Below are 115776 nucleotides of genomic sequence, written 5' to 3'. Positions count from 1 at the left end.
GAATGAAGCCCCCCCCAGTGTCTCTCATCTCTGCCTTAAGGTAACCTGTCTGCTAAAATCTAGCATGTCCAGAGGCTCAAGAGCAGGGCTAATTTAAAAAAAAGTAGAAACTCTATTGGCAGGGAAATGACAGAAGTGAAAAGGTGAAAAGAGATCTCAGAGGACCAGTTGCACACCAGAAGCTGTTTACATGAGCCACACATGTGATGCAGAAGGGGGATTGTCGTGTCTGGGCAGTATATTGCTTAAAATTCTAGAACAGCCTTCCTGGAAAACTTGCACGAGAAAGGAATCTTAAAGGCTTCAAGACAGTTGAACAAATTTATCAGTGGCTCAGTGGATGGCTTTTTCTTCCACTCAGATTAAGACAGAACCACTATATTATGAGAGCCCAGCATGGTATACTGGTTATAGTGCCTGAATAGGATCTGGGAGATCCTGGTTTGAACCCCCCACTCTTCCATGGAAACCTGCTGGGTGACTTGGGCCCGTCACATGCTCTCACCCTAACCTACCTCACAGGGTTTTTGTGAGGATAAAAAGGAGGAGGGAGAACAATAGAAGCTGCTATGAGTCACTATTGGGGAGAAAGTTGCGGTATAAATGAAGTAAATAACTAAGTAAATAAACAACCAGATTTTCCAGTAGTGAAAAGGAGAAGAAGGGTCTCCTTTGACCACTGAAAATGTCTATGCTGGGAATCCTAGAAACTGCATGAACAAAAGCCATGTGGGATGGTGGGCTGTAGTAAGGACTGGAGGAGAATCAGGTGAGACTGAGGGCCAAGCTACACATGACGAATGACACTTGAACGGCAAGTGGATTGAGTGGAGGGCAAGTGAACAGGGAGAAATACACTTGCCGTTCAAGTGTCATTCGTCATGTGTAGCTTGGCCCTGAGCATTTAGCTGGCAGGAACCCACCCAACACCTCAGTGAATCTTGGTTTCCTTACTGATGACATAGTTCTTCATCTGAAGTTTCAGCACCGGCTTGATCTCCACCCGCACTTTTAAGAGGTTGGCGGGGAAGATACAAATTACCCAGCGACAGGACATTTAAAGCAAGGACTCTTCTTGAACACTGTGATTTAATGAGTTGCATATCCAACTGATCCCTTTATATTCTCATTCCATAAAAGTTCTAGAGACTTTAAAAAATGTAACCCATAAAAGTGCATAGAAACATGTAAAATCCATGTTTATAGATCTTTTTTTAAAAAATGAGAAAGTGGAGGGTGGAGATTGCCTTTCTTGGCATAGCATACAACATGGCTTACTTTTTTGCATAATCTGCAGACAGCTTTTTGTTGTGTGAAATCTATGAAAAGTGCTCTGAACCATTTGAATTGCTATATAAATGCTAATTACAATTAATTAAGCTTGTTATTATTATTCATAGGCTCAACACATCAACTTGCTAGGTCTCTATAAGCACTAAACTTGGTATGCCAGTGTGGGGATGGGGACGGGAGGGGGGAATACCTGGTTTACATAGATGGCTTGCAAAAGAAGCTGCAAAGAAAACCATTGTTTCTTTGCCATTCCTTATCTTTAATTATCAGTCTTGCCATTACTCAGGGCTCAACAGTAAGAGAAGGGAGGAAATAGTTCCATCCTATCAGATTTGAGGTTGCAGGTACATGGATACTTATGTCAGAGTCTTTCATGGCTCATGAGACTGCATACATGGGAATTATGTGTGTTTGGAAGGACATGTTACACTTTTTAAATCAGATCCAAATGAATGATGCTTCCAGTAAAAGAGATGTACTGCCCCCTTGTGGACAGAGGTGGGCATTTGTGTGAAGAAAGAAGTGAAGATTTTCTGCATATGAGGGGAAGGAAGCAAGAGGGGAAGAGAGGCTGATCAGGTCCAGTTCACACATTACAAACTCTGTTCCCTCTATGGACTGTCAACAGATGTAGTCTGAGGGCCAAGCTACAAGTGACAAATGACACTTGAACGGCAAGTGTATTTCTCCCTGTTCACTTGCCCTCCACTCAATCCACTTGCCAGGCAAGTGTCTTTCGTCATGTGTAGCTTGGCCCAGAGAGTTCCATCCTTGGAACTTAATCCCCAAGTGCATAGGGGTCTGGATTCAGATCAGGATCACATGCAAGGAGAGGAATTAGCGTTTCCTGACCTGAAATGTCCCCATGGAGATGCTGTTTGCCCCATTGGGGGAACTTTATGCGTAGCCATCAGTACATGTAAGTCTTCCTAATGGAGTTAATAGCAGCTCCCCAAGGATCATTTCAGGTTGGGAACATAGTACATTGGGGAAAACTGAAGCCCCCTCGTTCTGTTATCTAAATCAGACTTTGCCCCCCTTGTATCTGCAAGTTAGATTCCAAGCATGGAACTTCCTGTGCATGTTGTAACAAAGGACCTTTCCACACCTCCTTAAAGAGACAGCTCACTCACCAAATGCTGGTGGCTTTTCCCCTTGACTCCAGACATCTCCATTTTCAAAACGGTTGCAGGCTGTTTGGCTTCTGTTTTTTCAGTGCCTTTTCTGCGAATGCACTTTCCTTGTGGTCTCAGAAAGATGCCAAAAAAATGGAAGCCAAGCAGCCTGCAATCATTTTGAAAACAGACACATCTGGAGTCAAGGGGAAAAGCCGCCAATATTCAGTTAGTGGGCTGTCCCTTTAACGGAATGTGGAAAGGGTCAAAAGCCCCTGTGATGAGTACTAGCACTTTGTAATGTGTTACTTGTGCATATAACTGTGAATGGAATGGCAAATGTGTTATTCAACCTGAGTAAGTATCTATGAGAAGACCTGATAGGGATCCAGATCATACTGCAAGGGAAGGGACTTTATACTTGTGCTCTTTCCCTGATTAATACCCCCTACTATTTTAAGCCCCACCATGGAGAAACATATGTATATATATTGTGCTTGTCTGTTACCCCTACCAGTTCTTATCTAGCATGTCATAGTAGTTCAAATGTCAAACTAGGGCCAGAGAGACCCAGGTTCAAATCTTGCCATGAAGTGTTCTGGGGGATCTTTTCCAATTGCATTCTCTCCACCTAACCTACCTCACAGGGTTGTGATGAAGATGAAAAGGGGGAGGGAAAGACAAACACACTATCCTGAGCCGGTGGAAGGATGAGAGAAAAATGCACTAGATAAAGCAGCTCCATTATCCACTAGGGAAATGGCATGGTAATGACCCAATGCCATGGCCCAGATTCAGGCTCCCTCTCCCATGCAGTAGCTGGGTGGGGGGCAGGTAGGGTTAATGCTCTCTTCAGTTTCATGTAGAGCTCCAGCATCACATGTTGCTTGACCCTAACAGGACTAGGGTAGCAGAGGTCTGTAAAATTATGCATGGAGTGGAGAAACGTTTTCCACCACTCCCATAATGCTAGACCTTGGGGGCACCCAATGAAGTTGATGGGAAATAAGTCTGGGAAAGATTAAAGGAATTACTTCCTTACTTCACTAGCAATGAAATCATGTAATCTGTTGCTCATGAATGTAGTGATGGCTACAAGCATGGATGGCTTCAAAAGGATTAGACAGATTCATGGAAGAGAGGTCTATCAGTGGCTGCTAGCCACAGTGAGCAAAAAGAACCTCCACATCCAGAGGCAATCAACCTCTGAATACCCATGCTTCAGCATCAGGGGAAGGCCTTGGACTTTATGCCCTGTTGTTGGCCCTTAGGACAACCGGTTAGCCACAATGCGAAACAGAATACCTTAGTGGGACCATTGGTTGATCCTGCAGGATCTGCTGATATAGCCTATGTTAGAGTGTCTTAAGGTGACCCGATTCAGATGGGTGTATATGTACGTAACAAGATTACATTACAGAGCTCTGTCTTTTGCAATGAGCAGAGACTTTTGCGTCAAACCCTTACATCAAGAAATAAAATGATGTTAACTTCTTGTAAGCGCATTTTTGGAAAATGCAGACCTGAATCTTAAAGATCGGAAAGAGTGGCTGGGAATAATCCCTGAGCCATTGTGAGGGTTATGATGAACTTGGAGAAGGGTAGGGAGGGGTAAGTGGAGCTGCCAAATGATCAGCAGGAAAAAAGGAGCCCCATTTCTCATGTTGAGACTTGCCTAAATATTCAGCTAACTACCGATTTGTTTTATTTTTTAATAACATCAGAATGTTGTGATCATTTTCACTTTCTGCCCATGCTTGAGCTAGCTGGGTACCCCATGCGTGCGTGCCAAGGCACTTGGCTGCTCACACTTTGCTGCATGATAGTGCAATGTGTGTGGTCCTTCTTCAGGGCCAAAGGAGGAGCAACAGCAGAAGCCCAAAAGAAAGATGAGGGGAGAGAGGTTGCTTCCATCTGGGTTTTTCCTCACATGAAAAGCAAGAAACCCCTGGATTAAAGGAGAACATTTCCAGGAGGCTGCCTCATTCTGACCACAACTCAAGGTGTTTCTCCTTTAATCTGGAAAAGAAGAACAAAACCAATTGTTCTCTGATTTGAAGTGGAGCTGCTAGGTGGCTGCAGGTAAAGAAACCATCTGGATGCTTCAACTGATAACCACTGGGGAACGGGAGAGGGGAGAGCACAGCTAAGGTTCGCTTTCATGCACCATTCCCAAATGCAAGCTCTGCCTCATATGCCTGCCAGAACCAGCCACAAAAGCAAACCAAAAGCTCCACCCAGATACAACAATTTTTGAGATCAAAAGTTGACACATTTGGGTGTGATTGGAATCAGACTGCCTACCATTGCTGAGATCTGCACATTGTGATCTCCGGGACAACTACAGGCCTATACTTGTGAGGAGAGTTCCTGGCATCTGGATTAGCTTCCCTTCAAACTGGTTTAGGTAGTAAAGACTTAGAACTATTCCTGGGGGAAAGTATGCTTTCTGATTGATTCCATACTGGCAAACAAGTTTGCCATTTTTTTCCTGGCAGGACAATGTCCCTAACAGCCACACAAGAGGTGTAAATCCAACAGATGAAATCTTGTTTTCCCCATGGCATTCCTGTGCTAGTGAGAGATGCATCAGTCAAAGTTCTGCCTATTAGGCAGAAATTTAAGATACAGAAGACGTGCCTGGGGGGAAAGGGATTACCACCTACAAAGCTGAGTGCGTGAGAGATGAGGACTTGCAGTCAAGTAGGGAACTGGTATCTTTGCAGACACAAACATTTTGGAATCAGCACTAGAAAGCATTTCTTTCCAGTATTTCTTTTCTGCTGTCGTCTGCCTTTTCTATCATATAAATCTCAATTCTTCAGCCAGCACCTCTCTACAAAACTTTACTGTGCCTATAGAGAGACCCATTCTAGGCTCATAAACAGTAAGTTATCACAAAAGAAGCAATCATTTTCTAGAAAAATAGTCAAAATATTAAAGAAATGTATTATGTCTCCTCTGAGACAGTTCAGAAATTCCATTCAGTTTCCAATCAATATGCTTTATAAATTAGTGCAGACTAGTTTTCAGTTAAATCTGCCTTTTGTTTTTGGTGATTTATATCACGATTTTAATGACATTTATTTAGTTAGATATTTATGCTTAAGGTACCCCTCTTGTCTCCCAAACTGTTGTCCTGATCTGAATTGGGCCCACACATACCTGGGAAGCATGGGACTCCCAGAACACACCTGATTCAAAGTTCTCCTGGACTTTGTAGCATGTGAATTGGCTCTCATTTAATCTCCGGTGCCTACTTAGAAGGATTATTACCTGTGCTAATGATCAATGATTATAATCTTGAGCCAGTGGTTTATTCCAGAGTAAATCCAGAGGGAAGATAGGTTTGATGTTGACGAGGATTTCTTAGGACATCTCCCCATGATAAAAAATATTTTGGATTTACATAGTTAAATGGCAACGACATCCTCCAAAGAATCTTAGCTACTGTAGTTTCGTAAGGGGGCTCATGGACTCCTTTGGTGTAGAATCTTCCCTCCCAGAACTACAGTTCTCAGGCTTCTTTGGAAAAAAGAATGCTTATAAAACCAATTTGACCACGGGCTCACTGGAAGCCTGGGTTTAGCTAGCTACCCAGGGCTTGAGCGTGCTTTCCCAGCTCTACCCACCTGTGAGGGTGGTTGCATCATGGCGTTTTCGCAGTTCTTCAGAGGCAGAAGTAGTTGGCTCCTGGCTGAGCTGGAAAAGTGGATGGTTATTGGAAAGGGCCTGCCCAGGGTGTGTCCTCTCCGATGCGGATGTGTCCAGTTTGGCTGATGTCACAGGGTGTGTGCGAGGCTATCACACAGGAAGCACAGCACTGGGCCTTGGTAGGGGAGGATGATCCAGGGCTCCAGTTCCAGTTCACACCTGAGGGAAGAAAGGAAGACATCAGGTGGACAGCAGAGTGAGAACTTAGGCATCCAGTTTTAACTGGATGAAATCTCTTCCGAAGCCGAGAAAGGAACTTAGCTGTGTTGATTTCCAGTTGCCTCCTTGCTCTAACCTGAAATGGCCTCTCAGGGACCATGGCTCAGTTGTAGAGGATCTGCTTGGCATGCAGAAGATCCAGAGTTCAGTCCCCACCATCTCCAGTTAAAAGCATCAGGGACTAGATGATGGGAAAGACAGAGAGCCGCTACACCAGCCTTGGTAGAGCCCTGGCCTGACTCAGTATAAGGCAACTTCACGTGCTGATGTCTGTGAGCTGGATATGGCATCTAAGAGTCCGGATGGCAGCTTCCCTTCCCTCACTTAGAATTTGTTCCTTCTGGTCTCAAAGCCTTGTCCTGTGTGTAGAGTCAACCGGATGTGTGTGATTAGTCAGTGCTGGCAGAAATATACTTGGCACACATTCAGAGGCTCTCTTTATTATTAATTCAAAACATGCCCAATGAGGAGTAGTGGTTAGAGTGATTAGGATCTGGGAGACCCATTTTTGAATCCTCACTCTGCCATGGAAGCTTGCGAGGTGATTTTGGGCATGTCACACACTCTCAGCCTAACCTACCTCACAGGGTTGCTGTGAGGCTATAGCACTGAAGAATGACGTAAGCTACTTTAGGCCCCCACTGGGGAGAAAGGCAGGGTATGAATGGAGTAAATAAAAGAAAATAAATGTCTCGGGGACTGATCTCTGGGTGTCCCTGGTTCAGATTAATGCCCTACTATGTAATGGGGTCAGAGAGCTGAGAAAGATTTCATGATTAAATTCTTCAAACTGCTTCAGAAAATGATGGCAAGCCAGCCATTCAGACACCACTGCAAAAAAAAAAAAAAGTAATGTTCCTCTCCTAGGTGCTTCTGACACTTCTTTTCATATTGGAAGCGGGGGGGGGGGAGGAAATACAGATTTTTCCATGCTGGGAGTGCCCGCTAGCATGGCAAGGGCTGACATAATGCCAAAGGTTTATTACTGGTCTCGTGCTGGGTTTATGGTATCCACAGCTGTGAAGTCATCTGACAGGGATGGGACGTGTAAAAACGTCAGGAGCTGGCTGGTTTGCACCAGGTAACCAGACTAAAAGGAGATGGACTTTGTTCCTGAGATCAGAGAGCTCCTGTGGATTCCTTATCACAATCTGAATCAAAACACAGACACTGGTTGTTGGGTTAGGGACAGCTCCATTTTTTGTACATGCCCAGTTTACTCCTGCATTGCCATCATTTGGGGTCCACATGTCCCCCACTCTCCAACCCTAGACTTTGAATGTAGAACCAGCTTCTCTCCTCTCTGTCTTTGCATTGGCCAGTAAACAAGTTTTTGGCCCATGACCACAACAAAGGCCGGAGAACCTGAGGGATCTACCCAGTATAGGGCAATCGGGCTATGAATCAGGGCCTCCCAAGGGGATTAATCAATGTACTGTTTGCCACAAAAGGGATCCTACCGTGTTTATTTATTTTACACACCATCGAAGGAAGAACTTTTCTTTTTTATTTAATTTATATTCTGCCTTTCTTGCAGATTCAATGTGATTACAATAATTAAATAACAAAGCAACAATATAAACAAAACCCAGAAAACCATGCATGTAAGTGATGTTTAAACTTGTAAAGAACATTTTTAAAAAACTTGTGAAAGATATTCCTCATTAAAAAGGACACCCTGGACAGTTCTGTTTTGCACATTCTGCAGAATGATACTAGCACGAGGGCCTGATCTCTTCAGGCAGGTCATTCCACCAGCGGGAACAGCAACAAAGAACACAAGGGTACAAGCAACTGTTGGTTTTACCCATTTGCAGTGTGGTGCCTTCATTAGCATTCCTTGCAAAGAAATCAGATAGTCCCATTAATGTCATTAAGATTATTTGCAGAGGGGTAGCCATGTCATTTATAATGTCAAAAGAGTCCAAGTGGTACTTTAAAGAATAATCAATTCCCCCCCACCCCACCCCCAGAATAAGCTTTTATAAGTCAGAGCTCGCTTACATTTGACAAAATGATCTCGGATTCAAGAAACATTATTCTGGAATGCATTTTGTAAGTCATTAAGGTGCCCTAGCATAATAGAACTATTGGGGTTGCCCACCCAGGGCTGGTGCCAGGGTTTCTGGCACCTGAGGCAAGATACCTCCTTGCGCCCCCCCCCCCTGCTCCTGTTAACCAATTTTCTCTCTCTTCCCACCTGTCTCTGAGCTACCCTCTCTCTGGGAACTACCCTCCGTGCTCATCCTTCTCCCCCCATCTTTAGGTTTGAAGTGAGCAGCAGCTGACAGCTAAGCACATGGTGTATAAATATTGAAATAAACTATTGGGGAGAGGGGGAAGGTGGGGGTGATATATGTAAACTAGGGAATGAGAGAAGGAAGGTGATAAAGAGGGGTCTCAGTGCGGGGCGCTGCTCTGCTGGAGTGAAGGGGGAGCAGCATTGAGATCGGAGAATAGCAAGGGGGAGGGAGAATGAAAGGGAGAAGGGGGGATGAAAGTAATAGGATCTAAAACAACAACTTTAAACCCAACAACAGTGATTTGCTCCTACCTGTCGCACAGGGACTGAAAGGGAATTGTGTGTGTCTCACCTCACTTCCTCCTTCCATTGCAGCACTGCACACACAACCAGCCACTCTTTCCACCAAAGATGCACCCCCCCCCAAAAAAAAGCCTGAGGGAAAGTGAGAAGTAGAATTGATGCCAGCCATGGAGGGGGAAAGGGATGTACTAAAAGGAATGACAGGATCGCACACTGGAAATAATAGGAGAGGCTTGAAGGCCCATTGGAGAAAATGAGAGCCAGGAATGCCAATTTACTTGCATGGGCTCCATTGAAATGCATCACAACACACACAAAAAAGAGCAAGAGTCCAGTAGTGAAGAAGTGAGCTATGGCTCATGAAAGCTCATACCCTACCACAAATGTTGTTAGTCTTATAGGCGCTGCTGGACTCTGCTTTTTTCTACTGCTACAGATAAACATGGCTACCCATCTTGATCTATCAACACAGGCCCCAGAGTGGAATGACAGTCCCTGGGAGAAGAATCAGTGGTCTGGGACTGGAATGGCAGTGGGTGTGGAATGACAGGGGGTGTAATTCCAGTCTCAGAGCCCTGACCCTGTTCCCAGAAACAGTCGTTCCACTCTTCAACCTGTCATTCCAGTCTCTGAGCACAGGTTCTGTTCCTAGAGGCTGTCATTCCACTCTCGGGCTGTCATTCCACTCCAAGAATGCTTCTACGACTACCAGGGGCTGTCATTCCACTGTGCAACCTGTCATTCCTTCTCAGAGCACAGATTCTGCTCCGAGGAGCTGACATTGCACTCTGGGAGTTGTCATTCCAGTCCCAGAATGCTTTTTCTACTCCCAGGGGCTGTCATTGCACTGCACTCTGGGGGCTGGGAAGCTAGACTAGGTGACCTTGGGTCAGTTGCACACTCTTAGTCTAACTTATCTCAAAGGATTGTTGTGTGGATAAAATGGAGTGGAAAATAATGTTAGGTGCTTTGGGTTGCCACCCACTTGGAGAAAAAAATGTCTTGCCTCTTTACTCCTTTGCTTCTTTACTCACAGCTGACTGAACTTGTAACTGCAGTTTGGTGGGCTACCTTCCAGAAACTCATGGAAAGACCTGTTTTCTTGACAAAAGTTCCCCTTGGTGCTGGACAGTCACCCAGGGCACAAATGTGGAGTTATTCATATTTCCCGCCCAATACTTCACTGGGGAAAATTGGGGCTTCCTTACTAGAGGTCCTTATCTCACTGCATTAGTACCACTCCACTTCACTCCACCCCTAAATATGACTAAAGTCTGCCTGGGCACTTTAGACATTTTGAGGAAAGAGTAATAGGCACCACTGCAAAATGGCTGCAATCAGAGATGGGATAACTCAAGGCAAGTGGAAAGGCAGGGTAATAAATTTTAATAAATAAAATTATAAAATGGCTTCAGTGAAAATATTGAAAGCTCCAAGCCAAGCATACTTCCTGTAATGGAAACCATTGTTTTTGAATGAGGTGCTCCCAGCAGACGTAAAGGTGAGGTCTCCTGAGATCTTTTGATGTACCTCTCACTCCAAGGAGGTGGAAGAAAGCATACAGAAGGTCGCAAGTTCAATTCCAGCATCTCCACTTTAAAAAACTGGGTAGCAGGTGATTGAAAGACCTCCACCTGACATCCTGGAGAGCCACGGCCAATCAGCATAGACAATACTGACTTTGATGGACACAGGGTCTGATTCAGTATAAGGCAGTTTCATATATTCATGTGTTTAAAGCTAGCTCTTTTCATTTGGCAAGAAGGCGGTTGGTGCCAAGAAACCACTCAGGGGCCCTCATAGGTACCAACGTCGAAGATCACTGCTGTACACAGTAATCATTTACTCTACTAACGCTTTTTCTGCCCTGACTTCTGAAGGAGGATGTTGGTAAACCAACAGTTACTGATTCCTGACTTAACCATTTAAAAATGTGTAACATACTTTATCTCACAATGGATCTGTTTTTCTTCATTAAACAGCAGCTGTAACTCAAACACACTCCACAGCATTTTCAGGTCTTACTTAGCAGGTGGGAACATAAGAAAAAAATTTAAGACTCCCTGAAAGTTGCCCAGGACGTAAAATTTGGACATCATACTCAAAAAAGAAAAGATGTTCTTGGTCATTAAAGACAGAATGAGTGAATTATTGATTTAATCTTTTTTCAAAAGTTTCCATCCCACCTAAGCACCCACCTAGGAACTTTAATGAAGCTTATAATAAAATTTACAAGGAATAGAAATTTTGAAAAGTTAAAAGCAGTTCAGTTAAAATGATAAAACAGAGAAATAGAAATTGTGAAAAGTTAAAAGCAGTTCAGTTAAAATGATAAAACAGCACTTAATTGACGGGGAACAAAGGAAAAGACAGGAGGGTTTTTACATTTATTTTTTGGGGGAAGAGATATACCCTATCTTGCTGCCCACAAGTTGCCTCTATGTTAAAATCACTAAAACAATCTAGATTAAAAACAAATTTACTTTTATTATGTAAAAGATCAGGTCAATAAAACATATCAGTCCAATGCTTATGCTGGTCTCTGTAGAGTCTGCTCAGGAGATTAGACAAAGCCCCCCAAATCAGATAGAATCCCATACCTGCTATGGTATGCATTAGAGCAATACTATTTGTCAGGTATTTTCACACAGAGGTTTTACTACATTTTGGGTGCTTATGCACCGCAGTTTATCTTTGAGCTTCCTCACATCCTCCTTTTCCATCTGTGGTTTTCCCAGGTCTTCCTCCTTGTTTTGCTATACTTTCTCAAACTACCCTTGAGCCAATTTTAAAATGCACAGAGAAAGGGTGACGAAAACAGGAAGGATAACGAATGGAGAAGGGCATGAGGAGGCTGGAGAAAAAAAACTGCTGTGCATCAGCATCCAAACTGAGAGGAAACGTCTGTGTGAAAAGACCCACCCCACCACCTCCAGTTTGAGGCTTAACTTGGGCCATATTTGTTAAAATGGCTGGCTATCACTGAGTGCCTTGAGGAACTATAGAGCTAGAACATGAGAAAATCCAAGAATGGTGCTTATAGGTTACTGAAGATGGGGTCTGTCCTATGAACAAAAAGATCCTTCAAGCTGCTATGAGGGGAGGAAAGAGATTTTCTCCTCTGGACCTGCCAGGGAAATGGGTTCCCATAATCTAAAAGGCTCTTGAGGTCTTGTGGGATTAAGAGAGTGTGCTCCCAGGACAACAGGAGGTCTCTTCCAAGGAGGCCTGAGCTTCTGACCAAGAGGTTCCTTACCTGGCCAGTCAGAAAGGCAAAGGGTCAGAAATGTTTTCTCTCACAACTCACTTGAGCTCATCTTCACCCCTATGTACTTTATGGTTCTGAGAAAGTGTCATAAAAGAGCCATTTACAACAGAGGCAACTCCCTAAATGATACACTCTTCTCAGGCACGTATATCTGAAGGACACAGATGTGGGCACGTGATAATGTGAAGGATACTGCCCACTATGTTTGTATTGTGACATAAATATAACTCCATCCTACTTCCCCCTCAGCCTTGTGACTGCTATTCAGAGACAGGAGGGATTATCACTGGGACAGGTGATTTTTCTGGTACTCTCAGATCAGAAAGCTTATTAGATTTCAGTCAGTTGCAGAGGTGGAAAGGCTGCCTACCAGTGAGGCAAACTGAGGAGGCTGTCTCAGGTGGCAGTTTTTAAGCACTGTTAAAGTGGCAATCATATGCATTCTGGTCTAGGAAATAAGTCCCCATCAAACTCTGTGGGGCAGGTTTCTGAATAAACCTGCAAGGATTTGTCTACAGGAATAGTGGAGTGAGAAACCAATCTGCAGCCCAAACTACACATTTGTAGCTTGCTTAAACCTACAATTACAGCAAATCTAAAATGGGGGCATGGCCCCCAAACCCCTCAGTGCCAGCAAATGCACCCCCCCCACACACACACACAGACAGACAATAGTGATAATTGCAGGAGCAGCACATTGGGGCAAAAATGTTTTTCCATTTAGAGTTTGGACAGGAAATATCGGTGATGTGCCATTGCAATGCTATCATGCGGGCAACAGGATCCCTGATTGGCTTGCTGTCATAGCCACAGGAAGAATCCTCGGATATTGAGAGACAAATTAGATTTGACATCTGTCGGGAGTTGCGTCAGGTTCTCTGACCTGACTTATAGGTGGATGTTATGCTGGGGAACTAATTCCCAAGCACTCCAGGTCTGGATTTGGCTCAGAAGTGAAGTGTGGAGGAGGAGGGACTTCAGTAGGGTTCCCAACTTCCAGACAGGTCCTGGAGATCTCCCAGAATTACAATTGATCTCCAGGCAACAAATATTATGATGGGGGGGGGGGGCTTTTCATTCCACCCTGGCCATAGTCCCTTAATTTTCCTGCCACTGCCAAATGTAGAGGCGTAACCCCTCATCAGCCATTTGGACACTGATGAACCTCTGACCATGGCCATTTTCACACTTCTTTAAAATAGCGCAATACTCACGGAAGGCTGTCGGCTTCCTCGCACAATTTTTGATGCTATCCATTTGCAGGCAGTAATGATGGGGCTTTCGTGGCATTTTGTAAACAGATGAAATCAAAAATCGCGTGAGGAAGCCGGCAGCCTTCCGTGAATATCGCGCTATTTTAAAGATGTGTGAAAACCGCCCATGTGCAAAGTACTAGCAAATGGCTGAGCGATAGGCGAGTGGATGAGGACACCTTTTGACACTTATTCTTAATCAAAGGAAGATCTTTATTGCACATTAAAAAATAAAATACCAAAAGCACACAATATTTAGAAAGATATATCATCACACTATGCTAGCAGCTAAATAGGATGAGAAAGGAAGTTACTAATGTCTAGCTACAACACTTACAAAAGATACCTAGCATCCCTTCAGGATGGGTGTGCATCATGTTGGAAACGCCAGGAGTAGGGACAAGCCTCCTCTACCTCCCCCTTTTCTCTACCACAGATGAACAATCTGCACAAAAGACTGCAGAGCCTTCTAAACATTCTCCTCAGAGAAGGGGATTCCCTGTGCCGCCTTGTGAGTTATGACCAGCCTTCCCAGACTCTATAGCCAGGCTAACCAGTAGGCACTTCAGTCATGGTTTTATGGTAGCACCAAAATGCTAGAAAAATATCCATTTCTCCATCACAGGATGACAGTTAGAGCAAACAGGTTTCTTTATAGCTTCCCTTTCCTGAAAAGAGATAAGCTTTCCCAGAGCCTGAGTCATAGGTGAATTAAAGCCTAGCTTGATATCAAAAGGCCTGTTTGATATCCCCTTAGCATAACAACAGAGATCAGTTCCTCTGGAGAAAATGACTGCTTTTGAGGGTAGACTATATGGCATTATATCCTGCTAAGCTCCCTCCCCTCCTCATACCCCACCCTCCTCAAGTTCCACCTCCAAAATCTCCAGGAATTTCCCAGCTTGGAGTTGGCAACCCTAGGATTCATTCCTGTTTCATCTTGGGAAAACAATTCAGCACACCATTCCCATGAGCTGAATCAGCTCCCAGAACACTTGGGAACCTTAGCTCACTGCTGTAATGTCTGTCCATAAGTCACGTCACATCAAGTTTGGCCTTGAGAGGGGTAGTTAAATGGAACAAAACAGTGCAAGATTTGAGAGGCTCTTTCTGAGAACTGAAGCAGACCTAAATCCCCTTTTCATATGCAAAATGTTCGCCTACAAAAATTAAGTTCAGTTCTACCTGCAACTAAAGTATGAGGGAGTCTGACTTTTTGAGAAAATGGACACACAGATAAGGAAAGCAGAATCCTTCCCACACCTATCCCTTACTTTTCTGTCAGACATTTTTCTCTCTTCAAGTATTGAAGCCCATCTGAAGAAAAAAGAGAGGCTGCAGGGAGGTAAGCCAAAGGGAAATCTCCAGGGAAGTTCTCTGTATGAGCCACACTGAAACAAACAGAAGCTGCACTAGAAAAAACTGAAATCCCACACGCTTAAACACATTTTGCAAATCAGAACATTTGATGCTTATGGCTTCTTTCCCTTGACAAGAACCTGCTCAGTTTGCACATTTTACAAAGATCCCAGTATCTTGATTTTTTTTTATTGCAGAACTGGAAATCTTTGTAAGCGCTAATTCAGTGGCAGATGGAGAACTGAGAGGCAATCAGGGAAATGAGGGAAGTGCAAGGCATCTGTGCAAGATGGACAAAGAGGCACCCAAGTGGCTGAGAAGCTTTGCCCCCTAAATATACAAGACTTCTGTCAATCCTGTCTGTACATTTTCAAGATCTATCTACCCTCATGAGGATTAGAAGCTTGCTTTTTAGAAAGTGAATGCCAAAATTATCAGGAATCTAGATTCTGCTCTGAAAAGTGGGTTTTGCATGGAATGTTGTGTGTTATAGAAATGCAGAGTGGCTAAACCTCTGAAGCCCGACCTCTGCCCTATCTGGATCTGCTCTGTGGACCATTCCTGCCCAGCAATGTACCAGAACAGAGAACTTCCATGCAATCCCTATGCTTCACAACAAAATTCCTCCTCCTGCACAACACAGCAAAACAGTAGCAGCTACAGTTTTTTGCTTCCAACATGGCAGCACAGAGGTGCAATTGAGCAGCCATCTTGAAACTGAGCCAACCAAGCAACCTCCTAGAAAACCTGGCAGCCAAACATCTTCTCAAAACAGACTTTTTGCTGTCATACAGAGCAAGCCAAAATATTACAGTGGACATGCAAAATTATAGACAGCCTCCAGCAACAAAAATACAATCCCCTCCCTGGGGCTATAGTCACGGTCACGGCTCCCTTGTGGGGTCAATTTTGCTGTCGAACAGAATGTGTAGGGGGGGGGAGAGAAGGAAAAACTCTCCTCCCTGTGTCTGCCACCCTCTCCATCCTCATTCCCATTCATACACTCATCCATCCATCCATCCTTCCCACATTCTCCTTTTCCCCCATCTCTCTCATTCAAGAAAAAAGGACACAGACCATGTTCCTCTTGCGGCTTCCCCAAGGTCCTCTGGCTTGCTCCCCAGGGAATGCAGCCGCATTTTGGTGAGTCAGCTCTCGGATTCTTTTGGCTCCTAGTGTCATGTAGCTCTGCAGCTTCTGTTGGCCTGGCTCCTGTTGGCATATTATAACTCTGACCAGGAACAGAACTGGCCCTAAGCACAAAGTCAGGTAAAGCAGCATACTATGGGTACCATTATACGTAGTGGGAAACAGATGAATCTGACCCTTAGGGCACAGTCTCCTGTGCACGCCTCATAGAATGTGCAAATCTCTTGTGCCACACCTGCCACACCTTGTGCAGGTGTGGCACAATCTCTTGTGCCACACCTGCTCATTTTGTGAGGTTTATGCAGGAGAATTTTGTGATGGATTTTGCCCCATGTTAATTTGTTGGGGGCATGCCCTTTAGATTTTCAGCCTCTGGAACCAAAATGGTTTGGGGCTCAGCTTCACTTGGGAAGGAGATGCTGAGAAAACAAGGGAAAACCTCAAGCCTGAGAAATCTGGTTCAGAGTGATTCAAAGAAATTGATAATGTAGCCTTGATTGGTATCGCTATTTCCCACCCAAAAGACATCACAGCTGTGTCCCACTTAAAAGCAATCAATATCTCCTCAACCACCTTCCTATAGGGAGCAGTAAGTCCTGAGCAGCTAATTCCCAGATTGCCCATCACTAGATGCCTCAGTGCGTGTTCATCAAGTGTAGGGAGGCGCAATGTTAGCTGGGAAGCATAGTTTAAAATGATAGCAGGTGGAGATGGCTCCTCAGAGGATTTGTTAATTTCATCATCACCTCGCCAAAGGCTCTGTCAATTTCACTTCTCCAGTCTAAAGCTGTGTGGGATCACAACCAGAGGGCAGCAAGGAATGGCAATGGGCTGGAGCTGCCTTCCAGAGCCGGGCTTGGACCTGGAGAAGTTATAATGGGCTGAAATTTCCCTTCTGGTATTTCACAGCACCTTCACACAGCTCCGGTGTATAGCAATGCCTTTGCCCTGCTGCCGGCTCTGTCTTTTTAAACTATCCTTCCCAGCCAACATTGCATCACCCGACACGTATTCTTCATGTGTCAGATGTCTCAGATGTCTCGTATAGAAAGACTCTTCGGAAAGGGCTGTTTCCAAACAGGCATTTTGCTCTGCCTTGCTTCCTTACGGCCCAGCTGATTTCAGGTGCAACTACATGCTATTGTCCTCTATTTGTGCTGCTTCTGTGTTTCCCCCTACTTTGCTGAGATCTTTCCCCAACCTTTTGGTTCAATAATTCAGGAAAGTTTGCCATCAAAGCACCTTTGCATATGTGAAAGTGAAGGTGTGCATTTTTATAGCTTCTAACCACATCAGCTTTTTCTTTACTTCAGTCCCCCACCCCCCACCTGCCATTCCTCCCATCTAGGGCACAACATGAGGATTTGGGGGGAGTCTATTCCAGAATTAAAAAAGAGTATTCGACATACTGCTAAATCATTAAATGCAGGAAAACTACTCTGTGGACGCTCTGTTGCCCCTTGCAAAAAGAAAATATGGACTGTGTGAAAGCAGCCAAGGTGTCATATCTCAAGGTTTCTCCACAGATTGAATTTTTAAGGGCCTTTTCATGCAATTAGGTTTTAGTAAAATAGGTTTGCTTCAAGGTCATAGGGAGTCCTGAAACTGGTGATTCATGGATGTCAGCAGGGAATTCAGTTTGTGCACCACCACTTAGCTCTGGTCAAAAGAAAGGCGATCTGTCCAACCAATAAGGAAGCACTTTAACTCTAATAGGCCAAAGTGGGTCATGTGGTTAGGCCTGACTTTTGTTACAGATAACAGATGAAGACAGATCACTGAGGTCAAGAGACAAGAGAATTTGCCACTATGTTTTAATCTTGTGAGAAGTAACTTCCATCCACTTAATTCCTTGGGCATTTTGTGTGTCTTTCATATTTTTTAGACCACTATCTCACTGAAACAACTGAAAAATCTACCCTTGTGGCCTTTCTGTTTTAGTAGTTGAGGAATTCTGTGCAACTCTGAAACTTGCCTATCCCTTCAAACAGCAAAAGCTGGTCAATAAAAAATTCTTATTTTATTTCTCTAGTGTTGGGATGGGGGCTACAAGATGGCAACAAGTCATATGAAACCTTAACAGGCACTGCAGGTTTTGCCCCTGAGCCAATTCACAATTGCCAACCGGTAGGAATGAACTGACCACACCCAGAACAAAGCGCCTGTCCGTTGTCTGAACAGGAGCTGTTGGCTGAAAGACAGGAAGAAGAGAAAGTAAGCAAAAGGAAAAAAGGAAACCATTTTTCCAGAAGAGCAGTTTGTTGCTTGAGTGCAGCCAGAGAACAAGAACTAAGAGCTGTGTAGATACAGATGCCCTTTTGCTGACCCTTTGAAATCCTGCTTAGCCCCACTCTGATTTCAGAGACTGCACCTGGTACATTGCCCACGTGTGTCTAAGCTGGTACCCACACTCCTTTTAAATGAGCAGGTTTTCCTGGCGAAATGGGATAAAACTGCCCATAACAAATAATCAATAACAAAAGCAGAGATAGTGTGGATACTGAGTGATGCTGTGGGTGGATGCTGAGCCCACAGTACTCGGGGAGGTCTTAAGTGCAGAGTTCTGCCCTGCCTAATGCACACAGTCCAAGCATTTGCTGGCCAAGACTCCAGGACCCACCAAAAGGATCCTGTGTGAAATCTCCCCCTCCCCTGCCCGCCATTGGAGAAACATCCTCTGGCACGCAAGCAAGCCAGCCTGTTCATATTTCACCAAGGGCCGTATTATGAATGCTACTAATGAACCATGAAAATCTATTAACCATGTCCCCGCTAATCAGAGTTTTCGCCAAGAGGGAAAAGGAGCCAACCTCATTCTTTCTTGCTCTCTCTCTCTCTCTCTGAAAAGTTAAGTCAGATTAAGAAAACGAACAGTTGTGGTTTAGTTTTCAGGAAGAAGATACCGGACTTAGTTTCTTTATCTTCTCCTCTGTTGCAGCTTTGGATAAAAGGAATGTGAGAGGCAAGACCCCGTTTGGATCCAAGAAACTTTAGCATTTGCTGACCCAAATATACCTTCAGGTGTATGCATTCTATATTTCCCCTTGCTTCCAGCACACACATCACCATGAGTTAAAAGTTAACTGAGCTAGAAACTTTTGGTCAAGATAAGATCCTAAAGTTCACTGTGCCAGATTAAATCAGTGAAAAAGACAAAGCTGTCAGCTTCCTTTTGGTAGGCATCCTGTGCCTTTCACAGCCATATGCCAGGCACAAATTCAACAGGTGCTATGTAGTGATGAAGAAGCTTCACTTGTTGGATTTCTGCTCATGATGCAGCTACTGAAGTTACAAGAGCCATCCAGGAGAGAAAATGGTGGCAACTGTAGAAAACAGCTTTTTCAGTTCTGATCGAGACGACAAGGTATTTCAGGAAGACCAAGAACTTAAAACGTCAAAAAAAGTAAATGCACATATCTGCAGTCTAAACTTTGCACAGACTTCACAGGATCTTTGCAACCCCTCTGTAGACAACAAACAAGCATGCCACTTTACCCCTACAAAAGCATCCCTTTTCTTATTCCTTTTGGAAAAGGATCGTCCGTTTACTTGCTTTTATCATGTGCCAAGTTGTAAGCAAATCTGAAATGCAAAGCTGACTTACTGTAACTTCTTATGCACACTGGACTCTGACTCCTTGCAGCAGCTACATAGAATGAACTGCCGAAAACTTTCCTTTCTCATTTCTCTTTTCCCACACTGGGGAACAAAGCCTCTCCCTCCAGCAGGTGCGAAGGCAGAGAGGACTGGCCACATTGGATGCTGGGAACTGTAGTCCAGCTTGGAATCAAGTTTCTTCATATTTCCTAGAGCTGAAATGAATTCCTTAAATCCTTTCTGCGTGTGCGTGTGCGTGTCCCTATCTTGATTTCTCCAGCAAGACTTTGTCCTCTAACAAAAAATCCTATATAAATCTGCCGGTCTTTTATTGTTGATATTTTATTTGTTTCATACAACTCTTTTTAATTTTCCTAAGAATAGCCAATGTTATTGATCACATTGGTCTGAGCATGTAAGGTATTTTATTTGTATTTGTTTGTTTCTTTTGCTTTGGTCATCTATGCCTGAACAAACAAAAAGGAGTCTTTGAGGCACTGTGGGGAGGGCCATATGGATTGTGCCTACTAGGGATGTCAACCCCAGATTTGGAAATTCCTGGAGATTTGGGGATGAAGATTGGAGAGGGCAGGGTTTAGGGAGGAGAGGGACCTCAGCAGGGTATAATGTCATCGAATCCATCCTCCAGAGCTTCCATTTTCTCCAGGAGATCTGATCTCTGTAGTCTGGAAATCACTTGGCAATCCTAATTGTGGCCAAAGTAGATCCCTGCACACAATCACAGAGGAAAAATGTAAAGAGTAGAATTAAAATATTCTGAAATGCAACTAGTAATTTGTGACTATTTCTATGTATAACTTAAATATGGTCACTCATTATTTTTGTTGTGTTTGGTCACTATAAGCTTCTCTTATGTTATGTTTTAGTTTTAAATAGAAATCTCACAGCCTGTTCTTGCATCTCATGATCATTTGCAAAGTATCCAGTTCTCATCTGACCGCATTCACATTAGGTGGCCTTAGGCAAACCATTCTGTCTCGGTATCTGTCTAAAATATTTGGGTTGCCAGCTCCAAGCTGGGAAATTCCTGGAGACTTGGGGGATGAAGCCTGGAGAAGGCAGGGTTTGGGGAGGGAAAGGACCTCAGCAGGATATAATGCCATAGAGTCGACCCTCCAAAGCAGTCATTTGCTCCAGCGGAACTGATCTCTGTGGCCTGGAGGTCAGTTATAATTCTGGGAGATTGCCAGCCACCACCTGGAGGCTGGCAACCCTACTCTGGAGTAAGTAAATCCAGGGGTGGGGCCACTCCCAACAGGTAGTAGGGCTCTATTATAAGAAATGGTTCGGGAAGGTGCTTTTATGAACAGGATGGGACCGCGGACTATATCGCTGTGTATGAGGATGTCTGTTTGTTGTATGTATTATCCTGCTCTCACTGCATTGTTTTTGTACTTCAGACCATTTATTTACCAGATTACACCAGAATTTTCCATCATGCTCTGAAGCTTATTCTTTTTCTTATTGTTTTATAACGTCCAGCCAGATAAACCTGGAGAGCTCTAAATGCTTGCAGCCTGTTATGTGTTATTGCATTGGTACTTAAAAAAAAAAAAGGTATTAGGTGCATTGTATTAGGGGTTTAGGGGCTTTTCCTTTGGACTGGCGCAGCTAACAATTTCTTGGACCACTCATGTTGAGTGGGGCTTCCCACTCTGTATAAGGGCCCTATATCTGTGGCCATCGTCACACGGGCTTTTATTTAGCGCTAAAATGGCGCTCTTTCCCTGCAAAAACCCACCTTATTCCGTCACTGTTGCGAGTGTCTGATTTCTATTTCTCACTCATTTTTCGCGCTGTAATCAGTATCCGTGCGATCACCCAGCAGCGATTCATACCGCCTCATAACGGGTTATCTCGCCACGCACGGCATTTTGCCCCTCCCATACAGCGGTGTAATTTTTTTAAAAAAAAATTGACCTTATGTCGCTATTGCGACGTGGTAAAATACAGATTCATTGGGGGATCACGTCAGACAGGGATTTTTCTCTGGACGATGGGATCTTTATGGAAGTCAAAATTCGCCAGATAAACATTTTCATCCAATGATGTGGCTGGTCAATGAGCGGGAAAACTTGGCCCGCCTATCAAGCTCGTTAGAGGTTGGGCTATCATCAAGGTTTTTCATTGTTATTTCGCTATAACGCTATAACGCAATTAAACGGAAATTTTTTTTTTAAAAAAAGGAGGAGTTTTATCTGTGCCTGCTCGATATGCCGGCACAGAGCGCCACGGTGTGAACAGCTGGAAGCGCAAGGAGGACAAAATCTGACAGAAAAATGCGTCATGTAACGACAGCGATTGTAACGCTACATGCTGCATATTTAACGGAATAAAAGCCCGTGTGACGACGGCCTGTGCCAGAGCAGAAGAGAAGGACATGGCATGAACAGGCCTAGCAAATACATCTTGGGTTACTGACCTCCAGGTAAGGCCTACAGAGATCAGTTCCTCTGCAGAAAATGGTAGCTTCAGAAGTTGAACTCTATGGCATACCATCATGTCTAGAAGAAACTGAAGTCCCCCGCAGGCACCACCTCCAAATCTCCAGGAATTTCCCAAACCAGAGATGGCAACCCTAGTGTGTCCCAGACACACAGCCCAGCCACCTATTTCCAAGCATCAGTTTAATGGCACAATTCGTACCTCCGGCATCTATTGAAGGCATCCATACCCAGAACAACCAAACTCTTGTAACTGTCCGCCATGACTTCCCCATAGAGAGCTCTTTGATTCAGATCCAGGGGAGCCCACTCCGCCTTGGCGAAATAGATGGCCACGTCCTCAAAGGAACACAGACACTGAAAGAAGAAGATTCTCTCATCAGAGACCACCCCCTGAAAACTGGATGGGGATATGCAGGAGGGGGTAGTTTTTCTATCCCTGCAGGTTGCAGAGCCCCATGTGAGTTAGGGGACAGGGGTCCAGATCCTCTCTGGCACAGGCATCTTGCAGAAGATCTAGGAGCAAAAGATCCTGTGCCAAGGGGCAGGGCAGTCAGTCCTTTTCTCATCTCCCCTACCTGGAATCAAAGCCCGGCATCCATTTCCACTTTTCTGCAAGGATCACGGATCAATAATGTCTCTCCACTGCCTGCAAGGGAGAGAAAGGAGGAAGTAAGGGTTTTTAGTTACACAGTGCCTATTCAGCTTGCTTGCCTGAATCTGGCATCATTTCTCTCAATTATCAGGGCAGCTATCTTTCCATTAAAAAGCTGCCAGTCCACCTCCTCTTAGCACCAGCCCTGGGAAAAAACAAACAAGCAAACAAGACCATTCTCATCCCACTTAAAAAAAAAAGCTTCCCTCCTTTCTCACATGGAGGCAATGGGTGGTCCCTATGGCCGTGTAATTTTTTTAATGATTGTCCTATTAGAGGCAGTTTCTTGATGCTGAGGGAAACTCACAAGGCATTCCTAATATCTGCTTATTTGCAAGCAGACAAGTTAGGCTTTCTTCTGTCAGAAAAGAAGGAATAGCTGAAACCTGCCGTGTGAAATCCAGAGCTTACTCTGATGGATCAGAACAAAGGTCTACGTTTCCCACAGCATTCTGTTGTCTATAGTGGCCAGCAAGATTATTATTATTATTACTCACGTATAGTCCACCTCCTTCATTGTGATCCAAGGCAAAATATGACTCAAGGTAAATATGACAAAAATTATTCAATCAATCAGCATGCAAATTACATAGAAGGATTAAAAAAAAATCGAATCTAGCAGCTAAGTTTCCTGGTGAAATAGAATGATGTAGAAGTGGGGCTGGACCAAAGAATCTGACAAACAGCACAAGCAAACAATATCTGGAAGGTAACAAAATAATAAATGTAGGTAGCGTTTATCCCTTATATAAAACAATTCGATCTAAAAGCAGAGATTCTTAATAAAACAAAGTGCCCCCCCCCGCCCCTGGAAGGCCTGTAAGCAGAGGCACAGAGGCCAAATCCTTCCTTTATTACTGGCCCCTAGGAACTGGTGTTCAGAGGTATGTTGCTGCAGAACATGAAGGTTCTGTTTATTCACCATGCCTAATAGCTGCACCCAGATTTGTATACCCTTTAATCTGTGAGCAAGCTTGAGTCTCTTTATGGAACAAAAGGTGAGATTAATATTTTAATTAATAAATGTATAATAATAATAATTTAATAATAACAGACCTGTCCTCCGTGAATTTGTCTAATCCTCTTTTAAAACTGAGTTAGTGGCCATTGCTCCAGCCTATAGCAGTAAGTGCCACAAGCTAACTCCATCTTGTATTTCCATTTTTTCCAGAACTGAACCTTCTACCAATCAACTTCATTACCTTGATCTCATGCTGGCATGAGGAGTCCTTACCATGTGAGAGGGCATCTTGGGTATGCTCCTGGGCATGCACCCTCTGCCATTCCTCCATCGGGACTTTCTTGGCCTCACAGAAGTTAGCTTCTATCTTCACAGATGGTCCCCACATCTGAAATAGCAGCAAGGGAGATGGAATGGAATAGGCCAAGGCATGGATCCTGCCCCACTTCCACTCTCTGCATCCCTGCATTGACCAGCAGAGCTGCTTCAACCACAGGGGCAAGAATCAGGGTTTGAGTTGTCTTCCGATCATGGTCAGTTATCTGGAAGCATAAAAACATGTATATTACAGCCATTCTGCAGCTATTCCATTGGCTATCCATCAGTTACCAGGCTCAGTTCAAGGTTTTGACTAACTCATACAAAACCTTTCATGGCCTTAGCCCCTTATATCTACAGGAATGCCTCTCCCAGTGCTCCACCATGGTAGCTTCACTCATCTGATCAGGCCTTCTGCAGATACTACCCCACAGCTGCCTATACAAGCATATTTTCTGTGGTGGCCCCCACTTTATGCAATAGCCTGTCTGAAAAAGTCAGGAAAGCTCCCACTCTCTTGATTTTCCACAAATGATGCAAAACTGAACCAAACAGTATATTTATAAAATCACATTATCATATATCAATAACAAGCAGAGAAAAATGACCCAATAATTAGAATTATGACTTCAAATGAAGATTCCTGTAATGATACTCTAATCAGGTATCAGAAAGTCAACTGGGAGGGCAGGAATTTGAGGGACAAAACGAAATAGTCCACACACAAGCTTATGCTTGAATAAAAAAATGTTCATCTTTAAAACATCTCCTATATATGCCATGTTTCCTATACTTCTGCTGCAACAGATGAATGTAACTTCTCTAGAGTTATTACCACTTTGGGGTATATAACAGGGAGGTCAATAGAGACTGCAGAAATAGTATTTGGTAAATGTACAATGTTGAGTCTTTTTTATTGAGTTTGCTCTTAGCTATAGGCCTGACCACCTCCTGAGCTGAGTGTGTGTGTGTGGCTAGGATCTTCTGCCTTTCTTGCCTTGTCTACTTACTTTCAGCAGGTTCAGGTCATTCATCCAGCATATGAGACATGATATATCCTCACCACTGCACAGATGTATGCCAGGCTTAAAATCCCTGGTCTAGAACTTGCAGCAAAGCCGGCTGGAGGGGTAGTCTTTGCTAGGGCTGCTGGGAAATGAAGTTTTTTTTTAAAAAAAGTAGAAGGCCGAGGCATTCAGCTATCGAGCAGAAACCCAGTGGCACTTTGAAGACTAACAGCTTTTATTCCAATATGAGGTTACATGAATGAGCGCTCACTTCCTCAGATACCAGGAAAGAAAGAAACCCATTTTCCTTCTTTTTATGCAGATGACGTAAAAGGAGGGAGGAAAGGAACAAATGCTTTTTATCATTAATCAGGCATGGTTCTCTCTCTGTGTTTGACATTTGAAAAGTTTAATGAATGATGACGGAGGTCAGATGTTCAACACATTCTCTCTCACACACCCACACACACCCTGTGGTGATGATGATAAAAAAGTGCAGTACAGTAAGGTAGGGAAATGTTCTGAAAGTAAAGGGTATGATCCAGCAACATGTTAGAACAGACTACGGCTAACAACGCAAGAGGACCAACTTTTTAGACAATTTATGTCTAAAAAGTTTGTCCTCTTGTGTTGTTAGCCATAGGGGAAGAGGAAGAGGAAGGCATCAGCTTACTTTCACTTCTGAAAGCAGCCTCAGCACAAGGCATAAAGAATGCTCCAACTCTGCCCCCCATGACAGTTCTAGGAATGTATGTGCTCTTACCAAGGAATAAACTCCACTGACCTTAACAGGCACTACAAGTAAACAAGTATCATATTCTGGCTACAATCCTAAACACAGCATGCTTCAGTAGAAAAGCAGCAGCTTTGGGATCATTGTAAAAATGGGTTTCTACCCAGGAAACCTGGGCTAGGCTGATGCTGCCAGAAAGGCACAGAGAAATAGTGGATAAATCTGCCATGGAAAGGGGTCCTGGCAAGCCCCCCCCCCTTTCTCTCCCTGCAGTCTGTTGCTTTGGGAATTGTCCCATTGTGGTCAATGGCAGTCCACCCAAGATACTGCAATGACACTGTAAGCTTTCAGCTCTTTCTCCATCCAAGGGGAACCAACCTAGGAAAACATTCAACCCTGGAATGTCTTACCACTTGGAGAAGCATAACAAATGTAACAAACCTTTCATCCAGTTAAGAACCATGGTTTTACCCTGTCCCTGTATTCCAATCAGGGCAGTTTTTTGGAGTCCCTCCTGCTTCAGGAACAAACCTAAACCCAGTCCCTGAACACCTTTAGATGGCTACTAAGCATGTCAGAAGATATGCCAGTGCAAAGCCACACTGGTGCCCTGCGCTGCTGTTGTGTCTGTGTAAATCTGCCACAGGCTTACAATGGAATTGTGTCAGGAGTGTGTTTGTGCGTGGAACAGGGTTCAGTTGACTTCCCTAAACCTCCCCACTTTAGGGGGAAAGGGTTACTGGAATGAATATGAGCAATGGACCCTGCTGAGCGTAGGCTTGCCAGCCTCCAGGTGATAGCTGAAGATCTTCTGGAATTACAACTGTTCTCCAGGAAACAGAAATCAGTTCCCCTGGAGAAAATGGCTGCTTTGAAGGGTGAACTCTATGCCCCACTGAAGCCCCTCCTCTCCCCAAACCCCACCCTCTTCAGGCTCCGCTCCCAAAATCTCCTGGAATTGCCCAACCTGGACCTGGCAACCTTAGCTGAGCGCAACAGGAAGACAGTGGAGGGGGGAACACTGGCCAAAATGCTTGCCGTGGTGCAGGGGCAGTCACCATGAATGACCTGTTGCACTTTCCCATTCAGATGGGGAGAAATCTCAGCTGCACCTGGGACTTCCTTTGGGACTTTCCTTGCCGCATTTGAGTTTGAACCAGGGGCCTTGGGTATGCTACACCCATGTCCCACCCCACTGTGCTACATCTTTGTCTAGGATCTTCCCAGCCTTGGGCCTACATGGCTGGTATCAATGCCTAGGCTGCTGGGGAATGCTGAATGCACTATCCAGTGCTGTGATCCTGAGGGAACAGCTGTGTAAGTGGTTAGAGGACAGCTCCTGAGTGTGCAAGTGGGGGTTCTAGTCCTGCTGTTTGGCTGTTGATTGGCCTGTTACTGGACGCCAGGAGATCTTTGCATTCTGGCTAGACAAGGACTGGGCAGAATCAGACTCAGCCATAGGCCTCACTGTATAACCTTAAGCCAGTCACCCTACCTACTGCACAGGGTTGTTGTGAGGCTAAAATGGAGGGAGGGATGGTGTTCTGACCTTCTTGAGGGGAAAAGGGGGTTAAACAGGTATATCGAGCTGGCCCAATGCAAAAGGCAACCCAAGCACTGGCCTGTTTTGCATTTAATTGGGAAATCTTACAGAACAGAATCCTGTCTCCCCAAGTAGCCCCCATTCTCTATACAAATAGATGGTGCAAAAGCATTCTCTGGTATGAAAGAAGGATCCCAAACATCTGGTTGGTTGGGGAAGCTGTCCACTTCCCAACACTCCACATACTTTCTCCCCCGCCCCCCCATCCTGGGGGCATGGGGCCAAAAGGGATTTGCACTGAAGGCAGCTGTAGCAGGAGCTGTAGCATTCCAGCTGCCATGAACACAACCTTCTTAGCAACCAGACATAACCACACACCATGCAACATATACATCCAAGCCCCCTTCTTCCCTGGAGCCCTTTGATGGAAGAATGTTAGAGTTTTCCCCACAGTTTCTCAGACTTAGGTATATCGGGAAGCTCAAAGGCTTCTGGCTTGAAACGTGTGGCCTTGTTAGCCGAAGTTGCGGATCCACAGCTAGTCCAGGATGTTGGGATTGTATTTTTTTTCCTCTCCTTTTGTCTACATTACATTTTTATGTTGCTTTGTAAGCTGCTTTGAGTCTCCAGTAGGGGGAAAGGGAAGAGACTGATAGAGAATTCCACAGTACTTGAACTGGTAGCCTTTCACAGACAAGGGTGCTCATGTCATAAGCTCCCGATAGGGTTGCCAGCCTCCAGGTAGTGGCTGGAGATCTCCCAGAATTACAGCTGGTCTCCAGGTCACAGAGATCAGTTCTTCACCTGGAGAAAATGGCTACTTTTAGGGGTGGACTCTATGGAATTATGCCATGCTAAGGTCCTTTCCCTCCCCAAACCCCACTTTCTCCAGGTTTCACCCCCCAGATCTCCAGGAATTTCCCAACTTGGAACTGGCAACCCTAGCTCTCGATGAACAACTTTATCAAAAATAACCTTTACCCATTGTGAGGAGAGCAGGAGGAAGGGAAAGAGGAAAAGAACCCTCTGTAATTTCCCTTACATCTCAAACCATTTTAACTGCTGTGCTGCAAAAACTCCACTGTGTGGCAACAGAAAGCTACGGAATCAGCCATAACAGCAAGAAGGTATTTCACCCCATCCTTGTCATATTTTACTTCAGGGGGGTTTGCCAGTGATGCTTTTATATAAGCACATTCTGAAAGGCAAGCGTAAATTCTCTCATCAAGTTTTAACTGAGTGAACCACAAATTTAAGCCACTGCAACTAAGAGCCAAAGTAGACATTACAGCAGCCATGGATCCAATCTATAACCATCAATACCTCTTCAGAGGAGAATTCAGCTGTTTAAAAATTGTTTAAAAATTGCAGTTCTATGTGATCTTGTGTCCCCCCTCCCTGCCCCTCCACAGCATTTTTTTCACTGCCAAAAGGGTGGGGGGCTGTTGTGGAGCTTGAAAAGGCATTGGGTGGGGGGGGGGAGAATAAGATCACCTGTGCCACTACAGACCCAATCAGGATTGGGCCCTCACAATAAACGTGGTTTGGCCCTAAATCTGTTGTAACTTTCACAGTTCCCAGGCAAGGAACCTGTAGTTCTGGGACATGATTTGGGTTGTCTTGCCACATTCAGAAAGTTACCATTTTAGAGTTGGTGGTGGAAGGGAATCTTGACCAGGATGCTTAGATGCCTACTGGCTCAGCTCACATCCTGTTTGCCAGTGGCAGTCAGGTATCCAATTACTTGACAGGCTGTTTGGCTGTTCACAATCTGTTCTCATCTATTTATAGGAAATTGCAGCCATCAGAACCCAAATGCCTGCTGATGAAGAATCTCCTGGGAGTCAACTTCTGAATTCTTGCTGCGGAAATTTTGCTGTGTACTTAGGGCCAAGCCAGAAGTGATGAATTACACTTGAATGGCAAGTGAACAGACTCACATGTATTCTCCCCTGTTCACTTGCACTCCACTCAATCACTATGTGGAGTGCAAGTAAACAGGGAAGAATACATGTGAGTATGTTCACTTGCCATTCAAGTGTAATTCATCACTTCTAGCTTGGCCCTCAGCAAAGTACTTGGGGAGAGGGGGGGAGATCAACAACTGACTCCCAGCATATCGCAGGGATCAGCTGGAAGTTGGGTTCTTCAGATCTCCCAGAGTGGAAAGTTAGTTGCTTCCTAAAAGGCCAAAATACCAGCCACCTAATATATTTATTAGGACCAACAAAATGGCATATAACAGTGTGCAAGCTTCTGAGTTCCCTAGAATAATTCATCAGGCCAGAATTTAAAAAATAAATTAAAAAAAGGGGGGGGGACATTTTTCAAGTCATTATGATCTTAAGACCCTGTAATGTCAGCATATGGAGATACTCCCGGAAGGCAAAGAAAATTGTGTTTTAAGTTGCTTCTGACCACAGATCATAAAAGCAATAGACAGTAAAATATACTCCCTTAGCAACCCCCACCCCCCACCTGTCATTGGGTTGGTCCTAATAAAGATATTCCACAGATGGTATTTCTGGCTTTTACATTTGGACCAAAACAGCTGTAACTAATTCACCTACCTGAGACGTGAATTCTGCCAGTCAAGAGAAGTATGTGACATTGGGAGTTGAATTAAGAGGCAGCATAAGGTGATGACTACCTAATTTGAAATTAATTGCCTATATATACCTCTCCCCATCATAAACTCATTCTCCTGAACGCAATGACTTCCAAGCAATTTCTACCCCCCTTCCTTCCAAAGAAGGAACTTGAGTCTCACTGGATAAGGAAGAGTGATTAGGAAAGATGGGGGAGGGGGCTGTCATGATGAAATTCTGTTGTTTTATTGCCTCCAGTTGTCTAAAGGGAATAAGCCTGTGCTCAGGCAGTAGAAATGTGAGGAAAATGGAGGCTGGAGAGAGAGGAGGAGCCTGAGAGAGTCAGTTAAGTCTTCCACAGGCAGTTCCAGCGTCTTCAGTGAGCAGTCCATGAATGATGTAAGAAAGATTGCTCACTGCAGAAACAGTGCTACTGTGCTTACTTGGGGTGAAAAAAGAAAATTGGCTATTTTAATTTAATTAAAGGGAATGCCTAGCACAGATTGCCATCTCCCTTAGTAAAGTAGCAAGGAAAAAAAAACCAACAAGGTATACCTGCGTAACAAGTTGTCAGGTTAATTAACTATATTATGTTTTTTAATTCCTTAAGACTGGGGACCATTTAAACACTCCAGTGAGTATTTCCTACAAGAGCTGGCCTTACATACCACTTCACCTTTGAAGTTTAGTGTCAAAATAACAACTTTCCCTTGCTTCTGTTTGTTCAGAGGGATGTCCATTAAGATTGAAGCAAGAAAATAGAATCCTCTGTGGCAACGGTTGTTGCCAAGTAGGCCCCCTCCCCTGCTTTAAAGCCTGCTATGAACTGTGTTAGAGTTTCCTGCATCACTGTTTCACTGCTGCACAAAGATTGCTTTGCACGTGTGTGCTCTGATACACGTGTCAGTTTCCTGCCTGCGTGTCAATTACCCTGCTGCAATAGACTGTGTAGTTTACCGACTCCATGTTTGGGTAACTCTCTTTCTGGGCAGCCCTGCCCTGACCTGTGTCTGGACTTCCCAGTGTGCGTTTGGACTTTGCTACAAGTGTGCCCCGTGCCTGCATTGCCATCTGCCACGGACCGTGCCTGTTCCCTGCTTTGGACTGTGTTTTGTGTGCTGTCTCCCCTGCCTCCATGGAAGCCTGCCTCATATGGGCCCAAGCCGCTGCTAGCAGCCGGGCGCCAGCCGGGGAAACCTCCAGCGAGCCTGGCTAGGCGCTCCCTGGTCAGTTCCCGCCTGGAGCCTCCCGCGGGCCGGTCGCCGAGCTTGCCCTCGCTACCGGGCAGCCTGCTATCCAGCCCCAGCTATGCCCAGTCGGCATCCATGTTCTCAGGCACCCAGAAGACCCAGAGGAAGAGACTGCTGTGAGAAGCCATTTCGGCGAAGCGGGCACGCCACGTCCGCAGCGAGAGTACCTCGCCCCGCTCTGCATATCTTAGGAGCCGCCCCGGAGAAGGAACTAAGTGCCGACCATCCCAAGCACTTAGAGAATGCATCTCAAAGAAACCTCCGCATTCCAAAGCTGATGACATCAGGGCAAGCCCTGTCCGCTGGAACATCCTTTCAGCCCACTTGGATTTCCCCCTCCCTCCTTTGTCCCCTCTTCCTGAGGTGTCACTTATCACAATCTGATTACCAAAGTGGCCCATCCAAGCCATTCAGTAGCCCATTAGACCCTTTGTTTTAATCTGTGAGAACCACCAAGTACAGCACCAGCCCCAGGGTACGTTTTGGGGTATTTAAGCTGGTCTCCCAGACCACTCGGTGCTCAGGCCATTCCTATCCAGACTTCCTTGCTGTCCGTCTGTGGTCCCAGTGCTGGCATTGGGCCACCTCGCTGTTGTGTCTCTGCTTCGCTTCAGGATAAGTGAGTATTCCCCCTATCATCGTTGGGAACCAGCTAATGCGAACGTCTCTGTATTTCATACTCTATGTTTCTTAGACCTTGTATGTTCTTTGTATGATTGTGCAAGCTAGGCTTACGCTACACTCAATACACGTGTTTGGACCTTACTCCTTGTCTGCCTCTTTTTCACTAGAGTGTCTGGGATCGGGACCTCCGTAAACATAGGTTATGATCCTCGCTTAATATTAATAGTTACAGACTGCTACAGCTAATTCCCCATTATAATAAAGAGCAGTTCTGGTAACACGGTTGTCTGAAGAGACTAGTTCATCGTAGGCATCCATGTGTGTTCCAAGCTCTTCACATTCATTGTGACATTTTTGCCAATTATCCCCTTCCCAGCAAGTCCCCTGTGCTTTTCTTGAGCGTCCACCAAGTTCCAGCAGAATTTTTGTGAGCATAACAGGCTGTCCTGGGAAGGTAGTGGCCTTGAAAGATCCATTTTGCTAACACTGCAGGTCTCAGGATCCAGGGTCCTATTATCTTAGTAATTTTTTATGTCGTAAATAACACAGGCCCACTCTTGCTAGATTAGACTGGGAGTCCATTTTTTTTACATATTATAATCATGCATACTGGGAGGCTATCAACCATGCATAGCAGCCCATGATATTTCTGATATGAACAGTTGCAAAAACCAGACATTGTACCAATTTACCATTCACATACATCGTATGCGGACTACTGGATTTTTTAGAGGTTGCACATACCAAGGCTGTAGATGAGTGGTAAAATACATGTTTTGCCCCTCTACACAAAACACGATGCCCTCATATATCATGAGGCCCATGGGTAACACGTGTCAGACTGTGGCTAAATAAGGCTCTCACTACAGGGTTCCCTTTAGAAGCAAACACGAGTCCATTGTTTGAATAAGGAAACTTTACTGCAGAAAAGGTCCATTATAGTCCACTGTCCTGAATAGGAGACTCAGGATGGTACATGATCATTGTTACCAATGAAGGGCAAGGCATGAGGTACAGAGTAACAATACCCATCTGGATTTGCCTCCCCCCACAGTTCTCAAAACAATATCTCTCAGTCCTGGGAAGCTGCTCTCCTTCAAGGCCAATGCTTGGTGGAACGGTGTTAGACCAAACAGTCGCCTCCAGTGGGAATGCTGCCTGGGAACTGGTGCACCTGGGAAGAAAGCACTTAAACACTAGAAGCATTAGAAAATGGAGTCAGTACAGTTTAGATATACACTGGACCTGACATTCTGCCCCCCTTAAAACAGATCCCCCCCTGGCTTATATGGATAGCGAGTATGAAAAGCTTTGGTTAGTCTAGGAGCATGAACATGTACAGAATTCACCCACTCATCATACCCAGAATCAAAGTCCTTCCATCTAATGAGGTAAAAAAGCTGATTTCGTTTGAGTTTAGAGTCCAAAATTTGCTGTACCTCATAGTGGATTTGGTCGTCAATTAGAGTGGGAATGGGGGGAGCTTTGATGTGCCACTTGTCATCGGTAGGGGCTTTTTTCAAAAGACTGACATGGAACGTATCATGAACATGGCGTAAGTTCTTGGGCAAAGTTACAGCAACAGTCACTTTATTTATTATCTTGCGCACAGGGAAAGGTCCCAGGAATTTCAGAGCGAGTTTGCGGCTTGTCTGGGCTAGTTTCAGGTTCTTTGTGGAAATATACACATGATCTCCAGGTTGTAAATCCCATTCGGCCACACGATGGCGATCTGCGTATTTTTTGTAATCCAGTTTGGCTTTTTCAAGATGTTTCTTAATAAGAGTCCACTGTTGCGCCGCCTCCCCCCACCACGAAGATACATCTGGCAAATTAGAGGAATGGAGAGGGGGAGCGTCCAACAGGAAGGGGTTGAAGTGAGCTCCATAGACGATTTTGAAAGGGGCCTCTCCAGTTGAAGCATGCACACTGTTGTTATATGAGAATTCGGCCAAAGGGAGAAGGTCCACCCAATTATCTTGTTGGAAATTAATGTAGCAACGAAGAAACTGTTCTAGTATCTGGTTTGTTTTTTCGGATTGTCCGTCGGTTTGTGGGTGGTGGCTTGAACTGATGCCTTGCTCAATATTCAACATTCTCAAAAGCTCCCGCCAGAAGTTGGCAACGAACTGTCCGCCGCGATCCGAAATCACCTTGGACGGAAAAGAATGTAATTTTACGATGTGTTTTAAAAATAAATCTGCCAGTTTTCGAGCGGTGGGTATAGCAGTACAGGGAATAAAATGAGCTTGTTTGGAGAACAGATCTACCACGACTAAAATACAATTATGTCCTTTTGAAATAGGTAGATCGGTGATAAAGTCCATAGATATTATTTCCCAAGGTTTGTTGGGTGTTTCCAATGGTTGCAGGAGACCTGGAGGTTTTCCTTTTCTGGTTTTGGTGCTTAGGCAAACGGGGCAGGAACTAACATATTGGGAAATGTCTTTGCGCATGCCCGGCCACCAGAATTGCCTTTGGATTAGATGCAATGTTTTCAGATACCCATAATGACCAGCAGTGGGAGCATCATGACAGCGCTGCAAGACCTCCAGCCTGAGGCTGTCTGGGACATAAAACTTGCTCCCAGCTAGCCAATCCCCTTGTGGGGATTGGACAAGTTTGTTTTGCGGAGCTTTATCCCCCTCCTTTTCCACTTCACTCTTAAGTTTCGATTTCCACTCCTGGTTGGCCGGGAGGGGCTGCTTGGCTCGACTGCGAGTAGTCACCACGCCCCCAAGTTGCGTAGGCGAGAAGACTGTGTCGACAGTCTCCTCCCGTTTGCTCCGGTGTTGGGGCATGCGCGATAGGGCGTCCGCCAAAAAGTTAGTTTTGCCCGGGAGATAATTTAGAGTGAAGTTGAATTTGGAAAAGAATTCCGCCCATCGCAATTGTTTGGCATTCAGTCTGCGTGGGCTTCGGAGGGCCTCCAGATTTTTATGATCTGTCCAGACCTCGAAGGGGTATCGCGCCCCCTCCAGCCAATGTCTCCAGTTAGTAAGGGCCGCTTTTACTGCAAAAGCCTCCTTCTCCCACACATTCCAATTCCTTTCTGCCTCCGAAAACTTTCGAGACAAGAATGCACAAGGCCGTAACTTTCCATCCTCCCCCTTCTGCAGTAAAACTCCCCCAATTGCCGTATCGCTGGCGTCGACTTGCACTATGAAAGGGGACTGTTCGTTGGGGTGGGAGAGGATGGGTTCCGTTATAAATTGCTTTTTTAGGCACTCGAAAGCAGTTTGGCAATCGGAGGTCCATTGTAGTTTGGAGGAGGGTTTTTTGGCTTGGTCCCCTTTATCTTTTGTTTTCAGTAATTCTGTTAAGGGGAGCGTAATTTGGGCGAAATTTGCTATAAAGTCTCTATAGAAGTTGGCAAAGCCCAGGAAGGATTGCAGTTCTTTACGGGTGGTGGGGGTTTGCCATTCTTGGATCGCCTGTATTTTGGTTGGATCCATTCTTAAACCCTCCTGGGAGATGCAATACCCAAGGTAAGTGAGTTCGGTTTTATGGAATTCACATTTGGACAATTTGATGGGCAGTTTATTATTCATCAAGGTGGCCAGGACTTTTTGTACCATTTGAATATGTTCTTCCTCTGTGTCCGAATAAATTAAGACATCATCAAGGTACACTACCACCCCTTTGTACAGAAATTCGTGCAGAACTTCGTTTATCATGGACATAAATACTGACGGGGCTCCCGTCAAACCAAAGGGCATAACTAGGTATTCATATTGTCCGAGGGGCGTATTAAACGCGGTTTTCCACTCATCCCCTGCCTTGATACGGACGTGGAAGTAAGCATCTTTTAAGTCCAATTTTGTAAAGATCTTACCTTGGGCCACGACGTTGAGAAGGTCTCGGATGAGTGGTATAGGATAGGCGTTGTTGGTGGATACTGCATTAAGTCCTCGAAAGTCTGTGCACAGTCGTAGTCCCCCATCCTTCTTTTTCACGAAGAGAACCGGAGCAGCGTGGGGGCTGTTGGCTGGGCGGATGAACCCTCGTTGGAGGTTGGTGTCGATGAATTTCCGGAGCTCTTCTCGTTCATGGAGACTCATGGGATAAAGTCGTCCTTTGGGCAGTGAGGCTCCGGGTAAGATTTCCACCGCACAGTCTGTTCGTCGGTGCGGGGGTAGAGTATCAGCTTCCTCCTCGGAAAAAGCGTTTAGGAAAGGCCAATACGGTTCGGGTATTTGATTGATTTCTTCTTGAGTGAGGAGGGCCTTTTCAGTATGAGTTGGATCATCACCCCAGTTTTGGTTCCAACGGTGATTTTTACAGTTGGCATGACTGAAGGTGATACATCCTTGTGCCCAGTCTATGTAGGGATTGTGATCACATAGCCACTTGCTGCCTAGAATTAACGGGTATTTGGCAGTAGAGCTGATGACAAAGGACCTCTTTTCCCAATGTTGTCCCATGCCTGTGATCACTGGGATGGTCTCAGCGGTAACGGGGTTCATATTGGTGCCATCCATTTGTTCAAAGATTACTGGGTTCTGTAATTCCCGAGTTGGTAAGACTAGTCCATTGACTAGGGCTGGCGCGATGATGTCTCTTGAACAGCCAGAGTCAATAAGGGCTTGCACTCGAATGTGCATTTTTCTTTCTTGGTTGATTAGAGTCACTGGCATGAATAAAATGGACCCAGGCGGCCGGTTCCGTGCAGGGACTGGCTTGGGGCTGATCTGTCGTTTGGGCCCTTTTACGACAGATCCATCTCGTTTCCCGACTGGGGGCTTTCTGGGTTGCCTTCTGCATTTGGGGAAGCGGGGTCGTACTCCATAACTTCTTCCGCTTCCAGCCCTCTCTCTGAGGCGGGCCTTTGGGAAGCGCCGCGGCCTCTATTTGTTCGTGGCGCGGGAATCGGGCGTTGAAGAGTGGGAAACGGAGCAAGGGTTGGGCGCCGTAGTTGGAGCGGAGGTCGTTGCACAGGCCGGTAGGGGCATTGTGCCGCAAAGTGACCGGCTTGTCCGCATTGCAAACACAGCCCTTGTTGCCATCTAGCATCTCTCGCTCCACGGGTGGCGTATCCCGCTCCCCGTCCTCCCTTCTGTAAAGTCAAGGGTCTCCTTTGTCCCGTTTGTTGTTGTTGTTCAACCAAACGGACTTCCAAAATGCGATTCTCCACTTCGCATGCAAGTTGGATCCAACCTAACAACGTGGGGGGATTGTCTTGCATGAGGGCTCTGTCCAACAGTCTCGGGTTTAGTCCTTGCTTGAACAGAATAATCTTGGTGGACTCCTCACACCTAGGGCACTTGGCTGCTAATTGCCGGAACTTTGTGACATAGTCTCTTGCTGACATGCTGCCTTGTTTAATGGCTTGCAACTCTGTTCGGGCCCTGGTTTCCTCTAAGGGGTCTTCATATTGCGCTCGGATAGCATCCACCAACCCCTGGAGAGTATCGAGTTCTGGGGCCCCAACATTGTATAGTCCTACATACCAGTCCGCTGCCTTTCCTTGTAAGCGGGATCCCAGATGTTCAATTTGACTGGCCTCGCTGCCGAAAAGGTGTCCCCACCGGTTGAAAAATTGCACCACTTGCACCAGGAAAAATCCTAGTTTGGAGGGATCCCCATCGAAAGTGGCTTCCAGTTTCACCCAGCCCATCGGGAGTTCTTGTCTCGGAGCCGGTGCTGGGTAGAAATCCATCGGTAGTCTTAATTGCGCGTGGGGTGCGGGAGGAGGTAACTGGGGCCCCGGTTGGGGCAACGGTGGTGGTTGTATTGGCGGCGGCAACACCGGCGGCGCTGGCAGAGGTTGCCGTGGCTGGGCTGCAGGGGGTGGTCTCGGTTGGGCCGGAGGCTGCAGTGGTGGGCGAGCAGGTGGCTGCAGTCTTGGTCTGGCTGGTAACACGGGAGGCGTTGGCGGTAGCTGTCGAGGTGGAGGAGGCTGTGGTTGAGTGAGGATCGGCCGCGGAGGGGGGGGTTGGTGGTGTCGTAGTGGTGTAGGCCCTCCCGGTTGATTCGGGGGTGGTAAGGCGGGCTGATCCTGTGGCCAACGGATCGGCTGCTGTAACGGTATGGGCTGCGGTCGAGGCGGGAGAGGCCGCAGCGGCGAAGGCCGGATGGGTGGAAGGCCGCGCGGGCTTGCCCCTCCAGGCGTCGTTATTCTGGGGGGCAAAGGCTGGTCTCGTGGCGCCGGCCGACCGTCCCCTGGAGTTTGCCCGACGGGGACAATTTCCAGCGGTTGACGAGGCGCTCCCTCCACAGGTGGAGCCGGGCGCTCTTCCGATTGGTCCGGGCGGGCTGTTATTGGGGAGGTATGAGGGGGTATCACCGGTGTCTCGCTTGGCTTTTCTTCCCCTTCCGTAGGCCGCTCAGCGGGAGTCTCAGCTGGGGTCTCGTCCGGCGGCAGATCCCCTCCCGATTGAGGAGGTTCAGTTGGAGTTTCTCCAGGTGGCTCAACCGGGGTATCCCCTCTAGGTGGAATTTCGTGCCGTCTGGGAAATTCCGTGGGCTGTTCTCCCGATTCTCCAGGGCAGGCTTCCCCCTCTCCCGTAGGTGACGACTGTTGCCGGACTCCCTCCACCGGATATGAGATGACACTTTGGAGGGTAGCTATCTGCACCGCCATCTCTTCGGGTGACAGTCTCTCTCCTGCCCCCATTGCAGAGATTAGATGAATGGCGTGAGCCAAACTTTCTTCCATATCCATCAGTCTAGCTTCTAACTGTTGCATTCGACTTGGCCCCGGTTGCTCCATCATGGAACCTCCGTTCGCTGCACTCACCGGGGAAAATGGGCCCCAAGGCGGAGGGTCTCCTTGAACGACTCGCGATCTCGCTGCTAGAATTCCCTTGGCCAGGCCCGTCACTGCCGAGATGCCGGAATCTACAGCATGGGTGCGACTTTGCATCTGCACCCAACTTTGTTCAGGAACTTCCGTTGGCTCTTTCCACGGAGCAAGTTCTGAATAATCCCAACTCAGGGCGCCGCGGTGGGATGTGTCCCCCTCCGTCTGTTCGGACGTCCTGTTCCAATATCGCCATGGTTGGCTGCCATCTAGCTCGGGTACGGTTTCTAGGCTTCTGCGCCCGTCCATCGAAACTCGTGGATGGAGTCCACCGGCCCGTCGCTCTCTCGTTTCTCGGGGTCTGGCTCCCCACTCCGACGGGGTGGGTAACGAGATTAAGGGGAGAGCGGCCGCCGTCGGCCTTGTCCCTTCAGCACCGAGGTCGATGAGAGGCGGGGTAGGAGTGGAGGCTCCGGTCCCGGTCCCGGCTGGTCCCAGCTCCTGGGAGTCTTGGGTTTGCACTGGTTGATTGTCGGGAGACGCATATGGATCAAACAAAGGATCCCTGTCCGGGACAACCTTGGATTCCGCTGGGCCCGACTCAGGCATGATTGGTAACAAAATGTCAGACTGTGGCTAAATAAGGCTCTCACTACAGGGTTCCCTTTAGAAGCAAACACGAGTCCATTGTTTGAATAAGGAAACTTTACTGCAGAAAAGGTCCATTATAGTCCACTGTCCTGAATAGGAGACTCAGGATGGTACATGATCATTGTTACCAATGAAGGGCAAGGCATGAGGTACAGAGTAACAATACCCATCTGGATTTGCCTCCCCCCACAGTTCTCAAAACAATATCTCTCAGTCCTGGGAAGCTGCTCTCCTTCAAGGCCAATGCTTGGTGGAACGGTGTTAGACCAAACAGTCGCCTCCAGTGGGAATGCTGCCTGGGAACTGGTGCACCTGGGAAGAAAGCACTTAAACACTAGAAGCATTAGAAAATGGAGTCAGTACAGTTTAGATATACACTGGACCTGACAACACGCATTCCTATGTGTGTGGTTGATGGGCTTCTGGTACATGTGATTGAAGCTGCCTTATAATGTATCAGACCATTCGTCCATGAAGGTCATTGTTGTCTAATCAGACAGTCAGCAGCTCTCCAAAGTCTCAGGAAGAGGCCTTTCACATTACTACCTGATCCTTTTAGTTGGAGGTGCCGAGGTTTGAACCTAGGACCTTCTGTATGCCAAGCAGATGCTCCACCACTGAGCCACAGCCCCTTCCCAGGATCAAAGCTGAGGTATAACTTGTATGGAGGGTGGCACCAGGAGTTCTCCCAGAATTACAACTAATCTTTAGACTACAGAGATCAGTTTCCATGGAGAAAATGGCAACTTTGGAAGGTAGACTGTATGGCATCACATCCCCGCTGAACTCCCTCGCCTGCCCAAACTCTACCAGGCTCAACCCTGAAATCTCCAGGAATTTCCCAACCCAGAGTGGGCAACCCTATATGCCTCCCACAACTTCCCCTCTACACTACACTAACTCCCTGTTATATGACTTCAGGATATCATCTCCACACAGCAGATGAAAGGTCCCCAGTTCTTCAGCCTGCTTTAAACTGTTTTGCTTTTGATCACCCTTAAATGACCTGCAACAAATACGGCAGGTACTGTCAGGGAGAAAGGGAGGATTCCAAAGGCTGTACCCCTATAATTTTCCCTATCCATCACACTATTGCCTACAGCTTTATTTTTAGTTCAGGACATGTTTTTCTCTCAAGCCTCTAACCTTATTCCTTCTAGGCTCCCTCCTTCTCCTCCCAAATCCCCCTGACTGTACAATGCCTTTAGTGAAACTAACTTTCCTTAAAAACATAAAACTAAATATTAAGCTGTGAAAAGAGCAATAAAAATCTAGGCCAAAGTAACCAAAGTCCTGGAATTCAGGAGCCTGCCTCATAATGCAAACTGAAGCGCACATGCTTTATTTGCATAATTCTGTTGATCCTGGAATGAAGAGAAATAGGGCATGAAGTTCAGCCTCTGAAACTGAGCTCTTCTCTCCCTTCCCCCATGATCTTCTGAGATTTCACCAATCTGAACTCCAAATTTTGCCACTGTCTAGTGCTTTGATTAGTGCCAGCCTGGTTGGCTATACAAAATAAGTTGGAGCAGCTCAAACAATTTGAAAGGCAAAATGGAAGCAATGGCTTGTTTTCCCTCGGAGAGACTGAACACAGGGGAATAATGCAAATATTTATGTTCAATGCAGGAAAGTAGCACCTAATGCCATAAAAATCTGTAGGAGACAGGAGAAAATTGCCCCAGTGGGAGAAGAGGCATCTTGGAGCCCCTGGCAATCTCCCACCAAGTTCATTTCCAGGCTGCTAAGGACGGACTTGCAATAAAGGAGCTGCTGGCCCCAGGAACTCCAGGCACACGCAGTAGGTGGGTGCACACGTACACATGCATGCCATTTTAGTCTTTCTGCCTGAAGCCCGTTACCACCTTGACTCGAGCAAGAGATGCATTGTTCAGTCTGCCAGGAACTGTTTTCTCATTCCCTGCAGCTGGAGCATGATTAACAGAAACTGACAGGGCCTGTCAGCCAGGTGAGGAAAAGAAAGTACGAACTGGCAGGTCAGTGCAGAACAGAGCAGCAGAGAGATGGCCTTGCATAGCAGCTCCCGTAAAAGGGCACGGCTGCCACCTCTCGCAATTGTGGGATCAAGGAAAGCTGTGAGGAGGTTAACTGGAAGGATTTTATGCATTCAGACTCCATGGGAATGCATTAGATAATGCACCAGCATACAAATTCTCCGTTTAGCTGTTCACAGCTGCATGATCTTCAGAGCAATAGCAACATCAAGGGAGAACACAGATGCATGAATTGGTTGGTTGCAGATCTATCACCAGAGATGCAACTTTGCCCCCTTTGCATATAATACTTTTTAATAGAAGCATATTCTATAACCAAGTCATACCGGCACATTAAAAGCCTTTCAGTTTAAGCTAAGGCCTAAATCGTATTCAAATTAATTCATGTGCCAGAGGCCTTCCTTCTTTCAGCTCTCCTGGCACCCACCCTACTCTCTTTTAAGCACCAGACACAACCTTTTACTTTTATGTAGGCTTTTCAATAAAGAGATTGATCTTTTAAAACTATTTTTACAGTTTGCTTCAAACCTGAGAATCATCCCAACCTGGGAAGCTATTATTTACTCAAGGCCAAAGGTCAGGTACTTATATACCTGTGTGTTTTCCCCACAAGGCAAACAGCTGCTGTATGTATGCGTGCATGTGGATTTGCTTTGAGTAAATAGCATAAGGGGAAGAGGTTTGCCCTTCTTTCCCGCAACATAGTCCCAATCCAATCTGCAGCTACTTAAAAAATAAACTCACCCAACTAGATCCCAAGCCTTACTCCTGAGCTCAACAAGCACAGAAATTAGTCTTTGCAACCAATGGGGTGTGTTCCAAATGAATTAAGAGCTTAAAATTCACAAGCAGGGCAGGTCTGACTGAGGTCCAATAGCTGCTTTGCTGGCTTTTCAATGTTGTGCTTTGCAGTTTGAGAGAAGCCAGGAGGTTGGTTGTCAGAATGAAACATTTAAGATTTAGAAGAATGGTTTCCATTAAAAACTAATGTACGACTTACCTCCAAGTTCAGCGTTGTCCCCAGCTTCTGGAGAAAGGGGACTGGGGCTGAAAGACCATGGGGAAAGATAGGCAGTGGGTCACTAAATCTAAAATTGTAACTCCCCCTTTCAGCAGGCTCCCATCATCTGCTTCCTTCCAGCATATGGAAGTTAAGAACCTGAACTTACGTCTGGGCTCTTTGGGTTCTCTTAAACGGAACCATTTTTAACATCCCGTTGAAAAGAAAAACCGACTCAGCTATGTGAGTCCCCGTGAGAGGAATAAAAAAGACAAAGTTTAACTTCATTATAGCTCTGTTAACAATGTATGAATAATACTTTTCAGGTGATAAAAAGAATTTCACATTCATTATGTCATTAACATTCATAGCACCTCTGCAAGTAGGCCATTTTGTTATCCCTATCTTATTTTCAGATTATCCAATAGTTCAAAAAGTTCACTCCCACCCAGACAGATACTAGTGCACCTCACACCCACACACTCCATACTCTTCTTCTCATTCAAACAAATTAAAAACAGGTAGCTCTCTCCCCCACCTACTGGCTTCTGGAAAGCGACTCAGTTTAGCAAGGTCCATTTTTCTTTAGGGATGAGGCTCCAACTAGGTATTTTGCCAGTGCTACTCCCTCCCCTCTCTGTCTTGAGAATTCCTACCAAGTATGCGCTGCACAACTTGCCAGTTAAAATTTAAAAAATTGAACGCTCCATATTAGGAATACACATTGGATTTCATGCCAAACTGGTGAAGTGCAGATTTAGGTCATAACTTTACATATTTGACAAACCAAAAAGACGCAGAGAGAAAGGTAAGTTTCATTTTAGGCATTTAGAAAATGTGATCAGAAATACAAAAACCTTCCACTTTAAAGAACCAGTGTTCTGTTGTGGATAGTGTGTTGGACTAGGAAGGATCTGGCAGACCCAGCTTTGAATCCCCACAGCCCTGGAGCTCAGAGGGCAACGTTGAGTCAGTGACACACCCTCAGCCTAGCCTACCTCATAGAGTTGTTGTGATGACAAAATTGAGAACAATGTGAGCTGTTTGGGCCCCCGGTCGGGAGAGAGGTATGGTATGAAAGCAGTAAATACTAAAAAACTTTAAAACTGCTATAATGCAGACGTTCTTCATATTTTTGTACTAAAGTTGGCTAGATTACACCCCTCACCATGTAAGTACTCCATACCATAACCAACAATGCAAATAATCAGAGTTTAGGCATTATAATATTAGAATGCTGAAAAACTGAACACCCACAACTGTGCAACTGCCTACATATTGAACGTGTAAATCAACCCTTAATCCACAGATATTAAAAGCTGGATTGTATTGGCAAGATGAAGGTTGCAAGTGTAACAAAGGGAAGAGAGAAAGATTGACTAATATTAATTTATAATTGGCTAAGGCTATTTAAGACATTTAATAGAAAAACAGTGTATAATAGCCTTCTTGATAGAATGTTTTAATAATGAACAAGTTTGGGCTAAAATCACCCAATTATTCCCCTTACTACGAAATTGTTCATTTCTTTTGTGTGTGTGTGTACACATATTGTGAGAACACACAAATAAATGCAAAATCATCTTTTTAAAAAGCCTAATTCCATTCTAACATAACCTTTTTCCTTTTCCCCAATTTTTAGTATAATGTGTTTTGCACAAAGAAAACGGCCTGTACTTTCCTTCATCTTTTCTCATGGGTAGTGATAGAGAAGCCATATTTTATATTTTTTGCATATCCCCAATACCACCACAAACACTTTTAAAAATTAAAAAATCCATCACTGTTACAGAAGATACAGGCTTAAAAACTATGTTGATGCTCAAGTTCAGCCAGTTGATTGCGTATCTTACTACTAGGACAGCCAGTGTTTGTAGTTCAAGGTAAAACTGCAATCTATTAGATCAGTTAGGATATAAACTGAATGAAAGAAACAGTTAAAGTTTGTTTTCTCTCTTTAAAAAGGCAGCAAGAAAAAGGGGGCAAGTTTTCTGGCATGGTCCCAGAGTTAAGTCAGGAACAAGATGGTGTATGACCACAGCAACCACATCGGCTAGTTTCATCACTTATTCTGCAATTAACTCCTTTGCATCACTTATTTTGCTGATGAAATAACAGATTTTAAAAAGGGTATGTGTGTCCTCAAATAAGGAGCTAGATTAGACACACAAGTCCCAACTGCTGAAAGCCTTTTTAAGCCACCCTTTCAACTTCCAGGATTTCATTTCCCATGCTCCTTCACAGCTGTAAGATACTTGCTCTTTCTACATGAAACCTCAAATTCCAAACCAGCAGAATTCTGCATTTTATCAGATTATATACTCCAGTAATATTGTGGCACTTGGGCACCTAAAGGATCAGAAGTTTAGAGAACAGTGTTTTAGGTAGGTAGCTGTGTTGGTCTATAGTAGGTCAAGACTAACTAGATTCCCAGGTATGAGATTTCAGGGGTCAAAGTTCCCTTCATCTGATGAAAGGAGCTTTGACTCTTGAATGCTCATACCTGGGAATCTAGTTAGTCTTAAGGTGCCACTGGACCCGAATCTTGCTCTACAGTATTTTTGTTTCACTGAGTGGAAAGGGAAGCTAGCAGTTCTACCCACCTTCCTTTTCCTTACACTATCCACTTTGCCATCCCCCCCCCTCCCAATTTGGCTATCACAGCTCTGGCAAATAAAATCCCTTTCACATCAAAAAGCCAGCAAGCAGTGTGTGGGGCTTGATGTTGTGGAAATCAGGGTAGCTTAGCCCTCCATTTCTCTTTGATCACAGACCCAGCCTTTCACCGTGCTGCAAGGATTAGCTGCTCTCAGTACATGAAGGAGATTTGCTTCAGCAGGCCTGGCAGGGAGGAGGGGATAATACTTGGAGGGTTTGCGAGATCAGAGGAACCCAAGACAACAAGAAGTATATCCCCCCATGATTAAACCCGTGAATCAGGCCACCGAGTCGTCCTTCTCAGTAGAGGTGAAATTCAACCATTGGAGGTTTGCACGTGTTGACATTTTGCTGTATTTACCCATTTTGCTGGCTTGTTAACTTCCCAGGAGATGGAACATAGGCCTCGATGAACCCTTGGCTGATGTTGCCCAGCATGGTCTTATGGGTAAATGTGCCATTGATAGTGAATCTTAAGTGCCATCAGAGGAAGACTGAAGTTCTTTCTTGGAAGTGAGTGCTTTCATGGGCACCACACTAAGTTCCATCGTTTTCACATCATGTTTGCCATGAGTAACTGACAGGCTCCATCCTTAAACATCTGTGTACTTGTAGCACCCCAAAGCATATATATAAAGGGCTAAAAGACATACACGTCACTCACACATGATGTTGCATCTGATGAAGAGCATTGTGGCTCTCGAAAGCTTATGTTACAATAAAGTTGGTTAGTCTTAAAAGGTGCTACTGGACTCTATTGTACTCACACATGATAGTGCTTGCTGTAGGAAACATCAGTGTAATCAAGCCAAATTGGATCACTGTGTAAATCAAAGGGCTACTTTTACTAGTGGTGCTTAAAAGGCAGTTTTCTGGGTAGCAGCATGGATCAGGTCCTCCTCCAAGAAGCCTCTCTCTATCTTAAGTGGGACGAAGTCTCCTTAGACTGAAGGAAGCCTTCTAACTTGAGCCAAAAGGCAAGGGGGGCGTATTTTAATTAATAAGCAAACTTTGCCAATTGAGTAGGGGTGGTTTCCACCACACCAGCCTGGGTGAGAAATGCCTAGTTCTGATCAGAATTAAGAGCGTTCAGAAGATGAGAATTCCATATCTTGTGTAACCCTTTCCTCCATTTGTACGACTGGCAGAATGCAGAATTAAGTCCCTCTTTGAGAGAGGGAAGGAAGGAAGCATGGTATATCCCAGTCTTATCAGATCTCAGAAGCTAAGTAGGTTCAGTACTTGGATGGGAGACCACCAAGGAAGACTCTGCAGAGGAAAGCACTGGTAAACCACCTCTGCTTCTCACTTGCTTTGACAGCCCTGGCAGGGGTTGCCATAAGTCAATTGTGACTTGACAGCACTTTATACACACTTTGAGAGGGAGACTCAAAGAATCCAGGTTTGTGGTGCAGAACACGTGTTGCTTTCATGAAGAATTATAGCACTACTTCATGTATCAGTTCTGTAGAAATGGTTATGATGAATCAACATGTGGGGTGGGAAGTTAAAAGTGGCCCTGGAGCAAGCCGTGTGGCTCTCACTGCACTTGGCTCTGCAGTGACAGCAAAGCATATTGGTAACAGTGCAAGAGAGAACAATTGGGCCACTGATGTCAATCCAAGTTCCTGCCGAGCAGTGAGCCCTGAGGCACAGTTTAGCTTGTTCCTCATCCTCACCAGCACTCAAGGGCAGCAGCCCAGTGGGAAATTTCCCTGTAACTTACGTGGCCCGTCCATCCCTTTCAAGCACTTTTCCAGCAAGAGAGTAACTGATGCAAAGTTGTAACTATATGGGGAAAAACTGCAAATGCCTCTACAGCCTCAGATTCTGGGAATTCTGCTGGTTCATTGACTGATGAGTGGATCAATTTAAACAGCTTCCAATTAACCTGTCTTTTAACCAACAATTGACTAAAACTAACACACACATGATCTCTTCTGTGAGATATTGGAGGATGTGTGAAATAACTTCCAATTCAGCCAACTTGAGCCAAGAGGATAGGCAGGGTAGAAATATTTTAATAAATAAATCCCTCCTCAAAGCCCTATTTCTTCCATGAAGCCTTGTGGGGCGGGAATCTTTAGCCTTCATTCCTCACAGACTGTCCCCTCATGTTAAAAAAAATCAGATTATAAATACGGAAAACACTAACGGCTTCGCGTCATAAGAGCTGGCAAAGTAGTTCATAATGAGCACATATTAATTCACAGTTCAAACGCATAAATGCTATTGGTTGCGGCAGCAGAAGTGACAGGTGTGGATTTTCTGAGGGGAGAGCACAGAGATATTTCAGTTTTTCTCCCCAGCCCTCTAGATGCTGTGGCTTCTGCTATTTTCTTCTTTGCTGAGTCCTGCAGCAAAACCCAGGGAAACAGCACCCGTCTTCCATGCGGACCTTCCCTTGGGATAGGGCCTCCTCTCACCGAGACCTCAATGACAACACAGACAGTTCTACTCACAGTTGTACAGCCAGCCACTGGGAAAAGTGTGTGCAACATTCATGCCTTCCCCCCCCCACTTTCCAGGTGTTGCAGCTGCTGAGTTTTTCCTCCTTCATGCGGCAAAGATCTGTGTTACTCTGTAAATCACCATGTATATGCCATATTATTTTGATCAAATAACCCTAGTTCCTGCACACCTTGTACCCCTTTGTTAGAATCCAGTATGCTAGTGTAACATAAAATAACCAGCTCATCTGCTTTGCATGGTTGGGTTTAAGTTTTTATTTGTTTTTTTAGCTTTGGTCTATACAAAAAAACCCTTAGAGAAATAATAATAAAACTTTCTGAAGTACATTTGCAGCTACATCGATCCCTTTTCCAGTGGAAGCCTCAAGCCATCACATTGAGAGAGCCGCTTTTAAAAATGCATTAGAAGAGTGAGAGAGGGCTGGACATCGGGGAGAGAGAAAACATGCCAATCACCAGGAAAGTCGGGGAGGAAAGAAAGAGAAGGAGTCAAGTTTTTAAAATGTGCAAGAAATGGTCAGTAGAAATACGCTTTCTGAGAGAAACAGATAGAGGGGAAATGTTTTTTGTGGGAGAGTTTAAGAGACTCTCTGATTGGGGCATTGTTGGGTACTAAAAAATGGGAAATGTACATTGTCAGGTAATCTCACACCCCCATCAGCTGTCCTTAAAGTAAAAGGCAAAAGGGATGGAGGAGAGGGCAGAATTAGCAACATTTCTATTTTTTTCCACTTCTTAATTAGCAAGAACTAGAAGTGCAAACATGGAAGAAAAAACCATATGGTAAAAAGTTGATCTTGCACTACACATATGGGGGGGATTAATATGTATTTATTTGAAAAATAAAATACTCTTATGAAGCTCCTACAGCAGTTGGAGAATGCCATCCAAATTTTAGGAAAGCTAGATGTGGAGAAAAAGGAAGTTTGACTAAAGATGGAAGCAGAGGATAAGGGGACAGTGGGGGGGGGGTGATGACTGCTGGTAAAAAGGTATTTAAAGGTTGTTAGAAACGATCCTGGATATGCAGGTGGGGGCACCTTTCCCACAGGCCCACAGGAGAGAAAAATGTTTCGTTTTTTAGAAAATAAAACCTCTTCACAGGGAAAGGAAGAGTCCGTTGTCTTTCTCAGGCACTTCTGTCCCCCAAGTGCCCCGGACTCGAGCACTGGGGCTGCCCTCTTCTGTGTTGAGAAAACACCTGTGTAAAAAAAGAGAAAGGGGGGGGTCAGATTCAAAAGACACAGAGAAGCACTACCCCCCACCCCCACCCCCACCCCAGCCCATAGGATTCTTAGGGCCTTTTGCAAAACAGCAAGTGCCAGACCTCTCCGGCAGATGCAGGTCTGCAGCCACTCTCTCCTGGGCAGGCATTTATTTTAGCCCAGGGATAGCGTTGTACTCAGGTCTGAAACACGCACCCACCCCCCAACTTCGATCCTCATGCACTAGTTTACATGTATCAAGGAGAGACTTATTTATTTATTTTATTTATTCAATTTATATACCGCCCATCCCAGGGGCTCTGGGCGGTGAACAGTTAAAATTGATAAAAACAAAACTAAAATCAATATACAAATAATAAAACAAATTAACAAGGTGCAGTGGTGGGGAGAACCTTCCCCACCCCAAAGGTGGGAGGCCGACATGGCACCGCCCCCTTCAATCACCAAACGCCTGGCGGAACAGCTCTGTCTTACAGGCCCGGCGGAACGATAATATGTCCCTCTGGGCCCGGGTTTCCATTGACAGAGCGTTCCACCAGGCTGGGGCCAGGACTGAAAAAGCCCTGGCCCTGGTTGAAGCGAGGCGGGCTTCCTTAGGGCCGGGGACCACAAGTAAATATTTATTCGCTGATCGGAGCGATCTCCGGGGAACGTACAGGGAGAGGCGGTCCCGAAGATATGCCGGTCCCAACCCACTCAGGGCTTTAAAGGTAAGAACCAACACTTTGAACCTGATTCGGAATTCAACTGGAAGCCAGTGCAGCTGGCGCAGGACAGGTGTGATGTGTGACTGGTAAGGTATACCAGTCAGGACCCGTGCCGCCGCATTCTGGACCAGTTGTAGTTTCCGGATCAGGCCCAGGGGTAGCCCAGCGTAGAGTGAGTTACAGTAATCTAGCCTGGAGGTGACCGTTGCATGGATCACTGTAGCCAGGTCCTGGGGCGTCAGGTAGGGGGCAAGTTGCCTGATCTGACGAAGATGGAAAAATGCAGACTTGGCAACCGCCGTGACCTGGGCCTCCATCGATAGGGAGGCATCCAGGAGCACACCCAGACTCTTTACCACTGGCAAAGTTGCCAGTGGTGTCCCATCCAGGGCAGGGAGCTGGATCCCAACATCTGGCAGCCCCCGTCCCAGCTGCAGGACCTCCGTCTTCACTGGGTTCAATTTCAGCCTGCTCTGTTTCAACCATGCCGTCACAGCCTCCAAAGCTCTGGCCAGATTGTCTGGGGCCGTGTCTGGCCGGCCGTCCATCAACAGAAAAAGTTGGGTGTCATCCGCGTATTGATGACAACCCAGCCCAAACCTCCGCACCAACTGGGCGAGGGGGCGCATATAGATGTTAAATAACATTGGGGAGAGTATCGCCCCTTGGGGAACCCCGCACACCAAAGGGTGACGGGCCGATAGATCTCCCCCGAGCGCCACCCTCTGTCCCCGACCCTGGAGAAAGGAGACCAGCCACTGTAAGACTGTCCCCCTAATCCCCACGTCGGCAAGGCGGCTGGCCAACAAATCATAGTCAACCGTGTCAAACGCTGCTGTGAGATCAAGTAACACAAGCAGCGCTGACCCGCCTCGGTCCAGATGCCTGCGAAGGTCGTCTGTGAGGGCAACCAAGGCTGTCTCCGTCCCATGGCCAGGACGGAAGCCAGACTGGAATGGGTCCAGGACTAGACTGTCTTTATCGTCACTTCACCAGGTATAAATCACTTCCTAGGTGGAAGCAGCTTTGGAAGAGATGCAAACGAGTGACTACTGAACCAGAAAAAGAGCGAGAATCTTCAGGCAAAGGGTGCTTCTCTCAATGGCTACTAGGCCATCTTGTTTGGAAGCAGGCCCTCCCTCATTTCTGGACACTAGGGACACAGAGGAAGTCGCCATGAATGCCTGGGTTGGTGAGCTTCCATGGGGCAAGTGGCTGGAGGCCATCCTGACACAGAACGCTGGAACAGATGAACCTCTACCCTGACCCAGTCATATTCTTGTTCTGTGTGTGACAAGTTGGCAAAACTTTGGCCTTCATCTATGCACTCTCACATGAACACGTGCCACCACAAATACACCAGTCCACAGAACCCTTAATTTTTTTTATGTATTTAGATATTTCCAGCATGCTTTTCTCCCTTATAAGAACCACCAGCAGTTTACATCAATACTCCCCCCACCTCCATTTTTGTTCTCACTACCCGGCAAGACAAATTAGGCTGAGTGAGTGACTGGCCCAGGGTCACCCACCAAGCATATGGCAAAGTAGAGATCTGAACCTGGTCTCTCTCAGATCCTAGTCCAGCACTCTAACCACTACTCCATGTTGATCAGCATTACCAGGGCTTTTTTTCTGGGAAAAGAGGTGGTGGAACTCAGTAGGTTTCCCACAGAGAAAATGGTCACATGGCTGGTGGCCCAACCCCCTGATCTCCAGACAGAGGGGAGTTTAGATTGGCCTCCGCGCTGCTGAGCGGCGCGGAGGGCAATCTCAACTCCCCTCTGTCTGGAGATCAGGGGGCGGGGCCACCAGCCATGTGACCATTTTCAAGAGGTTCCGGAACTCCGTTCCCCCGCGTTCCCCCTGAAAAAAAGCCCTGAGCATTACTATCAAGTGCCTCATTTCCTAATACAGAGTTTTTTCAATCAAGTTGTGACTACAGATATCATTTCTTCCCAGGGCTGGCTAGTAATCTTTAAATTCACAAATATCCAGTACACAAGATTAAAAATACTCAGCGGTGTCAACAATGGGAGCAGCTTAACAATAGGTGACATTATCATGGTGCAGCGGTCCGAATGTTGAATTAGGATCTAGGAAACTAAGGTTCAAATCCCCACTCTGCCATGGAGACTTACTGTGTGACGGTGGGCCTCAGTCAGTCTCTCTCAGCCTAACCTAACAGGGTTGTTGTGACAGTAAAACAGAGGAGGGAAGACAGACATATGCCATTCTGAGCCCCCTGAAGGAAGGGTAGGATTAAATATGTATTAAGTACATTTTTTAAAAAGGATGTGTGTATAGTGGGATTATGCTATACAGTTACCTCCTTATCATCTAAGGAATTTTGATCCCACTGACTAGCTGATCCTAAAACATGCTCAGGGATGCCTTTACCTTAACCTATCCCAAGGAGTGCATTAGGCAAGCATGTGGTCCGTGAAGGGCGCTCGCACACCATCACTGTATGCGTCCATAGGGTACTCGCCATCCATATCCAGGTGCATGTCCATGGGGTCATCCCCAGGATACATGGCACGATAGCCTCCGTCCAGTTCTATTACAGCAAAAGAGAGAGAGTCATACAATGGCTAATGCCATGGGGGAGGGGTGGCAAATACAAATGACTGCTAACCCACAAATGGGATCCTGAATAAGACACACGTCTTTTTGCACATGCAAAAATCCGACCCAGTGAATTGACTCCATGATTAACAGCGCTCCAGTCCACACTGATTTAGCACAGCAAACTATGCACTACACAGAATAATAATACTATCCTCAAAGACTTGGAAATCTAAAGTGTATCAGAGCCTAAGCTGATTAAACCACCAGGGATCTTCTACTCGAAACTCTTGTTTTTTTTTAATGATTCCAGAAAATCTGGGGGCAGAAATGAGAAAAACTATTCCCCTGCACATACTTGCAAAGTTAAAATACCAGGTAACATGCCTGTTTTAACACAGGAATCTTAATACTGACTACATTGACCTGATAGTGATTTTCAAGGATTTCAGACAGAGAAAGATGCATCTCAATCCCTGCTACCCAAGATTTTTCAAAATGGAGATGGATGAAATTGCTTAAGGACATGAAGTCGATCGCTAAATTCCAGCCCATTAAGTTACACTTCTACCATTGTTAAAGGTGTTATAGTTATATCAATATGTAAACAGTCTAAGATTTGGGGGGAGAAGAAGATGAGGGCAGTTAATTTGTGGTAAATGTTATAAAGGTTGTATTGTATTAAGAAATACTGTTAGAAGTAATGATAATACAAAAGTAAATTAGAATATGATTTTTCTCTTGCTTACAGTCAAGGAATTTGTTCTATGGGGGGTGTTAGTGAGACTTCTTGTCATTATTGTACCTTTTTAGTCATTATACATTTCCTGGTTTATTACATATTCTATGTTGTTCTAAAACTTGATTTGTCCACCTATTGTATAAGTTACAAAAATACAGAAGTTTCTAAAACGAAGAGGCAAAGTTTAATTTACAGTCACACAGTGGAAAGCTAGCAGTTCATACTTACCATCTGCATACGGCTCATGAATGGGTATCATGCTTTGGGCCTGTGGAAAAAAGAGAATTCATGAAAGGGTGACTACAGCTTTTCAAAGACTGTGCAAGCTAACTCAGACCAACCACAAGGGGATGCTATTGAATGATGCTGCCTCAGCCTTCCCCATTTAGGTTTCCCATGGCAACTCAGGGCAACCATTTTGTTGGCCAACCATTTTCTTTTAGACTCTGTGTTTGCAGGAGGGCTGTAAATTCCTTGCTCTCCAGGCAATGGCAATCCAGATGGCAAGAGGTCAAGAAACTGGAAAGTAAGCCGAAACATCACTGAAAGGAGCTAAGAGGAGTCCACCCTGCTGAGCTCTGAGACCTGCCAGACCTTCCCAAATGAAAGCCCATTTCCTTCACAGCCTCCCTCTCCAGTTCTGTGGCAGGGAAAGAGTTGCTCACTTCTGGGCCAAATACATACATAAACCAGGAAAGCAAAACGTCTACCCATCTGAAGGACTGGTCTCCCTATATTAACTGTGTTTTTCTGCAACAGTCCTTCCTTTCAGTTCACCACCTTGGCTCATGAGGCACACTCTCCTCTTGTCTGTTTTTAACTGCAAACCCCGTGTTACAAAGGTACCATTTTCTGGTGGCCTTTTGCCAGGCCTCCAAGCTCCTTCTTGATGTCCCAAGCTGGATGTAAACTGGCTTTCTGACAGGCAACTGATGCACTTTTTGCTCTGCTGAGGAGTGTATGGCTTTAATACTATAGGTTTTTTATTTGTGTTGATCATGTTTGTAAGCTTTCTAGGACTGAACAGGAAAGGCAAGATACCAATATGGTGAAATTAATTCCCTCTTATGCGTACCCTTGTCCCAGCCCAAATTGTTCCTACTGGTTATTCACTCTCTTCAAATTCCATTGGAAAAATGGTATGGTTAAGAGGAACATCTAGGTTGTCTAGGGCCGATTCCACACTACCTTAGCTCCCGCTTTTCTTGTGCAATGATTGCTCCATCTGTTATTGCGCATTCTTCGCTTGTTTGTCCACATCACCCTTTGAATAGCGCTTCTCCTGCGCAATCCGTTGATCACATCCCCTTTCAAAAAGACGGGTAAAGGGGCGGGAAAAACCCGAACGGCTCCGCGGTTTTTTTTTTTTAAAAAAAGGACAAATTGACGCTATATCGACAAGTAAGCATCCTGGTTCAATGGTACAACGACACCATTAAGATAATATATTTTAAAAAATCACCCGAGACACTTACGATGAGCGCTTGGAACATCACAGCCTGCATGCTGGTTGAAATCATGCGGGAATGGGTGAGCAGTCACGATCACCTACAGCAGCATCCCACAGCAGAGCTTCATTTTGTCTTTGGAAAATTGAAATCTGTGCCTAACTTGTCGGCACAGTCCGTGTCAGGGCGTAACATGAGCCATGATTTCAGTATCATGTGGATGCCCCCCCCCAATATATAAATTGAATTAACATATGAAATTGTTCCTCTGATATTTGAGGTCTGCCCGTTTTTTTAAAATGAGATTAATATGATGAGATGTCGCCATATCGACACGGTACTCTTATTTTTTAAAAAAAGGGGTGGGGACAAAGGCGGAGAATTACTCCTTAATTGGGAGGCGGGTCAAGAGAGGCTCGGAATTCAACGGAGGGCAGTTATTCATCAAAAGATAACCCGCGGCGAAAGTGCAATGGGCTGTGGCGACGCCATGGCGAATTAATGACGGCTTTGGAGACGATGCATGTGAACAGATGAAGGAATGGCGCTGCAGAAGTGAAAAACTGCCGCAAGAACAACGGTAGTGTGGATTCGGCCTAGGTCTCTGCCTGCAAGAATAAGCACCTACATCATAACAGTTTAGGCTGGAAGTTTAAAAGCCAGATTATAGACCATCTGACTTCAGCAGATAGTGGAATGCCATGACAGGGTAGTGTCACAAAAACATCACTGGAGACCTTTTAATAGTGGATTTTACAAAACATTTGGTGGAATAGCTTTAGGGTATAGGTGCACACACTGTTAAAGTGGGTGATTGGCATGGCAACATCTTCAGCTCTGCTCTGCATCATGCCCTGATGTGACCTCTCTTCCCTATGGCTGCATATTGCACATGGTGTCAGTGGCTATCAAGTGGTTTTGTAGGAAAGCTCATCTACCTGCAGTTTACTCATCTTGTGCCTGGAGACTCGTCATTTCAAACCCTGTTGAAGCATGCTTCATCACTGGAGATGAAACAGTGAGGCCGGAGTTCACAGATTTGAGCTTGCTTCCCTAAGTGCCGCAACCTGTATAGAACACTCAGGGAAAGGGGTGAGTGTGTTCACAATTGTGTTGGGCTTTGGCAAAAGACACAAGGAGTGTCTGAATGTTGCCAACGCCTTCTGCAAAAACTCAAGGGGACAGAAACCACATCTCCTTTCTTCTACCAAGTTTTCCGGGAAGGAGAGGATTCCTCCTTCTTCCCCTTCCTACAGAAACCCCGCATACATGGGGATGATGGAGGGCATATTCTTCCAAGTCAAACCAGAAGCAGAGCTTTGACTACAAGCAGAGGGCTCTTCAGATTAAGGAATATTGGATGGGACAGTCTTCCAGTGAACTTGCCCTAAGTAGAGTGTAGGATTGACCAGATGATTCAGAGACTCCAGGTCTTTCTCCTCGGCCCTAATCAGCTGATGACATTTTGCATTATAATGCTGCATCCTGACTCCCTTCTTGGCAACACCCCTCCCACCTTCTGACTGGGATGTTAGGGTTCAGGGATCTCCATTCCAACTGGTATCTGATGAAGGGAGCTTGACTCTCAAAAACGCATATCCTGGAAATCTTGTTGGCCTTTAAGGTGCTGCTGGGCTTGAATCTTGCTCTTCTACTGCAGACCAACATGGCTACCCACTGAAGAGTTCCCAGAGTAATGTTCATGCTGTAATTCTGTTTTAACTGCCAGAAACAAGGTGCTTCCTGCCTCTTCCACACTGATATAGAACCAACATTTTAGGCAGAGACTCTGAAGCACCTCCCCCCCGCCCCCAGCTCTTATGTGACTTAAAGCCTCCATCCTCTTCATTTTACATGAAGCACATTTTTTTCAAAGTCCTTTGGAACTGAAAAGAAGGTTCTTACACATTCTTTTCAAAATTTAGATCCAATGTCTGAACTTCAAAACGTTACAAGTTTTGTTTTTGAAATTCAGTGCTTGAGGGACAGGTTTTAAAAGCATAAAAAAGAATGCCGCTGGCCTATTTTTCCAGCTCCCACGGCAGACACACAAAATTTGAGGAAGGGAAGCATGTTTGCTTTGTGTCGGGTTTTCACTGAGCCTCTCTGCTGAAGATAAATATGGTACTTTGCACTCCCATACACAGAATCAGAAAGAAATGGATTAGAAGGATATGGATTTTAGCAAGCCAATTCAAATTAGGGCAAAGTTTGCCTGGGAATCAATCCCTCCCCCTCCCCCTGCCATTTAACCCCTCTCCTTGCCCCAACACCATAGACACACTCACAGCTTCCCAGGCAGCAGGGTCGTGTTTGAAGAGTGAATTGGTCAGTTCCACAGAAACGCGTTTCCGATAATCGGGGTTTTTGTCTTCTGAGATGCGGAATAGCACAGCCGCTGCGTATGTGGCTGGAGGAAACACAAAGGCCCATTTACTTTGTTATTCCCTGTGCATTCGCAACACTACGTTTATCACTTCGGGTGTATTTCTACAGTGCTGTCATCTCAGCCTTCCTGTTTTGGGTAAGCTTATTAAGTCCTACATAAAACATGCTCACTCCATTCCTGCCTTTGTTTTTAGGTGTATGCAATCAGCAGAAATGATGTGGCAAACCTTTTCTTGGATTGTACTACTGGGGAGGTGCGGGAGGGGGAAGCGGGGGAATGCATTTCTGACACTGGGTTGGATCCAGCCAGCTTTTTGAGAGTAAAAAAGGAACAAAGCACCCCAAAAAGGCCATGCTGGGAATCGCTGCATGGACAAAAGCCATGGGAGGGTCTCAGGTCATGAAGGTTATTAGCTGGATTAAAAAGCTGGTTGAATCCAACCCGCTGTGTGCAGAAAAACTAGCCTATTGGAAGGAATGGTCATCTAGCTTTCCTCCAGAATATCTAGTTTTGCATCTGTAATGAGCTTACCTAAATAAAACAGAACCCACCATTAAAGAACCTCCGCTGGTTACTTCTCTCTTTTGCCAGTTCCTTATCCACCTTATGGCATTTGTGGCAAGTTGCCATCTTTTTTCATTTTAAGAAGAATGAGACAGTATAACATATCACTGAACTGCAAATAAATACACCAGATGTGCTGCATTTCTCTTTCCCAGAAAGTGAACAGAACTGTTCAGCTTTTGCATGACAAACCTTAGCAAGCCCATTTTGCCTGGCACCTTGTTTGCTATACTTACACATCTTTAATTATTCTCCCAGCATTTTGTCTAGGGAACATTCCCTCACGAAATAATTAAACTAATAAGCCTGTCAATCACAGGTAAGGGGAAATGAATGCCTGCAGGAATGCGTGATACCCACATAACCAAACAGTCCAGATTCATGGGAAGTATGTGTGGAAACCTCTCACCTGTGCCTTCATTCCGGGAGTGCAGAAGCTCCATCAGTGGGGCCGAGGCACCCTCTGCATCAATGGCATCGGCCGCCTCCTTGTCCTGGGCCAGTTCGCACAGCACACCAGCCGCCACACGCTGGATGTTTTCTACTGGAGAATACAGGAGCTGTGGTTGTGGGAAGGGAAGAGAGGAAGGGAGCGTGAGGATGGGACGACTGCCCTTGTCTTCACCATACACCATCTGTATTCTAGGTTGCAAGCTTGCCATAAAGGACCACAAACAGTGGCAGGATTACCAATCAAAAAGCAAAGCAAAGAGTTCAGAAGGAAGACAAGCAGGGATACTGGCAAAGGTGTCTGATTAGCTCTCCAATGTGTTCATTCTGAGGTTCTGCCCCATAAAGGGTACAGTAGTATAAAAGGGGTCATGTCCCATTTTACCTTAACAATTTTGCAAGTGGGCTGAGCTGAGAAAGAGTGAGTGATTGATAGCCAGCACCAAACAAGCTCCATTGTCAAAAGGTGACCTGAATCAATTCCCAACACCACTTGTCCTTGTCGCACCCCCCAACACACACACACAACCACTTCCCACCTGCACAAAGAGCGGAATAGTGTTCAGACGGAAGATTTCCATGCGGTTCATAGGGTCACGAGCCAAAATGTGCAATGCGCCTGTGGAGCCTTCCACGATCTCTTCCATTTTCACTCCATCCTGAATGGGGGAGATTGCTGTTTAAGAGACCCAGTATGTGCAGTCCAGCTTGGCCTGAAGCCCAGTCAACCCACACCAATCCGTGTGTCTTTATTGTCACATAAACATGCCTTAATCCCCCCAATAGGTCTTTCAAAGCAAGGATTTCAATAGAGAGGCAACCTGTTTCAATGGGAACCCCCCCCCCTCCCATGCCCAAGCCAATGATGCCTTCCGGCGCACTCTCACCGTGTATGGTTGCTGTGTGCCAGCAGCTGCATGGCGTTGGGCGTCTTGATGAGCCTTTACCAACAGCTGGACCAGGCGTGGGATGACAGCAGCTTCCTGCAAGGGGGCGTGGTTGGCGGGACACAAAGCCAGGTTGCGGATAAGGCCAATGGTAGCCTGGAAGCCAAAGGGAAAAGAGAGTCGAGTGCCTTTAGAATGCTGGCCCAAAGTAAAATCAGGCATATTTTTTGTTTTGTGGTGCGCATTTCATCACCTGGCTATACAGCAGGGACACACAGCAAATCAATAAAAGACAGGTAAAGTGAAGCCCTTTTGTTCAGGATGAAAGGCAAAAATAATACTGCCACTGAGAAACCCCTCTGTGGCTGGCTAGTAAGAACTATGGAAAGGGGTAGCTGTGTTAGCCTAAGACTAAGATTTATTTAAGGATGAGCTTTTGGAAGCCACAGCTCTCTTCTTCAGATAGATATATAGATAGGTACACTAGACTTTCCTCTCTCTCTCTTTTTTTTATTAAGGACTATCCCTTTCATACCCCATTTTCAAACAGAAAATTCCACCTCTATGCACAGGCACCTCATCCCCCCTGCCCCCTGATCACTGCTATATTAGCTCCTAGGACAATAACTTTTCCCCCCTGCTCACGGAACCAAAGGCACTTTGTAAATATTGTTTCAGTAACCTTTATAAACCATGGGATGCTGGCATCACTGAGGGCCTGCAGATGAAAGACTCACTAAGGTTCATGGCCAGGCTAAAACCTGGAAGTGCACAACTTCCTCAAGAGCCAACAAAAAAGCCTCACTATAAATGCCTCCAATGCCTACACAGACTGGTCACATTATTCCACAACACATACTGAAAACCCCACACCAGGAATAAATGTATAGCAGCACAACTGGTGGAACATACAGCTACAAAATTCAATTGGCTGACACCTGAGTGAATGCTCCTTCAGATTAAAAAACCACAAGAACCCTTCTGTACACATAAAGTAGCAAATGAGAGGGGGCTAGGCTGAAAATACTCTCTCTTCCCAATACGCTGGCTTTCTAATAAGTGAAGTTTTTTGATGGAGGGTACCAGCTACTTATGACTTTCCACCTGCATTCTAATATCATACAACCTCAAGAGGACTGTGCCAGAATTCTTTTCTGGGCATTCTGACCTGCCCGGAGGTATATGGAAGCTTGTTGGGTGACCCTGAGCCAGTCACATACTCAGCTTAACCAACTTCACAGGGCAGTTTATGAGGATAAAACAGAGGAGAGGAGAATGATGTGAGCCACACTGCACTGGGGAGAAAGGCAGGGTATAAACAAAGTTAATAAGTATCTAGGCACAGCTTATGAGAAAGGCTCAGATCCCTGTAGGCAATATGGCAGCTAAGAATTGGACATACATCAATGCTTGACTGTAGCACCTCCCTGCAGCTGTACCTTGATCAATGGCCACTGGTTGGGTTGGTTAAGCAGTTTAACAATGGCAGGGATGCCATAGTTGAGCCGCACAGAGTTCTGGGCCATCTCAGCTTCTGGGTGCCGGCTGGTGAGGTGCCTCAGGGCACAGACGGCAGGCTCAGTGATGTCCTCTTTGTCTCCTGCCCGGAGGATGGTGTGTATTAGGGCCTCCACACCATTGGACTGAGTCACCAGGGTCTTGTTCTTGCTGTTGTTGCAGGTTAGATTGGAGAGGGTGCCAGTGGCACATGTCAGCACGTTGATGTCATCGGAGCTCAGCTGGTTGACCAGGATCTTCAAGACCCCATCGAGGCCCTCCTGAAGAAGGAGAAATAGGAAAGGGGAGGGTGGGAGGAAAAAGTTCACCAGTGTGTTGCAAGTGAAGCCCATTTAAGTTGGGCAAAGAAAGGCCAGGCAAGCATTTCAACAACTTCCCCCTCTCTAACTTCTCTCTGAAGACTCAAAAAGTAATACAACTTTACTGCAAATCCTCCTAATCAGAAGCTTACAGGGCAACCTGGAGCAGAGTCACACCCTTTCAAGCCCATTGATATTAGTGGGTTTAGATAGGTGCAACTCTGCTCAAGGCTGCACTTTAACTTGACATCAGGGGTCACTGAGAGGGTAGCATCCTGCAGTCTGACCACCCTGGCACAGCAGGAAAATACACTTAGATTTGCCACTTTGGAGGATGGCTCCTTGGCCCTACTGCCCTCCATTTTCTTCTCCAAGTGGTCCTCCAGCAAAGCCAGTAATTGATCAGAAGCCCACAGTGGTTCTACAAAGGGGCTTATGGATGGCCCAAAGCAAAGAACCCAAAGATGCCCCAGCCAGCCCCACTCACCTGTTTTGTGGCCACGTCTGAGAGGTTCCTCAGAGTCCACAGACAGTTCTGGACCAGTCTTGGACTAGAGCTGGTCAGGTGCTTCCCTAGGGCTTGCATGCCACCTGTTATTGGGGAAAAAACAAGATTAAACCCTAGTTATCTGCTTCCCAAAATGCCTTGTCTCAGTATCCTAGGCAAAAAACAAAGAGGATTGTCTAGATGGCCTTGGGATATCTTCAAGCAGACTAAGCCTCTACTGAATTTATTTCTAGACTTCAGGTTCTCTCCTTAACATTCTCTCATTAGGGCACAGCTTTCTACAGGCCCTGTTGCAAATGAATACTTCATATGAGACAGAAAGAAGGGTGTGACCGATGGCCGCTGATGTCAGATGTGGGAGCTTGGGAAGCACCTTCATTAGACTCCACCCTAGCATTCAGCTACTTTTGAGGTTACTCACCAGCTTCCACAATGGCTGGCTTGTTGCTGGGACAGACAGACAAAACCTTGAGGACGCGGCTGGTAGTCCACAGCAATTTCTCGTATGTGTAACTGCGCATAATTTGGACAAGGGCTTGGGGGCCACCGTTGGCCAAAATAATAAGCTGTGAAGACAAGGGGGGGGGAATTAAAAGCACTGTTGACAATATCCTCTGGAATAAGGACACGATGGAGCAAGGTCTGTGCCTGGCCCTTTTTAAACATTCTATTCATCTATAGCACAGCAGCAGCATGCATCCGAAGTACGTTACTTATGCTTCCTCAAGGTTGCAGCATTGTCTGAATAGGGTGATGTGCATCTTTTGTGTGTGTGTGTGGCTTTGGTAAGGGCTAACCGAAGCCTGGAAAATCCAGTGGTGACTTTATGCAGACTGAAGCTATGTACACACATAAAATACGCCCATTGCCCCTGTTCAGACAGCATAGCAATGCCATGCATTAAGAAAGTCTACGGGAAGTTGCCAGGCTTCCAGTGTGCATGGATATAATGTCTGAGTACAGCTCATTTAATCAGCACATACTTATCTCCCCTCCACACCCTCTTCATCCCTCCCCACCACTGTGCAAAATATTTATTTATACCCTGCCTTTCCTCCCCAATGGAGACCCAAAGCAGCTTACATAATACTCCTCTCCTCCATTTTATCCTCACAACAACCCTGTGAGGTAGGTTAGGCTGAGAGTGCGTGACTGGCCCAAGGTCACCCAGCAAACGTCCATGGCAGAGCAGGGTTTTGAACCTGGATCTCCCAGAGCCCAGTCTGATACTCTAACCAGTAAACGGCACTGTCTTTCATAAGGGAGCCTTTTGGGGGAATGGAGTCAGGAGGAGGAGCCCTTGCAGACTGTTCCTCACACTCTCCTCCATGCCCACTTTCGAAATGCAATGCACGTACAGCTAAGAGAATTATCAAAATCCAGACTGAAAAGGTGAAAAGGGGTGGATGAAGAAAGAATACACTCCGCACCTGCTGCAGCTCCCACACTTGCGTGGGGCTTGCCTGTAGTTTGAGATTGCACGTGGGCTCAAAGTGTGCAGGGCCAAAAAACACCCCCCTCCCCTTACACACAAAGCAAGTGTTCCAGTTTAGTGGGCCAGCTCCCCCTTCCCCCCCCTGACCTTGCTCTCCTGGTTCCCATAGGCAAGCAACTGCAGGCAATCGGTGGTGATGGCCAGGAACTTGGGGTTGTTCTTGGTCAGCAGGGGGACCATCTTCTGGAGCCCATCAGCCAGCCGCACAGCCATCTTGGCACCTTCCTGGTACAGCAGCAGGTTGTGAAGGGTGGTGATGGCATAGAACAAGACAGACTCCACGGGAGAGCTACAGGCCAGGGAAGAGAAATTCTCTCATTTAGGCTGTCAGTACACTCTCCGAGAACAACAGGAGAGATAATGAAGCAGGACAACTGAAAAACAGCCAACACGTGACACAGCCTTGAAGTGGAGCCTCTGCTGGCTTGCCCACTCTGTTCCCAAACCAGCCCCAAATAAGGATTCCGAACATAAACCTGCAAGACATCACTGGGGTTCCACAGGAAATCATGGAATAAATTAAAATTCTGAAATACCACCAAAGATTCCAAATAGCCTTCAAAATATCACAATTATTAAGGTTATATAAGCTGACATATTGAAGGGTGGTGTGCTCTTTACAAATAAATTTTCTTGACAATAATGAAGCAGTAATTGAATGGTATGCTTCATGCCATCAGCTTTTCTTGCCTGTAAACATTTTCGTAAGTAGGGGTTCTTTGGGATCTGACAAATTAATTTAGGAGTTCCTCCATGGAAAAAAGGCTGGGAAACACTGATCAAATGGGATATTAAGTATACATCTAAGTATAGGATGTACAGAGCTGCCTTACAGTGAACAGTTCAACAAAATGCAGTGCAGGGTGCTTCTAAATCTCAGAAAGTAAAGGAGGAGCAGCCACTTTCCCCCTGGGAGATGTGGGAGATTCTGCCAGCTGCTCTCCAATCAATATGCCTGAAAATCTGGGACAGCTGAACCTCAATCTGCAAGCAAAAATCCTTGGGCAGCAAACAAGCCCAACGCACCATCATCGCCCTGCTTGCCAGAACAGGCTTACTACATGTATCTGCCAAGGAGCCTGCCCACTTATAGTCAATACACCCCCTGCTGTGGATATCCTTGCTGGCGTTCCTGGGTGTGTGGGGCTTAGTGAGAGAAAATTACATAATGCTATGCACAGGTTCTGAACATAGGATTCAGATGTGGCTAGGGCTGCCAGGGGGCACACACCTTGCGAGCTCTTACCTCATGAAAGCACTCTCAAGCACTTCCTTGTCACACTGGGAATTAAGTCATTTCCAGAGTGACAATGAAGTGCTCCACAGTGTGCAGGAGTGCTGCAAGGTTCCTGGTCCCATTTCCTGGGCCTTTTCCCCAGCCAGGTGAGTGGCAGCAGGGGGCAGAAGGATCCCCGGGGAATGGGATCCCTAGGTGTAGCACAAATTGAACTGTACAGTTACAACCCATATGAACTGATGGTTTCGTACAAGCGCGGCTTCTCACCTTAAATACACACACAACTTGCCCTTATGAAGCGATGGAGCAAGCCCTCCCGTAGCAGGAAACAGCAGTGGTCCGAGCACCACTTAGAGATGCAACCAGCCCCTTCACATTTCTTTTGCCCAGACTGAAAGCCCCTAAGAAACTCCACCACATCAACCCAAACAATGCTCTGGAGCAATGATCCCCCAATGTGGGTTCACCAATGTATTTCTTGGCACCCAGTTGCTTCTCAAGGATAAAATCCATAGGGCACTGAATGGAATTAATGGCTTGCGGTAGAGCATCTGCTTTACCTGCAGAAGGTCCCAGGTTCAATCACCTGCATTGCCAGTTAAAAGGATCAGGCAGTTTTCTAAATGTACTGGCACTGCAACATTTCCAAGAAGAGGACATGCCTGGCTAGACTGAGTACAACACAGTCAGAACCATTTTAAGTGCAAGGGTATATTCACTTAGCTTCTCTGTTACTTCTTCACAAGCTCTTGAGCATAAAAAAGTGCCTTTGGGGGAAATTTCTTCAAAAAGGCAGATAAACACAAATTCCAAGAAGGCTTGAAACCAGACACCCCTTTATAGTATAATTTAACATTAGGGGAAAGCACTACTAGCTGGTCTGGAGAAATCAAAGAAAAAGGAAACAATGCATGCTTAAAGGCTGCAAAATTATATGCTTCTAATGACAAGGCAGGCTTGTTCTATAAGGCATACTCTTTATTTCCACAGAGATAGGACAAGGGCTGCAAATTACCTGAGCATTCGCACCAGAGCTGGAATTCCCCCAGACTTAAAGATGGACAACAGCCCCTCGCGGTGGTGGGACAGGTTGTGGAGGATGCTGGTGGTGCAGCGGGCAGTATCCAGGTCGCTGGTGTTTTGCATGGTGCGCACGACAGCAGCCACGATCTGAGGAGACTGCATCAAAGCACGGCGCGACGCCTCCTTCTTGGAGAGCTGGTTCACAATCATGGCGGCTTTGCTAACCACCACCTGGAAGGAAAAACGGTTTGATGGTAATTTCGTGAAATGGTGGAATGATAATGGCCTTGCTCCATAGAGCATATTTCTAATCAGGCTCTATGATTACCAAAAGCTCAGGCCACATGAAGCTAGTTTGTCCCTGAAGTTATTCCACCCCTGCAGTTATTCTGCACCAACACATCTCTAAATTCTGTGTCCTGTGTAAGTTACAAAAAAGCCTTGTTTCTTTTTTTGTGTAATTGAGCTTGCTTTTGCGAGTTACAGTAAGGTCAAGGACCAACCAGAGAAAAATGAGTGAATCTGCTGAAGCATACTCTACAAGCACAGGGAATCAGCAATTCCTTTGGTTTCTATGATTCTACCAGAGATTAAACTTATACATGTAGGCATATCTTTTTCAACAGCTTGGGCTCAGAAAACTCTCCCCAACATGACTTAGTAGTAGCCAGAACCACGTTCTTCAGCTTCTCTGTGCTTCCACAGAATTCTACCACATAAACACAGCCCTTTCTGTTTCAGTAGTTTTATGACGTTGGGCATGATGACATGCACGCATTCTACATACATAATTACAGAATGGCCAACTACATTCCTGCCTACACCTTGCTAAGGAACAACTGCTTTGATTTCTTCCCAAAGCACCAGAGCCTCCATGCACTGTCTTACCGGATCCTCATCGTTCAAGAGTTTGGTGAGCTCAGGGATGGCACGGGTGGCCAGTTCGGCATCGTCCTGGTAGTTGATAAGATGCACAATGGCCGACTTGAGCATCTGCGAGGGTTCTGCCAGCCGCTGCACATTTGTCTGCTGCCCTTCAACTTGTGTGCTGATGAGAAGGGAGCGATCCTCCACAGTCTCTGGGTACATGGCAGCACGGATGCGCTGGGCACGGGTCATGGCAAGCTGAGACTCTAAATCGGCTGCAAAGGAGAATGGGGAGGACACGATCAGCACAGAGGAGCGAGGGCAAGACAGCAGCCATGTTCTCTCCCAACCCAGGATTTCTCTCCGCCACACAGAGATTCATGGAGCAGTTTCAGCCCTACAAGGAGCGGTAGACTTAACATGTGAGCAGAGAGATAAGGCAGGAGTTAATTAGCCAGTGCGATTAGGCTGCTGTTAACACAAAGCTGCTTAATTAAAAAAATGAAAGGGAGAGGGAAAGTGGGGGAGGGCTTGCACAAGAGCTTGTTTAAAAAGAAACAGGGAATGGGGTGGGGTAGGGAAGTTATTGCAGCAGGGTGGATTGGTGGACTGCCAGGACAAGCAGTGGGAAGAGAGCTGGCTGCCTTTGCCTGCCCCTGCCTTTGTAGCATCCCACGATCTCAAAATCTTTTGCTGTATTTATATCACTGCAATACAGGGAAGAGGCCAAAATCTGCCTTCCACATTCCCTTTCACAAGGGAGTCAGTGTGGTATAGTGGTTGGACTACCAACTGGGAGAACTCTGTTTTTTGCAATGCCTGTTCTGTGAAACTCCCTGGGAAACCTTGCCAGGCCAACTCCCTTCAGTTTTTTTAAAAAGGCAATACAGGCTTCTCTGGGAGGCAGGGTCAGTGGAATTTCTCCAGTTGCAGCCTCCAAAGCAGGAGGGAAATGCTTACAGCTTAAATGTTGCAAAGTCTTTTATGCTGTGGAGTCAGTTTTAATATAGCACCCATTTCAATTTATCTGTTGCAAAAACTCTGGTGCTCTAGCAAGGATAAGGGGTGGGGAGTAATACAAGTGGAAGGAATAAGTACCCTGAGCTTGGGCTTGTGGCGCTCCAGCCTGGCTATAGGTGGTGGTTTTCTTAATGGTGTATTGCTTGCCGTAGAGATCATCATCATCCACCAAGCATTTGCTGCTGATCGACGGCACCTGGGTGTTCACCCCAGAGTGGATCCCCGAGTCGTAAGTGTAAGTCTGCTGCCATTCCGTCACCTTGATGGGCTGCTCCCTCATGTTCACCACCTCCATGGCTGCTCTGGAAGAACCAAGAATCACAAGAGGATTAAATCACAGCTTTAGTGAGTCACAAACCAATGGTGTATCTTGCCCAACATCCAGTTCAGGACACAAGAAAAGGCTGGATACTCAAAGAAGTTTTAATTGGGCATTGTCCTAACTGAGAAGGCCATTTCTTGCTATCTGAATATGGCAGCAAGGGACTAACAGGGACTCTCCCTACTCCACAAGTGACACCACACAGCTCCCACTTCCCACAGAGTTCGACCACACCTTGGCTATCCCAACTTCCTCAAAGTAAAAGGCTAACTTTCAAGCCTTCATTGTCGTACTGGCAGCCTGATCTATTGCCCAGGCTTAGGTATGCTTCAGAAGCCATTTGGCTGTTTGTAGGAGATACTATCTTAAGTAAAATAAAATCTTTGCATACTGGAATTGTGGTAGGAACAGTAAACTAGGCTTCTAATGAAGGTGGTACAAGAGTCCAGGACTTCTGCAACATTGTGAATAGCCATTGCAGAATTGTGCGGTGGCAGCGCCAAGCACGGCCCCAGACTTGCTTAATGTAAAATTATGCCAAATTCCATGCAATGAGGGATGTCCTGTTCATGTAGCTGAAGACATTCTCCTAATGGGACTCTCTGAACTGACCATGTCCCAAGGAGGGAGGCATTGATGAGCAATAGTTACTTAACATCAGGGCTTTTTTTCAGTGGGAATGCGGTGGAATGGAGTTCCGGCACCTCTTAAAAATGGTCACATGGCCAGTAGCCCCGCCCCCCTGATCTCCAGACAGAGGGGAGTTTCGATTGCCCTCCGCGCCGCTTGGTGGCGTGGAGGGCAATCTAAACTACCCTCTGTCTGGAGATCGGGGGCGGGGCCACTGGCCATGTGACCATTTTCACCGAGGGCAATTTAAACTTAAAAAAACTCTCTTTTTCCAGCGGACCCAAAGTGACATCATTGTGTGGTCTTGAGTTCTACCACCTCTTTTCCCAGAAAAAAAGCCCTGCTTAACATGGAAAGCTATCTTCACACAGCATGATTTTGTCTTTGTCCCTTTTGAGCCCCAGTATCGGGACTGCCATGCTATCTCTAGTAGCAGAGAGTTCCACAAGTCAATACAAGAGGAATGAAGATTGTGAAGGTTTCATGTTATATGCTGCATTTCAGAGGCCAGATTAAGGCAGCATATTTACACTTGTATATGCAAGTTCGCCAGTGTAAAATCCTCATGTGATCACCACGGTGATCTACCACTGGGTCTTCAGTTGCCACAGACCAAATTTTCATTACCACCTGACTTAACTCAAATACTTTCGAAAGGGAAGAGATCATCTTTTTTTTGGCTGAAAATGTTCAATCACTGAGAAATAAAGCATGTGAGAACCAGCCCTTAGTGAGTAGTTAGTCAGTTTTTAGTTAGTTCCATGTTTTGCAAAGGCCTATAAAATCTGTAGTCAAACATTTGCATGACAAGCTGAATACAAATCTGGTTGCAAACCAGAAAGAGAGGGGGGAGCTGAAAGAGAGTTATGGCTGTTTGATGCAGCAAAGAATAGGGGGAAGGTACAAGTTTTACAATTGGCAAGAGAAAAATTTGAAAGATTACACATTTTTTCCTTTATTATTGCAGTGTCAAAAACCTGGTACAACTGGTTTGTTGTACAACTGTTAATATGCTAACATGCTCTGCCTTCTCAGTTAGGACTGCAAGCTCCTCAGGGCAGGGTCCTGTATTTTTTGCTTATGTATCGATCTGAAAAACAGCTGGCACACTGTTTTAATAAAATATTAACAGAGATAGGTTATTAACAACATCAATATTAATAAGACCGGTTATAGTAATATTGATGTTCATTATTATGGCAGCTATTTAATGGATTTTTTAAAAAACTTGCCCTTACACTATGGACAGTATGGGTTAAAATCTAAACAAGGGGCTAGCACAAAATAAATGGCAATGAAACAGTCTTTACAACATCCTTCTTATTTTAGAATGAAGTTCTCCTGCATTTCATTTTCTTCTTCTTTTTTTTTAAAGGAGGAACGCTACACACACACAAAATTGCCATGTTGGGGACATACCTATATAGCACAACGCTACACTTAGAGATTCATGTTGAGACATGAACAGAGGCGCCAGCTAGGAAAGGCAGTTTCGGTACACCAAACTACAGCTGCTGCTCCCGTTTCTTGTATACTCAGATAAATAAGGAATAGGGCAAGAGAAAGGATGGCAACATTTCTGAAAAGGCAGAAATAAGCTAGTCCACACAGAATTATTTTGCAGGATGGGAAAGGGAGCAGGCATGAAGCAGGAATATCATCCAGGCAGCCAAAAGGGGAGGCACGGGGTTCCGAGAAGCTAAACACAACTTTTGAAAACATTTCATTTCTAGGCCATTCTCAGAAAGCCTAAAAATATAGCTGCATCATTTCCAGCGCACACACTCACACACACCTCCTCGTTGCTTCCAAAAGAACACTAAGCAAATCGTCACGCCTTGTAAGGGAATGGAAGAGAAAAAACAAACCACTCACCAAAAATTTTATCAGCTTCTCCTAGAGGTTGGGGGGCACCCAAGGGATCGAAAACCAACAGAAAGGGGAAATGTTGGAAACCTCAGCCAGAACTCAGCTCCCCTGCCAGCGTGCTTTCGTAGGGCAGGGAGTGTCTCTGGAGAACGCCTTCTCAGTCCCCCCCCCAAGGTACCAGCCTCACCCTCTAAGAAGAGCCACCACCCCATGCTAATTCTACAGAATAGTAACGTGGAAGGAAAGAGATGACGCCAGTGTGATAGTTAAGGATGATTATCAAGTTAAGCGGGAGGGGGTGCTGTAAAAGAAATTAAAACCATCACGCCTTCAGGAACAGGCACAACTGTCCTGTGAGCCAGTGTGGTATAGTGTTTACAGTGCTGGACTAGGATCTGGGAGACCCAGGTTGGAATCCCCACTCTGCCATGGAAGCTCACTGGGCCATTTACACATATAGCCTAACCTACCTCATAGGGTTGTTGTGAGGATAAATGGAGGAGAGTTATGTAAGCCACCTTGTGTCACCATAGGGGAGAAAGGTGGGGTATAAATGACGTAAATCAATAAAATAAATCTCTCACATGAGGCCCCGGTTTCAGCCACCTTTGTGATTTGGAGCTATGTGTAGCTCTTGAAGACTTAGTGGGTAGCATGTATGCAATACTGGCCCAGAGCATGTCCCCTACTGAACTTATCCTGCCGACAGCAGTCCTGGGTCACAAAGCAATTCCATCTGCATGCACTGGGTTGAGGGAGGAGAACAGAAATAAAACCATGCTGGGAAGGGAGCTGTACTGCTGGTCCCTCACCCTTGAGAACAAAAGTGCTAAACAAAGGACAACGAAACACAGAATTCCAGGATAGTGTCTTCCTCACAGGCTCCGTTTTGTGTATTCCAGAACTCAGAATGAGCTCCAAGCTGGATCTCAAGGATAAGTATTTTCCCAACAACAACAACACATCACACATTTCCTTTGTGACAAGCCTCTGTCCAGGAAGGTCCACAGCTTAACAAAACAAATCTAGTGGCAACCTGAAGACTTAACAATGTTTATTTCAATATGAGCTTTCATGGGTCGCAGCCCCACTACTTCAGATGAAAAGCAATATTGGGGAATTTTTATGGGATGGTGGGTGGTGGTGGGGAGTCAAGATGTAGCGTGAATTACGCTATGAGCCTTTCAAGTTTAAAATCTCAAATGAAGGGGAAAGGGGAAGGAGTTTATTTTGTTTTATTTTGCTAGGATAGACTAACACGGTATCTCTGCTAATGAAGTTAATCTGCCACATCCAATCCCATGCTTACTAACTCCTTGACCTCACAACCTTCTAGGCCAGTGGTCTGTATACCTTTATCTTCTCAATATCTAGTTCCCCACTCCGGCATGTTATCTATGAACACACACAAGAAAAAGAATGACTCCTGAAAGCACAATTTCTCCTCTCCACTACACCCCAACATCAACTTTTGAGGGAATTCCTAATACACGTCCTGCTCACAGAGCCTTGACTAGTTGTTTATGGATGAGAAAACTAGTGAAAAACTTAATAGTAGCTGCTGGGTTAATTACTACTAAATGCCAAAAGTCCATAGAACAACTTTCTATAGATGAATGCCTGAGGAGCACTTGGGCAGCAGCTTTATAGCGTTAGAAAAACTGATGTAGTTTGAAATAGTGCAGAGGGGGTCAACGCAAACAGTATTTTTAATTCCACAGCGGACTTTTATTAGTACCACTCCAGCAGGTGCTCAGAAACTTTGATTCAAATCATTGCTGAAGACATAAGTGCAGCTTCTTTCTCATCCAAATGTCCATCCTCCTGGAGACCCGTTGGGCCACTGGCAGACTAACCTACCTCATGGGGTTGTTGTGAAGATAAAAAAGAGAAGGGAAGAACTATGTATGTTGCCTTGAGCTTTTTGGACGAAGAGCAGGATAAAAACATGATAGGCTACAATAACCAGGCCCACAAGCAAGGGCCATGTCAAATGATCTTAATTTTTAGGCACTTCTGGGGTGCTTTTTGCCCAAGGGACACAAAACAGCAAAAATAAAATTTCCTGACCAAAGTAAACAAGTTAAAACAAGCACATGCAGGGCAGGGCTTCACTAGGCCAGCTACCATAAGCTCTGTGGGGGCAAGCCACAGGGTTAAGAGCCACGGCCTCTGGCCATGCCCAGTCCTTTTGCCTGCTGGCATGAAGGAAACAAATGCACAGCTGAGCTGCAGTTGGAAGGATATTCCCCAGCAATTCCTGCTCCTTGCTCTTGAAGCCTCTGGTCACACCCAGCCCTTGTTCCAGCCTTTCCTGATTTCCACCAGTGCATACGTGGAGTACACCCCATTTCATTCTAACAGCTCTCTGAGTTAGTTAGGATGTCAAATAGCAATTGGCAAGAGCCTATCCAGTGAGCTTTACAGCTGATGTAGCTCAAGATCCAGCAACCAGACTAAAGCTACCTAAAGATTATAAGACCGAGCAGGGACTTGAACCTTGGCCAAGGAAACAGTTTATACAATTAGGAGAATCAAATGTTCAGGAAAATCTTAACTAGCCTGCAACAGAGAAGTGTGCACTGGTGTGCAAGAAAGGATGGCTGAATGTTTTCCCCCTCACTCTGAATAAGAACTCAGCACATTGAAAGCCAGCATCCCAGTTAAGTGGCTTTTGCTTAACATTCCTCCCACCGTGTTCCCAAATGCACACAGTGCGATTTTTGTAAAGGCACATTCAAACATGCGCACATATAATCCCAGAAAAAGCTCGATTCTGCCAATTATGTAGCAGCCCTAAGTAAAAACACACTAGTAAATATCATGGTTATATTTAGGACACAATTATACTACGGGTTTGAACTGAACTTAATTACTGTGGCTTCTCCCCAGACGACCTGGGAATCATAGTTTGTGGTGGATCTCTCACAGAAAAACAACTCCAAGAATTCTTTGGGAGATAAAGGCGGCAGCTAAACCTATCTATCTTTACCGTGTGGATGTGCTCAAAGAGCAAAGGCAGGGAATCAAAGGAAGCCCCGCCACTTGTGTGGTCATAGAAGGAACCTCCCTCCAGAGGGAGTGTTAATGAGAACACACCCAACTTAGGAATGGCAGCAAGCTGCCACCTTTCCCTTCCCCAAGGAAACCAGTCAGACAAGTTACTCCCGCCTCCAGACGCAGGCCGATTAGAAAGGTGTATGTATTTCTGAGGAACAGAGCTTCTCAGCCAGGCCTGACACGCCCTTTACCAGAAGCTGAGCAAACCAACGTAGGATGGTGACTACAATGCCGGCGCACACCATCCATGCTCAAAAACTTCATGGTTGAGAGCTGCTATAGCATAGTGGTTAAGTGGCTGGGTTGCAAATCAGCACTCTGCTAGTTTGACTCCCACTACTTCCATGAACTCTGCAAGTAGCCTTGGGTAAGCACCTCATCTCAGCCCCAGCTGTATTGTGGGGATAATAATAACACTGACTTTGTTCACCACTCTGAGTATGGCACCAATCTGTCCAGAAGGGCGGTATATAAGCACACTGATTATTATTATAAACCAGAAGGACTTTGAACAGCTCACTTTGGGGCTTTACATGTTAAGAAGCTTTTACGAAAAAAGCAGTTCCAGCTGGCAGAAGGGAAGGAAAGGTAAACAGGGTCTATCAATGTTCTCATCCAGTCTACATGCATCACACACAGACGTGCACAGAACTAGTTAGCTTGATCTTTTCCTAGACAGAAATGCTTTCCCACTAGGCAGCTCATGCAGCTTCTCTCTAAAATGTGAGACAGTGCGTAGACAAAAGGTGTCCTTGCCACGCAGAGGCAAAGTGGGATTCTGAATGCTGTTCAGATTTAGGACAAAAGATCAGGAAACATTCTCGGTGCATTATGTCTATGTCGATTTGAGAGGAAGGAGAGGAAGGAATGCCCTTATGGTTTTCCACTTTGGACACCAAAATACTATGGGCTGGCCTTGGACTCAAAGTGAATGCTATGCAAGTGATCTATAATGGAATCTCCTATGCATTTTTAACTGCATTGTTGCTGGTTTGAAGATAGAAGGTGCTGCCTGAGCATCTGAGGACAAAATGCTTTCCTTCTCAGTCAAGAAATTACAGAAGAGATCTCCAGGAGAGACAGATGCGGCATTCCATTTCACACCTCCACTTAGTTAAACCCAATAATATTTACACTTGAGGCATGATCCATTTTAAAAATATGGCTCCCTGAAATTGCACCATGTTAACAGACAAGCTTACTATAACGCCCCCCCTTGACATCACTACAGCTGCCCAACTACATGGAAGTGGTGGAAAGAGATAAAACTACTGATGAAGGCAGCAAGCACACATGCCAATGCTTACATAAACACCAGTCTTCACCAAAGGAAAAGATGGAGGTGAAGAGAGAGGCAGCACAGTTGCTTGTGTGGCAGCCACACTGAGTCACACTGGACCCTTTCCATTTAGGGAGCCTCATGTGAACGCATGAAGTGGCCCTCTACTGAATGGTCAGCATTGTCTGCTCAGACTGGCTGTGGCTCTCCAGGATTTCAAACAGAAATCTTTCAACATCACTTCCTACCTGATCCTTTTAACTGCAGGGGATGGGGACTGAACCCAGGACCTTCTGCACACCAAGCAGATGCTCTGCCACTGAGCCATGGCCCCCTTCCCCTCCCCAACCCCACCCATGCACATACTAAGTGACTGTGACTCGGCAGAGTGACTCATTTCAGGTAGCTTGCCGAGATGGTTAAAAATAACCCCACCCTACATGGAAGATGCTTCCTACACAGTCATTAGACTGATCATGGCAACCACACACAAGAGGTAACAGGAGTCTTGAGTTTGATGATCTGGCCACAGGGCTAGGCTGGTTCTCCAGTTTATGAAGATTGGCTTTTCAAGACGTAAAATGCATACAGATGATGTCAGATAATTATCTTTACCTGAAACCTCATGGCAGCCAACCGTGTACTGAATGAGCACCTGACAAAGACATGCAGAAGTCACAACCTCAAAAGCTGTATGTATTGAGCATAGATTAATGCTATCATAGGGCAAGGCTTCCCAATAATTTTTTGAAAATCTCCACATGCTTCATTTGCAAAGGAAAAGGGAGCTAAATAAGATACAGCTAGGGCCTGGGAAGGAAGAGTTTTTAACCTGTAGATTGTAGGAATTATATGTGCCTACGGTTTCTATGGACACAACTTGACATCTTCCCTTTAAAAAGGGAGACTTTCTGGAGCTCGCTATGGAGGGGGGGAACCTCTCATCATACTTCAAATTCTTAAGGACCTTTTATTTTTTCTAAAAAGCTAGTCATTTTCTTCTGATGTTGCTCTTGCTTCAAAGGGGTTTTTAAGTATAGCTATTTTTACAGTCTCCCTTGAGTGCCTTGCAAAACAAAAACAAGAATACAGCAACAGCTAACACCACACAAATGCTGTAAAGTATCTGGAGAAGAGGAGAACAAAAGGCAATCCACAGACTTGCCCCTGTTTTGGGTTCAGCCTTGACAACATTCATCCTAACTCAGCACTGAGAATTTTGGAGCACTGTAGGTTTACTAATCTGTTAATGGGCATATATACTTTGTTTTAAGAAAATCACTTCTTATTGTTAAGACAAGTTGCATTTTAATATTGTAAACAAGCACTTTCCAATGGACTTGAGCTGTCTACACATGAAGCTGTCTTCTTCTAAGTCAAACCCTTGGTCGCTCAAAGTCAATACTGTCCATTCTGATTGGCAGAAGCTCTCTCTCCAGGGTCTCGGGCAGAGGTCTTTCCACACCACCAGCTACCTGATCCTTTTAACTGGAGATGGCAAGAATGGGGTAGGAATTGAACTAGAGAGACCTTCTGCATGCCAAGCAGCTGCCACGGCCCCACTTCCAGTCTTGCAATAAGCCCTCTTCTAAACAAATTAGCACCTTGCCTGCTCACATGCATTGGCCAGTAGTGACACACAGGCAACCTGAAAGGAAAAAGAGCCAACCCTTCCAACTTATACAAGTTTCTATGCGATAGTCAGAAAAAATTATGGTGAGCAGACAAGTCTTTTTTTTTTAAATGACTGCCTTTGAATTGAAAACAAAATCAGAGACATTCATTGTCAAAAGGCACAGCCATCTTTACCCAGTTCCTTTATCAAACTTGGCAATATGAATCATTCCCGACAGCTAAACCAGCTCCTAGAACAAACAAGTTCAAGGCCCATCAGGAGAGAATTCTGGGCTGAATGGATTCTTGGCCCCACCCAGCAAGGCTATTCCAACAGCCTTAAGCACAGCAGCCAAGATGAAAACTGGTAACAGAAATCAAGTAGATCTGAAACATTCTTAGCACCAGATCTGATTCACCCTACAGTATACTGCAGTCCAGCCTGTGAATGCTCAACAAAAAAGTATGCCTTAGAGGACAGCAATTTTCAAAGAACAAACCACGGCTTGCTGCCCCTCCAGGTCTCTTGCAGCCTTCTGGATATATTGGATTACTCTTCAGAAAAACCTAGAAACACATTTGGGACTGGGGTAGATAAGGAAGCAGAGGAAGATAACCATACCTGACCCCTTTTTCATCACAGAAGATCGAACCGCACAATACAACTACATTCCTTTATTTGGAAAAATAGTTCCTGGGACCACTGAGGAATAGCACAGCTTTTAGGCCCTATGTATTCTGATAGAGACATCGAGGAACCAGGTCAGCAGTCAAAATTGGCAAGGTGAGACTACTTCCTTGGGTGACTAAACCAAGGGATTTCCTTTTATGGACTCGCTGAGACAGCTGAACAGACTTTGCCTCTAGTCTGTAGAAACACATTCCAGCTTTCTTCCTCCACCCCCCATCCAACAATGATAGCTGAATCAGAGATTCAGACCTTACAAGAGAAACAGGGCCTGGGAAAAAAAGATGGTGGTTGAAGACAGAGTTGAGAATTTGATAAGACTGTATCACTCCGTGATAGTCAAAGCCCTCTAACTAGCAGGGCCCCTGTTCCAATTGCATATCAAAGATCAAGAATAAAGCCAAATGTCATATGGTTGGATTTTAAAGAGCCACCATCAATCCTGTATACGCTCTCCTATTCCCTGAGTGTGTGAGTTATAATAAGCTAGCCAAAAATTTACTCGTCTCTTGCAACCTCCTCCTCATTGGCTTGCCCTGTTTTTCCTTCCTAGTCAAGTCTGGATGCCTTCATTAAGACAAATCCTTCTTTCCTACAGTTATGACCTTATCCTCTCCTTTCTTACTCCTTACATTCTCTAACAATGTAAAAAATGTAAAAAAACCTGACCAGCTTTCTTTCTGGCTCTCTTTCGACTCCATGTGCGAGCGCCAATGCAATGGACTAGATACAGGAAGACCCAGTACTGAATGCCTCTCTGCTTTGGAAGCTCAGCATGAGTCTCTTAGGCTACACTATTTCACAGGGTGGTGGTTGTGAGGATAAAATGGAGGAGAGGAGAAATGTGTTGTCAATTTGGATCCCTTCCTCATCCCCTGTCCCCAGATTCCCAATTTATGTTCTGGAAAATCTCAGCTTTCATTTAAAAAGTTTCCAGACCTCACTTCTGCAAAGAGATGCTTGAAGGTCTCTGGACAATGCTTGCTGAAAGCACAGAAGACGGTCAGATGCCTAAACTGGCTTTCTAGTGATTGGGGTAGGTGCGTGTGTAGCTTTCAAACTTCGCAAAACACCCTTCCCTCTGAATAATGAAACTGGCATACAAATTATGTAAAACAGTAAAAATGACAATTACACCAGATGAAACGTGAAATTTATTTATTTGCATTCTTTACTCAACAGAATTTGAATTACTTTGGTGCAGAACTTCAAACTTTTAAAGCATGTAGAACATATAGCTGAAGCAGCACCAGCCCCTTTTCTGCCTTCCCCACGTCCTGGCTAGGGACCTTCTTCCACATTATGTGCTTGACACTGCCAAGATCCATCCCCAAGCCTTTCCTGAACCAGCCCACTCCACTTGTTTGTTGCGTGCTGTTTCCCCATCAACGTTCTCCTAAACCCATCCTTGTTATACTCCCTTCACCTTTGACTCAAGGAGAGGTCATGTTCTATACAAAACTTCAGAGAGAGGGTGGTAACACAGATGGCACTGTGGGAGATAGTTTCACTAACTGTAGGTAGCAGCACACATGATGGCGCCCTCACACTCAGAAGGGTGGCAAGCGCCACCTTTTTGAATGTAGCTGCAGACCCGCCCCCTTTTCAAAACACCTAGGAGGCACGCTTGACACTCACACCTGTATAGGATCACTAACGCAAGGCACAACTCAGGAATACAGCGGGGGAACTGGAGCTATGGAGCTATCTTCATCGTATTTGAAAGGCATGCAGGTGGGGCAAAGATGCAGCCACTTAAGACTTGGTGTTTTTATATGAACCTTAGGGGACAGCTGGGAAAAAAATCCCAGGCACCTGCCCCCCCAGGCACTTACATTTGATGCTGGCAACTGAGCTGATTTCTATTCTTGTAGAAGTGACATCTATAAATCCAACTAATATTTTGGGGGGCATTCTAAAAATATAGGTGCCTAAGGATTTTTTTTCCAAGCCTGACCAGCTCTCCAGAATGCAAGTAAGTGGAATATTTGTGAAGCTATTCTCAGCCTCTTCTCTCATGTTAATATTTGCTTTATTTATTAAAAAAAGAATGAATTCCAAGTGTATTTGAGGAAGAAGCCACAAAGATACTGAGACCTGACAATTCATTTGAGGAAGAAGCCACAAAGATACTGAGATCTGACAGCTGCACACATGTGCATCTCACAAACTCACACAGCCAGCCAAGCATGCAGACAACTGTTAGCAAGTAGCAAAATGTGGGTGTGGGGAGGTCAGTCCTTGCTAAGATCAAAACTTCAGTGGGATCACCACATACCTGAAGACACACACCACTTTCCCCGCTGGGTAAATATCTGAAGCTTGGCCAAAGCAACCTGCGGAGAACATTTGTACAACGCCCATCCACCTACCAAAAACACTTTAAAAAAAATAATCACCAAAAGTCACCTCCACCATTTCAGATATTCTTTTATTTGGATGTAGTTTAGCCTATGCTTAAAGTTCTGGGCAGGTTATAGTATAAAAGCCCCATGATACTGAAGTGTCCAGTACTATATAGGTTAGATCCTACAGTGCTTTTGTTCCAATTAATGAGATTACAGGAAGAGCCTCGAACATACTAAATTGCATAAATGTGTAGATCAGAATGCAAGCTTTTTGTGAGGACTGTTTCATTTTAACATGTAATTATATTAAAAATACATCAGCAATGTGCCTCTGCCCTTAGGACATAGCAAGATATTAAGAACTCAAAATTAAAAATGAGTACAAACCCAGGGAGAAGTCATCAAGCCAAGTGAATAGCTCACATTAACCCCATTAGTATCCCTATGGGGCTATGTGGAGAAATCCAGAGATTAAGGAGTTACTACATCTACAAAAGTTCAGAACAAGTTAAAGAACCAGAGAACAAAAGTTTACCTGCCATCACAGTGAACACACAGAGCAGCTGTTCCAACTGCTTGAGATCCGAAAAGGCCCATAGGGCTACACAGCCACCCCAATTCAGGCTTCACTCTGACCTAAGCGATCTGACAATACCAAATGACCCTAGGCTATGAGCAAGCTATTGTTCTCTCTCTAGAACAAGGTAGCATTTGACTCACAAAAGCCAGCACACAAGGCAGCTTCATGCATGAGGTGTCAGCATTTCCTCCACCACTGTGACCAAACATACACAAAAGAGGCTTCTAGAAATCTGTTCACCCACACAGCAAAACTGTGAGTAGGGTGAGCAGGGGTGGCTTCAGTAAACCTCTGGAATCTTTTTCTTTTCATGTAGTAATTACTGCATTCCCCACTCACATGCTTGTAGGAAGTGTCACCCCCCACCCCATTAGAAAACTTGTGGATTGATCAGCTGTGAGTTTGTGAATGGGGCCGCCTAGGGCAAAAGAGCTGGACTTCTCTCTGGCTAATTTTCATTCATGCATATTGTCTCCCCGCCACCACAGACACTTTGCTTGGCTTTACTACATTTGCTGCTGTTCTGAATTATCCCCGAAGTGCTTCTTCCATGGACTATTTGATCTCTCAACTCTTCTTTGTCCTAGCCTACCTCCTCCTTTTCCACTATGTCCTACCTGTATCCTGCCAGCAAGCGCGCACAGTCAGCTCCCACTCCATCCTAGATGCCCACTGCTACCCGAGACTTTGACCTTCTCTCAGGCTATCAGTGTTGTATATACCATCACCATTGTGTCTACATCCTAGGGCACCATAGTTTTTCCTATGCAGCAAAATGTTATTTATTTAGAACATTTTCATGCCACCTCTCAAGAAAACCCGCCTGAGGCAGCCTAAGTGTCTCATCTGCTCAAACAAAGCAAATGGGAAAGCTGTATTGTAGGGATGAGGTCTCAGATGTTGCGCTAATGAGTTAGGGACCATAGACTTCACCACTATATCGCCTTACATATTATCTGCTGTTTTAAATATGTACTCCTATGTACCACTAGTGTTCCATGTTGTCTAATGTTAGCCCCAGAATTGATTATATTCTGCTTCAGTATTTTTTCTACTCTGTTTTGGATTCTTGCTAATACTATGTCTTTTAAACTTGTATCTATTTACTCTATGGTATTGTTTATGAAGTGTCCTTGACACTGTATTGAAATGTACATGATACTGATTGTACTAATCTCATACTGTGTAATCCGCCTTGAGTCTCAGTGAGAAAGGCGGACTATAAATGACATACATGCATACAGACTTGCATACCAGTACTGCCCCCTCCCTCAATTCTTAGTGTTCTTTGGAACCACCCAAATCATAAGAACCACCTTGCTAGAACAGGTTCATCTAGCCCAGCATCGTACCCCGTACAGCTGCCAACCAGTTGTTCTGGAGGGCCAACAACAGGGCATAGAGGATGAAGCCTTTTATTGAAGCCGACTCTTGGCACTAGCACCCAGGAGTTTTCTGCCTCTGAATGTGGAGATGCCCTTCAATCACCATTCCTTGCCACAAAAGCAGGATTGTGTGACCAATTCATAAATTATGAAAATACATGGCAATTTGCTGACATGTGATTAGCAAGGAAGAGCAAAGAGATATGCAACTTCTCACCATAAAAACACATGCTCAGATCTTCCCGCCCCCCCTCTCAAATTCAAATTTTCCTTTGTAGCTTTGGGGGGGGGGTTAGACACTTGGCGTATCTTTGTAATCAAATCAAGTAAGCACAACGCAACCCTTCTGTGCCTAATACTAACCTCAGTAATTGTGCAGCTTGACCGCAAGATGCATGTAACTTTGAGCATGCCAGGTGTGGATTCAGGAAGGGGCATCTTTTTGTGGGGAGAAAACACAATGAGAACATTCAAGAGCCCCAGAAACAGTGCAAGTTAAAGAAACAGCTTTCATTTGAGCCCTGTAAAGCTTTCCGATAACAAGCACCTGAAAATGAGTGGCTGCAGACACAGGAGCAGGGCTTTTTTTCAGGGGGAACGTGGGGGAACAGAGTTCCGCAACCTCTTGAAAATGGTCATATGGCTGGTGGCCCCGCCCCCTAATCTCCAGACAGAGGGGAGTTTAGATCTAAACTCCCCTCTGTCTGGAGATCAGGGGGCGGGGCCACCAGCCATGTGACCATTTTCTCTGAGGGAAACCCACTGAGTTCCACCACTTCTTTTCCCAGAAAAAAAGCCCTGCACAGGAGGTTTTACAGACGGATAGACTTCAAAGGGAAAAATCAACCCCCCCCCATAACGTGGTCTTCAAAGTGCCAAATTATCAGTTCTAACATACTGCCAGCCTCCTACACTTAACCTTAAGTCCTTTTGAGGTTGAAGGTATAGATAGAAGAGTAGTCCAGGAATTCAAGGAGACAGGCTTAAAGTTCAGGTTTTTTAAAAAAAAGTAGCCCTGTGGCACAGAGAGCCCCATGGCACAGAGTGGTAAGCTGCAGTACTGCAGCCCAAGCTCTGCTCACAACCCGAATTTGATACTGGAGGAAACTGGGTTCTGGTAGCCAGCTCAAGGGTGACTCAGTATTCCATCCTTCTGAGGTCGGTAAAATAAGTACCCAGTTTCCTGGGAGTAAAGTGTAGATGACTGGGGAAGGCAATGGCAAACCACCCCATAAAAAGTCTGCCAAGAAAACGTCGTGATGCAACGTCCCCCCATGGGTCAGTAATGGCTCGGAGACCGGGGACTACCTTTACCTACCTTTTTAAGTTATATTAGTTTTTTAAAAGAAATAATAGCACAATAAAGCACTGATCCCCACCCAGCTCTGGTTTTAAACTCCATCCAAATAATTCCTCCCCCCCCCATCAAGGATAATTTCTTTTGTAGCCTGGCATGATTAATATGTTATTGAAATGGTCCCTAAAGTAGACAATAAGCTATGTGATAAAACAGAGAAAGTCTGAGTGTAAGTGGGGGCTGACAGAGAGAAAGGGAGAGAAGTGGAATGGGTGTCAAACTGCATCTTAAAAAAATAGACTGGTCAACGGCTGTGGCGAAGCCATAAGTGAATTTATTATGCCTCAAATCAACCCCCCAAAAGGTAATGCTACTATTTCTCTAAAAATGTAGTATTCCTAGAATGAGTGAAGAGAATAAACAGGCAGTAAATTCCCCAACAACAGGCAATAATTCCCCCATCTCTTATCCATGAGGTAACAGATTATTCATATTTTGAAATGAAAGTATTATTTTTACAAGTTTTATATATATATTTATAAGTCACATATATAATAAATTTTACACTTCTTGTTAAATCTGTTTGAGAACTTAAGATATTTAAGTATCTGTGAGATGCCCAGGTGCTAGAATGGTAAGTTTCGTGAATATATACAAAAAGGTTTGGGATCTTTAAAAAAAATATTCAGTATATGAGGGGACTAGGCAGAGTTTAGCCGTATTTTTTCAGCAATGTGTCAGAGATTAAACTTGTTTTGAAGCCACACCCAGAGCTGAGCAGACACCCACCTCCACTTACACCACAGCTCAAAGGAGAGGCACCCAGCACTTCAAAAGACCTCTGCTACCACTCCATATACACACACCTGCTTTGTACATTCCAGGGCTGCCTCCCCAAATTTAGAATTAAGCCTCAAGGCACGTTAATGTGGAATTAATGAGTATATGGGTATTTTAACAAGAAAGAAATAAGAAACGAAAACCTCACCAAGCCATTTCAAGTTTAAGTTATTGCTATCTCCATATTACAGATAGCTAAAAGAATAGAAGCTTGCCTGAGGCCACCTACCAAATTTGTTACCAAGATGAGATATGAAATATAGGCTTCCTGACATATAAATGGCGTGCTTAGCCACTATATGCCAAGATTCTTCAGCGTATTAGTGGGAGGAGGAGGATGCTGAACAGACTCTTGGTGGGGGAAGGAGGCTGTTTGATTTTGAGGGCAAGAAGTGGACCGGCAAGAGGGTAAAACTTGGCTTGTTGTATTTCACGCAGTCACAGAACTGCTTAACAGACTTGCCAAGTCCAATCCCCAGCTCCAGCACAGGATATCCAAACTTAAAAACATACCAATGGGGGGGGGGGGCGGTGTTCCATACATCCCTTGGCCCTTATTCCATTGTTGAACTTCTATTACAGGCAGGAAATCCTTCCTACTATTTAACCCAAACATACTTCCTGTGCAGTTTAAATTCATTAAATTTTGCCCCATCCTCTGTGGACAGGGTAGGAAGCCCTCTCCCTCCTTTCTAATGTCGTTCCCAACAATATACATCCAGTGGAAGAAGAGTGAGCAACAACGTTGGTTTGTGAGGTTTGGCACTGCATATTTGCATTATTCGTTTCCTTTTATGTGAAAATTTTAGCTCTATTTAAAAATACCAAAAAGAGACAGATGAAAGCACAAACAGAAGCTCAAAGAGAAGCATAAGAAAATTTGGTTTGCTCTGTACAATCTTGCCCCTGCCAATATACTTTTCTGTACCTAGGTCTGTTTAGAGCCCCCTCCGCCCACAACATTACACCATGACATCACTCAAGTAAGGTGAAGGAAGACAATTTCACACAGGCAGATTTGCAGCCGCTTTCCACATCAGAACTCCAAATCTTCTACCCCACAGGCTTCATCTTACTTTCTCCCTTCCCTGCTCCTAAGGTCCAATGATATTCATCTGCTCACCACCAGCCCCCTTTCCTTCCTCTCTCAGGCCTTTTGTCTTCACTTCTAAAAGGTCCGACTGACTCATCCTCTTTTGGTCTCTTTCCCCACCTCAAATCCTTCATTTCTATCCTCTGCCTTTCTGCTCCTCTTAGCCAGCAGCTCAAAGCCCAGCTAGCCAGCACAGAAATACCTCACAATATGCCTTTCACAAGTTTACGGGGCTCTCTGAAAACAGCCAAACTGTACGAGTTCTGTCCTTTAAGTCTGACATTCTATTATCATTTCTATACCCTGAACCCCCCACACATCATCACTCCAGTGTTCAGTATTATGATAAATTAGCTACCTTGGGTGAGGGGCTCCAGAAAACAGCTCTCAACATGGTTTGCCCTGAGCTTGTAGGTTAGTGGAGGTTACAGAATTTAAAAACAGTAAATTTACACAGCAGCCAAATGTCTGTAGGGAGACCCATAGCACTCCTCTGTGGCTTGACACGCACGGCTACCTGGCCTCCGTATACCATTACCACCCAAGGCAGCCTGGCCTTGGACAGCTCTATTAAAAGCGCCATTCCCCAGTCGCCTGGAAGACACAGGCAATTCTCAATAGTTGCCTGTTTCGCTTCATTTGCGGTTCTCCTATACTGCACACATTCACAATACAGAAGATGCTTGCTGAAGGGAAGAACACTCAGTATCTTCATACATAGTAATTTTTTTTTAAAAAAAAAATCTACAGGCTCCATTATGTCCTCACAACTCACCAGTACAAAAAATATAGCATACTTGCACACCACACTCAACATAACACATTATGCACCAACTCAATTTTTTCCCTACTCATGGCCTCCAAGGTATACCAAACTGCTTAGCATAGGTGTAGTGCCAGTAAAGTGGGACAGTCCCTTTGCCCTACCAGGTTTACAGCATCAATTATAGCTGGCCCATACCCACCACTTTATTTTTTACATTGCTAAGAGCCAGGCTGTACCCCACCCACCAGGCAGAGATGAATGGATGTCCCAAACTAATCTAGAAACCAAGGGTCATGAGTTATTCCAGCATTTCTATCTCTATGCTCATTCCTACACATTAGATCCAACCCCTGCCTTGTCCCTCAGAGCTCTGGCTCTGTGGTTGCTGAGTTGGATAAGTGGGGGCCACTGGCTCCTCTCATTAAGGAACAACATGCCCCCTTTTTTTTGCTTTTGGGCTACAACACTGTGAAAAGTTTTCTGGTGCACCATCAACATACGTAGTCTCCTTATAATTATATTCTTAAGGCTTTACCAAATCTAGATTTCACAAAAAGGGAAAGGCGGCGGGGGGGGGGGGGGGTGGTCTGTTCTCCAACTGTGTTACACCTTACAAGCCATGAAATGCTATTTCAAAGGAAAAAATGGCTCTACATTTTTTGATATGAATGCCTTGTTTGGCTACATTTTCGAGTCCCAGCTGTAGTGAATGTTAAAACAGGACATAAAACACTGGATCTTACCAGCCCTACTGCAATCTTGGGAAAGCAAGTCTTCTCCATTCATACCCAGTTGATAAAAGTGCTAACTACTTTACCTATGAATAAGGAAATTACTGCAGACTGTTATGGCTAGACTAATGCCAAGGTATTTAAGCTGCTTATACAGAAACATTTGCATGGGTGGTTCATAATACAAATCAAGAGCGCAAAAACCCATTATGTGTAGGTGGTAAAGTATATAATTCCCTTCCTTCTACATCATTTATTTTGATGTCTTGGTTTGGTTTTTTTGTTCTAGTCTCTTACACTGTAAGGAAAATAATTCAGTGACGTATAAGGAGGGCATGCAAGCATCACCTTTATCTGAGCAGCATTTCAAGCAAATCCAACATGGGATGATCATCAGCACCCCTGCTGAAAGAAGGGGATCCAGCCAAGCCACAGTCACTACTAAAAAGTATGTAAGTGGGAAATTGGCATTTAATTTTTTCACCTAGCAGAGGGAAAAGTTATTGCGTGCTTATTTTGACATGTTATTGTGACACAGATGTGCTTAAAAAAACCCACAGGTGAAGCACTGGTATGCAATTCTTTGAGAGCCCACAGTGCCCTTTGGACCGCAACTCAGCTGGAGAGGAGGGGGGGCGGGTTTCAGCCATTGAGCAGCAGATATTTTATTCTATCATCAATACGGGCCAAACATCATACCAACCACAAAGAAAGCTAATCTCCTTTGGTGTTATTAGAAACAAAATTCCACAACAAAGGGAGAGGAGATCAAATCTTATTCGGATAGCACAGTGCAGCGATTACAAGGGCAGGCTGTGAACTTACTGGGTGGCCTTAAGAACAACATTCGGTCAGCCCAAGCTCCCAACTTTGTGACAGGATGGACAGACATGACTGGCTGTCATAAGGCCACAGGTTGCACCTAACTGGGCTGGAAAGAAAGGGCTGGGGGAGGCTAGTCTTACAGCTACAGACATCATTCCTTCCACAGCCCCCTTTTTTTTTTACAGTGGGGAAGCAGCTGCAAAAATCTGGACCAGGTGCTTCCCATTGCTGATGACTAGCAGAACATTTAATATAATACAGATAAGTATTACTATATTTTGATGAATATTTCAGTTCAGGCACAAGGACATAGAAGACATTCCCCCTTCCATTAACATACTGGAAGTGAAATTTACCTAACAATCTTGATGTCTAATACAGAAAGAACAATGAAAGCAATTGACTTGCGCTCCCTGTCTCTCACCTGTGAATGGCAAAGAACTGTGCCATTTGCACACATGTTCTGCTCTATCTCAGGACTTTGCACATCTGTCCATGAGTGGGGGGAGATCAGTTCTATTTAGGATGCTACCAAGAAATGCCAAAATCAGGAAGGGCAAAACAGCAGTTAGTGACATCCAACTCACAGAGTGGAACAGAGAACCATAAGGGTCAGCAAACTTCATAAGCAAAACTTCCAAGACTGTTCCATTTCAGGCTGCAGAGAACCTTTAAGTCACAATGTAGTTTATTTAGAATTTGCATTCTTAGCTTCAAGGAATCCAAAGGAATTTACAAACTGAAACCACTATACATAAGAAACTTCCACACACACACACACATGGAAACTATAGTGTACTTCTTCACCCTGGTATGTCAGGTTCCGGCATGCAGGGAGCTCCCCCACCCCCCACCAGTGTAATAATATTCAGACATGGAAGACCCATACCCTTGAAGTGGAACATGGTCCAGGAAAAGTTTTATCATTTGATTCTGCTGAGTGTATAAACTGGCCCCAACTATTAAGTAAAATAACAGAAGCTGGGCGTGGATAAGCTATAACTTCCCACATTTAACCCAGCACAGACTATTAAATCTTTGCAAAAACACTGTGATTAAGAACTTAATACAAGAACTTACTACATGTAAATAAATTAAATGAAAAACCACACATCAAAATGTGCCTGTATTAAGCTCTTGCCTTGCCTTTTGAACCTGTTTCCGCCGTTAGAGAGTCACACACGAACAGGAAAAGCAAAACAGCATGGTTTTAACATGAAGTGGTCTCTGGACACAACCCAACTGGAACTTGGCAGTAGCTTTCCTAATGACCCTGCTGAGGGGGGAAAAAACCTAAAGAAAATACAAGGCAAAACTTCCATTGTTGAGCCAAGAGGGTTAGTGAAAAGCAAATAAAGGCATTCTTGATTGCTACTGCTTAGCAAACAAACTAAGTACAAGTTCAGGTATTCATCCTATCTAGTACTTGGTCAGATCCTCATCCTGATATTCAATATACAATTCACTAGTGGAGAAATCAGATGCTTTCCCATAGAGGCTCAGATCCTATAAACGAATTCTATGCATGCTAGATAGCATCTACCGTAAAGCAAAATTCCTCTTGTGATAACACTTTCTCGTGGAAAACAACTGACGCTGTGCAAGTGTTGGAAGGAACCAATGTGTGACCGTTACAGCACTGCTCATTAAACTCCTGATTCTTCCCTCTTACGTATCCACTGTTTCTCCTTTTGCTACCAAGCTACTCAAACCAATCCACTTACCAATCACTAAATTCTGAAATGACACCGAGGGGAAACAGATAAGCATCCATCAGGCTGTCCTGAACATCCTTTGGGACAGAAGAGGCAAACCAAAATACAAGAGCCCCACAATGCTGCTCATTTTGTGAGAAGCAACAGCAGTAAAACAAACTACCATCTGTGCACAGAGATAGGAGGGGCATGCCTCTCAAAGCAAGCTGAAGCCCTTCTTTTGGCAAGGAACATCAGGCCTTCCCAAGGGAGTGACAGCTTTCCTGGCACAGGACACGGCCACTTGCTCAAGAGTGGTAGGCTGTTATTTCCACTCCGCCATTTTGTGCTTCCTGGGGAAACTAGCAGTAGCTGCTCTCAGCTGTTGCACGCTCATTTTTATCTGAAGGAAACAAGCTGTAACATTTGGCTTACTGTTGAGATTCCAGGCCAGGAGACAGATACGAGACACAAAGCCAAGAAAGTGCTGGCAAGCATGCATGCATCTAAGGTCAGAAATGAGATAAGCATGACTCTATGGGGCTCAGCCAGCAGGCTGGTACTAGCGATTCTCTATGATCAGGAACACTATTGAAATGAATTGGGTGGAAGTATAAAACCTTTACGATATATTACAGTGTGCCTGGGACTACACCTAAATGTCTGTCTCTACAGGCCAACTGTGATTCTCGTGAAATTGGGAGCTGCAGTTCCTCCAGACACTCCCAAACTTCCCTCTCCTTGCTAGGAAGGCATGCTTCTTGACAACTGTGCCATTGTTCCAGAACATTCATGTTCCACATAACAGAAGATCTTAGTTCCAAGACCTACAGAACAGACCCCGCCCCCTCGCTCTACCATCTACTATCTCTCCATTCTAAAATCTCCCCCAATTCTTAAAAGCCTGCAGCAAGCCATAAAAAATTCTTCACAAGAGTGAGTAAGCTTTTTATTTCAAGGTGCTACTGTTCCTGTTAAAAGGGCTCCTGACCTTCATTTTAAAGTCCATTAGTTGAGAAGTACATGCCAGAGATCAACCCCCAAGTCTACCACAAAACTCCAGCATGGGCTTGAACAAGCAGTTTCCAGCAGCAAGTTCTAATCCTTCACCCCATACAGCAATATCATTCTGTGCCCAAACAAAAAGCTAACAGATTCTACTGGGTAGGGGGCTCCATCTGTTCTTTTTTTTTCTTTACTAGCAAACAGTGTGAAGGAAGAGTCAGGGGCTGGAGTGGGGAGAGGGGGCGGGGGGGGGAGAGGACCGGTGTCCTGGCCGAGTGATAATGCTGCACAGACAGTTGAATTAAGGCAGTAAAATGCGCGAAAAACAAGAAGGTGAAGAGATGGATGCAGGAGAGGTGGAATTGGAATAGGCTTTGCAAAATGAAGCACCAACACGTATTTAATTACATAAGTCCCTTTGAAGACTCCTCTCTTCCCCCCTGCCCAAAAAAGCAAGAAAGAGGAAATATTTTTCATTCTGGTGTCTTATAGCACAATTAAGAACTATATTAGATCTGCTACATCGATTCAAAGATAGCAGAAGCACGGAAAGACCAGAACTGGGTAGTTCCTCCCAAAACTGGACTTTTCCCTACTCATCAAGGAGGGCTAGAAACGTACTTTTTAATATATGCAAAACAGAAAGCTCAGATTCATATTGTTCTGTGCCAGAAGATGACCAGCTTTAATCTCTAACTCACCTACAACTTATTACAAGCCATTTATGAAGGTGTGTTCTAGGCTGTGTTGCATGGGAATTCAGCACATTTTCCAATCAAATGATTCCGTCCACACAGAATAATGCCACTATTTCACATCATGCTATGCGCAGTACCGTACAGCTTGAAGGCAGCAGGTTCCACTGTGGCTTCGTTTTTGATGGCCTGCCTACCCCATAAGCACCCCAGTTTTTATTGGGTCACAAGGGCTTGTAAAATGTTTGGAGAAAGAACTAGCAACCCACCCACCCCCAGATTAGAGGATTCAGTGTTAGTTGCCGCACCCTATCAGACACTATATAATTACTAGGGTGCAAACTCCTATACCTCACTGCTTTGGAAAGGGGTGTGTGAGCGGGTGGGTGGTTGTCTAAGGGAACAGCTCCAAAAAACCCTAGGTAATCAAAACTCTTTAAGAGCCACTTCAAGCACAAAAGGGGGGAAGGGGCCATCTTCAACAGTGAAGCAATGGGCAGAGGGCAATTCCCCCCCCCCCTCTGGCTGCCACTTTGCAACTGCAACTCTACTGGGTTCCAAAGTGCAGCTTTGGCATCTAAACACATTTTTGAAATCCTGTGGGGGAGTCATGTGGGGAGAAAATGTTGCAGTGGAAAAGGGAAGCACTCTTCTTCTTGCTGTTTCTACACAGAAATCTGTCTACTCCTGAAGCTGATTTTCTGAGAGGAAAACCACAGCCAGAATTGCTGGTTTTATGTAGCTGCATATAGATTAGGCTCTATGAAGAACACATTATCAGGGATACGGGGTGCTCAAGTCAGCACATATGGCGTTTAAATGCCACAGGAGTGTGGGGGCCACTAGAGGGTCTCTGTGGGCTATTAACAACTCTCATCTTATGGATATAGAGGCAGCTGCAGCACAACCATGGAACGCTAGACAGACTAGTTTCCGGCACCCTGGAAGAGCTGGCAAATTCTGCCTCAAATTGAGAAGAGCTGTTCAGGATTCTTCGCATGCCATTCCATTTCAGGGAGGAGTGGGCGATATAAATAGGAAGCACATGTGCTGGTTGCATCACCATTAGGGGCAAACACTGTACCCCCCCACCTTCTTCTGAGCCTCAGTGCTTGTCAAAGCATTACATCTGTCTAAACAAATGCTATTTCAGGAATGTGTGGTGCACTCTGCTTTTGGATGCTGTAGTTCCAACCAAAGGTCCCCCCCACCCCTGCTAGTAAAAGAAAAAAAGGCCTTTGGCCATTTTACACAACCTCACAATAATCAGCAAGACACCCAGGCAGAGACCTAGTGACAAATTATTAACTCATCTAGACAGGTCAGGCACTGATGGGTGTTGCTTCTAATTTCTTGTGAAGCACTTGAACTTTCCAGATGTAATCAGGCTGGAAGTAAAAATTAAGTTAGGATACAACAGCCATGCGAAGCAGCCTGCTTTCCTCCCACTTTCCATCACAGTTGCATGCATTCTGTGTAAAGCTCCAAATGTGGGATCTTGGATATTCAAATTCTATAACATGAATGTATGCAAGTTAGCATATGATGTCTTCACAATTTTATTTTCCTTCCACAAGAGAAAAATATGTCGACGGGGAAGGAGGGAGTACATGGAGGTACTCAAAAAACAAGAGGACTTGCCTCTCTATTATTATGACTAACACTTCCAAACTAAAGAGTATTAAAAACTCTTTACATGCATTAACCATAACTCTTATAATGCCCTTGAGAATATGACCCACATCACCATATTGCAGGGCAGGGGGCTGGGGAATGGAAAATATCACTTGCCTAAGGTCCCCCACGGAATTCTTGGCAGAAGTGTGGACTTGAACTGTGGACTTTCTTGTTCCTAGCTCAGCCACTGTGCTACACGAACTGTGACAAAATCAGAGTTCTCTCAAGAAGCCGTCACATTCCAGACAAAATCATGGGATTCACACAGTTGGTTTTAAAATCTCCCCCCCCCCCTTTGACTGCAAAATTATTTTGGCGGGGTGGGGGTGGGGGAGCATGGAAAAGAAGAGATAATGAGCCATGTTACAAGGAGAACCCATTTTCTTCCTTCTTTCCAGGGTGGAAATAGCACACCTCATTCTAAAAATACACAAGCCTGCAATTACAATGTTCTTAAGACACTGTTTGTTCTTTTATTAAAAACACTCCCTGTTACAATCCAGATGGAGTTATTGTGATTAATTGCAGCATTTCAGGTTGAACATGAAGCTCTGCGACTGGTTACTAACGAACAAAGGAGGAGGGTTTTTTTCGTTTATTAACTAACATCACCAAACTTGCATGAAGTGAGAGAATCTCATCTGACAGAATGCAAGACAGCACCTGTACATGGCCACTCATGCCCTATCACATTTGTTACCATGGAACAGGGAAAGCATTAATGCCACAGAAACACATTTCCTCTCCCTTCTTAGCCAGGCATTTGGCTACTCGCAACAGAAAATCTCACTTCCAAACAAAGAGGAAGCTTCAGAAGGACTGGGCACCTCTGCTTTGCATCTCCCCATCAACAATTATTTTGCAGCCCAGAAGAGGAATTAAGAATTTGCACAGCATGCAAACGTACAAAACAAACACAGCCAAACTAATGTGTGGCATATGTGTTATTTAGCCTCCAGAGAACACTTAAAAGCTTCTAGCATTTGTCACTGCTGAAAAAGCAGAGCGACCACGCCGTACCCCTTCTTCTGCTTCCATTCACCCCCAACAGCATGTTTGAAAGCCAAATGCAAAATGAAAACTACATATGAACAACATTCAACTATCAGGGCTACCACCACAAATCCTGCCATACCATCAAGCACCCTCACATAATAAAAGCCCTCCTTCTAGCACTGGCTCTGAATAGCTTCGCCTCTCCAGTCTAAAACTGTGTGGGATCGCAACCAGAGAGCAACGAGGAATGGAAATGGGCTGGAGCTGCCTTCCACTGCCAGGCTTGAACCTGGAGAGGTTATAATGGGCTGAATTTTCCCTTCTGGCATTTCCACGGCCCTTTCACACAGCTCCGGTGTATAGCAAAGCCTTTGCCCTGCTGCCGGCTCTGTCTTTTTAAACTATCCTTCCTGGCTACCATTGTGTCTCCTGATGTGTTCTTCATGTGTTAGATGTCTCGTGCAGAGAGACTGAAGAAAAAAGTGAATTTAATTACCCACAGCACTTGATAAGCGGGGCTTGCTCTCATCTAAAATAATAGAGAAATCCAGCCAGACTGCAGCTAATCTTGTACTGCATTTAAAACTAGGAGTAGCTATTGTATTCTGTGAAAGCTTGTAAAACCCACCTATCTAGCCCCCACCACCTGAATCTGCTGAGAAGATAGCGCATCTCCATGAGCTTCCTTCTTAGTAATAGACAAGCAACTTGGGAGCATGATGCTACAAGTCGTCAACTTGCTTACAAGCAGTGTTTTCTGAAAAGGTATTTGATCACAAAAATCTCATGGAAACAGATAGCCTGTTTTTTAGAGCTGTTGCAGGTAACAGGGTGTGGGGTTGGGAGACTGCAACTGAAACAATACAGCAAAACCTGGGCCGATTCCAGACGGCCCTCCCCATGCCGAAACATCGCGCGTCGTCGCGCGGAAAACGTGAAATATCGCATTTTCTTGCGTGAGTTTTGCGCGACGCCTCGCAACATCGCGCAAAACTCGCGCGAGAAAACACGATATTTTGCGTTTTCCACACGACGCGCGACGTTTCGGCATGGGGAGGGCCGTCTGGAATCGGCCCTGTAGTGTAGAGCCATATACAATAAGCCTACACCTTCAGTGTACAGCCTAGAACCTCCTCCCATAGGTATCACCTCTCCCTTTTATATTTTGCTGAAAAGCCAGCTTTTCTGCAAAACGTGAGCACTCTGCCACCTCCTTCAGATTTCATTTTAGCTGGGAATGAAGTCTTCGTTCTTTAACTGCATTTGTTCACAATTCCTCCCCCTTCCCCCCACCGCAGCACTCTTCAAGCTGTGAACTTTTTGTGCCAAAAACCTGATTTTTGTTTATGTAAGGGCAAGTTTCCTTACAAATAAATAAATGGCTGTTCCCCCAGCCTGAAATTACAGCTAATGTTACACCATTTCCAACTTTTCTCCATCCACTAGGCAATTTGCCTGCAACATATCCAGATCTAGGGCCTATCATATTTTTAGCCTGCCATTTCTCCAAGACACTCAGGGTTATGTATATGGCTCTCTCTTCCACCATTTTATCATTACATCAGCCCTGTGAGGTAGGTTAGTCAAGCACACATGAGTGACCCAAGGCAAACAATTTTAATGGTAGAGTGGAGAGATTTGAACTTGTCTCTCCAGGCCTAGTCCAGCATTCTAAACCGCTACACCATGCAGATCAAGGATGAATGCCAATATGCAACATGGGATGGCTGTAGAGTCAGGGCTCATTTCAAGTTGGAACGCACAGGAACACAGTTCCGGCAGTTCCCCAAAGGGGTCACATGTCAGGTGGCCCCACCCACCTGACTCTCAGCCATTTTGGGCCCATTTCAGCCTGGATTGGGGCCGAAACAGCCCAGATTGGGCCTCTGACGGGTGGTGGATCACTCTCCCACTCAGCAGCGGCCCGATCCTGACCATTTTGGGCCCCTTTTCAGCCATTTTCAGCCCCTTTTTGCCATTCTGGGCCCAATTTCGGCCCTGAATGGCCAGTATTGGGTCCAAAACAGCCAGAATATCAGGGGGTGTGGCATATGCAAATCAATTATGCTAATGACACTTCTGGGCGGTGGCAAGGGGTGTGGCATATGCAAATGAGTTATGCCAATGAGTTCCTCCAGCTCTTTTCTATGAAATGACCTGTGTAGAGTTATGATATTCTCTCCCCCTTCTCTCTCTCACACACATACCCCTCAATATTCTCTCCCCTTTCTCCAAAAAGATGGTCATGGCATAATGATGAGACTCATCTTAGAAGAGCACAACTGGATGAACACACTAGGCTGCGCTACCTCCTAAAATCTCCATAGAAAACCACATTGCAATTAATTGTACAGGTTCTCACAAGAAGCCAAACCCTGATAATGTAAATATGAAACATGCTTCCAAAATTAACTCTTGATTTTAAAAAATGCTTTTGCACCAGTGTTAGAAAGCACGAACCTAAAGCGCTAGTTAAATGATGATGACACATCTGCATAAGATCACGTCTGTATTAAGGAGCTTCAACCTTTAAAATGTGTCCTCCTGCCTGTATTGTTGAACACCATTTGAAAATGAAATGACTGAAGCATTAGGAAATGCCTACAGGCCTGGCAGGCTATATACAGGAGAGAGAGACCAAAAAAAAAATCAAAGATGGAAGATTTAAAACAGATCTTTCAAACCTCTATCTAATTAGAAACATCTTGGCGTCTCCTGATGTGTTTTCCCCCCAGAAGAGCCATTTTATGAAATATACATTATTCCAAGAGACAGGAGGGAGGCAGTTTCTATTCGTCAGCTGTATCTCAGACAAGAAGAGTGTGTTAGGCTGAGGGTAATAATAAAACTTCAAAGCGGAACAACTGATTGTCATCTGAAACTTCCTTGGAAAATTAATGAAGTACAAGCAGGGCCAGGCGCATGCTCGAGATCTGAGGATCTCACAGAAGTTTTACAGTTCCCTATATAAGATGCAAAATTAAGTTTTGCTTCGTTGAGGGACCTATGTGAATAAAAGGAACAGGCAGGCTGTAAGTGCCTGGAGTTGTACTAGATCAGGGACGGCCAAAAACCAGCCCCAGGACAAATTTTAGCCTGTGATGCAATTTCACATCTTTACAATTGAAGTTCTGCATACTGTTTCACTCAAAGAACACAGCTTCCAACGTTCTGCATTTTGACACAGCATCTATTTTTTGAGCTTTGCCTTTGCTGAGAAGAGGTGCTAATTTGAGGAAACCAGGCAGCTGGCAAAATATACTACCTGCCTACAGACCAATGCCAGAGAGACTGCCATGACAGGATACACCCCTGGACTACATTACTTCTTGATCCCTTTTCAAAGATGGCCTTCAATCTCCATTTCCCTTCTTTATCCTATCCTAACTCCCCCACCCCCATTTTTGCTTTTGTCACTGTAACAAATTTCTAAAGCAACAGGGCCACACTAATAAATGAAGTTAAAAAATAAAGTTAAAAAGTCTCCTGAACCAAAACTATTAGTCATTTTCATATTCATTAATTAACACACACCCCGCTAGTAAAGCTAATCTACAAATCAGACATTACAGATAAAGGGCACAAGATGGGTCAGGGGAACAGTCAAAAACTCTAGATCACTGATATTCACTCCACAGCTTGCTGAGAGATATTTGCAATTACCATCAACCAAAAAGAAACAGTTACTTCCACCCCTAGCATGTACCAGGGGACATCACCTGAACCTCAGAGAGAACCTTGTAGCTTACCTGTCTTTGGCTTCTCTCACAGTGGGAACCACCTGGCAGGCAACCGCAAGCCCCTCCGGGCCAGGACCTTGCCAACTTTCTTAAAATGTGGGAAGCACTGCTCAGAAGAGCCACAGGTGGCTCCCAAGTCCCAAGTCACTGAGTATCACCATCCTAGAAGTTGAAAGTTATCCATTCTACAGTCTGCTGCACGAAAGTAGCCCATGCAGACTGCAAGAGCTTCCAAGTTCCAGGGGATTCACTGAGTCAGCTACACAGCCCAATGAATTCTATTGAAGAAAAACCTTTCCTCCCCAGAGCTCTTCCTTCTCCAAAATTATGACAGCAGGCAAATGTTAACAAAAGGCTTATTAGAACAAGCAGTAACATGCCAAGTAACATGCTTGCAACCTTGAAAGAAAATGCATTAGATAAGTAACCAGAGGAGCTGGAGCTTGCAGCTGCCTGTAAGACGCTTTGAGGAAGAAGGGCAAAGCCACACATGCCAGTTCTGTAGAGACCGGCTCTTCTACAGGGATTTCTATATGTCTCATCTACATGGAAAGCGAAGGAGAGTCCTGGAGAAAATTACACTGTGGTGTGTGAATGGCCACATCCAACCGCTAGGGTTTTTCTTTTTCTTTTCAACCACTTCAGGAAAACTCGGGCAAAAACACTGGGCCAATTAAAGAACCGTTTGAAAGCCAGCCAGATGCAACACCATTTATTCATTACATGTTTACACTGAAAAGTGCACCTGGTTCACCTCTGAGAGTTTTGAAGGAACAGGAGCTATACTCATTTGAACACAGGCAAAAAGCAAAGTTATTCAAATGGGCAGACCTTGCATCCGCAGCAGCTTAGCTGACGGTGTGGTCTTCAACACATGAGCTAGGACCTTCACCCCACCTAATGGGTTGCAATCCCCTATACAGCTCTTCCCCTTTTTGCTGCTCTCTGGAAGGACCTATGGATGTGCATAAATAAAGAGCAAGGACAACATGCTGACCTGCCTCCCTTGGAACACACTGAGAGGAGCAGCAGGACAGCAAGATAAGGTCATTCGTCAGGGGAGATTATTCCTTTTTAACTTGGGCAGGTTCTGACTCTAGCTTCTCTTTTTCCCAGCAAGTAACTGATGTCATGTGATGGCCCACCATGTCCATGCAGCAATGTCTAGGTGGGTACCTTTGTAATGGAACAGTCTGCTTTAATGACGATTGTAGGTGTCACCTGCTTTTACTGCATCATCTTATACCTTGTAACCCACCTTCTGTATTATTTACAGTTTACCTTTACCTTAGATAGTTTGCATTGTTCTTTAATTCTGTAATCTTAGTCCTGTTGCATTATTCATTGGTTGTCTTATGCTGTCTGATTTACTACTTTACATCTTGTAACCCGCTTTGAGCCTCAGCAAGAAAGGCAGACTATAAATGAAATAAATCAACCAACCTGGGATTGAAGGTATGTCTCAGGTCTGGAAAGGAGGAAGACTACTGCCCTCTTGTATAACTATGTGACACATTTTCCTTGCAGGGAAGCTCATGTTAAGGAAATCATGGGAAGCTATACTAAAGTTCCTTCCTGGCTTACTTTTTTAGAGAGGAGCTGTCACTCTTGCTATGCAAGATGTGGCACCTGGGTAATGGATGGAACAGACCCTATTCCGGTAACATTCACCAGAACAATCAATTTAAGAGCAGGGTTAGCCACTACTCATTAACAGGAGTTTGCATTCCTGCTGCCTCCTCACTCACATTCCTCTGTCAGAGAGAACACTGCAGGAGTTGAAGCATGAAGAGAGTCTGAAACTGAAGCAATAGTTCACATAAAAATGGCCCCAGCTGGATTTCTCTCCACACTCCGGCCTTCTGCAAGTGGCTTATGTCGCCCCACAGGTGAGGGAGGAGAAAGTGGTGCTTTGGTTGTCAACCTAACCACAGCTGACAGGCGCCGATCACTCCTGCAGCTTGCGTGCCGTACGTGTGTCTCCACACAGAGACAGTGTGACAGTTGAGTGCGCGCAGCTCACTGCGTGAGGCCATTGAAGCAACATCAAGGTTTTCTAGGACTGTTGCACATCACCTCAAGCATGAATGTTAACTCAAGGGCTAAGAAAACTTACAGCAGGGAGCAAAAAACTGAAGATGCAAAACACCGCACTCCTGTGGATCTCACATGCGAGGCATGGCCACAGTAGCTCAGCTGCGAGGACTGCCTTTGCACCATGAAACTCACTTCCTACCTTTTGGCAAGGACATTCATCTTCTGCAGCCTACATCTCTACAGGGATTAAGGAAGGCTGGAGGAAAAACAGGCCTTGCCATTTTTACCCCTCTTCTCCAGACCATTTACTTCTGTTATTATTAATTTACTTCATTTATACCCCACCCTTCTCCCCAAGGGGGACCCAAAGCAGCTTACATCATTCTCCTCTCCTCCACTTTATCTTCACAATAACTCTGTGTGTGTGTGTGTGTGTGTGTGTGCGTGTGTGTGTGTGTGTGTGTGTGTGTGAGAGAGAGAGAGAGAGAGAGAGAGAGAGAGAGAGAGAGAGAGAGAATGGTCCAGTGAGCTTCCATGGCAGAGTAGGAATTCGAAGTTAGGCTGAGAGTGTGTGACTGGCCCAAGGTCGCCCAAACAGCTTCTATGGCAGAGCAGAGATCTCCCAGGTCCTAGTCTGACACTCTGACCACTACACCAGACTGTCTTCAGTTTCCCAAGATCCTGTGTGGCAATACCCTATGTGCCAAGCTGACCAATCCATGTACAAAGATCAGAGTGAGGGCTTACTTTTACATCTCTAGTGGGTTTTTTTAACGATATACACAAGCATTCAAGTAAACAGAAAAGGAATTCTATGAACTGCTGTTTTACAGACTTATGCATCCAATGGGTAAAGCTAGTTTTGAACACAGAAGGGATTTTAATTTTCTGAATATCAAGAACCAATCCAACTCTGTGGTTCAGAATCAGTATTAATGCTTATTTGCATGAAGATTTCTTAAATGCCCCTGGCATCCCATCCCAAAGAAAGGGTGTAGCATAAGATCTGGTATGCAAGGAACAGTGTGACACACAGAAACCAAATGAGACCTAGCTATTAGGAAGACAAACCTCCAGCAGCACATAAGACCATCTGGACACCAGTATGCGCACAAATCAAGCCAATTCCATGCAGGCACCAAGTGCCACGAAGAACAAGTGCATCTCAGATCACTAGCAAAGCAAGTCATCCGAGGCACCAAGCAAGCAGCATAAGAGTACACAGAGGACAGGACTGTGAACTAATCTGACCGAGAAGAAATTCCATGCATGGTCATCAAGAATACCCCATAGTATGTCATGCTGCTGTGTAGTAGTCCAGCAGCAAAGAACTGGTGTGTCACAGCTAGACATGGGCACGATAAAAAAAAAATCCCGATTTAGCTGATCGTGATTCCGCGGCGGCGCCAAACCCAGGTACCCGAACCTCACTGATCAAGTCCCATTTCCGATACAGAATCGGGAAGGCCGACGCGGGAGGGCGCCCCACCACCAACACTCCCCCAGACCAGAGTGACCAGGCACTAGAGTGTGTAATAATGTGTGAGCCCTCAGCCAAGGAGGTGCCCACTGAGCTTGGCCCCAGAGCTAGACGGCAGCCCTGGAAGCAGAGGAGATAGCTCCCTATTCCCTAATTCCCTATCCGCTGAAGCCCAAAGCTAAAGCTCCCCCCCTCTCTCTCTTGTGCGTTCTCCCTCCAAAAGCGGCAAGCGAGAGCTCGCCTCTGTCCCACTCCACCCGCGAGCGGAAAGTGAAACTTTGTTGCACAGCACATGGCTATTTATAAAGCCTGGGTCTGCTACGCAGGAGGGCTGTTTGGCCGTAAGAGCTGCCTCTCAGGCTTTGCAGGGATGAGATTCGCGTGCCCATGGCTACAGAAGAACACCCCCTTCCCCCGCCCTCCCCTCTCTTCTCCCAAATGGACGAGAGGGGCGCGCGCTTTTCTGGCTGCTCCGTGGTTGGAAGGAAGCCCTGCTGATCAAGGAAAGCTGGGCTTCCATTCGCGTTTCCAGGGCGACAGAAGGAGGGCAAACAGCTCCGGCATTCCCCAGGCTCCGTTTCCACGGGGCTCTGTTCCCTCGGGAATAGACGGCTGGCGCCAAACTGTCTGCAGACTGCAATCCCGAACGTAAACCGATTGATCCGATTGAGACCCGATAGAGCGCCCCACCCGAGTGCTGAACCGGGAGCCGTGGACGGAACCGATCAGCCCGGTCCCGATGGCGCAAACGCCAAAATCGGGGCAATTTTCAGTCCGTAATTCCGATCGTGCCCATGTCTAGTCACAGCCCATCCATGAGGCACTGCCAAGAATGATGTGGTCACTGGAAGCCAAATTCAGACCTCTTCTAGTTTCAAAGCCCTTACACAGACGCTTCTTTTCTCTACAGTCATGATGACTATACACTTGATTTTTAAAAAAGAGAAATAGCACTCTACCACACCCACATCTTTGTCTGGCTGTTTTTAGCTGCATTCTTCCTTCACTGGGATCAAAAAACAGAGCTAGAGGGAACCACTCACTTGCTTGACCAAGGTTGGCAGCACTTACATATATTACGAAGCCCATAGACGGCTGATACAAATTGGAAGTGAATTCTTTACCCGTTAAAGCAGCCCAATGACTTCACACCCAGACACGTACACACCTGGAGACAGCCTTGAGGTTTCTGGAAGGTTGCTTATTTGACTTTCCAAGCCCAGCTGCTGGTAACAGAAAAGATTGCACTGAACATCCTTAATAACCACAGTTGTTCTGGGATCAGGGAAACTTCTCAAAATCTCCAACTGCTAGCAAAAAGCCATTTTAAAAGGTGGAAACACCACCTGCTCTATCTTTGGGCTGGTTTGCAGCCAGAATAAGACATAAAGCAGGACAGAGCAGACTTGGCTCTAATATGAGCCTTGATGGGGAATGGTTCAACATTGTCACAAGAAGTCTCCAAAAAGTTAGACAGAAGCAGGACTTTATTTGGAACCAAAACAAGATGAACATGAGCAATCGCCAATGCAGCCGACCCAACAATTTTAGTGTTTCACACATTGCTTATAAACACCCTTACAAAAACCCAAGCACTCAAAAAAATTATAGGCAAGTTTATTTCATTCCTTGCACATTACCGCAGGTTGCCACTGTGTCATACTTCTGTCAAAGTGTATTGTTTTAAACAGCAATACAAGATAGATCTTCTACTGAAGGCAAATGGCTTTCCATGGACAGATGCAATCTTGCCAGCTTTTTCTAGAACCCCTGCCCATAATCTACGATGCATCCCATGATCATGTAGCTGAAATTACTCCAAAAGGCATCACAATGCTGCCTGAACTTCAGCTGCTGCTTAAGTATACCAACCGCCTTTCTCCTCTCCCAGAAGTAGGAAGACAGACAAACCTGCTCCCCTCTTCAAAGCTCATGAAGCTGCCTCATGCTGAGTCAGACTCTTGGTCTATTAAGGTTAGTATTGTCTACTCAGACTGGCAGTAGCTTTCTAGGGTCTCAGGAGGAGGTCTTTTACATCGTCTAATAAGAAATCCTTCAACTGAAGATGCCAGCGTTTGAACCTGGAATTTTTTTGAATACCAAACAGATGTTCTACGACTGAGCCACAGCCCCTATGTTTAAGTCTGGTTATGTTCCCGTTACCATTTCACCAACAGACAGCTTCAGGCTATGACAAAGCAGGAGGCTGATTTGCTATACAACATCTCTTTGGTTCCACACAATTTGAAACCCCTTTGGCTGCCATCAAAACCAGCATTACTAATGTTTATTGTTAAAAAGCAGCATAAATTTATGTTAAACACATAGCATAAATAAAGAAATAGGGGGCAGCTGGAAGGCCATGGAAACAGCAACCTCACGGAAGCTAAGCAAGAAGTCAGTGCACAGATGGAAGACTACTTTGGAGCTTTATGGTAGGCCTCCATGCCGCTCTTAAGTTATACCCTAAAAATGGCTGAATATAAATGTAGTATAGCCGCAAGCAACAGGACTTCCTCCATGGTGACCTTGATGAGTTTTTGGTACCAGGTAACATTTACTTCTTTGGTAGCTTTTTTAAAAAGTTGTTTGTGCCCCCAAACTGAGTACCAACTGCTCCATTGCCCCAGTTTTTTTAATTTAATATTAGTCTTGCTTGGTTTTGGGGTTTTTTCTCCTCAGTTGATTTTATACTTTTCCATTGCTTTTAAATCTTTGATTCTTATAAAAGGTTTATGCTGCTTTTATATTGGTTTACATTATAATGTGTTTTATATTGTATTGCTGCTGATGGGTTAGTTTTTAAATTACTGTTGGTTCCTTTTTATACCAGCAAGAATGTTCGATATTTATTGTTACACAGTTTTCATTATTATTATGACTTTTAAGAATTGTTAACCACATTGAGAATCTATGGACTGAATACAGACCACAAATATATTTTAAAGAAGAAATTTGTAAAGGGAGCACCTGGGCACCAAGATTTAGTTCAAGTGAGGCTTTAGACTCTTCCCCCCCCCTCTCTATTATGCATTTCATGCAGTTAAGCTTTCCAACTGTAACAGAACTGTATGCCAGGCTATAACATAAGAGGTATAGTCCTGCATAGTCATGAAGACAGCACTAAAATTAAGAGGAACAAAACAAAAAAGCAAGCCAAACCCCAACACCTAACAGGTTAACTGTCACAGCCGAGCAACTTGCATAGAACAGCCCGTACCAAGGGTCATTCTGTCAAATCAACAGCTGACCTCATCAACTGGAAATCCGTATTTGTTTTGTGGTCTTGAAGACACAAGCGCCACAATGCTAGAAAATACAACTCTAACAGCTTTTGGGGAAAAAATCTCAATATCGCAAAATCAGTCCTGCAAACTGTAAAAGTAGTCTACCTAAACTAACAGAACTGTGGATTGAATAGGTTATGAGTAATGACTGTTTTCTCATGGTCTCTATTTTCCTGAACAGCACAAACACAAACTTGCTATCCACTTTGAGCCTCAGGAGCAAAATGGCTAGAGACCTATGTACACATTAGTCTATGATGAACAGTGGCACCAGCCAAAACGTAGGCAAGATACCTTTTTCAGCAACAGCCTGTAACCATGGACACACCCATCGCATGGATGGCTGAGACAATAGACCATAAAAATCTATTGTTCAGAAACGGCTGTTGTGTAGCAATTCCACAATACTCAGATGTTCAAGACATTTTTCCTGGAAGAATACTTCCAGACAAAAAGCTTACTGTTTCTACAACTGAACTAGTTTGACCTCCGTAACAAGCAAACTCACTGAATCTATTTGCTAAGAAACAAAGCTACGAAACGTCAAAGTTATCAACAATACATTAAAGGGGGGGAGGGCCTGCATTCCCAAGAAAACTAAAAGCAGCCAAGTTAATTTAAGCCAAATTTGCAGGGAAATGGATTTTTCATGACATCGTCGGGAAGCTTTCCAGGCTGATGAAATACCCGGCCCACATTTCCAAAGACAGTTTAATTGAGTCTTCCAAGCTTTTTACGGCCTACTTTGATAAACATCAGCATGAACTAGATGGGCTGAAAGCTTTCATTGCATCCATTGTTAGAGCCATCTATTCATTTATGAACCACAGGCTTTAATATATGTGTTTCTTAAAAAAAACGCAAGTGAGTAATGCCCCCCCCTTATGAAAGGGGTGCTTCGCTGTGATGTTGTGGCTCTAAACACTTTACAGGCATCTCTACATGCAGGGAGCGCGTTAAGGTTTGCCAAACCAAGTCATTTGTGTGCTGAAGCACGAAAATGACTTCACTTCACTCAATAGCCATCTCCACGGAGATACCTGTAGTAATTAACGTAGGTTAAATGCACAGGAATAACAAACAAAACATTAACCTTTATTGAGCTGTCAGTCAACAAGATGCTGAAGTCTATCCCAGTCAGCTTTTTGAAGTCAAGAGGCAGGAGCTCTCATCAAGGACAACATTTCCAGGGCTTATGGATAATTCACGTGACAGGTGTTTCCTGCTTTTGGGATACATATGGGAACATAATGTGCACAAGACAGGAGCCACGACTGGTTACAGCTCCTTAGACAACAGCCACTACATGTTTAAAGACATGCAGATTAACTTTCAAACGTTATGGTGTTCACCTGGAGACAAGCTCTGGATAAACAGCGAAATCAATTTATCCTGTAAAACATCACTGGTCCTCAAAGTTCAAGGCCAATTTAGGCAGCATGCAAAGCTTGTTGTTTTTCAGAAATTAATATATGGCCAAGTCATCTGCTGTACTTGACCAACAGCTTCTATCCCATTTTAACCTTAAGGGGGACACAAGTGAAAGACCTCCACAGAAAGTGGGGCCAAAATGCTGCAGGCATCATGCACATCCGCCCACTCGTACACCTTAATAGAGATTTTATGCTGTTGCTAGTTTAAAGGAGGCAATCTAGTTCAACGGATTTCTTACATATGCCTCCGCATCCAATCCCAATTTTTTGCAGAAGTTTGGGGCCTTCCACCTTAGCACATAGAAAAAAAATCAGAATCTTACCAAGAATTTACTACTCTGGGGAGCAAAAACAGAATAGAGAACAAAGTCAAGGGAGGTAAAAATACATTCCCTGCCTGTTAATTCAGAAATCCTTCCTTATAACACTACAGCAGTAGCATAGTTATACTGAACAATAAAATACACAAGTTATTACAAAGGATGAAAATGCAGGAATCTCTATACTGGACTTTCTGCTCAACAAGACTGAAATTTTTTTGATTAGGCATTTTTTCAAGTTTGCAGGACTTTGTTATACCCTTTATTAATTTAATGTGTCTGCATACATTAGTTTGATAATACAAAAACCAAATACTATGCATTTTTACTCAGACATACAAGCTAGTATGTTCTGTGGGGCTTACTCCCAGGTACCTCAGCAAAGAATCATAGCTTATATCTGTATGAACCCATTCAAAATGCTAAGCTGAACACTTATCACTGCCAGTTTCAAAACATGCCAAAACTGTTTTACAAGCTGCCTCACAAGCTGGTCTTTTCTCTGGAAAAAGGACAAAACGTTTGATTTTAGGCAGAGAATTAAACAAGCATTTGCCATAGAACAGACACAAAATGTCAAGGAAACAGATATGTACTGTGACTGCTACAATACAAGTGGCAAAATAAATAAATAAGTCACCTTCCAGCATGCTTTCATAGGTTAAACTTCCCATTTTAGGAAGACAGCACAGCTTTCTAGCCCTCAACACTGTTAAACATCAGTCTCAGGAAATACAGTCACCTTCTCTAAAAAGCTATGATGCTTATGTGACAGATCTTTTGCTCCTGTCCTGGGTATCGGCTCCTCTCTTGTGACACACTTGCCCTACCACCCTTCTTGTTATCATTCGATTACAGCCAGACAGAGATCTGGGAGACCCAAGTTCAAATCCCCACTTGCCATAGAAGCTTGCTGAGTGACCTTGGGCCAGTCATACATGCTCAGCATAATCTACCTCACACGGTTGTTGCGAGGATAAAATGGAGGAGAGGAGAACGGTGCACCGCTCTTTGAGTCCCATTATGGGGAAAAGCAAGGTATAAAGAAATAAATTCCACTGTGACTACTAATACCAACCCAATTCTTTCATCCAGGATTGTTCCCTGACCTCCAGCCCATCAATATTAATCCCCATGTCATTTGTGAAAACCCCACTCTAAAGAAACTTTACTCCTAAAGTGCATATCTTTCATTTGCCCTGTGCAAACACCAAGCAACTCAAATCCCACTAGAGATGCTTTAGATACATCATTAATTGTTCCTACACAGAGTATTTAATCTATTCTGTCTCCCACCAAACACCTAGGAGCCCAAACAAGAACAGACTTCCTAGTATTTCCAAAATGTTTAGGCTCAAAACACAAAACAAAATAATATAGCAGACAGTGCTGTAAAGAACTTGTTTCCCACAAATCAGAATCCTAGTACGACTCACTCCAAGAGGGACATACCTTGGGAAACAAAGCCTCTGCTATCACAACTATGGAAGTTGGGCCTTTACCATCCATCCAGGGGAATCACCTAACCTTGTAACCTTGTCCATCGTAAAGACTAACCTATCTGGCTTTGGTTTCCCAAGAAGTCTCACCATATCAGCTCTGTAACAGCAGGGTGTTTGCTGGAACTTGCACCTCCCACAACAATTTCCACTGACCGTCTGGCTCCAACACTCCCCCCCCCCCCCACAACACCTTTGAGACTTTTAAAGTCACAGAATTCCACACAGAATTTAAAATGCGGGCAGCCCCTCTTTCACATAGCTTAAGCCTGAATGTTTGAGGAAAGCAGATTGTTTCACTTGCACAAACATGTCCCCATGTATTTTATTACAATGATTTTCCCTCCAGATTGGATCACTTTCTTTTCCAGGCTCATCTTTACAACCAAGCTTCTCCTTTCCCAGGCAACACCCCAGCTTTATCCTTTCATCTGTGCTGCAAACCTGATTAATTAAGCAAATCATCTGGCTAATGCAGTTAGAAAAACCCATTGCCTTACCCTCTGCCAGGATTAAGAAACCAGCAGTAAAGAAAGGAATCCCCAACTTGCCTCTAAGGACAGCTGAAACTTTTCAGCAGTTCCAAGGAGATATGGGGGGAAATGAGGCCCAAGCTTCAAGACTAGGGGGTGGGGAGATAAGTTGGGGAAGTGCTAAAAAAGAAATACCAACTCCTGGTGCTTGCACACTGGCAGAATGCGTAAAGGTTCTATTAAGATCACTAATACAGGCAGATTATGATGAAATTCATAATCTGAAGAATGTATAGGCTTCCCCATCCAAATCACCCTAGAGAAGTACTCACAACTTTAACTGTTAAGGTTGCCAGCTCCAAGTTGGGAATTTTTTTTTAGATTTTGTGGGTTCAGTCTGGAGAGGGTGCGGGGCAGGGTATAATGCCACACAGTCCACCTTTTGAAGCTGCTATTTTCTCCAGGGAAACTGATCGCTATGGCGATCAGTTGTAATTCCAGATCTCCAGCCACCATAAGGAGGCTGGCGACCCTAATAATCGGGTTACAGAGCACAACCTCCAATACAGAGCCCCAAGACTTACACATTACACTTGACTAAAGTGGCATGCTTCTAGACCTCATGGTTAGGAAAATATCCTACAAGTACTCTCCCTGGAAAGAGTAAAGTTGCAGATGAACATGCAACTTAAAATCAGGATAGAAGAAATATGGGAGGGATCGTAGGGTGTCACACTTATTTCTCACACCTTTTTAAATTGTTGCTATTAATTATTTATAAAACACTTATAACACTCTAAGTGAGCTACAGAACTCTATATGCTCAGGCTGGGAAAGAGGCTTTGTGGCAAAAGTGAGATACTCAAGTCCACATCTTTCATGTTTGACATTCTATTCACAGAATTACATCAACTCTAGCCTAAAGAGATCCACAAGGATTTTAAAATTGGCCACACAACCAAAGTTCACACACACACAGTTAAAAGGTGTATAATTATGCACTAAAAATAATTCTTGTATGCTAAGGCTGGAAAAAATTAAACAGGATAGTCAGATTAAGTTATGTCAGTTAAACAGGTGTGAGTTTGGACTGACAATTTCAGTCAATTATCTTGTTTCATTTTTCCAACCTTAGAATGCAAGATTCCTTTTTAGTGCATAATTATACACCCCTGCACATCTACAAGTAGCACGTAATCTTTCTAACATGAATTGCACAGTGGAGCTGCTTATCCAAGGTCATGGAAGTTCCACAACAGAGGCATTAGGATTAGATCTCCGCTTCAAATGCACACTTCCTTCCCTCCTGGTTTTCATATAAGCACACAATATTGTCCAAAGAAAAGAATTGTTGGGGGTGGGAGGCGGAAGGGAAATGGAAGAGACAGGATAGAACACACAGGCAGGCAGTGGCTTCTTGGCTTCTAATTTCCTTCACCAATACGCCGCCCGCTTCTTGCGAAACACACCAAGATTCCCATATGACTCACTCAGCTCACAGACAAAGCAGCAAAGTGCCTAGCGTTCTGGCTCTTTTAAAAAGTAATAATAGAGCTGCGTCACAGAACAAACATGTCAAGACACTTATGCTTGAAGCAACAGCACTAGGAACAGCTTCATCCAGAGATCTACCCTTCTATCAGCAAAGTATGTAAAAAAAATAAGTAGGAGTGCCAAAGAATGGGTTAGAATAAGGAGATACAGGTTCATGCAAGACTACACCCCCTCTGGTAACCAATAGCAATTCTGCAGCTATCAAGAAGTCCACTGCTCTCTTTGCAAGCTTGTTTTTTTTAAAGCAATAATTAAATACCAGCAAAACACAGATTACCAGCCCCAGGCCCCCAGATAAACATGAGAATTTTAAGGAAGAGATAATGAGGATTTGTTAGCCTTGCTGAGCTTTTCACATAATTTGGTGATCAAGAAGAAACTAAGCAGCATTGATAAATTAAGTCTGTATCTTTTTTGCCAACTTCACTTTACATCAGTTGCCTTTAAACTGAAAGCATGGATTTCCACAGTACCTTAAAAAAAACCCTCCCAGTTCCCAACTTCCCATCAAAACCCTGTTTCCCCCTTCAGAAGCAGCCCTCTTCAGCTCTGATCCAAGAGGGATTCAGGTGATTTGTAAAGAATCTGTCACTCCATAAGCTATAATGGCGTTGATATCCATATTAATGCAGAAACATTTTGTACTCCGCAATTAACTATTTTGATTAGAACACAATTATACACATTAGAACACAATTATACAGATGCCTATTGAAGAACATGTATTTTTGGCAACAAAATTACTTCCTTGAAGTCATCACAAGTCAATTAACCAATTGTCAGTTTCTCCACAACAAGCAAAGGTTTTATATAGCATTTCTCTGATATTTTATAAAGGTAAAGGCAAAGAACCCTTTAAATATACCTTTAGTTGGGAGAGAGTACTTCTCTAGAGAATTAAACACAAATGTATTAACTAGAAGCGTAAATTTTTTTTACTGCTTGGTTTTTCTTGGCACAACATTTTCACTACATTTCACTAAACATTTCCAGACGTTAAAAATTTGGAAATTCCGCACTCCTAAATGTGTCTGAAACCCCATCATATGAACTTTGATAACCTGAAGTTCAGAAGAAGGCAGTAGTGGGAGCGAAGGACATTCCTTCCCACTCTCTAAGTTGTGTACAGAGTTTCTTCTTGATTTAATAGAAGACTAGTTAAAATGGCTGAAGAAATTTGCTTCTGGGAGAACACCGATCAAAGGGTGTGTCTGGGAGAGAAAAGTTGGGTTATGAAACAGCAGTGTTTGAAAGCTCAACACAGGAACAGTACCACCAAATTCCACAACCTTTAGAAATCTGAACTATGTAGCAAGCTAATAGATTTACAGCCTCCCCTATTTACAAAGACGCATTATTAACCATACAACAACCTTTTAGCGGACACCCGCTTTTCTCAACATACAGAGAAAACACACACCACCCCACTTGAGAAGGGCTGCATTATTCAACTGCCCTAATTGCTTCATCCCTTCCTTTTAATCTAGAAGATGCAGAAACTCAATGTCATATAAGGAGATTCTTGTAAATTCCAAAAATAAATAAATAAGGACAACCCCCTCCCCAACAGAATGTACACACACCACAACTACTGCTTTGCTCATCTTCAGTAAATTAGCATCTTTGCTTTCAGAGCCTGAATCTTCTCCAACTAAAATTTATTCTCTCTTGCATGTTGCGAACACCCCATGTTTTTCAGGGGGAACACTGTACAACCTCAAAGGGACCCCCTACACACACACATCCAGACAGGAGCTCTGAACAAAAGGAATCTTCTTGTAATTCTTGATGCATAAACCTCTCCTCATATGCACACAGACATTCGCTCCAGTGTAAGTTTCACTACCCTCCCTCTATCGCTTGCAACTTGGTCTTGGCTCCCACATTGCCCCCCCTCCCAATTGCTACCTGCTCTTTCCTCCTGGGAAAATTCTTCTAGCCCAGAGTCTGTAATGGACTCAAACATCTCCACCTCGCACATACAATGTCCCCACTCAACCCCAAGCTTTAGCTATGGCCAGGCATCCCCAGTGATGGTATAGAAACATTACCTCTACAAAACTTTACCAACAGCCTGAGTCACTCCTGCTGACCCCTAATCTCAAACTCCGGCTCTCCCCTTATTAATCTCCCACCATTTTCCTGTCCCAGTAACAGACTCACTACTGCTCAAACACAGTTCTTTACCAGCCATCATCAACTCCACCCCACCCACCCACCCACCCCCACTCACCTGGGCACTTCACCTCTAACCACCCAGCCATGCATGGATTATACAACTCCACCGCGAATACAAGGTCCCATCAGCTCAAGAAACCATCAGAGAAGAGGATGACAACTCCTCCTCTTTTCAAGTCAGGGGTGACCTTTCCCACAAGCCTTACCCCCACCCCAACTCTCAGATGACACCCCGTTGGACTTCCTTCACCTATCGACCTACCACTTGCTCCCTACAACCAGCCGCTCCAAATCACCCCTGCCCACAGGGTCCTCCACACACGCACACTCTCCCGGGGCACTCTCAATCCCCCCCCCCGGACCCTTTAAAGGAACGACGGGCGCCCCAAGGATAACCTCAAGTCCCTCCAATGAGCTTATGGGGAAGTTCCAGGTGATCGGCTCCCCTGCCACCACACCCTTGCCCTTCATGGACCCAACACAGGTCTTCTCTCCCCTCTCCTCCCCTTCCCAGGTGCTACTTTACTATTAAGAGGGAAGCACCATAGCTCTCTTCTAGACATGTTTTCCCCAGCCTTTCCCCGCAGCCCTTGGGGGGCTTCTTAGTCTCTCAGAATGGACCCGACCGTCAAGAGCATTCGCACGAACTCCCACGCGCAAAAGGCGCCCAGAAAGCCCCTCCTCCCAGAGACCACCGAGGATGCCCCCTCCCCCCCTTCCCAACCAAGAACCCACCTGCCCGGCTCGGTCGCCACCGCCCTTCTTCGCCTCTCACTCCGCCCCGCTCCGAGCGACTCGCTCCGGCGAACAATGGGGGTGAACAGAGACCTTGCCTGAGCCCAGCCCTGGTCCCCATGGACACAGGCCTCGCCCCCTCGCGCTCTCATTGGTCGCGCCGCTCGAAAGGGGGCGGAGCCTCTCCTTCTCCAACCCGCCCAGCTCTGCCCTGCCCGGTTTGGTGTCTACAGTCCAGGCTTTCTGATTGGAGAGCGAAGGGCAGGTGGAGCTGGAAGCGCAGAAGGGCGGGGTCCGTATGGAGAATGGGAGTTGAATAGTGGCAGAGGAGTCGGGCAGGTGTGGGAGGAGCTAAATGCGAGATGGGCGGAGCCTGTGGAGAAGCATGGGGGAGGGGACTTGTGAGGAGATTTTTAAAAGGCGATATTGGAGGTAGGGTTATGATTTTTGGGATGGAAAGGGGATTTATATAGAGCTTTGGGGGATTATGGTGGAAGAAAGCTAGAAGATGTGTAAGGTGGGGCAATGAATAAAAAGGGAAAGTTTGAGGGAAAGAGAAATTTGGGCGGGGGAAGGTGAGGGTGTGCAACTGGAGAGTTTTAGGGGTGGGTTATGAGGTAAAAATTTGAAGGAGAAATAAAAAGTGGTCGGGAGAAAAATGGGAGGAGAATGGTGATTTGGGAGAAGAGTGAGGAGGAACGCATTTGAGGGATTTTATAGTGAATCTTTGAAGGAAGAAAAAAGAAAACTGGACAGAGTTTTGGGGGAAAGGGGAAGAAAAATTGGGTGGCAGTGTAACAAAGAAGAGTAAATTTGGAAGGAAATTTAAGGAGAAGAAAGGTCTGGAGCGGAAGCTGAAAAGTTTTGGGGGCAATTTTGTGCGCGGATGGAAATGATTGGGTTTGTGGAGGGAGTTTTCTGGAAAGACAATTTATTGGGTGAGGGGAGTATTCACAGAGGAATAGGAAATATACATTCACCCAAGATTCATTTTGAGGGGCAGGAACGCAGTTCCGGTAGTTCCCCAAAGAGGTCACATGACAGGTGGCCCGCCCACCTGACTCTCAGCCATTTAGGGCCCGTTTCGGCCTGGATTGGGGCTGAAATGGTCCGGATCAGGCTTTTGATGGGTGGTGGATCACTCTCCCGCTCAGCAGCAGCCCGATCCCGACCATTTTGGGCCCCTTTTCAGCTATTTTCAGCCCATTTTTGCCATTTGGGGCCCAATTTCAGCCCTGAATGGCCAGGATTGATTCCAAAACAGCCAGGATAGGTGATGTCAGGGTGTGTGGCATATGCTAATGAGTTATGCTAATGAGCTCCTCCAGCTCTTTTTCTATGAAATGACCCCTGCATTCACCTGAAAGACTTCCTTCAAACTTTTGCCTCGCAATCTACCCCATAATTACATTACACCCCCCTCACTGTTTGTAAGGGAAATTCTGAAGGGAGTGGGAATTTAAGGTATGAAAATGAACATTTGTTTTCATAGTGGTTTTTTGTAGGGAAAGTTGCATTCATGGTAGACTTTTGTATGGACACTTGAGTCTATATATAGAACCAATGGTGTGAGAAAGCCACCAAATGTCTATTTCTGATACAGTAATCATAGGTTGCTTATAAAGATGTAATAAAGGATAATTATAATTCAAGTTGACAGTGCTGATACACCATCAGTGGTAATCAGATACAATCTGGGACACTTTGACTTCTGATGTGTTAATACCAGAGGTGGTAGATTCCTGGCTATATAGTATAATGCTCTCTCATGCACCACAAAAATAACTGCTCATAGCTCCTGTATCTGATCAAGAGCTACTAACTAGTGGTATAAGGTAAAAAGGTAAAGGTGCAAGCACAGAGTCATTACTGACCCATGGGGGGATGTCGCATCACTATGTTTTCTTGGCAGACTTTTTATGGGGTGGTTTGTGCTATTGCCTTCCCCAGTCATCTACACTTTACCACCAGGAAACTGGGTACTCATTTTACCAACCTCAGAAGGATGGAAGGCTGAGGCAACCTTGAGCTGGCTACCTGAACCTGGCTTCTGCCAGGATCGAACTTAGGTTGTGAGCAGAGCTTGGGCTGTAGTACTGCAGCTTACCACTCTGTGCCATGGGGCTCTAAAAGTGGTATAGCATCTTCAAATACCTTTTGCTTTTTTCCACTGCCTCAAAAGAGATAGGGAACTGTGTAACGAAGATTGTCAAAAGACAAAATTGAAAAAAAGATTGGCTTTTCTATGTCAGATGCCAAAGCTATGGGGGAGATTGAGAAAGACATTTTCCCCAACCTTGGAAGGTGCTAAAAGACTTCCCATTAGAAAGCAATGAGGGAAAATGGTGCTTGGCCGGGGGTGGGGGGAGTACAAGCTGATTCAGATAGCATCTTGAAGTGCAAAAACTTGCTGCCTTCTCATAGATGAAACTGATTAATGTATCTCAAGCTACTGCTATGGAGCGTTTATTGTGGACAAATATTGCCTCTTGCTGTCTGAGATTTCTTCCTTAGTTACAATTTGGCTGTTAGTACCCATGTAACATCATGAGTTTCAGATGTTTACAAAATGATGGCTAGTTAGTTATTTGAAGTGTTTAGAAAGGTAAACTGAAAAATGGACAACATTTTTGGTACATAAAAAGCTGTTGTAAAGTTTAGTTAAACAACATCAAGCAGAAAATAAGAAGAAATTAGAAAAAAATGAAACATTAATGGCTGCCAGCACTTTACCGCTGGATTACACTGGTATTTCCACCGTTAATTGTTCATATTATTAAAAGGCTTATGCTTCTCCATTAATGGGTATTAAATCTAAATTATCATTTATCTGCACATACATTTAAAGAAGTCTCATAATTTCACTAAACAGCTTTGTGCCACTTGCAAAGGTTATTGTGTTTCAAAAACACCTCCCCCCCCCAAAAACCTCTTTTTTGAGGTTTTCCAAAGCTTCTCTAGATGTAATATTAAGACAGGTGGTAGTATATAACAACAACATTCAATTTATATACTGCCCTTCTGAACAACTTAACGGCCACTCAGAGTGGTTTACAAAGTATGTTGTTATTATCCCCACAATTAACACTCTGTGAGGTGTGTGGGGCTGAGAGAGCTCCTAGAAGCTGTGACTAACTCAAGGTCACCTAGCAGGCTTCAAGTGGAGGAAAGCAATATTAAGTGGGTCTACTCAGAAATAAATTACAATTTGTTCAATAGAGCTTCCTGCCAGTAAAGAGTTTTTAGGATGGTGTTCTAAGGCAACTAAAGGCAACAGTTAACAAAGTGTTTGTTTTTAACTTCTCTTCTGTGTTGTGTCTTTTTGAATAAATGGCAAAGCCATCTAAATAAATAATAAAAATGTGCATACTGGTATATCCCATCATCAACAAAGTTTATTAGCCAGAGGCCATCACATTCTTGTAATCAAGTCAAAATTACATGATTGCACATCAGCGAGACACATGCCATTTTAAAATAAATATTTAAAAGGTACATATATCAGAGTGGATTTTCTGTCAGAATAGTCTTCCAATAGGATCTGGAGTGCTCAATGCACTGTAGATTGTGGGTAGCCTCATTTTGGAGCTGTAATCCTTGCTTACAGAAATGGAGAATTCAAGATTTCCTTTAAACAGAAAGCTGATATGCTCTGAAAGAGTGTCTGTGTGTAAATTATTCTCCTGGCAGGCCATATCCCCTTCCAACCTTTTCTTTTGTAAAGAATACTAATCTGATAGTGCTTCCTTACCCAAGATAAATATTAATTCATTATGATTGGTAATCATTTTAGGCAGAAAGCCTTATTAGAAGCACAAAGTATTCATTTTCTTATAATTACATGTCTATTTATTAGTTGCAAAATAGTAAAGAGTCCACTAGCACCTTTAAGACTAATAACTAACTCGAAAGCATAAGCTTTCGAGAACCACAGTTCTCTTCGTCAGATGCTTTTTATTTTTGCACTAGAAAAATGCCCTGTTTCTCCTGTGGGCTTTGAGGACTAGTCAGTTCCCTCAGTTGATTGCTAAGGAAACTTACAAGATTTTTTTTTTGCCTGGTGTCTTTTTTTTAATGGCATCAAGGTTGCAACTTTGCTGATTAAATTAAAAACTGCCAAAATAGAATGGAAGCACAGGTGACAACTTTAAAATATCAAGTGGGATTCAGGGCTCTCTGTAGAGATTTTGTGTTAGCATTATTGCAGTGTTTCCACACACACCCTGCAGTTACAAGTTGCTTTTTTTTCTTTAAGGCACTAACCTTGCAACATTGCTATTTATTTATTTTTTTAACATTCAAGAAAAAATGGGATTGGTTGCTGTTCAACCAATCAGGATGCAGGGGAATAAAGGGGTGGGCAAAAGGCAGGGCTAGGGCCAGGTCTCACACTAAGGAAAGCATCCTGTGCTTCAAAAAAAACCTGTGTGACTTTGCTGGGGAAAAACAGCCTTTTTTGTATGTGTCATTTTTGCTGCTTTTGGCCCCATACCTCTTTGGGTTTTCTTCCAGTTAACTCCCCCTTCAGATTTCTATGCAGTGTTTCAAGGGTTCTCCTCCTGAGTTTTCTGCCTGAGCTTTTTCTGCATGGGGAGAAAATCCGTAAAAGAACTCTTGAAACGCCACATTGAAATCTGAAGGGGGAGTTATTCAAAATTTGGGGGAAAACCTGAAGAGATATGAGGCCAAACGCAGCAAAAATCGCCCGTGCCAAAAAGGCCAATATTGAGGTATGTGTACAGGGAGAAAAGCTGCAGAAAAGCCAGGAAAGATTGATTCTGTGACAGATGCAGTCTTTCTCTATGTGGAACACAAAAAAGTCTGGGAAGCAGTTTGGAGACTGAATTGGGGTATTAGAAATCAATGCAGTCTGGGGCCAGAACCAATGCAAAGGCCCATGTGGACCATTGTGTGTTTTTGTTGAGGTAAACACAACACCAGGGCTGAAATGTAAGTTTGTGCAATGTAAGTCAACATTTTTAGAGAAAAAGAATCCAGCGTTTAGTCCTTTGAACGTTTTCTAATATTTTTGAAATTCAGTTAGAAGGGGAAATGTATGTCTTCTTGATGGTTCTGAAGCTGTATCACATATCAGTCAATTTTTACTCGGATTTATTATTATTCCTATAATCTTTAAAAGTAACAGCAATTATTGGGGATGTGAAACCACGAACTAACACATATCTACATTTATCAACATATACAATAAAAGGTACATTTTGAAAGCTAATTGAGAATTGTTTTCCTCAAATGTATTAGGGAAACAATGTAATACAAATCCTCTAAATGATACGAAAAACAACCTCATGTTATACAGGAATTAGCTTTGTCTATTCTGAATACAGTTACAAGTTAAAGGAATGTGATTATTACCTTGTTTAATTAGTACAATTATCTAACAAAAAGAATTATTCTTGCTTTTTGCATAAAATATATTTTTGTCTAAAGGGTCAGTTTCATCAGACATTCAAAACAAAGCAAATAAGTATGGTTTTGCTCAAAACA

General features: G+C 44.8%; 1 protein-coding gene across 1 annotated transcript; it reads right to left on the bottom strand.

The window, feature by feature from the left end:
* Nucleotides 1–47433: 47433 nt before the first annotated feature.
* On the bottom strand, nucleotides 47434–110346 carry JUP (junction plakoglobin). The gene is made up of 15 exons (XM_054992557.1): nucleotides 110272–110346; nucleotides 66220–66443; nucleotides 65143–65396; nucleotides 64247–64485; nucleotides 62082–62283; nucleotides 60921–61065; nucleotides 60479–60582; nucleotides 59614–59952; nucleotides 58175–58330; nucleotides 57827–57946; nucleotides 57247–57397; nucleotides 56173–56294; nucleotides 52665–52704; nucleotides 51527–51686; nucleotides 47434–48394 (listed from the first exon to the last, which is right to left on the bottom strand). The coding sequence occupies exons 2-14, from the start codon at nucleotides 66434–66436 to the stop codon at nucleotides 51550–51552; spliced, it is 2226 nt and encodes a 741-aa protein (XP_054848532.1). The 5' UTR covers nucleotides 66437–66443; nucleotides 110272–110346; the 3' UTR covers nucleotides 47434–48394; nucleotides 51527–51549.
* Nucleotides 110347–115776: the final 5430 nt, after the last annotated feature.

The sequence above is a fragment of the Eublepharis macularius genome, chromosome 12 (assembly GCF_028583425.1).
Source record: "Eublepharis macularius isolate TG4126 chromosome 12, MPM_Emac_v1.0, whole genome shotgun sequence".
In the NCBI taxonomy this organism is placed as follows: Eukaryota; Metazoa; Chordata; class Lepidosauria; order Squamata; family Eublepharidae; genus Eublepharis; species Eublepharis macularius.
This window is presented reverse-complemented; position numbering and strand designations above follow the sequence as displayed.

Coding starts and splice junctions, on each gene's coding strand:
- JUP (XM_054992557.1), bottom strand. CDS start 66,436: ATGGAGGTGGTGAACATGAGGGAGCAGCCCATCAAGGTGACGGAATGG. Junction 64,486..65,142: donor TCTTGAACGATGAGGATCCG/GTAAGACAGTGC, acceptor TTTTCCTTCCAG/GTGGTGGTTAGCAAAGCCGC. Junction 61,066..62,081: donor ATGGGAACCAGGAGAGCAAG/GTCAGGGGGGGG, acceptor TTGTCTTCACAG/CTTATTATTTTGGCCAACGG.